The sequence below is a fragment of the Aulonocara stuartgranti genome, assembly GCF_965226115.1.
Source record: "Aulonocara stuartgranti genome assembly, chromosome: 13".
In the NCBI taxonomy this organism is placed as follows: Eukaryota; Metazoa; Chordata; class Actinopteri; order Cichliformes; family Cichlidae; genus Aulonocara; species Aulonocara stuartgranti.
Window position 1 is genome coordinate 35,084,983 of NC_138949.1, and position 140,893 is coordinate 35,225,875.

The 140,893-nt window shown below is 43.2% G+C and overlaps 8 protein-coding genes and 1 long non-coding RNA gene across 20 annotated transcripts in view; 4 read left to right on the forward strand and 5 right to left on the reverse strand.

Moving 5' to 3' along the window:
- Positions 1–1,687: 1,687 nt before the first annotated feature.
- Positions 1,688–32,240, reverse strand: slc2a15a (solute carrier family 2 member 15a). 4 transcript variants are annotated; one of them, XM_082557207.1, is made up of 12 exons: positions 31,693–32,240; positions 29,748–29,828; positions 23,434–23,594; positions 21,497–21,621; positions 21,068–21,213; positions 20,639–20,771; positions 17,893–18,080; positions 9,847–9,957; positions 6,112–6,213; positions 5,858–5,933; positions 4,226–4,353; positions 1,688–3,592 (listed from the first exon to the last, which is right to left on the reverse strand). In XM_082557207.1, exons 1-12 carry the CDS (start codon positions 31,735–31,737, stop codon positions 3,338–3,340), a joined length of 1,551 nt encoding a protein of 516 aa, XP_082413333.1. In that variant the 5' UTR covers positions 31,738–32,240; the 3' UTR covers positions 1,688–3,337. The 4 variants fall into 4 exon arrangements, with proteins under 4 accessions (XP_082413333.1, XP_082413332.1, XP_082413334.1 ...); XM_082557206.1 differs by having other exon boundaries at positions 29,730–29,828; XM_082557208.1 differs by lacking the exons at positions 29,748–29,828; positions 31,693–32,240 and adding an exon at positions 23,704–24,365.
- A 9,238-nt stretch (positions 32,241–41,478) lies between these two features.
- Positions 41,479–65,906, forward strand: nt5c2a (5'-nucleotidase, cytosolic IIa). Of its 2 annotated transcripts, XM_082557388.1 has the most exons (18): positions 41,480–42,330; positions 42,824–42,945; positions 49,505–49,578; positions 50,845–50,962; positions 51,061–51,156; positions 51,909–52,000; positions 55,737–55,794; positions 55,941–56,034; positions 56,120–56,173; positions 56,288–56,371; positions 57,642–57,683; positions 57,769–57,876; positions 58,345–58,411; positions 58,950–59,120; positions 60,362–60,413; positions 60,835–60,895; positions 64,183–64,359; positions 64,600–65,906. In XM_082557388.1, exons 2-18 carry the CDS (start codon positions 42,845–42,847, stop codon positions 64,825–64,827), a joined length of 1,677 nt encoding a protein of 558 aa, XP_082413514.1. In that variant the 5' UTR covers positions 41,480–42,330; positions 42,824–42,844; the 3' UTR covers positions 64,828–65,906. The 2 variants fall into 2 exon arrangements, with proteins under 2 accessions (XP_082413515.1, XP_082413514.1); XM_082557389.1 differs by lacking the exons at positions 57,642–57,683; positions 57,769–57,876 and having other exon boundaries at positions 41,479–42,330.
- A 2,879-nt stretch (positions 65,907–68,785) lies between these two features.
- borcs7 (BLOC-1 related complex subunit 7) lies at positions 68,786–71,377 on the reverse strand. Its single transcript, XM_082557730.1, has 5 exons — positions 71,136–71,377; positions 69,481–69,543; positions 69,278–69,321; positions 69,167–69,187; positions 68,786–69,078 (listed from the first exon to the last, which is right to left on the reverse strand). Exons 1-5 carry the CDS (start codon positions 71,265–71,267, stop codon positions 69,027–69,029), a joined length of 312 nt encoding a protein of 103 aa, XP_082413856.1. The 5' UTR covers positions 71,268–71,377; the 3' UTR covers positions 68,786–69,026.
- A 6,389-nt stretch (positions 71,378–77,766) lies between these two features.
- cyp17a1 (cytochrome P450, family 17, subfamily A, polypeptide 1) lies at positions 77,767–83,533 on the forward strand. The gene is made up of 9 exons (XM_082556586.1): positions 77,767–78,156; positions 78,240–78,378; positions 79,167–79,402; positions 79,695–79,781; positions 80,085–80,303; positions 80,846–81,015; positions 81,288–81,391; positions 82,126–83,220; positions 83,263–83,533. The coding sequence occupies exons 1-8, from the start codon at positions 77,842–77,844 to the stop codon at positions 82,404–82,406; spliced, it is 1,551 nt and encodes a 516-aa protein (XP_082412712.1). The 5' UTR covers positions 77,767–77,841; the 3' UTR covers positions 82,407–83,220; positions 83,263–83,533.
- Positions 83,534–89,561: 6,028 nt separating this feature from the next.
- rnf166 (ring finger protein 166) lies at positions 89,562–100,827 on the reverse strand. 4 transcript variants are annotated; one of them, XM_082557212.1, is made up of 6 exons: positions 100,649–100,827; positions 95,438–95,594; positions 94,989–95,101; positions 93,655–93,769; positions 92,877–92,984; positions 89,562–90,760 (listed from the first exon to the last, which is right to left on the reverse strand). In XM_082557212.1, exons 3-6 carry the CDS (start codon positions 95,084–95,086, stop codon positions 90,695–90,697), a joined length of 387 nt encoding a protein of 128 aa, XP_082413338.1. In that variant the 5' UTR covers positions 95,087–95,101; positions 95,438–95,594; positions 100,649–100,827; the 3' UTR covers positions 89,562–90,694. The 4 variants fall into 4 exon arrangements, with proteins under 4 accessions (XP_082413338.1, XP_082413336.1, XP_082413337.1 ...); XM_082557210.1 differs by lacking the exon at positions 100,649–100,827 and adding an exon at positions 98,878–100,218; XM_082557211.1 differs by lacking the exons at positions 93,655–93,769; positions 100,649–100,827 and adding an exon at positions 98,878–100,219.
- LOC309720360 lies at positions 100,249–100,502 on the forward strand. Its single transcript, XR_014280474.1, has 2 exons — positions 100,249–100,317; positions 100,425–100,502. It is a non-coding gene; the product is annotated as an uncharacterized lncRNA (long non-coding RNA).
- Positions 100,828–101,623: 796 nt separating the features above from the next.
- On the forward strand, positions 101,624–113,714 carry ctu2 (cytosolic thiouridylase subunit 2 homolog (S. pombe)). 3 transcript variants are annotated; one of them, XM_082557390.1, is made up of 16 exons: positions 101,625–101,836; positions 103,738–103,812; positions 105,938–106,016; positions 106,155–106,214; positions 107,237–107,297; positions 107,423–107,532; positions 107,648–107,889; positions 108,021–108,156; positions 108,261–108,392; positions 109,589–109,680; positions 109,790–109,887; positions 110,962–111,060; positions 111,144–111,246; positions 111,900–111,966; positions 112,368–112,426; positions 112,914–113,714. In XM_082557390.1, the coding sequence occupies exons 1-16, from the start codon at positions 101,781–101,783 to the stop codon at positions 112,972–112,974; spliced, it is 1,530 nt and encodes a 509-aa protein (XP_082413516.1). In that variant the 5' UTR covers positions 101,625–101,780; the 3' UTR covers positions 112,975–113,714. The 3 variants fall into 3 exon arrangements, with proteins under 3 accessions (XP_082413517.1, XP_082413518.1, XP_082413516.1); XM_082557391.1 differs by lacking the exon at positions 112,368–112,426 and having other exon boundaries at positions 101,624–101,836; XM_082557392.1 differs by lacking the exons at positions 111,900–111,966; positions 112,368–112,426 and having other exon boundaries at positions 101,624–101,836.
- Positions 113,715–117,806: 4,092 nt separating this feature from the next.
- Positions 117,807–127,039, reverse strand: cdk1 (cyclin dependent kinase 1). The gene is made up of 8 exons (XM_082557831.1): positions 126,935–127,039; positions 126,306–126,348; positions 125,891–126,047; positions 125,414–125,537; positions 124,133–124,303; positions 123,207–123,370; positions 121,523–121,664; positions 117,807–118,064 (listed from the first exon to the last, which is right to left on the reverse strand). The coding sequence occupies exons 2-8, from the start codon at positions 126,340–126,342 to the stop codon at positions 117,948–117,950; spliced, it is 912 nt and encodes a 303-aa protein (XP_082413957.1). The 5' UTR covers positions 126,343–126,348; positions 126,935–127,039; the 3' UTR covers positions 117,807–117,947.
- A 3,168-nt stretch (positions 127,040–130,207) lies between these two features.
- ncapd3 (non-SMC condensin II complex, subunit D3) overlaps positions 130,208–140,893 on the reverse strand; it is a 23,408-nt gene continuing 12,722 nt past the window's right edge. For all 3 annotated transcript variants that reach the window (XM_082556729.1, XM_082556731.1, XM_082556730.1), the window contains 18 exons: positions 139,927–140,024; positions 139,736–139,845; positions 139,399–139,506; positions 137,551–137,665; positions 137,210–137,305; positions 136,886–137,124; positions 136,605–136,684; positions 136,181–136,318; positions 135,954–136,087; positions 135,634–135,842; positions 134,169–134,279; positions 133,823–133,984; positions 133,057–133,169; positions 132,718–132,779; positions 132,007–132,054; positions 130,985–131,047; positions 130,829–130,871; positions 130,208–130,428 (listed from right to left, as the gene is read on the reverse strand). In XM_082556729.1, coding sequence (XP_082412855.1) covers positions 130,368–130,428; positions 130,829–130,871; positions 130,985–131,047; positions 132,007–132,054; positions 132,718–132,779; positions 133,057–133,169; positions 133,823–133,984; positions 134,169–134,279; positions 135,634–135,842; positions 135,954–136,087; positions 136,181–136,318; positions 136,605–136,684; positions 136,886–137,124; positions 137,210–137,305; positions 137,551–137,665; positions 139,399–139,506; positions 139,736–139,845; positions 139,927–140,024 — 1,990 coding nt within the window. In that variant the 3' untranslated portion in view covers positions 130,208–130,367. The remainder of the gene's footprint in view (positions 130,429–130,828; positions 130,872–130,984; positions 131,048–132,006; positions 132,055–132,717; positions 132,780–133,056; positions 133,170–133,822; positions 133,985–134,168; positions 134,280–135,633; positions 135,843–135,953; positions 136,088–136,180; positions 136,319–136,604; positions 136,685–136,885; positions 137,125–137,209; positions 137,306–137,550; positions 137,666–139,398; positions 139,507–139,735; positions 139,846–139,926; positions 140,025–140,893) is intronic.

A 140,893-nucleotide genomic window follows, 5' to 3' on the forward strand; every position in this document is an offset into this window, starting at 1 on the left:
GATAATCAGCTGTCTGCTTGATGTTTATTCAGCTGTGTAAAAACTATAACTTTAATCTCAGCCAAACCGATTTACTCAGGAACAAATAAAACACTGAAAAAAGCCAAACAATAACATTTTAAGTTATCTAAGTGACTCATATATCATGTTTAACCTGAGTAGCGAAAGACGGCGGTGGGTTTGAAAACGATTTGCCGGGAGTCCGGTGTTCTCACGGCTCTAGTGACCCTTGCCCCCGGCTAGCTATCGAGCTAGTGGGTAACAGATGTCTCCGAAAACGTCGGAGCGCTTTTGAAAATATGTGGTGTCCTGATAAACTGAGCAGATATTTGAGGTTTACACAGCTACATTCTCCATGAAAATATGTTAAACGTTTATTTTGTGACCCAGAAAGAATAATAAGAGTAAAGTTAAAACTAACTAGCTGCCGCCATTGTTGGAAACTGAGCTGGGCTGCGCTATGAATTCTGGGACACAGCTTCTTCTTCTTCGGGGTTTAACGGCAGCTGGCATCCTTGTACATGCAGTGCTGCCATCTTCTGTTTCAGTCCGTTATTACACTCTTAAATCCTACTACCGGTACTCATTCCTGCGTCCTTTGTGATCTTACAAAGCTTCAAACGATGCGTCGACTATTAAATTAGTCGTCGACGATTTTAATAGTCGACATAATCGTGACTAGTCGACTAATCGTGGCAGCAAGGGCACACAAGGGCAGCACGGTGGTTAGCACTGTTGCTGCACAGCAAGAAGGTCCTGAGTTCAATTCCACCATCAGGCCGGGGTCTTCCTGTGTGGAGTTTGCATGTTCTCCCCGTGTTTGCGTGGGTTCCCTCCGGGTACTCCGGCTTCCTCCCACCGTCCAAAGACATGCAGCTTGTGGGGATAGGTTAATTGGATAATCCAAATTGTCACTAGGTGTGAGTGTGAATGGTTGTCTGTCCCTGTGTGTTGGCCCTGCGACAGACTGGCGACCTGTCCAGGGTGTACCCCGCCTTTCGCCCTATGACAGCTGGGATAGGCTCCAGCGCCCCCTGCGACCCTGAAAAGGATAAGCGGAAGCGAATGGATGGATGGATGCACACATAAAACCTGAGATAATGAATTTTCATCAGCTTCACTGAAGCTTCAGGTATTCTAGATCTTTGGGTTATTTAACTCTCCATATGTGAATGAAAAGCAGATATTTTGTTAAGGCTTGAACACACATTTGATTGTGTTATTGAAATTTTCTTTAAATGTATATGATAAAAAAGACGAGGATTGTTGGCCCCTGGATGCTTTTTTCCACATGCAAACAGAGCAAGTGTGGGTACAGGTGCACAGTTCTGTTAATGGGGTCACACTATTTCAGCAGTCAGAAGGTAGTAATAGGCCAAGATAAGCAGCAGTGCTTAAATATATTTTTAAAATGTGTAAATGTTCATAATTTTGGCATTGTTTACATTGTTTACAAGAATGGTTTTTTCAGTTAGACTGGACTAGCAGACACTTCTTTTCTGACCACTAGAGGTCAGCAGGGAGTTAGATTTGTGTTTTTGAGGGTGAATAAAAAATCCAGTGCCTTGGATTCTTTTGTCTTTCCTACAGTTTAGATATGTTAGTAGCATAATTTTCTTATTACTGTACAATGCTGCTGGAACATGACAGTCAACTATGCTTGGTAATGAAAACACAGAAAGCACAGTGGTATAGGACTTCATTTATGTAGTTATCTTTTGACAATTCACAACTTTTAGACTTATGTACACATTTTCATGTATTTAAACTGTTTCACTTTCTGTATAAATTATATTTTAGCAGACTTTGCAAAACAATTCAACCAGCACAGCGTAATGACACAGTCTAAAATATCAGGACCAACTTGAGAAAACATCATGTTTAACATCAGGTAATATACATATGGAACAAATGGTGACATTTAACAACATGCAGTTTGTTATTTGGATTTCTTAGATTGTGACTTACTGACTACAAAAGATTAAAAAAAGATGTATTTCTGTCATGTACTGTGTGTGGTACTGTGCACAACCCGTTTCTTACAGGCTGTTGTGTCTACAAGCTCTTGTTTCCTACTGAAAGGAAGACAGTTTATTCTGTGCATGTCCGATTTCATTTCACTCATGCTGGCTAAAAAGCCAATTTACAGAATTTACCACCCAAACTGTCTGCAGTAAGCATCTTTTAAAATATACATAAAAGTGCAGTAGCAGTAACAGTATCCACAGCATCTGAGGTTTTTCATGATCAAAGAAATAACAATTTGTTTAATATTTATTATTTCTATAAAGCTGGGTCAATCTCATCCTCTCATGTTTTCTTTGTCCCAACAAAGATCTTATCTAATTAATTGCTTCCCATTCCACATGCTAATGCTGACTAAACAGAATATGAACTTGTCAGTTGTAAGAAACTAACAACCTAAACAACCATCAGCTGCTTAAACCCAAAAAATGTAAAATGACACACAAAAGGGACAAACAGCTGGTGTCTGAGCTCCTTCTGGGACAATTATTTTTTCACTTGTATTTTGGTTAAGTGTAGAACCCAAAATGACTGGTTACAGTGAGGAGAGAAATGAAGTTTACCTTTCAGAAGAATTACTAGCTGGGCTTTATTTGAAAATGACCTGTTTTTCCATGACCCCAGAGGTCATTTGTATTTTAGTTTTTCATGAATATACTTTCCCTTCCACAGACAACATAATTAAAACGGTTATTATTTTTTTAAGTACAGTTGTGGTTACAATTTCTTGCAGTTGTGCACATCACTGCTAACATTTTTCATAGCACCGTACTCACCAAGATAATCAAGGTTGAAATCATCACTGACATAAAAACATATTTATTTGCTGGGTCGAGATAGAACAAGGGCACTTACCTAATGTACCTCAGGGAAACTGAAACTAGTATTTTAGTGTAGAACAACCATTGAAACTCTGTATAACACTCTCGTCTATTTTCTTACCCAATTATCAAACTAGGGTTGTTGGGAGTTACAGTCCGTTCCATAGGCAGGTCTGGTCCATTACAGCAGGCCAAAGAGGAAATGGGTTTTTCAAATGTAGTGACATTTGTCTTAAGTCTGCGTACCATACAGGTTGATTGTTTCCAACCTGTCTGGCTGTTTCACTATATGTATAGTCCTGTGATGTCACCATGCTCCCAGAGTAATACTTTTGAATTAGCACCCATGAAGTAAATTTTCTTACAAATCTTGGATATAAATATTCAGTTGACAGAATAACTTCACTCAGCTATAGCACACTGGGTACAGGTGAGGTGTTGTTTTGTTACAATGTACATACCAAAGGAATGAATTGGCTGTGAAGTCTGAGTTAAGGTACAGACAAAGAGCTGTCAAACTCCACCGAAGCATGTTCTAGACCACCGTAGCCATTCAGCTTCCGCAGCTTTAGCTGGTCAACATGGATCAGACTCTGGGTCTCTAAGACTGCTTCTTTCTTCGAGAACATCTGGCTGATTTCCATGAAGGTCTTGTTTTTGGTCTCTGGGATCACAATGTAGACATAGACGGCAACAGATGCACAAATGGTGGCAAACACTAAATAACAGTAAGCTCCGGCTGACATCTGGTGGTTGGTGTTGCAGGTAAATGGAAGAAAGAAAGAAAAGGACAATTGGTTTTAAATCAAAGGTGACCCATGTCACTTTGAGTAAACTGACATTGTGTATGTCAGAATAGGTAGTTACTCTTACACTCTGACGTTTCCTTGGACTACAGGGAGTAAGAAACTGAGAAGGATTTCTGAGGCATTCACAGTGATATATCGACTTGAGGGAGATAAAACAAAGCGTAACACTGCATTACTCCCATTATGCAAACTGAGCATTAGTTCTGAAGTCGAGCTCAGCCAGCAGCACATCAGCTCACGACTGCACCGGTGTCCTTCTGTCTTCATTTAGCAGGATCGATGTAGGCGAAGCACTTTGAAACCTAGAACTACCCCGGTCTCCTCCACATGCTGTTAGTGGCTTCACCAGTATCCTGTCTGCTGTCACTGACAGCTGCTCTATTCCATCCTGTGTGCTCCCCCTGATTTAACAGCTCCCTGACTTTATGCTTTTAATAGATTCTTAAGGAATCTATTAAAAGCATAAAGACCTAAACTGGATCCTGGATAAGTGGGTACTCGAGGACTACATCAATCAGTTCTCTGCATACTACGTTTGTAAAGAAATCCACGACCGTGTATAGCTTCTACCTGTAAGAATGGGAAGACGAATCCCACAGTGAAGTTGGACAACCAGTTGAGTGAGCCTCCTATGATGTAGGCTGCAGGTCGGTGAGATTGTTTAAACAACTCTGCCGTGACCAGAAACGGCACTCCAGCTGCAACAGGAAAAAGACAGGACTTACCAAACATCAGTCACACATTGCTGTTGGATGCTCTCGCAGCGATTTCATAGTGTTCACAAGTCATTTAGTCTCACATTTGAGACAATTTATAAGTAACAAACACAATCTGACTCTTTTGGTCTCTAGTTCCAAAGTTCTTCATCCTATAGCTCCAATTATTGATCAGGATAAGGCACTTTGTCCACCTTACATCCATATGCAGCTTTATAACATGCACCTGGATGAAGCCGGAGCATCCAGAGGAAACACAGAGATAACAGATAGTTTTTATTACAAAACTAATGTGCAGATTAACAGGGTGTGTGCAAGCAATTATATTATTTATGTTCATGATTTTATAATACATGTTCATTTATCATCTCTCGTACCAATACAGCCTTTGGGCCTAAAAATCCGCATATGGACACGAGAAACGTGTCAAAGAATGCATATCATTAATATTTAACTGTTATAGTCAGTAAAAACGGCTTTATTTGTCTCTCTTACAGAAGGTCCTAGAACCTAGAGTCAAATATACAGTCAGGGAACTTCAAATTAGAACATTTGAATGCATATCACTTTTATAAATAATTGCATTTATTAAACTTTTAAATGTCTGAATAAATGAAAATGTAACTAGAGCTGCAGTACAAAAGATTTTCAGAGACAAATTAGAGACAAATTTTTAAAGGCATGACCTGCAGAGGGTGCTGTTCAACCACTACACAGAGCAACCCAAACCTCCTGCAACTCACAGGTTACAAAAGAATAACATCACACATCAGCTGCAATCAGAGCAGACTACACTCACCTGTTTACTACTCTAGAAACTATTGTCATCCACCTGTACAAAAGCTTAAATTACATTCTGGTTTATATAACTCTTAAAACTCTTTTAGCAGCAATCAGTGATAGTCTGTTTATCTGAGATCATGCACGAGTCTCTAAACACACTATTGTTCATGGCTCTGCCCAGCAATAGTTCACATATAACCCATCCACAAATCCTGGCTAGTAAAAGATTCCAGTTTCCAAACACACGCGTTTAAATGGATATTAAACATACCAAAAATTCCAATGCCATGCCTGCTGACATAATGTTGTCTACTTGATATTAACCCTCTCCAGGCAGGCGTTGCCGATTTGCAACAGTTAAAAACTAACAACCTGATTACCCCACATACATATTTTATGAGTTTCTTTTACCACTGCAGGACTTGGTTGTGCATTAGCAACAAAAAACTTGAGCCTGAGAGGGTTAAAACCATTTAATCACTGTCAAATATGAAATGGGCAGCAGTTAGATTTTTGCAGGCAGCCACCGCTTTGATGCATCAACTAGTTTGTTTTTTGGCTCTTATGTTTTTATTTTTTCGTTTTTTGCTTCTGTCGACATCATGTGATAACCACACCAAAATAATACTTTGAACAGGTAAATCTGTTAATAGTTGTCATTTAAATGAACCAGTCCTTTAACATGCAGTATAAAGCAACTTGCCTGGGCCAATACAGAAGCCAGCAATAATGCCCACCACACAGCAGACACTGATGTAGCGCATGAATGACAAATGAGCCTGCAATGAGAACAAACAGCAGAACATTGAAGAAGTCTGACAGTATTTATGTAGCTTCTCTAAGCGAAAATGAGTCTTTTTGTTAAACACTGCTTTAAATATGTATTCTCTCTCTCTCACTCACACACACACACACACACACACACACACACACACACACACACACACACACACTTACCTGTAAAATGAGGGCCAGTGTTATCCCAGTACTGCAGATACCCATCATAGCAAAACCCCCAATCATGAGAGGCCTGCGGCCCAGCTTCTCTATAGTAAAACACTCAATAAGGAGAGACAGATGCTTTATTAGACACTACTGAGTGGAACACATGTGTTTGTGTTTCGACTCAAGGTGTGTTTACACCAACTTAGCATACAAAATGAGAAGCACTAGCCTAGCTCACCTTAGAAATACAGAGTCAATGGGCTAATGATGATGTTTAAAATAGCAGTTTGGATGGTCGTTAGGTGTGTCGCAATACTAGAGTTTCACATTTGATGCTAATATACAGGATACTTTGGTACCATAGGGGGGAAAATGACGACAACAACAAAAAAACATGCTGTTGCTGATCAGGGCTTCGTTCCTTTTGCTGGAAGCTGAATGTTAGGACTTGGAATGATGTCACTCCTCAGTTAACCAAATGTCAGAAGCAGCATGAAAGAACTTGTGGAGCCAATCATCCATTTGCACCACTGTGACAATCTGTTTTTGTTCCAACTTAAATGCAACATCATTTGAGTTGTTAAGGAACCTATGGCGTTATTTTTGTGCCACTATTCTGAGCGCATGTAAAAAATGTTTGCAGGTGCAAGTTTTGCATTTTGAGGAGAAATTTACTTTGAGCGAAGAAAAACTAAATTTGAATGAACAAAATTCATTGCTGCGTGCAAAAAGTGTATTGCAGTGTTTGCTATTATCCACACACACACACAACAGCAGCCCCTCTCGCTCAGTTTTTGCATTTGCGCTCGCTCACAACGTGTTTCTCGCGCTCTCAACATTTCTGCCCGTGTGCGCTCAACTTTCTGTACACCGTTATATTTGTGCCACAAAACCAGCCAATCACAGACTTGGATGCAAAAAAATCTGATTGGCTGTTTCCAGCAAACATCCGCTGATACTAGAAAGTAATATTAAATCAATTCTAACAACAGCTGATCAAGCTTAAACGTGCTGCTGTTGTTCAGCGCGACATCCGCTGGTTTCCTCTTTCTGGCGCAAAGTGGGCGATAAACAAGAGAGACGGGACTTGTGATCTTTGATCAGTTTCATGACTGAAGTAACAACAGGAGAGGGAGGGGAGAGAATGAGAGAAGAAGAAACAGCTGTGCAGCAAAAACACAGAATAACTCCAGCTTTGTGTCTTTTTTCATTGTAGCTGAAGTACCACACAAACTGTTCCTCTTCCCCTCAATACGGATGTGTTAATCAGTGTTGGTCAAGTTACTTGAAAAAACTAATCAGTAACTAATTACTGATTACTTCCCCCAGAAAGTAATCCAGTTACTTTACTGATTACTTATTTTCAAAAGTAATTAATTGCTTAGTTACTTAGTTACTTTTTAAAGTAACAGCCTGAAGAGGTGATAAAGTGATAGATCTTTCAGCCCAATTCTACTTTTTCTGCATAATCCATCATACAAAATGTAATCAAATGGAAAAGTCTCTTTTTAAAACTTGTTTTATTAGTTTTAATCTTTTAACTTTATGCATCAAGCAAACATTTAATTATCTGCAACATTCTCTGAGTTGAATAAATTAGTTTAACATTTAAACCTATTTTCTGCACATTCCAGCACATAAAATAAAATATTTTTTGTGTTTACACTCAGTCTTTCAAATAGATGCAAGTAAAACACAGCAGAAAATAAATAAAGTCAAAGACTCAGCGGTCCTGTTGCTCTATTTTCACCTGTAAAGCAGGAGTGGGGCAGGCGGAGGTTTACCCTGGTGCAGGTGTGCAGCGGTCAGTGGAAGAATCCGCGAGTTTCTCTGTGAGTTTCCCATTACGTCGTAGCTACTCGGTGCTTGTTGGAAGTTTAGGGGTTTTTTCGCTGTAAAAAGAAGTTTTCTTCCCACGCACAGCGGACACTAATGTTTTTGTCACTTTTTATGGAATCAAACTCAAAGTAAGGTCAGTACTTCCACACTTTAAACGCTGCACGCTCATACTCTCTCTGCACTCGATATGTGATCCATTGTTGATCTGCACACAGCTGTCGTCACGAACGTTGCACTCGCTTACGTCACTGTCGTGAGACATTCTCGCAAAAAATCACGGTTTTAGTAACGCAGTAACGCAGCGTTCCTACGGGAAAGTAACGGTAATCTAATTACTGTTTTTGCAATAGTAATCCCTTACTTTACTCGTTACTTGAAAAAAGTAATCAGATTACAGTAATGCGTTACAAGTAACGCGTTACTGCCCATCTCTGGTTGTAATTGGTCCAGCCCAGAGTTGATGATGACCAATTGACTAATCCACCACCTTTCATTGTTTATACTGTTACAAAAACAAACAAACATAAAACTTTGGCCAGTCCAGCTGTGCGGTCAGCTGGTGGGTAACAGGCATCTCCGAAAACGTCAGAGCACTTGTGCAAATATGTGATGTCCTGATGAATCGAGCAGATATTTGAAGTTTACACAGAAACATTCTCGCATGAAAATATCTTTAAAGTTTATTTTGTGACTCAGACAGAGTAATATTTCAAACTCCGCCACTCTGTGTTCCTCCGCGACTGCCTCGTTTGAGTTTTGGACAAATGCATTCTGGGATATTGCATTTCGTCATTTCGAGCTGATTGGAGACCAAAACAGCCAATCAGATTTTTTTGCATCCAAGTCTGTGATTGGCTGGTTTTGTGGTACAACTATAACGATGTACACAAAGAGTTGAACGCGCACAGGCAGAAATGTTGAGAGCGCGAGCAACACATTGCGAGCGCAAATACAAAAACTGAGCGAGAGGGGCTGCTGTTGTGTGTGTGTGTGGATAATAGCAAACACTGAAATACATTTTTTGCAGGCAGCAATGAAGTTTATTCGCTCAAATTCAGCTTTTCTTCGCTCAAAATAAATTTCTCCTCAAAATGCAACACTTGCACCTGCAAACATTTTTTACGTGCGCTCAGAATAGTGGCACAAAAATAACGTTGCTGGTAAACTTTTCTCAGACGTTTCCAGTTTCAGTTTTGGACATAAGACTTTTTAGACAACAAATATTAGTATTATGCTATCATGTGATGACTGTGTATTCGCATTAACATATGGGCAGTATGATAAACTTGCTTCCTTGCTTAGCACTGGTTAGCACCATTGCATGCACCAGTTTTTTGGAGCCATTCTGTATGGAGTCTTCATGCACTCCTACTTCCTTTCACAGGTCAGAGATGTGTTATGTTAATTGGTGATTCCAAATTTTCTGTTTCATATACATTACCTATAAAGGCCTATCAACAACTGGATTTTCACCATTTGACCATTTGTCTGATAAATACTTGCAGCAGCATTTGCAGTGTTGTTGTCAGCTACTGTTCATGTGTTCAGCTTTGCGCCACCTTGTCTGCTGCAATGCAGTGTGAGTCAGTGTGTGTCAACTGGAGGACGATGGTGCTGTTGCTATCGACACTGTTGCAAACTAGTACCTAATGTGATGGACTGATTCTTATATAGTGTTTTTCTGATAAACTCGAGCACTCAAAATATTTTGCAACAATGGAAACAGCTAGGCAAGGTGTTTCTCTCTGCTTCCCTCCTTTAAGCTAAGCTGGCCCCAAAATCACTTCCTGATTTCAGTTCTGTACATGATGAATATCTGTTTTTGTGGAAATAAAATGCAATACAACACTAATACAAAGGTAACATCAACTGCTATATAATTGCATGAATTCTAATTTGTATGCTTACCCCAATGAGTCCAGCAATGATCTCTATAATTCCTGTTCCTGCTGTGGTATACTGGATCTCTGGAGCTGGAATTCCAGCATTTTCAAAGATGCTGTTGGTGTAGAACCATATCTGTGGTGAAAGAGAAATGCAGGTAAATATCTGACAGTCAGTCAAGGTGTGATTGAAATGCTCACTTCCATATTTAATACAGTGGGTTAAAGACAAGTATTGCATAAAGTGTACGGAATATTTCTACATACAATGAACAAAAATATTAACGCAAACTTTTGTTTTTGCTCCCATTTTCCATGAGCTGAACTTAAAGATCTGAAACATTTTCTACAAACACAAAGGAGCCATGACTGTCAAATATTGTTCACAAATCTGTCTAAATCTGTGTTAGTGAGAACTTCTCGTTCGCCGAGATCATCCATCCCACCTCACAGGTGTGCTGATTGGACAGCATGAATATCGCACAGGTGTGCCTGAGACTGCCCACAATAAAAGCCCACTCTGAAATATGCAGTTTGATCACACAGCACAATGCTACAGATGTCGCAGCTTTTGAGGGAGCGTGCCATTGGCATGCTGACTGCAGGAATGTCAACCAGAACTGTTGCCTGTGAAATGAACGTTCATTTCTCTGCCATAAGCCGTCTTCAAAGGTGTTTCAGAGAATTTGGCAGTACATCAATCGGACTCACAATCGCAGACCACATGTAACCACACCAGTCCAGGACCTCCACATCCAGCATGTTCACCTCCAGGATGGTCGACCAGGTGGAGACCAGCCACCCAGACAGCTGCAGCAACAATCGGTTTGCATAACCAAAGAATTTCTGCAAAAACTGTCAGAAACCGTCTCAGGGAAGCTCATCTGCATGCTCGTGGTCCTCATCGGGGTCTGGACCTGACTGCAGTTTGTCACTTTAACCACCTTGTGTCAGGTTTCAGTTAACGGACTCAGGCGCAGACCGGGACTCCTTACAGGATTTACAGATTTTATTTACACAACGACACCAGGTGATGCTATTTACAAAGTGCTGGAGGGAGGGGAGGGGGGTCCAGGGTTCCGGGGTATGTGAGGGAAAAGACGGGAATCTGACGCCCTCCAAAGGCTCTCTCTCTTCACTCCCCACACTGGGGAAACACCATCCACTCACTCGTCCACGGGATGACAGGCCGGCTGGGAAAGGTCCGGGATAGATCTGTACACAGAGATTATAGTTAGAGGCGAACAGACGGAACGAACTCACAGATCCTTATTTACAATCTACTGAGCGACTGACGCTGATAACTCAACGATCCAGCGACGAGTGACACAGTGCTGCTGTCTTAAATCGGCCTTGTGATTATCCCGATAGGCAGCAGGTGCGTGGGCCAGGGGCGGGAGCCCATAATGAGCATCGCCCCGGCAGGAGAGAGAGAGAGAGAGAAAACATGTTGCCTAACACAGAATCAGCTGGTGAGGCACAGGGACCATGACACCTTGAGTGGGCGAATGCTCTCATTTGATGGCGTCTGCCACGTTGGAGAGGTGTTTTGATGACAGATGTTTTTACTGTGCAGGGCAGATGGCAGACAGCTTGTGTGGCGTTGTGTGGATGAGCAGTATGCTGACGTCAGCGTTGTGGATTGAGTGGCCCATGGTGGCGGTGGGGTTATCATTTATCCATGACCATAAGCTCATGTTACAGCATGATAATGCACGACCCCATATTGCAAGGATCTGTACACAACTCCTTGGAAGCTGAAAACATCCCAGTTCTTGCATGGCCAGCATACTCACCAGACATGTTTGGGACGCTCGGCTCGGCGTATACGACAGCGTGTTCCAGTTCCTGCCAATATTCAGCAACTTTGCACAAGTATTGAAGAGGAGTGGACCAACAATCAACAACCTGATCAACTCTATGCCCAATGCACACCATTTGCCTCACGCAGGCAACACATCTCCATTGGATGTGTTGCACCAGATACTGACTGGTTTTGCGACATCTGTAGCATTGTGCTGTGTGATCATACTGCATATTTCAGAGTGGGCTTTTATTGTGGGCAGTTTCAGGCACACCTGTGCGATATTCATGCTGTCCAATCAGCACCATGACATGCCACACCTGTGAGGTGGGATGGATGATCTCGGCGAACGAGAAGCTCTCACTCACACAGATTTAGACAGATTTTTGAACTATATTTGACAGTCATGGCTCCTTTGTGTTTGTAGAAAATGTTTCAGATCTTTAAGTTCAGCTCATGGAAAATGGGAGCAAAAACAAAAGTGTTGCATTTATATTTTTGTTCAGTGTAAATCCCTAACAGTTTTGGTCTTTATTATTTTACAAAAAATTAACAGATGGAGATCTGGAGTTTATTCTTTAGTGTTGAAGTTCTATTTATTAGCTCTTCATTTAGAAAACATGTTAAAAGTGGCCAAATCACCAAAAATGTAAACAAATGATGATGAATGCACTTCAGCAGCAATAAGTGTCATGGAAAACTACAGTAATCCTTCCTTGGTTAAGTAAAACCCCTCTACAACATCAAGAGCACTCTTAAGAAGGTTGGCATGTCATTGTCAAACTAACACCTTGATGCATGTAAATACAGAAGGTTTACAAGGTGCAAAACACTGGTCACACTCAAGAGGATACTTTACTAAAAAATATAACTAAAAGAGCCTGCACGGTTCTTGAAAAAAAATCTTTGGACAGATAAAATCAAGATTGGCTTATACAAGAATGATGGGAATGGTATGGAGAAAGAAAAGAACAGCGCATGACCTGATATACACCACATCGTGTTTTAAACATGGTGGAGGCAATATGGTGGCATGGGCATGCTGAGACGAGTAGCAGGGGGAACTCTGAAGCGTAAATAGCTACACTGCTCAGATTCAGCAAAATGTTGCAGATCTGTTTGGACAGCACTTCACAGCACAGGGATAATGTTTGTGGCACTGTCCCTTTGCTTTGAAGAAGCAACCCAATAGTTTCTCAAAGTAAAGACACAGGATATTGTTCAGGTAAATAGGTCACCTGATCTCAACCAAGTAGAGGATGCTTTTCAGTGACTTAAAAAACACGACTTAAGGCAGAAAGTCATCTTTACTGTCTACAGTAAAGGCACTACATCAGTCATTTTGTTGAAGAAAAGCAAATGACAAAAGTAGTCCGTGCAGTCAACTTGTTGTATTTTTTTTTGTGTGGTTTATTAAAGAAAGGAAATTGGTCATTTTGATTAAAATTATATATATATTATTAGGTTAATAATAATAATAATGATAATAATTTCTTAATAATAACGTCTGCTACAGAACTGCAATACAGTGCACAGAGAAACTCCAAGGGCTAAATCTCAGAGTTCTTGTTTTCAGTTCATAAATGTAAAATTACAAAACAAAACTGAATATTTAGCTTTGAAAGAGTCACCAGAAAAAACACTAACAGGAAAAAGAACATTGCAGTATGTTTTAGCTTTAGCTGCTGAACAAACCACGAAACCTCTGGAAAAATGTTGCTTGGACAGATGAGACCAAAGTGAAGATATGTGACAATAATGCACAATACACAGCAAAAACACCTCATAGTGCTTTGTAGCCACAAGACCCAGGCACTTTGTAGTCACTGAGTAATCCATAGGCTTGTCTGAATACCAGAGTATTGTAGAGTCAAAGGTGAAGTCATCTGTCCAACAGCTAAAGCTTGGCCAAAACTGAACAAACTAACAGGAAAATAATCTCAACAGCAAATCTAAAACAGGACGGCTGAAAATGAAAAGAATCGAGGTGTTGCTATTGCAATAACACAACTTTTTCAGCTAATATTTTAAAATAAGTATCATGTGATATATCACATTTTTGTTCATCTGAAGTTGTATTTACCTTATTTAAGTCCTTTAAGACCAGATTATGACTTATTATGATTATTATTTTATTAGAACTGGAATTTGCTTGTAAAAAAAAAAGGCAAAGCAGGCCATTAAGGTTATAATGACAATGGTTTTTAACTTTTTTTTCTTTAAAAAATAAAATAAAATAAACATAATTCAACAACAAAAAAATCAACACTATTAACCATATAACCATTAACCTTTTTTTTTATGTAAATTTTTATGTAAATTATTGACTCTCCTAAATTGTGCAGTTATTTACCTCTTTTTTTAAAACTTTTTTTAGAAGAAGTACACACACAAACACACACACACACACACACACACACACAACATATATACAAGGCATTTACCACTCTGATATCTTTTTTTTTAACATTGGTGACCATTCATCCAGAGACCGTTTTTAACTTTAGTCTTTCAGCAGTTTTTTCCACGACATAGACGGCCGTCAGACAGTTTTTTCACTCCTTCATTAAGATCACATTAAAATACATTACTAAATTAAAATACCTCCCCTCTGTAAACCTTTACCTTATCGTTGTAGAGGGGTATGTGTGTCCCTGGGATCCCAGGGGGAATCTTGCTGGTGGGCGTTTTGCCCCCTGGTAGGTATCCCATGGGAAATTGGTCTTGGGTGAGAGACCAGACAAAGAGCGATTCAGAAAACCCTATGAGAGCCTTAAGGGAACAGTTCACACTGCCCAGGATGGGGTTACCGCGACCAGGGCACTGCCATGGAGCCAGGCCTGGGGGAGGGTGAGCACCTAGTGGCCGGGCCTTAGTCCATGGAGCCTGGCTGAGTGCAGCCCAAAGATGGGGCATGAGATCACACTCCTGTAGGTCCATCACCTGCAGGAGGCACCGTAGGAGTCAGGCGCAGTGTGTGTTGGGAGTCGGACAAAGGCAGAGACCCTGGCGGACCAAAACCCAGCTTCAGAGGTTGGCAATGGGGACATAAAACCTGAAGGGGAAGGACCTGAACTAGTGTGAGAGGTGACAGATTGAGAGGTATTGGCTAGATATACTGTAGTTGGGCTCACCTCAACATAGAGCTTGGGCTCTGGAACCAATCTCCTGGAGAGTGGGATGGCTGGTTGAGGGTGCTCCACCTGGGGACTTCTTACTGGGAAACTTCAGTGCTCATGTGGGCAATGACAGTGAAAGCTGGAGGGTTGTGATTGGGAGGAACCAACCAGTCGTACCTGATTCTTTGCACAGTTCTCTTCTGCAAACCACAGTTTGTCCATACTGCACACCATGGTCAAACAGAAAAGTGTCCATAAGTGTACATGGGACCAGACCCCCCCGGGCCGTACGTCGAGGATCAGCCATGGCTGCATGTTCTGGAGGCTTGGGTGAAGTGAGAGACTGAGCTGTCAGCTGATCACCACTTGGTGGTGAGTTGGATTAGGTGGCCAGTGGAGGACACTGGACAGACCTGGTGCACCCAAACATATATGGAGGGTGTTCTGAGAACTCCTAGCAGAGGCCCATGAGATCATCAACTCTCACCTCCGGCAGAGCTTTGACAGGATTCAGAGAATGAGGACACTGAGTGTCAATGGACCCTGTTCAGCCCCATTCCTGAGGCTGTTGCACTGAACTGTGACTATAAGCTGGTTGGTGCTTGTTGTGGTGGTAACCCCCGAAGCAGCAGAAATTACATGCTTACTCACAGCAAAGTGGCTTTTCCTGGGCTTTCTCTCCTGCAATTGCTTTGCAATGTCTAATTAGTTCTTGGTATTTAAGAACCAGCTGTTTTCCACCAGATCCTTGTCACCATCATGGTGACCGTGATTCACAGTTTATGTTTTTTGCTCCGTAGTACTCTGTTCTCATTCATTCCCTTGTTCCTTAGCAATTCCAAGCTCACTAACATGCATTCCTTGTAAAGTTTGAAGAGCACTGTCAGTTTAACTTAACTGAGTCAAACTGATAGCTGCCACTGCTTTAAAAACAAGGACACACCTGCTTTCCCACTTTCCACTGAACCACTCACCTTTCCTCTTGATTTCTGCCCATTCGCTGTAAACCCTCTGAAACATACTGTAAATCATGCAAGATACTGTCTCCAGTTTCACCATGGCCACAGTTAACTTCTCCTTTCATCTCCTACAGACACTCAGCTCTGCTCTGCAGATTGAGTTTTTTGGACAGAGAGGACAGATGGTTTGAAAGAGGAGTGAAAGAAGCATCTATGTCCACTGTGAGCGACCATCTTTGAACAGAGGCGGGGGTTTACGACACCAACTCTCTGCCATCTATAATCCAGTTTTGAGTTCCCTCCTCAGACGCCTTAACGCCCACTCACATCCTGGGCCATCTGACCTCAGGAATTCGCATGATAAGGTGGGGCCAGGTTTCACAATGAACTCACCCGAAACTCTGGCTGATTGGGACCCACACCCAGTTTCACACCTTGGCTCAGGCGATTACAGGATCATCAGGGGTCCTTTTGTCCCTCTGTGGGGGGAAACTCCCACTAGGTTTATATCTGGGACTCTCTACCATTTGACCTTAGAACTGAAGAAGCTTCTCGGATGAGAGGTGAAACGTCTTCAAGCAACTTAAAGAAGTCCAGACGCTTTTCTTTGCAAGCTCCTTTGACTACAATGACCTGGATGACTGAGAACCTTCACAGACATACTGAGTTTTCTGTTTTCCAGCCTGAAAGTTCAGAGTTTTGTCTTGTGCAGGTTCACTCATTCACATCTTGGCGTTTACAGAGCCTGTGCCTGAGTCTGCCAACTTAAAGACTGTTAATTGTGCTCTTGGAACAGTCCTCTCAAAAATATATATTTTTTGTGTGAGCTGTGTGGAGGCTTTTGCTTCTCCCAGAGTCGAGTGCCCCACTAATCCCTGTCTGAGCCTGGGGCAGAGGTCTCCATGCAGCCAGCAGACTCTATGCTGTCAGCGTGTGAGTGCGAGCGCTTCAGCGCCAGAGCCCGTTCCACATGGTCTCCACATTCCAAAGATTCCTCAGTCTGGGTCATTGCAGTCCCAGACTTCAGTGGACTCCACACTGCCATGAATCCACCCAATGGCAAGGGTTAAATGCCTTCCACGTAAGATGAAAAAAGCAGACAGAACTACTGGGAAGTCAGCAAAGAGAGATGGCAAAGGAAAAAGTTTATGGGGAATTGTATGTGAGGCTGGACACAAAGAATAACAAAAGGATTTCTATTCAGTGGCTAGAGAGGGAGAGGTCAAGCTGGGTGTGCAGCAGGTCAGGGTAACACTGATTACATGGAAATGTACAAATGAGTACTTTGAAGATCTGATTATGAAAATGATGAAGACAGAGAGGAGAAGGAAGTGCAGAGGATTAGGGCAGCTAGGAAGAGGATGGAGGTCAAGCAGAAATCTGCACGGAGTATTATTTAATTCAATTACATTTCTATTAATTCAAATCAGAACAGCAGTCGCCTCATGGTGATATTTAGATATATACTGTATTTATATTGTAAAGTAAAGAACCTAAAATAATACAGAGAAAAGAGTGAATGCCAAGACATGATGTTCACAAATAACACTGTGATATGTAGAGTAGGAAGCAGGTAGAAGAGAGCGAGTCAGTAGAAGTAATAAATAACACATGAAAATGACAGAGAGACAGGTGTAACAGTGTAGATGTAACATCATGTTGGGGCTGGTCCTAACAGCAGTAGCTGCTTCAGGCTCTATTTGTGAAGAGCACATTAACTAAATAACAATGGTAGTAAGATAGTACTGCTGGGATGTCTTCTAACAAGCTAACATGAGCCTCATGAGTCATTTGACTTACTGCATTTTAAAAAAGGATTTTGTTGAGTGTTTAATGTTTTTTGTGTAAAACCTTTTTTTGTTTGAACAATTAAATGATGGATGAATAATAACGTATTTAGAAATATTTATTTATAATTACACATATTATTTATTATTCGTTAAATTCTCACATGATTAATTTAATGTCTCACTCCACAAATTACGTTAAAAAGTCATTTGTAAATGAGTTTCATATTTTATATTCATATTTAACTGCAGACTTGCTGATCCATTCATAACATGCTTTATTTCAATGTGCGTGACTCTCTTGCTCCTCCATGCTTTAACACCTCAGCAGCTGTAAAAATGCAAAAAGGTTGATTTCTGCTACAACATCTACACGTGTGTATAACTATTTACTGTTCTTACAGCGTCGATGCCAGACAGCTGCATGCCAATGTTGATGACCACCACACTCAGCACCTGCCATCGGACCGTGTCATCCAGCATCAGTTTCCATACTGACAGTGTTTCCACTGAGAACAGGGAACGCTGCTCCTCCTGCATCTCTTCAATCTCAGCCTGGATGTTACATTTAGCTCTGTACCACTTCAGAGCTAAGAGAAAAGAGTAGCGTGGTTATAGTGCATCGTTTAAAAATACACACACACCACATATACTTACCAATATATATATATATATATATATATATATATATATATATATATACATATACATATATATATATATATATATATATATATATATATATATATATATATATATATATATATATATATATATAGTGAACTGGGGAGGAGGACTGTGGTCTGAGAGAAACTCCCTGGATTTATGAGATTTACATATAAATAAAAAAATAACAATGTTTCTGTAATGATTGCAGACAGCTTTTGAACTCCTCTGGGTTTCCACCTCAACACCTGAGAACACTGGACTTTCCCTGGCCTCAGTCAAACCTAGAAATAAAATCTTGTTCCCTGCGACTCTGACTTCCTCATCAACATGCATGTTGCATTTCCTGTTTATTAGTGGAGTATTGGTGATCTGAATCTTATAAAACAACGACAGCTGCACCTTTCAACCTGCCTGTATGTCTGAGTCACATGTTCTAACAGTTGTGTGAGATTTTTGGTTGAGAAGTCTACGACACGTAACACTGGCTGGTTTTTAACATCTTTTTTTTTGATAAATAATATATACTGTAGCTAGGGCTGGATCAGGTGATGCTGAATCCTCTGTTACTTATGCTTCGAGGGGCTTCTTATTACATCACATGACTAACATGCGTCAACGTTTTCGAAAGTCTCCGTTTTCACTGTCCACACTGCGACGCGAAAGCACCGTTTTCAAATGCGTGTGTTTTCGAGAGCGTTTTCCAAACGCTGCGTTTTCCTTGAGCAAAAACGGCTTCTCAGTGTGGACGGGCGGCCAAAACGGAGAGAAAACGTGTGGACGTAGCCTTCGTGTCATCTGCCCGTTGGTGAAGCGATTGGCCAGAAATGCAGTATTTGACATATTTGTTAGGGTTCATCACACCATCACTATCATGTGATTGTAGCTGCTACCTGAGCATCCCTCTCTGGCACGCCGGCTGCTGTACGTACCCGGGGCTTCGGTCACCTGACCTTCCTAGCTGTTACAGGTCACATCCATGCCGCTGCTACTTCAGTCTGAATATGGTTGTTGATTGAGGCTGCTGGTCCTTTTGTTGTGATTGCCTGCAGATTATTTTCTCAGAAGCGTTTCCTCCATGGATTACTGGTATGTTCTTATTTTGTCCAATGAATTTAATTACTTTACTGGGGAGTAAACAGGTGAGTTTATAGGTCGTAGCTGCAGAAGCATATCGTTGGCCGTTTTTTATCTGGGACTCGAGCAGAGCAATTTGATTGGTATATACTTTTGTCATTTTTACCTTGAATGCAAATTTTACTACATATTGCAGGATGTTTGGGCCTCGGTGGGAGGCTCAGGCACAACCCACTGGATCTCTGTGGTGACCCAGAATGTTTAAGTCTTTGTAATCCCTCTTTTACGATTAGTTGATTTTGTGTTTTCTGTGGTATGCAGCTACTTTTGCACCCCTGGTTTAAGCTGCACCTTAGTGAGAGCTCATGTAAAGGTTGATGATTCTTCGGACTTCATCATCATCTGGCATCCCCACTAATAAGCCACAACTCTGAATCAATTACCAGTGTAGATGCAATTAAATTAACAACTTTTATTTGATATCTGTTTTTTACGTAGCTGGCAATAAACTATTTATTTTACACCCTGAACCACATTTCTGTCCGAAGCATAACAGACCTGAGTGCCTACTAGCATAGTTTGAACTAGATATTCCCAGGGTGGCATTTTGTGGTGTCCTTGTGATTGTAAAGCTTTTAAGCTCCCAGTCACCACACCACCGTCTCAGTGTGTGTGAATGTGCCGTGCTCATTGGTTTCTTTTCCTCATCACACCCCCTGGCCACACTAACAAAGTGGAGCTTACATTATCACGGCTTCATCATCACTGGTGTCCAGTTCCAGCCTTCCACACTGTCAAACAGTCACACAGGTACCTTAGAGCTTTGTGAAAATTTCCTGGCTGTAGATTTTAATCAAGACTGGTTGCCTTTTCTCAGTTTTAAATACACATGTTACTTGTTTAAAACTGCGAGACCACCTCAATCCAGGATTAAAACTGACTGGTGAAAAGGAGGCTTTCTTTTCTTTTGAGCTTCTCTCTCTGTCATGGAGGTACACGAAGCTTTAAAGCTTTTGGTCTTGATAAACTTGATCCTTATTTTCTTAAAGTTGAGCCACTAACTGATATTTATAATCTTACCCCCATGAACAACAAGATTCCTGACATATGGAAAAATAGTTTTAAATACATAATTTTAATCTCATATATTCAGATTTTTTTTCTCAGAATATAGCACCCCTGTCCCAGCTCCATCTTTTTTAAATCAGGTCAGCATCTATTGCAGATCATTACTATAATACAATCAGTTCTACAGCTTTCTTTAAGCTGTCACACAAGCTGCTGAAGCACAGTAAAGAAATCAATGTCTCCACTGAACACTTCTGTAAGTCTAACCCTTCCTACAGACACGGTGCCGCTGTTTCATCCTCCAACCTAAATAATGTTGCACTAAAAGCAAACTGACCTCTGATGGTAGCGTGGATGTTGTGCTTCTCAATCAGCAGGTACCTAGGACTCTCTGGGAACCATGGCAACAACATCAGCTGGATGAAAGTGGGCACAGCAATCACTGAAAGAAAGAGGGGCCAGTGCTCCTCCTACAACAGTAACACAACAGTTATGCTTACCAACAGTAAGTGCTGAGAAAAACACCAGCAATAATTCATTAATAGCAACATTTTGGTTTGGCAACAAATCAGTCACAAGCCTTTGAACATGGGGGGACCATGTATAACATTGTCTTTGGTTCCTAAACAGTTTTTAGAGCACATTTTGTAAAACCTTCTGAACGTTTGAAATTGAAAGTCTTCAATCACATCTTGACTGTTTGATTTAAAGTATACTGTTAGCAGTGTATGCTACAGTCCAGTCCGCACGCAGGTTGCTTGACTACCTTTCCTAGAAGCTCGTGTAGACCGAGGATTTGGGCAACAAAAACTCCAGTTCCAATGAAGATGCTCGGCACAAGGCCAAGGAAACCTCTCAAGTTCTTTGGTGCTATCTCACCCAAGTACATTGGTACCACACTTAGAGAGATGCCTGCAAGAATAAGAGCAAAGAAGAAGATTGTTATGATATTACTCTGATTCACTTTTAAACATTAATTTAATTGAAAATAAAGTATATAAAGAGTTGGGAATGAGGATGTGTTTATTACAGAAGAGGATTAGGGCTACTGGGAAAAAAAGAGTTTTTTATCACGGTGCTTTGCCAATATTTCTTCCTCTGCACACAGGGAATGGCCTTCCTCAGACTGGTGTGTGTGTGGGTGTGTGTGTGTGTGTGTGTGTGTGTGTGTGTGTGTGTGTGTGTGTGTGTGTACCTGAGTGGATTCCTGTGATGAAACGGCCAATGATGATCATCTCAGGTGACCCACATATCCTGCTAAAGCCCATGAGTAAAGCAGCAATAAACACCAACACTGTTGTGTTTACCACTGTCCCCTTCCTGAAAGTACACGTACAAAGCACATAAAAGTAAGTGACCCAGAGGTTTATGTAACAGCAAGGGCAATAATGGAAACCCCATCCCCTGATACACACAGTCATAACCAACCCAGGATCATTGCAAAATGTTTAATAGACACACCGGTTCACTGCGTCGGTTTCACACTTTGCCTCTCAAAAGCATGAAATGGACATGCATGCAGAAGCTGCAGTAATAGCAGAGGGAGACACTTCATTTATTCAATAATATAGGAATGTGTGTAAACAGGCATTGTTAGCACATGCTCGTGTAAATACATATTAGCTGCCCAGCTATTCTGGCAGTTCAGGACTCTGGAATGTAGTGAATTTTGTTCACTGCTGATTTCTTGGTTTTAAGTAGCTTTCTCTGCTGGAAATGCAACTCCTGCATGTGTGTTCACTTTGTCAGGGTTCCTGGGTCGTTGACGCTGCATTTTCAGTTCATGTTCACTGTTTGTTTTCCTCATGTTCCATTTCTGGATTCATTATGTTCAGCCGTGTACTCACCGGTCTCTCATCATCATCCTCGTGAGTCGCTGCATTTAAACCCTCAGTTTATCTCGGTTCAGCGTCAGTGTTGCTGTTAGGTTGTCGCCATATGCTCAGTTCATTCAGTCAGCCAGTCATTTCCTGTTCGTTCAATAAACACCAGCTTTCACCGCGAGTCCTGCATTTGGGTCATCTCTTCCTCTCCTCCACACACGAAACTCCCGACACATTTCATGCTTTGGATAGTGTGAAATGAACACGGTGGACCGGCGTGACTATTTCACGCTGATATCGGGTTGACACACATGCAAAGCTGTTTAAGTCCCAAATAGCCACAAACTTTGCTCATACGCTGTGATTAACCATAAATCTGAAGAATGTGAATGAATGTGAAGAAATTGATCAGCTTATAAATATGATTTTATTTTCATTTAAATGTAGACTGACAGGAATGTGGAAAAAAGGAGAAATGTGTCACCAACCCATCATCAGAGATGGGCAGTAACGCGTAATCCGATTACTTTTTTCAAGTAACGAGTAAAGTAAGGGATTACTATTGCAAAAACAGTAATTAGATTACCGTTACTTTCCCGTAGGAACGCTGTGTTACTGCGTTACTAAAACCGTGATTTTTTTGCGAGAATGTCTCACGACAGTGACGTAAGCGAGTGCGACGTTCGTGACAACAGCTGTGTGCAGATCAACAATGGATCATATATGAGTGCAGAGAGAGTATGAGCGTGCAGCGTTTAAAGCGTGGAAGTACTGACCTTACTTTGAGTTTGATTCCATAAAAAGTGACAAAAACATTAGTGTCCGCTGTGCGTGGGAAGAAAACTTCTTTTTACAGCGAAAAAAACCCTGAACTTCCGAGCAAGCACCGAGTAGCTACGACGTAATGGGAAACTCACAGAGAAACTCGCGGATTCTTCCACTGACCGCGGCACACCTGCACCAGGGTAAACCTCCGCCAGGTATTATGGTGTTTTTAAAATAGTTTTGGGGGGATTTTTTAAGGAATTATATTGTATGTTGCATATATGAAATTTCAGCCCACACATACCTGGACGGTGCTAATGCGTTAACGAGCTAACAGTGCTAATGCGTTGATGCCGTGCAGTCCCGCGCACGGGGCGATCCGCGCTAACTCGCTAATGGAGATTTGCCGCGTTAATGCGGTTATGGCGTTAACGTAATTTTAACAAGATTAACACTGACAGCACTACTTATCATATGTACAGTAGAAACTGTTGTATACTTCTCAGTAATTAAGTTTCAAAAAAAATGAAGACGAATGTTTTACCTGCCATAGCGTGTGACCAGCATCCCCACAATGAGTGAGCCCAGCAGACCTCCAACCGCAAATACAGACACAGTCAGAGAGTACATGAGGGTCAGGGTCTCCTCACTGAGTCCTGTTCCATTGCGTCCCACCACTGTCTTGTTGTAGAAGTCCTTGATGTACTGACAGTGTGAGGAAGAGCACAAATAGGATGCATTTAGATAACAGACATACAAATAAGATCAAATAAGAATAGAAACAAAAAAGTATGAAAGAAAGACATGCATCCACCCATCCATTCATCCATGACCTGTACAGCGTCGACATCCTTCCAGCTGCTGTCTGCTGATCTCCCGCTCCCCTCACTCGTGAACAAGACCCAAAGATATTTAAAGTCCTCGCGTTAGGCAGTCACTTGCCCCTGACCCGGAGTGGGCACTCTACCCTTTTCCGGCTGAGGGCAATGGCCTCTCCACCACTGATGAGAGCACGTTGGCATAAGAATTAAAACCTCTTCTTTCACTTTGAAACAAAGAGCCCTGACACAGCTGAGGCGCTTCCACCAGCCACTGCTCTCTCGTCTTCCAGGAACACCAGGTGAGGCAGGTGCTGAAAGCTGTGAACAGGAAAGCTGCTGGGCTGGACGGAGTACTTGGTAAAGAACTTTGTGCCTACGCTGACCAGCCAGAGGGAGTCCTGACCAGGATGTTTAACCTCTCACTGTCACAGTCCACTATCTCTCCACAACCATCATTCCTGTGCCAAAGTCATCTGCTCCAAAGTGCTCAGTGACTACACACCCACTGCCTTAATGTGTGTAGTCATGAAATGTTTGGAGAGGCTTATGCTGCTATCCGGTCGTTAATTCTGACGTCACTAGCCGTGTCTGGGCCTAAACTCCGCTGCAGGTCCATATATCAAACGATCACTATGGCATTACTGAGAGTTGAAAAACTGTCTAAAGTCTTTCATCTTTAATAAAATGATCAGCATTCTGCTCTACCAGGTGTAACAACTGAGTTTAACATCCAGGCATCCATGAAAACGGAATTTATGACATTTAACGGAGTTAGAAGTTAGCAGGGAGTTAGCTCGCTAGCTTCTATCTAAATACAATATAGCATGTCCTGACTGCCGGGTTTTGGAAACAAATTAAAACGTACAGCTCTGTTATCACTTCCAACATAAATGAAGACAGAAAACTAAACAGCAGGGACGTTTGTAGGGTTACTGAAGTTGGGCTAGCTGGTATATAATGATGTGCTACGTGACCGCTAGCGACACAGCTATGTTAGCATAATATAAACAAGCTAACTTTTTTTCCACTCGATAAAAGTTAACGTGAGTGTTCTCGGTGGTCAGGAACAAATGTAATCGCATGGCAGGATGCTGTAAAAGGACCAAACTTCAGCCAGGAGAACAACTGAGATAATCCATCCACAATACGAGGTTAGTCATTCATATACTGCTGCATGGGCTGGGCTGTAGTTACATCCTAAGGTTTTAAAAACTGAGCTTAAATAAATGATTAGCGGTAATAAAAGCCGAGGGAGGTCAACAGTGATCACTGACTGTTTTAGGAGCTTTTTGAGATTAAATAGAAGAAAATACAAAACATTAAACATGTTAACAACACAAAAGCCATATTAAACGCAGACTACTTTAGGCCCGGAAGTAGGATTCGTCACGTCATCACTTAACGACCGGATACATAAAGGCCTGTCTTCCACATAACCGGGACTCAGGGTAAAGTCAAATGGACAGGGGACACCATTCCCACAGCCCTGCACACATTCCAGAGCTTTTGTTGTATCTCTTTTTTTAGGTTAATCTTTTTGTTTATAGTAATCCTGCATTTTAATTTCTATTAGCTTTACTGTCTAGTTTCTGTTCGTGATTATTATGTGTATTGTGTTTTTTCCTTTAGCGTATCCTGCCTTCAGTGTTTCCCTGTTACCCTGTTGGTGTTCCCTGTTTAGTTATTTCCTGATAGTCATGTGTTCTTATGAATTGCATTCAGTTTTTGTCCCATTTGATTAGTCATAGCTGTGTCTCATCACTGCCTATTTTAGACTTTAGTTTGTCTGAATAAAAATGAATAAATAAATTCTATTACTGGCTGCCATTGCACAGTCTGCTCACGTAAATATTTTTTTGGGAAAAGGTTTTTAAGGTCAGATTTTGTTACAGAAATAAAAATCATTTTAGAGCAGCTTGCTAAAGGTGGCCCAAAACGTTCCAAGACCCCCTCAATATACTGAGGTGGTGTGGGATCATATTGACAACAAATGTTTGAGAACTATTCATGAAGTCTAAAAGAAATTACAAGAAAGCTTCCCAAAGGGTTCAGGCTGTGTTAAAGAACAAACGGGGGTAATACCAAATATTGAATCAAGCTTATCAGAACTGAACAGTTTTTGCCTTGGATACTGTATTTCTGTGTATATTTGTACATTTCAATAAATAAATGCACAAATTTTCCATTTTCCATGCAAAATATAAGGAATCTATACATGTGTGAATTCATCAGATTCCTAAATACAATTCAGTAAAAAAAACCTGTGTTTGTATCATGTGGCTTCGACATCATGGTTACATAAGAGCAAGACAGACCTTCAGTTTTCACTCTGATATTTTGGAATTAAAGCCACAAGTCTTGTCTGACCTAAACCTCCTGATCATCAGTTTACATGTGCCAGCACGTGTTAGCGCTAACTTCAGTTTCCCCTGAACCATGTGTCACGTGCCGGGAAAACTGACAGACACATGCTGCTACTCGAGCATGAGCATGAGCAGCGTGCCTGGTTTTTCAACAAAGAAGATCATTTTTATTTGAGATTTTCATTACCCCCGTGTGAACTGAGACCAGCCATGGACCAGCATTTTCAAACCGAATATTTACTTGTAACAGATACGAAAAGATCTCTCATGACTAGCAAGAGCACTCAAAGACCAAACTCCTTTGGGTTTCCTGATGATCATTATTATCAGATATATTTTTCAGTCAGTAAAAGCAGCAGTTTATTTTGTGAGAAATATACAGATATCAGGTGCCAGCACCTACCCCTTTATGTGAACATTTATATTACTACATTCAGATAACTTTAGCTTGAGCAAGCAAGGTAACAGACCGAAGCTTCCTCTTCTTGACAGAGCTAACCACTGTTAGCTCAGATTCTTGGTTCTAACCCCAGCTGGGTTTATTCTCCTTTGGACCCTGACTTTTTTCCAAATGCTTACATTTTTGAATATCTAGTTTGTGTGTTTACATCAAGTTGAACAGTGCTGAATTAGCAAAACCAATCAGCTGCTATTATATTTATATTTATATTTATTTCACCTCTCTTAATGTGACTATCCAGAGACCAGGAAACAGCTTCTCTCCTCCTGTTACCCCCCCAAATAATTTAAACACTAAAAAAAACCACAAAGAAAGAACAATATATTATCCACAACTGCACTAAAGAATAAAGCAGTGAAATGTGAATTAATAAACATTAGCTCTCTCTCTTCTAAGTCCCTGTTAGTCCCTGTGAATTAGCAATTATTTGCAAATTGATTTACGCTGCCTTCCAGAAACCTGGTTACAGCAGGATGATTATGTTAGTTTAAACGAATCAACACCCCCGAGTCATTCTGATTGTCAGCTTCCTCAAAGCACAGGCCGAGTCTCTGATTTCTCAGACTTTTTATCTGATTTAGTTCTGAGCTCAGATAAAATAATTATTGTGGGTGATTTTAACATCCATGTAGATGCTAAAAATGACAGCCTCAACATGGCATTTAATCTGTTATTAGACTCAATTGGCTTCTCTCAAAATGTAAAAGAACCCACCCACCACTTTAATCACACTATACAGGGTGGGCCGTTTCTATGGACACACCGTAATAACATGGGAATGGTTGGTGATGTTAAAGTCCTGTTTGTGGCACATTAGTATATGTGAGGGGCAAACTCCTCAAGATGGGCGGTGACCATGGTGGCCATTTAGAAGTCGGCCATCTTGGATACAACTTTTGTTTTTTCAATAGGAAGAGGGCCATGTGACACATCACACTTATTGGTAATGTCACAAGAAAAACAATGGTGTGCTTGGTTTCAACGTAACTTTATATAACATAACATTTACATTCACAATAATTGATTACACAGCAGTGGGGAGTAGACTTTATCACAGTAGATGTCTTCAATTAATTCATGCTTGAGTCTTAAATATGATCAACCTTTCTCTGTTAATGGGTTGTACCACAGGCCTTTACACGCAGTAATTAAACCTTTACTTAAAAAGGCATTACTTGACCCAGTTTCTTAGCTAATTTAAAGCCACTCTCTAATCTGACTTTTGTCTGAAGATTTCTTGAAGGACAAGGTGTAAAACAGCAAACTGATCATCTGCAGAGAAATGCTTTATTTAAAGAGTCTCAGTCAGATGAAAGGCTACCAATGATCTTCTTATGGCCTATGTTTCTGAACAAAATCATTTTTAACTGCGCTGCTAATGTTCTTATATACAATACAAAATTGAAATTAAAACATACATTTAATTTATTGCTGGATGTTGTGATGCCCAACAATTATTGCAATGCAAATATTTCACGCAGAGATCACTCCTCGGGCTCGCTACTTGAAACTATTGGAAATCTTCACTGTTCACGTTTTCCAAATAAATGAACAGTTATAGTGGTAACGATCCCAGTCACATCTGCTTTCTTGGTGGAAAGCATTACTCAAGCTATCTGCCACTAATCTTAGTATATCTTTAGTATATCACCTTTGCGAATTATTTTAATACTCTGGTTCCAAACCTTTGCACTGTGAAAGAGACACAAATCCAACAACTGGTACATATCCCACAAATAAGTGTCCAGGCTGAACTATTTCTTCAATGATTTGGTTAGCTCGTTATACGTACAAAAGCTCTATGTGCTTACAGGTAGGAGAGGATTAACCTTCAAATTCAACCTGGTCTTAATGAGCGACAACGGATTCACAACAGATTCTTTCTTCACACATCAGGTGACCAAACAGCCACCACAGAAGCCAACGACTTCCACACCCAAATATTCTCTCTATCCTATCGCTGTGATTGTAACGTATGAAGTATTTACAAAACACTGGGAAAATAAAAAGAAGAGGACCGTTTTCATAACAAACTTTATCACAATGTTAAAATGAGGGACTTCTGCTTTTCTAATTTTTGTGCTTGTTGTTCAGCTGCCAAGTTTAATTTGAATTTTATTGAAATGATCGTTGCTTATTAATGATGGTGAGTCTTTCTACAGACAAGCAGCAAAGCCCCATCTCTGCATGTCTGGAAATCTTTCTTAGTGAATGCCATTGATGTGTTTTGACCTTTAATAAAAAATAATCACTGATAAAATCCTGTTTTCAGAATTATGCAGTTCAGAGTGTGTTATTACAACTGTTCTTAATACATCTGCATTTTTAACAGAGTGTAACTTAAACATGTACAGAAGTAATTTCGACTTGATAGGATGACTTAACAGTCACATGCCAGAACATACCTCTTCAATTTATTTAGATCCGCTGAGTCGGAGAAACAGTTTTCATGAAAACTGCGACATCAGAGTATGAGTCTTATTTTTATCTCGGGGTAACTGTGAGGGCACGTGCTCCCCTCCCTCAGGCAAACTGTCGTTTTCAACAGAAAACACCAAAAATATATATATATTTTTTTTTTACAAAATACCAATACTTTGTGTTTCAATAAAGAAAGAATTCCAAGTGCACCAATCACACATTTACACATAAATAAGCTAACCAATCAGCAGTTAAGGGGGTTGTACTGGCTGACTGGTTAAACCCAATGGTTGTACCACAGCTCAAATGGACTGAACCACTACAGATTTAAAGGGCAAATGGTCCCAAACTTAGTTAAATATCAAAAGTGCACAGAAAAATGCAAACAAGTTAAAATTACACACAGCAATCACAGGAGCTATAAATAAAATGAATAAGAAAAATCTTTGTCCTTTTCCATCTTGGAAGCTGTGCCAGAAATGTTTGGATATCTATGTTGGCCGAAAGCGGCAACTTTGAGTGGCTGTATGATTAATCGATATTACTGGGACTACAAACTTAAACACACTGAAACCACAAAGCTTCCAAAACCAAATTCCTGGCCAGTAGATCATGCAGATTCATATGCAAGATCTGGCCATGCAGAATATAACGGCTGTTATAAACAAATGCACTTCAATAAGTTACTTTCCAGATGTGTGTGTGTGTGTGTGTGTGTGTGTGTGTGTGTGTGTGTGTGTGTGTGTGTGTGTGTGTGTGTGTGTGTGTGTGTTACCACAGCAGGGGAGTTTACCACAGCCAGATTGTACCCATAAAGCATAGAGCTCCCAAAGGAGGTAAGGAATGCCACTGCCAGCAAAGAGGCAGTGAGGTGCTGCAGACAGAGCAGGAGAGACACATGCAGAATATGATGGTGAGCTCACAGCTTCTTAAAGTTAAGACAAAACATTTTATACGCTGTGTGAATAAAAAAATCAGTTAAGTTTTAAGTTGTCATTTTTTCACCAACATTCACAAATCTCTGATTGTATGTCACATAAGAAAGTTGGCATGTTTGTGTAAAGCAATCAGATTAAAAACATCTTAAAAACAAGTCTTTCACACACACTTTCTTTATATTTAGCTCTAATGAGTCAGACTTTCTTGTACTTTCTGGAAGTCTTTCAGTGCTTTTCTTTGGACACCGGCTACTTTTTATTCATTTTCAGTGCACTCATTGCACCTGACTATCTTTTAGAGGACTGTGTCACTCTTAAGCTATTTAACACTGACTCTTGAATCGCTCAAGCACTGATAAGGCACCAAGCCTTTCCAAGAGAATGAACTGGTGTGTCTATACGTAACAGACAACTCACCAAATTACTCATTTAAAATTGTATCTTCAGACTCTGTGTTTCTATATCATGTTGTAAAAATATATATATAATGTATTACTGTCAGTTTGACAGGCATACAATTGTACTGTTGCACCAACAGCAGTTAAATGAAAATATTGATAATAATGATAATATTGCAAACGACAGATGCAGCACCAGAGAGATGCATTTGATCCATCTACTGTTCACCAAAGCTTGCTAAATTACACAAGAATAGACCTGAACATCAGTGCGATGGGTCTTATGGAGCGATCAGGTGCAAAAGTAGGTACGAGGTACAACAGATTGTCTACAACCATGTCTATAACATGATGCCGTGGCTCCTTTGAAGTTCACTGTTACTGAAGCAGTATAGGGTTATCTTAACAACAAATAGAAAAATAGTCTGGAAACATGGAAAGAAGAGCTTTGGACTGTTCTTCAAGAAGCTTTTGTGTTTTGACTCCTGGCTCCACCTGCTGCCGCACGGTGCTACATGACAAAAAGGGTTCAGACTGTGTTGAAAAATAAAGGTGGTCATTCCAAATATTATCTTTCAAGCTGTTTTTCCCTGTACATTGTATTTCCATGTATCCTGACACATGCTTCAATCAACCACCATACCTTTCCCATTTTCCTAGCAAAATATTAAGAAATGAACAGTAGCTTACACACAATACTACAGTATTGTGTGTAAGTCTTAACAAGATGTACAAAATCTAAATATCTGCAAATGTCTTTAACTGTATATAAACTTAACACAAAAAGTAAAGGAATTTGTGTTTAGTTAATTATCTTGTTGTAACAATAGCTCTTGGCAATAAAACACATGTTTCAAAAACCTGCTTATTTCCCTTTAAATACAGCCACATTTGTAAGGACGATGACAATGTTTGAATTATGACCACCAGCCATAATAAATGGTTCGCTTTTGGTCAAAAATCCTGATTTTCCTTTGTCTGTGTTTGGGTCCCTAAAGCTTTATTTGGTGTAATATAGAAATAAAATTAAAAACAGATTCTTACAGCTGAGAGTTTTCATTGATTTTTTACGAATGTACGCGACAAATTAAATTCAGAATGCTTTCTGTTCAGTTATTAAGCTCGACCCACTGAAAACATTATTTTGTTTACTCAGTTTCCAAAAATGAGTAAATCTTGTGTCATTTATTTAAAAAAAAATAGCGATTTCTTTTTACGCAATAAATTTGTTTCAACTTTCAACCTCACTGAAATAATAACACTAAATAAATTATAAATAAGAAAGCAGAGGCCTCTTCTCGGTATTAAATGCTATTAGCTGCTATAATTAATGTCCAGCACAGGATGGGATCAGTCAGTTGATAGTTCTGCTTCTGTTTAGTGCCCGTCTGTCTGGACTTACCGAAGTGATTTTCCCCGACGGTGGAATTAAAACCTCCTCAGCCATTTAAGAAACGTGTCAGCTGGTCCCAAAAAGTAAAAAGAAAAATATGATTTCTCTACACTGCAAAGAATCTCATCTCCTTCGCAGCAGATGTGGTCAAACAGGCTCTTAACCACAGACTGAAGTATTCCAGGCTTTTTCTCCAATGAGCAGTCTGTTTGCCCCCAGTAACAAACCCACATCGTATCATCACATGATGGAGAGCAGCGTGACACAGTTGGAGAAAAGCCTGCTGGAAGCAATTAGCTCTAAGTCAATTCACTAAGAAAGAAATCGATGCTAGAGAGAGGGAAAGAAGAGGAGTAACAGAAAGGGAACACCAAGTCAAACAGGTTCCACATGTGAGACAAGACAGACGTCAAGAATGAAGGCAAAGAGGAAAGAGAAGATGAGAGACCGTTTAAGACAACATGCTTTCCAAAATAAACTCTGTGATCTGCAGTGCACGGCGTATATACTTATCGTGTCAGTAAAAGAGAACTGTCGGTATTTCTTCTGCATTTATAGGAACCACCACACAGTGAGACTGTTAATCTTTGAGTGCATTTGTCCTCAGTGAACCTTCCACCCCGCCCTACCCCCTGTAATCACAGTCATCATGTGCTCATAATTTTGGTTGTAGTTGAAAGAAGAGGGGCAGTGTTTACTGTGACCGTGAACAATCACCTGCTTTGCATTACACATTTCTTAATCCTGTGACTTTACCTCTATTGCTGTTCCTTGAAAAGCTGGTTTTGTTCTAAAATCCAGCCTCCTGGCACACACGAACTCTACTGCACTCATTAACTGCGATACCGCTAGATATCTCTGAAATTTGCCCGAAAGTTAAAAGAAATTTTTTTTTGTGGTGTTGGATTAATAATAATAATAATGGATTGCATTTATATAGCGCTTTTCGGGGCCCTCAAAGCGCTTTACAATGCCACTATTCATTCACTCTCACATTCACACACTGGTGGAGGCAGCTACAGGTGTAGCCACAGCTGCCCTGGGGCAGACTGACAGAGGCGAGGCTGCCATATCGCGCCATCGGCCCCTCTGGCCAACACCAGTAGGCGGTAGGTGAAGTGTCTTGCCCAAGGACACAACGACCGAGACTGTCTGAGCCGGGGCTCAAACCGGCAACCTTCCGATTACAAGACGAACACCCAACTCTTGAGCCACGATCGCCCTAGGAAGGATTCGGAAGGATTCAGAAGAATTCGGCTTACTGTACTTTTGTACCTGCATGTTGGTGCGAGCTCTAGGTTACATTAGAACAGAAGGCATAGTAGAAATAAGGTTTGAGACAAAGAATTGCAGAATTATGAAGGTTATATGTGCCAATTTCTGTCCTTTTTAAAACATGCAAAGGCCGAACAGTGTTCTTCGAGTACAACACAAGTCTTCTTGCTGTTTTAGTGCTTAAACAGAACTAAAAGTACACGTTAGGTGTGTTTGTAGGACAACACACATCCAGAACAGCATTACCACTTTTTGCTTTTGGCAGATTAGTCCTACATGAAAATCATTTTTAGAAGACAAATATAGAAGAAGACATAAAGTCTGCATTCATTTTTGACTCCTCCTGGAAACTTTTTTCATGACACGTGGAAATTCATTTAGTATTTTTAGCCCATTATTTATTTTATTTTATTTATTTCAGGTTTAGCTGGCCACACTGTCAGGTACTAAAACTACTTGAACAGTGTTAGCTAAGGGACTGTAGTTTTAGCTAAAACACACCTTTTCACCGTGGTAACCACTAAGATTACCACAGTGATTAGAAACTCATTTTCAACCCTTTCAGTACCAACTGTGACTCCTCCAGCTGACACACAACTTCACACCTCACCAACTGCTGAGTATTTAACATTCATTCAATTTTAGTTAACACTACACAGAACTTTAGGTTGAAAAGGTCAGTAAGGCTCCTGTTTCAAAAACACTGAAGTATTAAACAGTTGCCATAAATGTTAACCTGCTAGCACACATGGTAACATGAGCTATTACCTGACGATAGCAGCCATCTGTTGTAAGTAGCAGCTAAGAGACCGTAGAGAGATGAATAATTATGGCGGACTGAGCAGGTGGCAGATGTAATATTGAGTACATTGTGGACACACAGAGAACAGACGGTTGCTTGCTGCACACAGCAGCAGAGGAACTCCGGTTGAACCGAGCAGAGAGTCCAGACTGTGGGAACGATACTCTGGGCGAGTAAATCTGGAGCAGACGAATCAGATGGCTTTCGGGCCTGAAGAGCTGAGTACGTGGAGGGGTGCAGACTAAGCAGAATGCAGCTGAATGCAGGATGAGAGAGAGGCTCCAGTCATTTTTGATTTTGTTGTAACCACCTGTGTGTTTATCATAACTAATACAACACTTTATCCAAAGTTCATTTTTAGCTTTTCCAAAATGCTCTTCTTCGATCATCAATCAATTTCAATTTATTTATAAGCACATTTAAAAACAACAGGTTGACCAAAGTGCTGTACAAAGTAGAACAAACAAACAAAAAGAAAACCTCAGCCACAATAATTAATTTGAATTCATAATTGAATTATGTAGCCGTGTTAGATACCGTGCTCTTTGTTTAGGTTTTACTTTCACAAACTGTAATGACATTACCCAAATATTTTGTAAAATCAATAAAACCATTAAACTTCATTTTCATTACTTATTTCATCCAATCAAACTCATAATTGGAAAAGAGAAATGTTGAAATTTAACAAGTTACCTTTTGCACTTCTTTGCCATTACTTCTGTTGTTTTAGGACAGGGTCAGATCTTCCCCGTGTGTGTGTGTAGATTGCTTTCCTGGGTTTAGAGTCTCAGCATTACTATAACGACCCCGGTAAGCACAAATTAGAAGGACATTTTTAGTAAACTAGGAAAACCCTCCAGCAAAGCTTTTGCAAGCAGTTGACATGGGAACATTTTTTATTTAAAAAGTCAGACATGCTAGGAGGATTAATACTAACAATCTACCAAGAAATCAAAGTCTCTCAAATTTCACTAGCAATTAAATTCCTTGAGAAAAGCATTAAAGCAGCTGTGTTTGCCTCTGTATGTGAAAAATACAAAAACACTTCAGAAAGGACCGTAAGTCATAAAAACTACTGATGCAGTGAATAATAACCAAAACGGGATGACAGGCACATGCTCCAAGCTGTGCTAGGCATGTGACACTTATCTAAACCAGAGAGACTGCAAACATCAATCGAGACCAGATAACACTCGATAAGGACAACAGAGCTGTGTGAGGGAAAGCACAACAGACTAAATAAACTGTGAAAAGCAGTAAGACTCTCAATTCAGTATTTTAATTCCTAATTTGAAATTTGAGTTCATGCAAATTAAAAAATGAATGAAATGAAGTTTTTTTTAATAAAATGTTGGGCTACTTTAACTCAACAAAGACACAAAGTCTCCAGAACTCCAGAAGCAAGAAATGTCAAACTAATTTTACACTGTGGACACAAACAGCCTGCTTTGATCTGAAGTGGGCCAAACTAGTGAAACTAGTGAAAAACAACAACAACTTTAGTGTTGAGAAGTAATGACACATTTAATGTCAGGGTGTGGTGTGTGGCAAGCAGAATAGGGCCCAAGTGCAGGACTCGCAGACAACAACATAATGAAATGAATCAAAGGTGACGGCTTTAATGCTGTCACTCTGAAACCTGAAAAGAAATACAAAAACACTGAAACTAAGATCTACGAACTGGGAAACTATTCATAGGATCATTGTAATACATAAAACAAATTTAACAAACTTTCAAGTCAATTTTATTTATACAGCAGCAAGTCACTCAGAGACAGGATATTTCTAACTTTAGAGATGTTGCACAAATGGAAGAAAGCGGTCTGACATATTTGTTTAATATGTGCGTTGAAGGACATGTCCTGGTCAAACATGACTCCAAGGTTGATAAGGTGGGGCCAGGTTTCACAATGAACACACCCGAAACTCTGGCTGATTGGGACCCACACCCAGTTTCACACCTTGGCTCAGGGGATTAGAGGATTATCAGGGGTCCTTTTGTCCCTCTGTGGGGGGAAACTCCCACTGAGTTTAAATCTGGGACTCTCCACCATTTGACCTTAGAACTGAAGAAGCTTCTCGGATGAGAGGTGAAACGTCTTCAAGTAACTTAAAGAAGTCCAGACGCTTTTCTTTGCAAGCTCCTTTGATTGTAGCCAATGCAATTTACCCAACAGTCGCTTACTCGCTTTCTTGTTATGATGGAAACGACTGCTTTTCACTTGGCTTGTAGGATCTGCTTTTATCTGATTTTATGTACTAATGGTTTATCTCTAGGTAAGCTAATTTCAAACTGATATTACTTTTGCCTGGAATAATAAAAGGGAACACTGTTTAACACAGTCGTTTGACACACGTAAGTTCTGCCACACAATCATCTCCATCACAGCACAGTTTTAGGTAAAATTCATCAAACATCACTATCTGTATTTATATGTTTCTACATTCACCATGTTGCCAAACGTATTCGCTTGTTGTCCTTCAAACGCGTTTGAGCTTGAGTGACATCCCATTCTTAACCAACAGGGTTTCATATGATGCTGGTCCACCTTTTGCAGCTTGAACCCTTCTAGGAAGCTTTTCCACGAGGATTAGTGTGTGTGTTTATGGAAATATTTGACCACTCTTCCAGAAGCACATTTTGTGAGCTCAGACACTGGATGACCTGACTTGCAGTCTCCAGCCCTAATTCATCCCAAAGATGTGCTGTCGGGTTGAGGGGGGGACTCTGCAGGCCTCTGCAGTTCTTCCACTACAGGCTCGGTCATCCCTGTGATCTTTATGACCTTGCTTTGTGCAATGGTGGTCACTGGAACAGGAAGAGGCCGTCACCAAACTGTTCCCACAAAGTGAGGCGCATGAAGCGTTAATAGCAGGTTTCACAGGAACTAATGGCCTGAGCTCAACTCACTAAAAATGACACCAGACCATAATCACCTCTCCACCAAACTTTACACTTGGCACAGTGCAGTTAGACATGCGCCTTTCTCTCAGCAACTGTCAAACCCAGACTCATCTATCGGCTTTCCAGTCAAAGAAGCATCATTACTCACTCCAGAGAACATGTCTCCACTTCTGCATCCAACATTTTGCATCATTCTTGGTGATTCAAGGCTTGGATGCAGATGATTGGCCATGAAAACTCATTCCACGAGGCTCTCTGTGCACTGTTCAGAAGCTAAGTTTGGAGGTCTGTAGTGATTGACTCTGCAGAAAGTTGGCAACCTCTGCAGACTATGCACCTCAGCATCCACTGACCCTGCTGTGGCTGAGTTGTTGACATCCAGTGTGTTATAATACCACTAACAATTGTCTGCTGAATATTTAGTAATAAGGAAATTTCACGATTAGACTTGTTGCACAGGTGGCATTGTCACGGCGGGGTACGCCGATGTGTTGTGAGCAGGACCCAGAAGCAGATACTGAGAGAAGAGTTGCAGGTGAACAAAAGGCGAGGCTTTATTTTGGCTGAAAGCAGCAAAAACCATGAAAACTAGACAAACTATGAAGAAAAGTGTGAATGCAATGAGAAACTATGAAAACTGTGGCAAGAATAACAGACGACCTGACAATGAAACACAAAAAACAGAGGACTTAAATACACAGGAGGTGATCAGGGGAAGTGGGAACACATGGGGAAACAGCTGACACACGTGGATGTACATGGCTGACAACTATACTTAAGTACGCTGATGTATTTAAAAGATTCTCATTTGGTAGTCAGAGGCCCAAAGGTACAGTGGACACGTGTGACCTTCGTCACTCATCCAAGTGACTTCTTCAGTCTGACTGAAGAAGTCACTTGGATGAGTGACGAAACGTTTCTCCCACAAAACGCTACGTCCAGATGAACACAATCAACATGTAGCCTCGGGGGGCTGGCCAGGCAGACACAGGGAGCATGACAGATGTCTTTAATGATGGTGACATTGTCGACATGTCATCTGATGTACACGAGTACAGTAGTTTTGTGAATTTAAGGAGCTTGGAAAAAAGGTGACTGGTATTCTTCTAGGTCCTGAGATGAAAACTGATTCCAGTTTGTGCACTGGAAGCGGTCCTATAGGTGTGAAGTTGCTTTTCAGGACGTTTGCTGTTTGCTGGATTGGAGTTAGAAAGGTGACAGGTGCTCTAAAGGTTTGAGCTCCAGATGTTTTTTTTAGGTGACCGTGGCTCAGGGGGTTGGGAATCGCAGGTTCAATCCCGGTTCGATCCCTGGGCTCTCTGTCCTGGTCGTTGTGTCCTTGGGCAAGACACTTTACCCTACTTGCCTACTGGTGTTGGCCAGAGGGGCCGATGGCGCGATATGGCAGCCTGGCTTCTGTCAGTCTGCCCCAGGGCAGCTGTGGCTACACCTGTAGCTGCCTCCACCACTGTGTGAATGTGAGAGTGAATGAATAGTGGCATTGTAAAGCGCTTTGGGTGCCTTGAAAAGCGCTGTATAAATGCAATCCATTATTATTATTATTTTTGAATAGCCCCAGGTCTCATAAGATAATTGTTTAGCTTTACTCATGCATCTGCTTATGACAGGCCTGGTCACATGTGACACACTCCCATCTGTGTCTGACCAAACTACCCGAATCATATCAGCACAGCCGATCATCCCTCTGGTACGTCCAACCTAATATCAGCATCTGAGCTCATGGTTCAACAAACTGAACTGAACAGTGTTTGTGCTGCTGATCTAGTGATGATTAGTTAGCAAAACGTTCAACAATGGACAGAAGAAGTCTCCTTAAAAGCAAATGAGAATAGGTGAGGTGGAGAAGGACCTGCCTTTGTTTGTTGTTGCAGCAGACACAGGGCATGAGATGTGTCTCAGATACAAACTCAGCTCAGTGAATCAGAGGCCTTCAGTGCTTTTAAACAGATTATTGTTACAGGTCACACACACGTCCATTTTGTCATGTTTGCCTAATCAAAATATTCATCACTCATAACAAAGTTGTTAAGAACATCAGGAGGACAAGCGATCACTAAAGGGTAAGGTTGTTCAGGCTGCGGGAGTCCTTGCATCTGCTGTTGTGGTGTGTAACATCACATCGCCTGCTAGTTTGATAGCTGCGTCTCTGTCATGGCTCCATGTGATGCTGTCCCCACCATCCTCCACTGTAGTCACAGCATAGGCCTTAGTTCCCTCAGACCATGTCCTGAGAGTCCTTCAGGTGCCTTTTTGCAAAACTCCTGGTGGGCTGTAATGTGCTTTTTACTGAGGAGTGACCAGGCCTGACTGGTGTTGCAGAAATAGATGTCTTTCTGGAAGGTTGTCCTCTTGCCACAGAGTAATGCTCATCAGAATTACTACCTGGTTCACTTTGCCCTTCCACCCTGATCCAGACCTACAGGCTCTTCTACTTCAGTCACTTGAGCTGGTCGTGTGGCCACTGAGGTTTGGCCATGAATAATCCTTTTGATTCCAAACGTCTTGCATTTACAGATGAAGAAGGCCACTGCGTCATACTGTAGAACTGTTTCTGTATCATTACCAAGATCTGTGCTTTGATAAGATCATATCTGATGTTGTGTTGGGCTCTTGAATAAAACTCCCACTCAAGCGATAACATGGAGCAACAACAATCTTTCTTTAATACAGCTTACTCTCGTGCTGTTTTACATGCCACACACTTCCCGTTGAGTGGGTAAGTACTGCCACCTAGTGGCGCATGATGTACATCAGTATCGATTACACCACATCCCCCTTACTGAAGTTAGGCTGGTACATTCGTTTGCTCTTCAAACAAAACATAACTGCATAATATTTTTTTTCAATACAGACATACCCCAGCATTTCAGGAAACAAACTTTGGTATTTTCATAAACACTTTCTCTTACACTCTTAACACAAGTTAAACCTTGTCCTTTTAAACATGCTATTCTCAAAAATGAAACTTAGCGTTTCGAAATACAACTTTTCCCTTTCCAAACAATCAGCTTCACAGATCAAGTCTTTTCGGTTTAATCACTTCTCTACAGACCAGGTTCTAACCACACCTGCTGTATGGGGTGCGCTTGGCTCAGAAACAGCCTCTATAGGGGTGGACTGGATCTGTTTTGCGTCGATTTGAGTCTCTGTTTGGGGGATCGGCACAAGATGACCGCAGTTCCTTCTGATTGTCCCTTGGGGTCCACTGATGATGTACGATGTATGATGAGAAGTTGAGCCGGGCTGTAGCCATTCACCAGTGCTGTTGTTCTGCATGCCAGCAATGCCTTGTATGGATCGCTGGCTTTCTTGAGGAGATTTTTGATGGTCTGGACGCCTCTCTCCACCTCGCCGTTGCTCTGCGGGTACCTGGGACTACTGGTGACATGCTCAAAACAGTAGTCCTTTGCAAAGTCTTTCATTTCTTGACATGCAAATCGTGGGCCATTATCGGTAATCAATGCTTCAGGTATTCCATGGCGTGCAAATATTGACTTTAAATGCACAATCACATTGGCTGAACGAGTTGGGCTGAATTGAGCAATCTCGACATATCTCGAGAAATAATCTACTACCAACAGATAGTTTTTGTCTTTTAGTGTGAACAAATCAGTTCCTACGTTCTGCCATGGCCTCTCAGGTAAACGTGTGGGCACAAGAGGTTCCCTCACGTTGACTCTCTCCTGAATGCACAGCCTGCACTTAAGGACAAGTTCACGGATCTGATTACTTAAGCCTGGCCACCACACTGCTTGTCGGGCACGTTCTCAGCACTTAACTACCCCTTGGTGACCCTCGTGTATTTTGTCCAAAACTGCATTTCGCATGTTTGCAGGTATGACCAACCTTGTGCCTCGCAGTAGTAGTCCATTGTGTACACTCAAAACTGCTCTTTCTGACCAGTAGTGTTTTACCACTCCCTGCAGCTGGTTCCTGTCAGGCCAGCCCTCTGCACAGAACTTCAGACTGTAGCTGCTCGCGGAGATCTGCAAGGTATTTGCTGCTAGTAGGAAGGCCCTCCAGCACTGCATCCACGTAAATATTGGTGTCCTCCATAAGATCATTGTCTCTGGGCATCACGCTGCCTGCCAGCGGTACCCGTGACAGCTTGTCGGCTGTGGTGAGGCTTTTGCCTGGAATGTGCCTTATAGTGTAAGAATACCTCATCAGGCGCATGCGGAATCTCTGTATCCGCGGTGGAAGCAAATCCAAGGCTTGCCCTCCAAGTAGGCTCACAAGTGGCTTATGGTCGGTCTCAGGCTCAAAGTGTAGCCCTAGAATAAAGTCACTGAATCTTTCACAGGCCCAGGTGAGCGCCAGCGCTTCTTTTTCCAGCTGAGCGTAGCGCTGCTCTGTGGCTGTCAATGATCGTGAGGCACACGCGACTGGTGACCACACGTCATTGTCTTTCTGTAGCAAAACTGCCCCCAACCCGTATGAAGAGGCATCTGTGGAGATCTTTTGGGGTTTGTTTGGGTCGTAAAGCTGCAGTACTGGAGCGGATGACAGTTCTCCTTTTAAACTGCTAAACGTGTTTTGTTGCTCGTGCCCTCAGTACCACGTTTTTATTTGAAAGCAAGTCTTTCAGTGGTTTGTCTTTTTTTCAGAGAGGTTTGGGCTGAATTTCCCCAGCTGGTTCACCATTCCTAAGAAGCTCCTAAGCTCACTCACGGTGCTTGGCTCTTTCATATTCTGCGCCGCACTATATTTGTCAGGGTCAGGACTCATGCCTTCAGATGACACAATGAGTCCTAATAATTTCACTGCTCTTTTGCCAAACTCACATTTTGACATGTTCAGGGTGACGCCCGCCTTCTCTGCACGGACGAGGACAGCGTGGAGTCTCATGTCGTGCTCCTCTCTCGTGGATCCCCAGACAGGGATGTCGTCCATGTGGCACACGACTCCCGCGAGGCCGGCTGTCACTTCCGTCACCACCATGTTTTGGAAATGCTCCGGTGCACTGGAAATACCAAATGGCAAACGATTGAAATGGTATCTACCAAAAGGCGTAATAAACGTGGTGAGGAGAGCAGATTCTTTGGCCAGCGGTATTTGCCAAAAGCCCGTGTTAGCATCGCGCTTGGAGAAATACTGCGCACCTGTGAGCATGCCTAGTGTTTGGTCTACAGAGGGGAGGATCTTTCACGACACACTGACTCATTTAACGGTGTCATGTCCACGCAGATGCGAACTTTCTCTTTGTCCTTTTTGGGGGCTACGTCCATGCCGCAACACCAGTCTGTTGCTCTTCCACAGGACTGCGTGTTTGAGAGAAACAGATAAAAAAGAACAATGTTTTTTAAAATGCAGAAATGTTTAAGCAGGCTTTTCAAGGCTTAATATCCTGAAAGTAATTTTCTTTGATCATTTTAAAAAGGGCTCAAGTTGGTTCAGTGATTTATGAAAAAAGCAGAAAAACATTGTCGTTTGTGGATTTTACGGCAGATTTTGTGCGTGTACATTTCTGTCCACGGAGGTGTCGAGGCGGGCACACGGGCCAAGTATTCAGAAGCTCCAGGAGAGGGCGGTGAAGTCATTCGGTGCAAAAGGAAACTGCAATAACAACAGAGAAGACCAGGAAGCAGCTGCAAAGATTTGCGCATGCGCCATACACTGTACCAAGTTAAAACTAGAAACGACGGTGAGTTGTTTGTCATTCTCTGCATAAAGTGTAAAACTGCGTTTTATCTTAACAGCGTCTGGTCTGTGAAGTTGTTGCGACTTGTGACTTTGTTCGAGGGCAGCTGGAGCTCTCAGTGCGTGGGCGCTCGGAGTGTGGTTACACGCCGTGCTGTCAGCTGCAGCATCGGAACTTACTCTGTAAGATGAAGCTGAACTTTACCGGAACCTGCCTTCTGCTCTTGTTTAAAATACGCATGTGCCGTTAACAGTCCAATCCACATGGCCTTAATAAACAGAGGAAGCCCCTAAACCCGAGTGGGTGATAGTGGAAAAGGGCTGTGTGAGAGGGTGTGGGTCATCATCAAAAAGTGAGATTTGAGGCGTTACGACGTTAAAGGACGTGAGGGGCCGTGGGTGTAACAGGGAGACGCCGAAGCGTCCTCGTTAATGCTCTCGGTGCGACGCAAAGAGCCAGCTGGGCTGTTTAAACGATTCGGTGTCTTTTCTTACAGAAACGTCAGTAACGGTTAAAGATGACGACCTCGTGGAGCGACCGTCTGCAGAACTTCGCTGCTCTTCCAGCCAACATGGACGGTGTGGCCATGAAGAAGTATCGTCGTGAAGCCCACCACAGGTAGATGGTAGTCTGTCCGCTGATGCTCAGAAAATGTGCAGTTACACAGTGCTGCGTGAAAGTCTTGAGCCGCCTCTCCTTTAGCATAGTTTGCATGGAGAATGTGTGCAGTTGTAACAAGCTTGGAAGTCCACGTTGGAGTGAGCACCTGCATGCTTTCAGCTTTCCGGGCTTCGTTCCCGAGCTGTTCTCCTGATCCTGGCCGTCTTTGTTGTGTTCTGTCAGCATCACTCTGCTACAGGATGCTGTGTGTTGTTCTGTGCAGGTCTGCTTTTACCTCATTGTCCAGTGTTTTGGGACTGTGCTGAATGTATGTGTGAATTTTAAGATTGTTTGTGAGTGCTCTAAAGTTGCACACATTTGTTTGTGGAGCATATATTACACAACTGTAACCAGTATTCCAACCAGCGATGCTGGGGATGTTGATCACTTGCGAGTTATGAATGCAGAAAATCCACCCTCTGGCAACAGCTGCAGTTTTTAGCCGCCAACCTTCTGATTAGTTGATGATCTGCTGCCCCTCCTGAACTACAGCCACCCAACCCCAGGCCAGTTCTTGTATATATAGAATCCACAGCATGAACACAGTGTTTTAAACTATTCACAAAATGTGCTGACATCCACACATAAATTCAATACAGTTTGACTACATGTAAAAGTATTTTGCAAAGACCAGTTCTGCATTCCATGAGGGTACATCTGTCACCATCTTACAATATTGTGATTGTAGCCGTCCCCAACTCTCTGTGAATGGGACTCATGGCCATTGATTCAATTCAACTTTATTTACACAGCGCCAAATCACAACAACAGTCGCCTCAAGGAGCTTTATATTGTACAGTAGACCCTACTGTAATACATACAGAGGAAACCCAACAATCATGTGACCCCCTATGAGCAGCACTTTGGTGACAGTGGGAAGGAAAAACTCCCTTTTAACAGGAAGAAACCTCCAGCAGAACCAGGCTCAGGGAGGGGCGGGGCCATCTGTTGTGATTGGTTGGGGTGAGAGAAGGAAGACAGGATAAAAGACATGCTGTGGAAGAGAGACAGAGGTTAATAACAAGTATGATTAAATGCAGAGAGGTCTGTTAACACATAGTGAGTGACGAAGAAACACCCAGTGCATCATGGGAATCCCCGGCAGCCTACACCTATTGCAGCGTGCATCGAGATATCGGGTCGTTAGTACGCTGCTGCCCTTTTTATGTGTTTCATGCAGCTTTAGTGCCTGCAGACCAACAGACCAGATTTAGAAGATGGCGCCTGTGTTTGGCTTTGCTGACCTTTGACTTTGTTATTTTTACTCTGTTGTGTCATGACTTTAGCCATTTTTCTCTGTACCCAAATATTCAAGTTCGTACTTGCATGTTTGCTCAGAAGGCTGTGGACTGGGAGGATGCAGTGTCATCATTCTTTAATGACATCACATCGGGTCACATGGGTTTTAGACCTGCCCCTTCTTCTTTTGTCCAGTTTCCTCAAATATTTTGAAGATGGACACAGTGTCAAGTTACACTAAGTTTTAGCTGACTGGCTGAAACGTTCCTGTGAGAATGCTGGATGGAGTGAAATGGGTGAAAAGTGTTGTTCAAAATCACATTTAAGAAATGATCAAGTCGGGCTCCTTGGAAATAAAACGTAACGAAACTAGCACCGGCTCAAGACTTTTGCACAGTACAGTATTTCAGATTGGATATGTGATCAAAAAAAAAATGGACGTACATTTAAGCAGCTTAAAGAAACATGGCACATAGTTAACTTCAAGCAGTCGTAGCTGAAGTTAAAGCAAGTTGGTAGAAAATACACACGAGTATTTTATGTACAGTTTTCCACTTGTCATAAATAAAACGGCAACATTTAAATTTCAGCATGAAGTGAATTTTACGAGTGTACGGTGTCTTGGATGGGAATCCATTAGAGTTTAGTGATTCTGATTCCCTGATCAATATCACGCTCTCTCATTGGGTTCTTATTGGCTCTGCTTGGAGAGCCGCCGCCATTTCTGCAGCATATCAAAGACTTGAGTTGCATGCTGCGTGGTCAAATGTTTGTGCACGTTGGAGGTCTTTCCCGTCTTTGTTGTGCTCGGTGTTGGGTTTATTACGCAGAACACTAAAACGTAATGCAGCACATTGTTTAATTACTCCCAGGAGAAATGAATCCATTACACTGTCTCCCTAAAATGACACGAAACACGTAACATAATTACCACTGAACAGTACAAACCCCCCCCCAATTTTTGCACATGTCGAGGAGCGTGTCAGGCTACATTTCACTGTGTGTTATACTTGTATAACTATGCATGTGACAAATAATAAAGAACCTTGAACCTAAGGCATGAACACAAAGCCAACAACAGTTTAAAGTGATCGTCACAGTGATTCTACATAAGAAACACGAACAGTAGAAACGAAGGTTGCAGCCTCATCCATTTGTTTCCCGTTCAAATTCAGGGCTGGTCGCTGGGCTGGGGCCACCGTCGCTCTCGGGTCCTTTTGTGTAATGGTCACATCCACACTGTGTCGCTGCTCTCTTCCTCTGGCACAAGAACTGAAATCAGCCGATTGTAACAGAGAGCACAGAGCAGCAGGGCGACAGCAGGGCCAGCCTGGCTCTTGTAATAAGGGGTTCTGTCTGACTTCAGGTTGTGCACTGCCCTACCAATCGTTACTCTGTCATTCATACCCAGTGCATACCATTCAGACATGTTCATGAAGAAAAACACACCAGTGCTGTAACAGAGGCCTCGTCCTGTTGGCTGCGGTCAGCTGTGAGCTAATACAGGAAGGATCTAGTCTTTGCAAAAGAGGAAAAAAGGGAAACAGAAGTGGACGTCTTACAGAAATCTACGGCTGCAGCAGTTCTCTTGACTCATTCTTTAAATATCCAAAGCATCAAAGTGACAGTATTACTGCAGGGTCTACCTTACAATATAAAGCACCTTGAGGCGACTGTTGTATAAATAACATTGAATTGAATAGTTATGGTTAATTATTCAAATAAATAATGGTTGAGCATAATAACTATGATTTTTTAAGGCCTTTAAAAATCATAATTATAACTTATACATATGGACTATTAACCTTACTGTAGATTCACAGTTCAATTACTGTCACCTCAGATTAAAAACATGCATATCGGTCTGATCAGTTTGTCATTATCCTGAGTCTCTGTCTCCTAGCACAGCTGCTGTAGCATCGGGGGTTTGCTAGAGTTGGTGTCGGTTTTGTTGAGGCGCTCTCAGCCAGGCAGGAACTCGGATGGAAAACGTACAAGTTCAAAGGAAAGTCCTTAATCAGCTCTTGTTTTCCACTTTATCATTTAGTCAAAGCTCAACCTGTGATATCACTCTGGCATGACCGAAGGATAAGAACAAGCAACCAAAATGAAATAAGACTGTTTCTTCTCATTCATTCTAACCAAACAACACACTGACTCGTCTCAGATGTGTCACTTATAAAGCCACAGACCCGGGCTTTGTTATATTGCTACTCAGATGTATTCAGAACTGTATTAAAATGTCAGCTGTGCCTGTTTCTTGTATGTTCATAATTTTAAACGAATAGTAGGTAATGAAGGCAGATCTAATTACTTTTGTTAAGAGATAAAAAGACTGTCTGCAGTCAGAGAGCAGCAGGAGTGGTAATATTAGCACTTCTGTGGTAATACTGCGTGTATTTTCTATTACAAAGCTTTCCAAAGGATCTGGCTCAAAACCATCCTGCAATGAGGTATGCCGTCCTATTGTTACTGAAACTGTGAATGGTGACGACGTTACTTTTGAGTTGTGATGTCTGTGATGTGGTTTGACCTTCCATGAAGCTCTCAGCTCATGGAGCTCCATAATATTAATGATTGGGATTTCTCACTGTGAAGAGAGCAGCTCTCATTGTGGGTTCTTGGATTTGCATTTCTCTTCTTTCTCCATCTGCCCTTTTATCCTTTTATTCCATTATTATACATCAGATGAACTAAAATCCAAAATTACAGGTTATTGTCAGTTCCAAAATTGTCTTCTGTCGTTATTTCGCAGTGTGCCAAATGTTTTTAGCAGATGAAACGTCTCGACTGCAGAGAGGCCAGTTCTGTACTTTCTGCTGCCGTGCTGGTATAGCTGTACTTTGCAATTTAGCATTGTCATGTCTAAATATGCAACACCTGTAGAAGATGTCTACTTCAATAAATCACTTAAAGCACTTATCGAAGTAGACATCTTCTTCAGTAGACATCATCTTCGAAGTAGACATCTTCTTCAGGTGTCACTTAATCACTTAAAGCACTTTCTACTACAAGTAGAATCCAGTCACACATTGGTACGGCCCTTCATCTGTGCTTTTTTTAAAGATTTGTTTTGGCTTTATTGGACAGAGAAAGTTAAGACTGAGGAAGACATGAGGCAAAGGGCCGCAGGTCGAATTCGAAGCCGGCCGCGCTCAGCCATGCGGCATGTTCATCCAACTGAGCTAAACTGGTGCCCTGCTTAAGCACTTTTAACTTGAATCTACATGCGCACTAATAAATTGTGGGTTCAGTAGTTTTATTTCAGTAGATTTGCATGTTATTGCATTCTGTTTTCTTTTTATGTTTTCAATTTCCCCAAACTTTTGACGTTGGGTTTGAATCTCCATCCTTTAATCTGTACGTCTTTTATTCTTTCCGTATACACATTTATTTGGATTTGGATGCTGCTTCATGGAAAATGTTGTCAAGTCTTTCAGATTTTTCCCATTCCTGCTTGGATAATACCTGAAACATCCAATTTTCACGTTCCGCAAGTAGAAAAATCCAAGATTTCATTTGGGATTGTTGAAAATAGTTGATGGCAATGTGCATGAGTTTGGTTCTCTGTTGTGAGCTCCCACTGGCTCATCTATTAAACTGCAGTTTGTGGCTGGTTAGCTGAAGCCAGCCTGTGTGATATGAGTGGCTTCCATGTGCTAAAGTCATATGTTGCCTTTATACAACATGTTGGTGTTAGAACATTCTGGTAACAGTGTTACCAACAAACTGCAAATGGCAAAAATCAACTGGAAACACTGGATCTGGTACATCTGGATTTCTGCTTTAGCTCAGGTCACATTATCAGTTCAGTGAGGACGATATGAGCTCACACATTTGTCTGCTGTTTGGGTATTTGGTGACTAATCTGAGCTTTACATTACTTCCACTTCTCACACTGTAAAGCTCATCGCTGACATCGCTGGTCCAATCATCTTCCTGCTCGCCTTCTTCAGGCCAGTCAGCCTCTACTCTGCATGTTCACTGCTTACCCGTCATTCTCCCTTGCAGATGCCTTCATGCAACCAACTCCGTCCCGTTTCCGCCTCTCCCATGTTACTCAGGCTCATTCAAGCCTCCATCTTTATCTGCACCACCTGTGTGTAGACTCTGGGGGGTCCTGCCCTAATTCTTATAACCACTGGGATTCCATTCTGTGATGGGCCATCAGTCTAATGGCCACATAGCTTCATTTTTACATCGTGGGAAACTCCCCCTACTGTCAGTGTAGAGAAGTTACATATTTACCAGTTTGTCTACATGATAAAGAAAAAGCAGCTGTGACAAAGACAGAAAACAGTCAGCACGACTCTTTGGACTTAAACTGTAAGAACCAGTTAATGGACTGGTTCTTGTTAATGGACTGGTTCTTATAACGCTTTTCTACTCTGAGCACTCGAACACAACCTGCCTCATTTACCCAGGAACGTTTTCTGTGCTCTTTCTATGTGACTGCTTTCTGGCTAACATTCATTCTCCTATGGATGCATCGGAAAGCCGGGTTATTATCTTGCCCAAGGATATTTGGCATGCAGACTGGCACAGATGGGAAATGAACCACCAACCGTCCAGTTAGTACTACCTGAGCTACAGCCACCACGCTAGCTCACTGCTCAGACTGTCCAGGTTTTTTTGGTTTGTTTTTTTTAACTGATTTCGTAAAAACAGAGGGGCAGAAATTTCTGCAGTTGAAAGTCAAAACGGAGACTTTTCTCTCGTGTAATTGTTCGTTGCATAATGACTTTGTGTAGTACGATTGGCAGTAAGGGATGTTTTCATTAGAAAGTAGTTGGGCATAGAAGAAATAATTGAATGGGTGAGTGAGGCTTGCAGTATAAAGTGCTTTAAATGCTCGAGTAGAGTATAAAAGTTTTTATATAAGAAATAGTCTGATGACATTTTTCTGACCCCTGACCTTGAGGCCGAGGTCACTGAGATTCAAACTCATCTCAGATTTGTGGTAGATACACGTATGATGTTAATTTGAAAGTCCTGCATCACATTACCTGCCCAGCAAGGTGACATCATCAGCCTTTTCCAGCTGATGGTAATAACAAGCGTGAGTTTTATCTGAGGGACTGAAGCTCGGCCTGCATCGTGCATTAAGACTTTGCACTGTTCTGTAGTTTCTGTCCTTGCAGACTGATTTGTTGACTGTTTACTGTGGTCTGGGTGTGTGTTGTGGGAAAAGTAAGCAGTGTTGTTTCATTTGAGTTTTAGATTTCATTACACTTTCATCTGCTGTGCAGTTGCTGACCGAACGATTCTCCTGTTTCAGAGTGTTTGTTAATCGAAGCCTGGCCATGGAAAAGATCAAGTGTTTTGGTTTTGATATGGATTACACTCTTGCAGGTGAGTGAGTCTTTTCTTTAATGTAAATTCCACTTATTTATTTTAGGTCATCCTCCTTAACTCCACATATATGTGTGCAGCGGTGGTATCCCAAACTGTTTGGACAAATATGTCGACCATCAACGATGGTGGGAGAGAATCAAAGAGAAACTGGCTTCTTCTGTGTTTATCTGTCTGACACACTCGACCCAACAAACAAATACAAAATTAAACAAAAAGTTAAAAATCAAAATGTCTCTTCCAGTGATCTTAAAAACGCTGTATTATAGCTATATTAATACTGAAACAAACAAGAAAAGAAGGTCAGATATTCCCTCCAAACAAAACGTAGAAATTCTTTGACAGAAAAACGAGCATGTTTTAGCCGCGTGAGTCACAGTATTAGCTGCGGTAAGCTGAGCACAGCAGGATGGTGGACACGTACATGCTCGTGCAAGTCAGCCGTGCTCGAGTCCTTTGCTGGCACCGTGCGTCTGCACCGCTTTGGTTACATCCTCAGGTTTCTCTCTTTCATCCAGTTTAAAGTTAAAGAATTCCCAAATTGGCGACTTTGTATTTTTTGGCAGCTAGTTCCTCCATGTTTGGACTTCTTCTGTGTTCTAAACAGTCCGTGCATGATCACATTGCCCCGCCCATCAGAAAGTGGCCTGCGTGAATATATCGCCTATCGTCAGAAGAATATTACAGAATGTTATCAGCTGTAAACAAAAGCCCTCCCTGCACCTAAATCTGCTGTCAGAGAACACGACTGATTTAAAGCACCGAGCTGAAGGAACTTCCTAGATAATGCCATCATCTACGTCTACCTTAATTACGTGATTATTTAAATATTTAGACAAAACCTATGACGGTAGGAACCTGAAATGTTCCTTTTTTTGCATTTTCTGTATATCAGTCTGTGAAGTTAACTTTTAGAATTCACATTATAAAATAATAACAGAATATTAAGTGGAAATATCCACCCCCACCCAGCCACAGGAACCGCTACGTTTTATGTAGAGTTTAAATAAATATGATCCCTAAAAACGTTGCCAAAGCACAAATGTGTTTGTTTGAATTTATGGGCATCAAGCATGCAGTGTGCTCGTGGGAGATATGACCGCGATGCAGAAGAAGACCTTGCTAGCTTGTTGTTTAAACGATAGAAGACACAGTTTGGTTTTGTTTGGACCGCTGTATGAATAAGACTCTTTCCATGGTGGAAACAATGACATCCATTACTGGAAGGATTGTTGTGAACCTGAGCTTGTCTCTCTGCTTTTTTAGTGTATAAATCTCCTGAATATGAGTCCCTGGGCTTCGACTTGACAGTGGAGCGCCTGGTATCCATTGGATATCCACAGGAGCTGCTGAACTTTGTCTACGATCCCTCCTTCCCCACCAGGTAGGTTCACAGATCCCAGCTTTATTATTTCACTTCACCATTGCACCGAATGGTGAATGTCAAGTGTTTATGTTTTCACCTATTTCCGTGCTTCACAGAGGTCTGGTGTTCGACACAATGTATGGGAACCTGCTCAAAGTTGATGCCTATGGAAACATTCTGGTGTGTGTGCATGGGTTCAACTTCTTGAAGGGGTAAGGTCCATTACTCCCACTTTGCTTTAAACTGGGCAATTATACAAACCTGTGTCTTTAAATTCAGCTTAGGTGATAAAAACTGTTGAAACTTGACTGTCCTGTCAAGCGCCGCTCAGAGGAAGTGCTGCATGCCGGTGTTTCTTCAGAGCACGAAACCTTTCGCTGGTGTTCACCAGTACGTTCACTGGTTAAGCCTGTTGGGGGGATTGTTGACGTTGTCGTTGTGCTTTCGAGGACGTGATTGTGGATCAGGTCAATATTTCTCTACTTCAGCAACCAATGAATTTTTCTGTGCTGAAGGTCAAAACTCAAATACAGGTGCTGTGGACATCTTCCAAGTACAGCTGAGGCAGGCAGGAGTTTGATTACAGATTCTAGTATGATGGTGCTGCTGAGCTAAAGCACCCAGAAGCCATTCAGTTCTTTAGCAGCTTAATTGTGGCTAAAACGCCGCTACACTGGTTTATCTGTGTGTCTGGCTCATGAGCTGCACATCTGGGTGAGCTACAGACCGAAGAACTGAGCACACTGGATTTAATCTGCCAGCAGTTTTCTACCTGTGACTGACTTCTTGGACTCATCCCTGTATTCCTGACATCTTCCCATGCTGTGTGCCACACTCGCATCATGTTAACAAGCATGCTGGTTTCAGTGTAGAGTTTGGACCGCTGCAGAGGGAGATAATAATGTTGTGAGGTTTGTATGCTTGTATTTATATTTGCTACTTCTTGGTTACTATTTCTGCTCAGACCTGACATCAGAGAGATGTACCCGAACAAATTCATCCAGCGTGGAGACACAGACCGCTTCTATATCCTCAACACTCTCTTTAACCTCCCCGGTAAGTAAGCAAAGCAACTCTGGAAGTTTTCTGATCTTAAAATTCAAACCTGAGCCTGATGCAGTCTGTACAAAAAGGATATAATAAAAGTCAAGTCAAGTCAAGTTTATTTATAGAGCACATTTAAAAACAACCAAGGCTGACCAAAGTGCTGTACAGTAAATACAGATAAAAATACAATAGAACACAATTTCGTAATAACACCTCGCTGATAAAAATAAAATAAAAATATATAAAACAAATAAATTAAACCTTTCTAAAAGCCAATGAAAAGAGGTGAGTTTTAAGAGCGGTTTTAAAAGTTTCTAGGCTTTTGGAGAGTCTGACGTGAGGAGGTAAACTGTTCCACAGTCTGGGTGCAGCCACAGCAAACGCCCTCTCTCCCTTTGTCTTTAATTTATACCTGGGAACATCTAAAAGCATCAGGTCGGCTGACCTCAAAGATCTCCTGGGGCGATAAGTTCTAAGGAGTTCTGACAGGTAAGAAGGTGCAGTGCCATTTAAAACCTTAAAAGCCAGCAATAAGATTTTAAAATCAATCCTAAAGGCAACTGGGAGCCAGTGGAGAGAGCAGAGAACCGGAGTGATGTGGTCTCTTTTTTTTGAACCGGTCAACAGGCGAGCGGCAGCGTTCTGCACCAGTTGAAGGCGATGTAGACAGGAACGATCTAGGCCAGCATAGAGGGAATTGCAGTAGTCTAGCCGTGAAGTAATAAAAGCATGGACCACTCTTTCTAGATCGTTCCTGCAAAGGTAAGACTTGACTTTGGCTAAAATCCGCAAATGATAAAAAGATCCCTTAACTACAGAGCTGATTTGTTTATCAAGTTTAAAAGCATTGTCAAAAATAACACCAAGACTCTTAATGGAAGAAGTGCAATCGGAGGTTAGGGGTCCCAAAAAGTCAAGAGAGAAGTTGGGATCTTTAGGAAGCCCAAACACAATGACTTCAGTTTTGCTTTCATTAAGGTGTAAGAAGTTAAGAGTCATCCAAGTCTTAATGTCAGACAAGCAGGAGAGTAGCGGCTGCAAAGAAACATTGCAGTTCAACCTCAGAGGGAGGTAGATCTGAATATCATCAGCAAAGATGTGGAAGGACACATTATGTTTATGGAGCACATCGCCCAGAGGGAGCAAGTACAGAATAAACAACAAAACATGCATGTCTGCAGAAAGACTACATGTGCTTTATCAACCTGGGAAAGGCCTTTAACTGTGGGCCAGCTGTCAGCCAGCTGTTGTATACCATTTACATACAGCTGTGGTGAGAGCTGGGTTTGCATTGGCAGCATTAATGGGGACTCTGTAGGTCGGGTTCATCGGTGGTAGCACGTTGGCGCTCCATGCTAAAGATGGGACTGCCTGTTTTAACCACAGGGAGCATCTGTTGTCAGTCTGTCAGAGGCAGTGTCGAAAATATAACACGTGTCGGGCTTGTGTGGAGAAGAGTAGAGGTATGACCGTCTATGGTGTCAGCTTCTTAGGCACAAACAAAATCCCGTTGACATGCTGGATTGAGCAAATATATTTAGCAATATCAGTAGATCGTCTAATCCAAAGAGAAGCAACCACAACGGAAATCTGGAGTTTTCTGATGGTGCTCAGGAAGTGATTTCATTAAGTGGATTTTTTTGGTGTCACTCCATTTCTAATCTTTTTTTTTCTTTAGAATATTTTCTCATGAACAATCATTGCTTTGTCTAAAATATTATAATCCAAAGTTTCAATTTATATCCAATGATTGCTGTTTAATTTTAGCTTATATGGCAAATCTTTTTTTTAAATCTAAAGACTCATCATAGTGATAGTGTGAGGAAGCTCGCGCTGGAGCACTGACACCTGCTGGTCATTCGATGTACTGCATCATGTGCTCACATGTTTGTGATCCTCAGAATCACCTCAGGTCCAGTTCACACAAAAACAAATTCTTGCATCTTTAACAACCTAAATAAAAAGGTCGGTTTTAAAGCTTTCAGTACATGCAGATTTTTATAAATACCCCAATAAATTCATTGCAGTAAATGTTTATGTAATGATTCAAAAACAAATAAAAGCAAAGCAAAAACAGTTTGTTACACTTGTGCATAATGTTAGTGCAAGGACAAGGGCGTTTACTGTCACAAGTGACCTCAGGAATCAACCCTGCAGACTCAAGATCAGCTGTACACTGCTTGATCCAGTCTATGACGCGTGAGTCAAACCCAAACGTATGCAGAGCTGCTGATGGGATTTGCAGTTCTTTCTCTGTATGCAAAGAAAGATGTTCAGTAGCTTTGGCTGAGTGTACCTTTGATGCTGACATGAGTGAGAGTGAGCGGTGGCTGGATGGGAGGGTAGGATCTTCGCTTGTGTTAAGAAGCAGAGTTGATGTTTAGAGCGGCCTCCTCTCCATCTGTCGTGTTGTTTACACCTTTGTCTGTCTCTGACTCCTGTTGGGACTGCTGCTGCTCCTCCTGCACTAGTGTCAGCAACAGCGACCGTTGGTGACGGCTTTGTTTGAGATGGTGCAGCCGCTCACACGTCAGTAAATGTGATTTCATTTCTGTCTCTCACGTTTACTTTGCCCTTTTGTTTGTCCATCTTTATCAGCCTCTTGTTCCACATCAGACTCTGCTCAGTGTGTAACGACACCAGACCCGATGACAGTTTGATTAACTCACACGGTTGCTGTTACAAACACTGCAGCTCGCAGCGCCACACAAACACCACCACAGACAGACGGCTGTTTATGCTGTCGAGCGTGATTGCAGATGCCGAGCACGTGCGTCCGTCAGCATCCAACACTCCATTAGTTTAACCACACTGAGCTTTGTTGCAGGGAAGAAACGAGGCTACAGGCTGTTGACTGGTTACAGGCAGATATTACTTTGAACAGGACGCCCACATCCACAGCTCCCTCACACACTCAGCCAAAGAAAGAGGGATGGTCGTGTTAATTTATAGAAAACTGTAGACGTGAAACAACTAATACGAGTTCTAAATACGGCTGTGAGGAACATTATTAAACAGTATGTGAGTGAGTTTGGTCTTTGCTGGTGTCACCGCCCTCGCACCAGTGCACCACTCACGCCCTCGCACCAGTGCACCACTCACGCCCTCGCACCAGTGCACCACTCACCGCCCTCGCACCAGTGCACCACTCACGCCCTCGCACCAGTGCACCACTCACCGCCCTCGCACCAGTGCACCACTCACCGCCCTCGCACCAGTGCACCACTCACGCCCTCGCACCAGTGCACCACTCACCGCCCTCGCACCAGTGCACCACTCACGCCCTCGCACCAGTGCACCACTCACGCCCTCGCACCAGTGCACCACTCACCGCCCTCGCCACGACTACTTGTTAGCTGGGCTTTTTTCCTGCAGCAGACTCGGGTTGTGTGCAGGATTTCAGCTCATGACTCAGGCAGTTCATAAACTCCAAGCCCAGAGCTCGTCGCTCAGGACAGCTCAGAGTAGAGATGCAGGTATTTATCCTGAATGTCTCCGGAGTGAGGTCATTAGGGCGTGTCCGCCTGGGAGGAGGCCCCAGGGCAGACCTGAGCCACACTGGAGTGATTACAGCTCCCGGCTGCCTTTGACGGCTGGGAGAACTAGAGCAGGGGGCTTTGCCTGGGTTGCTGCCTGTGACCCGTGCCCAGGTATCCTGCAGAAATGAACAATGACTGCTGTGTTTCTGCTGGTTTTGGTTTGTTTTTCCAATGAACGGGTGCAGACTCACTCTCCCTTTCCTCAGAAACCTACCTCTTTGCCTGCCTGGTGGATTTCTTCAATAACTGCTCCAGATACTCCAGGTACTGTAGGCTGAGTGATTCAGGCAGCGAGGGGCAGCCGCTCCTCTGATGATGATCTGTTAATGACTGATATTGCTGTAGTGTTTCATCATCATAGTATTCTTTGAGAAACATGGAAACGCTGTAAACATAATGTGTCCCTGTAGCTGTGAGACTGGATTCAAAGACGGGGACCTCTTCATGTCCTACAAGAGCATGTTCCAGGATGTCCGAGATGCTGTGGACTGGGTTCACTTCAAGGTAGAGACTCCTGTGTCCTAGTTCCACGTCCTTCAGTCCCTGCTTGGTCCATGAATGTCCTCAGTAACCTGATTTACTGTCACAGGGCTCCTTGAAAGAAAAAACCGTTGAAAACCTGGAGAAGTACGTGGTGAAGGACGTAAGTGGAGCAGCTCCGATTCTACAGAGTGAAGCTGTGGTGGTGGTGACACATATTGTTGAGAAATGTATAAATGAAATGATTTTAATGATTCAGTTTTTGATGTGTTTGTAGCCGAAGCTTCCTCTGCTCCTGAGTCGCATGAATGAAGTCTCCAAAGTGTTTTTGGTCACCAACAGTGATTATAAGTACACACAGGTAAAGCTCACAACAATAAACAGCTGTTTTCATCTTCTTCTGTAGAAAACCTCAGAATGAAGAAGTCTGACGGCTGCATGAACAACATCATCGAATTAGTGCATCATTTATTAACTATTAAACTAGTCTTTTTTCCTTTACAGTTTAACTATAGGTCAGGTTTATCTCCAACCTTTTAATCTCAGAGATTAGTAGAAAAATCTCTACTACAGAGAAATCGATGCTGGATGACAAACACCAATTAGTTAAACCACAAGAATTGTATTCAGCCCGAAAACCTTAGAAACAGGGTGTCTAACCAGACACTTCCTGGGATTAGCTTTGTCTCCAGTAACTGTGAGGAAGCTCCCGCTGAAGCACTGACACCTGCTGGTCATTCGATGTACTGCAGCCCGACTATGAGGCGGCTTCGACCTGGATGCTCATCGTAAACAAACATGAGTGTCTGCTTTCTCTGTAATTAGAACCTCAGAGTGACGCTGAAAATGTTTTCAACTCTGAGCACGCTCGCTGCTGCTGCCATGGAGATGCTGCCACCACCAGTTTCCCTGCAGGATGTTTACCAGTGTTGGTGTTTGTCACTAAACTGGAGAAGCTTTTTGTCCCTTTCAGAGCTTTCAGTGCAGTTTGACTCCCAGCAGGCTGAGGGAAGAAGCCTTGTAGGCTGTGCCTAATACATGAAGCACTGCTAAGATGCTTCCAGCAGGTTCTCCCACCTCTGCAGAGGATTTGTTTTGTTAAAGTGATTTTTGGAGTCACCTTCTCGTCTAAGGACCTTCTTCTCCGGTTCATCAGTTTGACCGCAGAGCCAAACATCTTCAGCTTCACAGCTGTTGAAGCTGCTGTGGTCTTTAGATCCCCACAGTCTTTGACACTGTTTCCCTCTTCTGTCATTTACCAAGTTCTCCCTTCAGCTTTGATCTATCCAGGGAGGGAGGAAGAAAGGGAGGGAGGGAGGGAGAGAGGAAGAGAGGGAGGGAGGGAGGGAGGAAGAGAGAGAGGGAGGGAGGGAGGGTGGAAGAGAGGGAGGGAGGGAGGGAGGAAGAGAGGGAGGAAGAGAGAGAGGGAGGGAGGGAGGGTGGAAGAGAGGGAGGGAGGAAGAGAGGGAGGGAGGGAGAGAGAGAGGAAGAGAGGTAGGGAGGGAGGAAGAGAGGGAGGGTGGAAGAGAGGGAGGGGGGAGGGTCGAAGAGAGGGAGGGGGGAGGGTCGTCATTGTGGTGTGAAAATGGAAAATTTCAAACATGATTGATGAAAAAACTCTTGTCTTACAGAAAATTATGAGCTACCTGTTTGACCTCCCTCATGGTCCGAAGGTAACACGGATGATTAAAGCTTACGTACACATTTGACCTACACGCTCAGACTGATGTGTTATTGTGTGTGTGGATGGCCTTGCAGCCGGGCACGCCCCACCAGCCCTGGCAGTCCTACTTCGACCTGATCCTGGTAGATGCCCGTAAGCCCGTCTTCTTCGGGGAAGGAACGGTGCTACGACAAGTCGACACTGTGAGTGTACTCGAGTGTAGCCGGCTGCGTTGTTGCCGTGTCTTTGATACGACTAGCATGATGACGAGTGCCGTTTCCAAAGTAACGTCCTGTGCTGTCACACGCTCGATGCATCTTCACCACACGACCGTTCCTGTGACGGTGCTGCAGTTAGAGCCACTCACCGGTGCCCGAGTGTACGCTTCCTCCCACACAGTTACACCAGCCGCTGAAATGTGGCTGATGACCTGCAGCTCACTCAGCACCAGGCCTGTGAAGACATGAGAGATGTGGTTTGGCCTGGGCTTCCTCTGTGAGCTTTGGGTTCTCATGTCAGGGGAAATTCTTCAAAGTACCTGTGATACTGAGCTTAACCCACAGATGATGTTCGCTGGCTGCCCGCTGATACTGAGCGAGAGCAGGAACTTTCATTTGCACAAAAGATAAGTTAGTAAATGCTGCTTATGTGACGTGTTGTCTTTCTTTCAGAGCACAGGACGGCTGAAGATCGGCACGTACACTGGACCTCTTCAGCACGGCATCGTTTACTCTGGAGGTAAATTTCAAAAACAGAGCTGTGCTGATGTTGGACAGGATCTGATGTTTAGATGTTCTGATCAGTCAGGACTTTGTCGTATTTACAGTCCTGACCTGTTTTTGAGTAAAGGGCTCGTTCCTTAATCCGTGACTCTCACTGCATGATGTAAGAGGTTCGTCTCTGAAACAAACAGAGGTGATGTGCAAACATATGTGAGCCGAGTCACAGCTCCAAACCTGAAGCTGATGGTTGTTCCTGGAAAGCTTGCGCTTACAACAGCTCAGTTTAATCAGACCGATGCTTTGTTGTAGAGTCAGGTTCTGTCGCTGTGGTTCGATGGCTGTCCTCGCTGGTTTCCATCATGCATCCAGTGCTGTGAACATTTTTGTACCCTCCTTCTGACCGATCCCTCTGATGCTCTGTAACCATCTGCAAACGTTTCGCCTTTTTTGGCTCAAATTGTAAATAATTCACATTCCAGGTGAGAAATGTTTTGAAATGATTGATTATGGTCATTTTAAGAAGTGTTTTTTCTGTCCTTGTTTTTGTGTCTCAGGTTCTTCAGACATCGTCTGTGACCTGCTGGGCGCTAAAGGAAAGGACATCGTCTACATCGGAGACCACATTTTTGGCGACATTCTCAAATCTAAGAAGCGTCAGGGTTGGAGGACGTTCCTGGTGATACCTGAGCTGGCCCAGGAGCTGCATGTGTGGACTGACAAGAGCTGTGAGTCTGGGCTCACACGTGTGCACATGCACATAAGAATAAGCATGTTTATCCTGTGGGCTACAGGCAGCACAGACGGAGAACTGTGTGTGTTTGATTCTTTCTTTTGTTTAAATCCGACACCGTTGCAAAGCCAGTTTGTTCCTGCCGAGGTCGATGTTGCAAAGTGTTTGTAGAGTCAAAGGTGAGACTGTGTAGAAACAAACTGCTCAGCTGCACCCGGGTCTCAAATTCACACATTCCCCGGTGCGTTGGTCACTCTGGCATGAACAAGTGTTCAGAGGGTGAAGGTCAGTGTGGGCAGGCCGTTCCTCCTGCAGGTACAGATGAACTGCTGGGCGTGCGGGGGCAGAGGTGTGGTCACCTGGGATGACAGTTTGGTCCCAGACTATGGACACGTAGGTTTGCCACTGGCTCTTCTCTTCACATCCCTCTGCACTGAAATTGCCTCCAATCACGACAAACCTGTTTCCAGCGAGGGAGATGCTGCCGCCACCTGATGTTGCAGCAGTCGCTCCAGCATTCTCCACCTTTCAACCTACGATCCAGCTGCAGTAGGCAGAACTGAACTCATCACTGAACATAACGTTCTGCACATGTTCAGGTTTCAGTAAGTACATGTTGCCGACAGCGGCGCAAACAGGCAGCGAGGCCAGAACTGCAGCTCTGTGCAGATCAGATACCAGCTGACCGGTGCAGCAGGCGCCTCAGCGCCCGGGTACCGGAGGTTTAAACTGTGACAGGAAAGATTTGATATGTTCATGGGTTCAGCTCACACACTCGTCTGCTGTCCGGCCCACAGATGCATTGTGCTTCCAAATGTGGCTCCGTGCACGGAAACATTCCCACAGTTTAAGATTGATTTCCAAGGAGCGTTGCTGCAACAAAGAAATAATCACAGTTCCCGTGCTAAGTATGTATGAGTGCAAGCTTTTATACAGTTTGTTCATTTAAACAAAATAATTACTGTTAATATTTAATTCATGTTAAATGTTGAGTAGGCAGCTCGGCACCACCTCAGCCCATCAGTCGTGCGCGTGCCTTTGAAGCATCGATGAGGCCGTGATGAATGAAGTATTCTGATGTTTCAAACTGTAGATTCAGTGCCTGTGTCCATCGTTGGTGTGTGGTCTGTGGAATAGCTCAGCTGTACTACGTTACCTGTCTGTGGAAGTGTGAACAGTAAAGATTTCACTGATAACTCTGTGAAGGAAATAAACTGACACTGTTTTGTTTTCTAGCCTTATTTGAAGAACTTCAGTCACTGGACTGTTTTCTGGCAGAGTTTTACAAGTAAGGTTCTTCTTTTGTCTGATAAGCAATTTAAAAACAACAAGAAAACATGTTGTGGGCTCAGAGTTATATCTGCAACACTGATATTTACAGCAATACAGAAAGAAATGTTGAGTGTTTTACCACCGATCACAGCAAACAAGTATATTGATGACAGATGAACAAAGTGTGAGTCTGAGGCTACAAGCCTCCAGCAGCATTGTCTTGTAGTAGCAGCGGCACAGCATAAAATGCAAAGTTAAATATAAGAACCAGTGTAGGTAGCCTGGGAGGTTGGGCAGGTATCGAGCACAGATGTAACAAACCTAAATATATTATATTGCCTTTAACCAGGAATCATTTCGAGCTGTTAACAGAAAGATCAGTGCAGAAGCTTCAACCTTCAGCTGTGGAAACTACATTTCAAATGACTTGTCCTCAGGCACATGGACAGCAGCAGCAACGAGAGGCCTGATATCAGCTCCCTGCAGAGACGCATTAAGGTACAACTTCCTCTGAGGCTGGCTCAGCACAGCATCACTTCTGTTATCAAATGCATCAAATGTAAGTCGGTTCTTTTTCTAAAGACATGTTAAAGAAATGCAGCGTTTACAGAAACACAGGTATAAAGGTTTTTGCACCTACAGTTAATGTCCAGTAAAGTGAAGTGTATGAACAGTGACAGCATTGTTAGAATTTCCCTCTGTACGCTTCCCCACTGGATTTGTAATCCACCAGACGGAGGCATCAGTCTCGGCTCATTCACAGCAACAGTCGCCTCAAGGTGCTTTATGTTGTAAGGTCGACCCTACAATAACACATACAGAGAAAAACCCAACAATCATATGACCCCCTGTGAGCAGCACTTTGGCGACAGTGGGAAGGAAAAACTCCCTTTTAACAGGAAGAAACCTCCAGCAGAACCAGGCTCAGGGAGGGGCGGGGCCATCTGCTGTGATTGGTTGGGGTGAGAGAAGGAAGACGGCATGCTGTGGAGGAAGCGCATCACTCAGTAGAGCTGGCCTGCTGGTCTTTAAAGCACAATGTTCCCTGGCTTAGCACGCTGTGTGTAGCTACGGTTGAGCATCGTAGTCTGGGCTGGCAGGTGAACTGAAGCGGTCTGTCAGTGGGATGGCCATGGGCCGGACCTGTTCCACAATCAGTCTCCTCAGTGTGTGGTGTGTGTCATTTAGGGTCATTTAAACGTGACCTTTTTTTGGCACAGGCACGAGGCATGACCTCTTTCACAGCACGGGAACCCTTTGTAGATTCATGCTCGCCCTGAAGATGTGATGCGACTGTGGAGTGGAGGTGTGGATCTATACAGCGTTCCACAAAGTTCCATAGTTTCCCAGTTCTCAATCAAAGTTTTCCTGTGGAACGCCCCCTGAACTAGGATTTAAAATCGGACAGGAGTTACAATCTAGTGAATCAGACACAGAAACAGGTGTCAAACTAAACCTGTGTATGTATGCAGAGCACTGAGCAGGCTCTGCTGCAGCCATGTTCTTAGGTGCAAAGACAGCAAGTATTATGGGATGTTGCTAGTGATACATGAATAGCTCTACCTTCATAAGAATCCTGTTTTTTCCTTGTTTTGCCAACTTTCCTGTTGGAACACACTTGAGTTGTGCACTATGGTGCAGAGTGCAGTTGGAGAAGGACACATTAAAAGGACTTTAACAAGAAGAAGAGGGACTGTGAGGTGGGGGAGGGAGAGAAGTGTTTATATGTATGCATGTATATACAGTGGATGCAAAAGTATTGGGCCCCCTTGAACTTTCCCACATTTTGTCACATTACAGCCACAAACATGAATCAGTTTTATTGTAATTCCACGTGAAAGACCAACACAAAGTGGTGCACACGTGAGAAGTGGAACGAGAATCAGACATGATTCCAAACATTTTTTACAAATAAATAACTGCAAAGTGGGGTGTGTGTAATTATTCAGCCCCTGAGTCGATACTCTGTAGAACCAGCTTTTGCTGCAATTCCAGCTGCCAGTCTTTTAGGGTCTGTCTCTACCAGCTTTGCACATCTACAGACTGAAATCTTTGCCCATTCTTCTTTGAAACAGCTCCAGCTCAGTCAGATTAGATGGACAGCGTTTGTGAACAGCAGTTTTCAGATCTTGCCACAGATTCTGGATTGGATTTAGATCTGGACTTTGACTGGGCCGTTCTAACACATGGATGTGTTTTGTTTTAAACCATCCCAGTGTTGCCCTGGCTTTATGTTTAGGGTCGTTGTCCTGCTGGAAGCTGAAGCTCCGCCCCACTCTCAAGTCTTTTGCAGACTCCAAGAGGTTTTCTTCCAAGATCGCCCTGTATTTGGCTCCATCCATCTTCCCATCAACTCTGACCAGCTTCCCTGTCCCTGCTGAAGAGAAGCCCCCCCAGAGCATGATGCTGCCACCACCATATCTGACAGTGGGGATGGTTCAGAGTGATGTGCAGTGTTAGTTTTCCACACATAGCGTTTTGCATTTTGGTCTCATCTGACCAGAGCAGCTTCTTCCACATGTTTGCTGTGTCCCCCACATGGCTTGTGGCAAACTGCAAACGGGACTTCTTCTGGTTTTCTGTTAACAATGGCTTTCTTCTTGCCGCTCTTCCATAAAGGCCAACTTTGTGCAGTGCACGACTAATAGTTGTCCTGTGGACAGATTCCCCCACCTGAGCTGTAGATCTCTGCAGCTGGTCCAGAGTCACCATGGGCCTCTTGGCTGCATTTCTGATCAGCGCTCTGCTTGTTCGGCCTGTGAGTTTAGGTGGACGGCCTTGTCTTGGTAGGTTTACAGTTGTGCCATACTCCTTCCATTTCTGAATGATGGCTTGAACAGTGCTCCGTGGGATGTTCAAGGCTTGGGAAATCTTTTTGTAGCCTAAGCCTGCGTTAAATTTAAATAATTTTATCCCTGACCTGTCTGCTGTGTTCTTTGGACTTCATGGTGTTGTTGCTCCCAATGTTCTCTTAGACAACCTCTGAGGCCGTCACAGAGCAGCTGTGCAGCTGTTCTGCAAAGAAGAATGAGCAAAGATTTCAGTCTGTAGATGTGCACAGCTGGTAGAGACAGACCCTAAAAGACTGGCAGCTGGAACTGCAGCAAAAGCTGGTTCTACAGAGTATCGACTCAGGGGCTGAATAATTACGCACACCCCACTTTGCAGTTATTTATTTGTAAAACATGTTTGGAGTCATGTATGATTCTCGTTCCACTTCTCACGTGTGCACCACTTTGTGTTGGTCTTTCACCTGGAATTCCAACAACATTGATTCATGTTTGTGGCTGTAATGTGACAAAATGTGGGAAAGTTCAAGGGGGCCGAACACTTTTGCATCCACTGTATATACATAACTTAAGTGACCAATCACAATAGGTTTGGTCTCCAAACTAGACATCACTGAAAGACAGGAGGACGAGCTGCAGAGCTGAATATGCTTCGATTTTTATTAGAAGTGATCCAGATGGGAAGGATTAGAAACCAGTATGAGAGGGACAGGCTGAGGGGTTGAGCTGGTATGGACGTACGCAGAGGAGGATGCTCTCCTGTGGTGAACTCTAAAGAGAGCAGCCAATAGAATAAGCAGGAGGTTATCATAGAGTAACCAACATATTACTGTACTGTTACCAACTGGTGTTGTCTTGGGCATCACACCACCTGCTCCATAATGCTGGGATGAGGAACTGCGTATCCTACTGGTTTGATGCTAACAGCAGCTGGGACCTTTGACTCTGCAGCACCAGCGAGTCTGACGTGACTGTGCATGTTTGTGACCTTTTCAGAAAGTGACTCATGACATGGACATGTGTTACGGCATGATGGGAAGTCTGTTTCGGAGCGGATCCCGGCAGACTCTGTTCGCCTCCCAGGTGATGCGCTACGCTGACCTGTACGCTGCCTCCTTCATCAACCTGCTCTACTACCCCTTCAGCTACCTGTTCAGAGCTGCACACGTGCTGGTGAGAAACCTACACCCGTAGTTGTGAATGCAGTGAGTCGAAAAGCTCTCAGGAGTTTCAGATTCACACGAAGGTCTATCGGTGGGTTCAGTTCAGTACGTTAGACATTTAATACTTAGGCAACCATTTATGTCGAGTATAAAGACCCCCCCGTGCCCACCCACACCCCATGGGGGTCGTTGTTAGAGACGAGAAAGTGATTCTTGATTTCTGTCACTCACTGAACCGTGTCCCTCCCAGATGCCTCATGAATCCACAGTGGAACACACACACGTCAACATCATGGACATGGAGTCGCCGCTGGCCACAAGAGACCGCCACGACGTCGACTTTAAGGAGATCGAGTGCAAAAGACACCAGCTGACCCGATCCATCAGTGAGATCCAGCCGCCGCATTTCTTTCCTCAAGCCCCGCAGGAGATTACCCACTGCCACGATGAGGATGATGACGAGGAAGAGGAGGAGTAGGGGAGGGCCGTGAACCTTTCCCCAGAAGAGCCTGTTTCCATTTTTACGTTTGTCTTTACTTTGATTCGTAGCTGCAGCGAGCGAGTGCTCACAGAGAGGGACTCTCAGTCCGCGCTCTGCTTTTATCTGGGCTTATACGTGCTGTGCTCCATGCTGCGCAATATCAACGGTTGGTTCTCACATGTACCGATTGTGCACCGAGAGTTTGTGCCACGCTGCAGTCACGGCGGACTTCTGCTGTGACTGTGGGAGAATATCAGAAGTTCAAACTGGGTTTGTTGTTGCTGAATATCACGGTCTTCCACTGATGTTAATCTGTGACCAGTCTGAAAGGGCTCTCATTGGTTCAGCTGTCAACATGTTGCAGATGTGCTGTTCCTGGAGTGGGCTGAGATCAAAGTGCCTCAGTGTTATTACAGATGCTGTTCAGTGTACACGCGCTTTTCTTTTCTCATGTTTTTATGCTGCTGCCTTGATTTTAAAGAAACTACAAATATGTCCGACCAATAAAGCTGCAGCGAGGGCCTTAAAGGTTGTAATTTGGCTGTATGCTGGAGTTTTCAGGGGCAGCGTTCCTGCATTGGTACAGATGTGCCAGAGGGAGCAAGACTGGTGCCGACAAACGGGGCTCGCAAAGTATCAGGTAAGATACTTAGATCTGACTGCCAGAAGAGGGAGACAGGCAGCATGTTCAGGGTCGCCAACAGGGTCAGGCTGCTTCGGCTGCTGCTAACGAGCGACTGCAGTGATCGTGCTGCAGGCTGAGACGGGTATTCGTCCTCTGCTCTTCTTTTCTCCTTCCTGTGGGTCAGTTTGAGTGACGGTCCTGTGAGGTCTGAGCTAAAATCAAAGGATGCTTTTTGAACCTGGACGTGCCCAGGAGGACTTTCATAGGACGGACTCATCATAATCCATGAAGCTGAAAGCATGTTTTTATGTTTTATTCAAATTTCATATGTCAGCAACAGAGAGTGCAAATGCTTTTTTTATTTTGAATTATGCTGGGGGGGAATGATAACATGCATTGTTCTGCAGTTGACACGCTTTTTCATGGCTGCAATAAAATATATTACATTGCTGCTGCGTTTTGATTTTGCTGTTAAATTTGCACTTAGAACAGAATAATCCTTTAATTGTGCCACAAGGGGAAATCTGGTTGTAACAGCAGCCACAAAGACACACACACAAACAAACAGCACACAAACATGCACATTTCTTTTACATTTTTACATCAAGGACAGCAGTTACCAGAGTACTGCACTGTTATTACATTAAATAACTACAGATAAGAGGCCGACCTGGTTGTCGTGTGAATCGGTTGATAAAATAGTGAAAGTTACAGCACTGATGTAAACATCTGTTTGTTGGGAGCAGTTCTGATTGTGCAGTCTGACAGCTGCAGGGAGGAAGGAGCTGCAGAAACGCTCCTTCATGCATCGAGGACGCAGCAGTCTGTCTCTGCAGCAGCTCTGCAGCAACATCTACATGCATGTAAATGTTGGGAGACTCTGTCCATCAGAGATGTTATTTTGGCCATTTTTGACCACCAGTGTGATTATTTGCTGCCATTAAAAAAATTTAAATGGTTCAAAAAAAAAAAAATTCTCACTAAAGTTCAACATACAGCACTCTCTAGTTATTCAGATAGTCAAAATTATCTAAACAATTAAATATTTAATTTTCTTGTTTTATTTTCGCTAAAAAACAGGGTTTATTTTTTTGTAAAGAAGGTCTGGTGGCCCTAAAATGTAAAATGTTGAGTAAATTTTGTGTTAATTGTGTGTTCTCCCAGCACCTGCACTGGGTCCAGGGTGCATCCCAGCACAGAGCTGGCCTTCCTGATGACTTTATCCAGCCTCTTCCTGTCAGCTGCCGATAAACTGCTGCTCCAACATACAACAAGTGTTCCTGTAGCTCCTGATAAGCCTGGTTGATGATAAGAGGTCAGCTGTGCTGTGCTATCAGACTTTATCTTTTCTACTAATGTTTCTCCTCAGTAAAGTTTTCCTTGGTTAATTTCATTGTAACTGGTTCCAGTTGTCCCTTAATGGGACGGGTCACTGCAAACAGCTTTTACATTTTTGTTCTGATTGTGACAAACGTGTGAATCTCGTGCTGCGACCTTTTCACTCATTCAATCTGAACACGCTCTGACACTTAGGGAAGGTTTGGAGCCAGTGTGAGACAGAATGATGAGATTTCTTCTGCACCGCTGAGCTTCATCCCACCTTTAAACGTCCCCATCAAAGGTTTAAGACCACCTAAAAATGGCAAAAAATGATATTTTTCATGGTTGGATCTCAACAAGAAGAAATGGAGGGAGACAAAACGTTTTTTCAAGCATTTATTAAAAACAAAGCTTAAACTGAAACGGGCTGTTTTGCAGCTGATCAAGGACCACACCTCCAGAAAAACATAAACCCCCTAAAACAGCTGTGCAGCAGTATATACACATCTGTGCTGGAGGCCCCGGGGCCGACCCAGGACACGCTGGAGAGATTGCATGATGGTGGATGTGTGGTCTGTTGTTGATGGTGAATAATAATGACCGAAACACAAATCAAGCTGTTGCTATGGAAAAGTGCAAACTGTATTTTCACAGAACTATACATGAACTATGAGAGTGTGTGAAACTCAGACAACCTTGTGATTGTCTGGAACCAGTAACGACACTGAAGTCTCGAGCTGATAACAGCATTGAGGCTGTGGGGACGGTTCCCACAGGACGTCCTGTTGGCCTGAGCTCGTTACAGACATCTGACAGAATGTACTAGAGAAGGTCACGATGATACTGAGGCCCCCGGGGTGAGATACTCAGAGCTGGAGTGAATAAGACTTGTAGAAGGAAGACCTTTGAATGCTTGAATAAAATGGTACGACCTAAGTTGATTTACTGTGAGCACATGATCTTTCAGGGAAATTCTTTTGTAACAGCAGCTGAAATGATCAGTCGTTCTTATTATTATTGGTGTTTTATATTCTTCTGCTTAGAGTGGCGGGGATGCTGGAGCCTGTCCCAGCTCCCTCACAGCGAGAGGCCGGTTACACTCCGGACCACAGCATCACACCACAAACAGTTTCTGTAGTTTTGCAACAACCTGCACACAGACTGTACTGATGGCCCCGCTACGTGCCTAGCCTTGGATTTCGCCTCCTCAGCAGCCTTGTTGAAGTCTGGTTGAACACGTGTGAACTCAGGAGCACGGCTACAGGGACACCGGCAGGGCTAAGGAGCTGTTTGGCCTTCAGCTGCTGATAAATTTGTCCTTTTGCTCCGTGTCATCAGTCAGGGATGATGAAGAGCCAGCGTAAGAGAAAAACGTCCCTCAAATCTGAGGACTGTTTTTGATAAAGGCTTTGCCCATAATTTCATTTTGTTCCGTTGAGGTTGCCAGACTACAGCCTGGTATGTGGATAAAACACTACGTTTAAACTTTAGTTTAATATCCTATCAGATGAAAACGTGGCCACAAATATCCCTTCCTGTTCAAGAACGGGCACAAAAGTGCTGAAGCTGCAGGTGACTGCAGGTCCCGATGACTTGGCTTCACTTCAGCCTTTTATTCGATTTTGACTATTTTGTACGAGCGCTGCGTTCTGCGGTGCAAGCAGAATCATCTGCAGCTCAACCTGATAAAGCAAACGACTGTGGACCAGCTGAGGTCCTTTAACATGTGTAGGGTGACACCCTGTTGAGGCCAGTGCGTCCTGGATGCTGTGACATGCTGGAGCAGCAGGTTGAGGGTCGCAGATGCCAGCACACTCAATGCACTGATCCACAAAGCAGGTGATGCTGTGGGTGTGGAGCCGGACTCTCTAAAGGTGCTGTTGAAGAGGTGGATGTTGTCCAAGATGAGGAGATGCTGAAAAGTATCTCCCACCCACTCGGTGACGCGCTGGCCGGTCACAGGAGCAGCTCAGCGTCATGTTTCTCCTTAATGCAAGACAATGGACCAGCTCATTTAGTACTTTTATTGTCACACAGCCGTCCCACAGGTGTACATATAGTCCAGTATGACAGAAGCATGTGTGCTGTTTGATGTGACTTTAATGAACACAACATTTATGTCAAGTATCCCACGGTGGTTCACTGACGCAGAGACGCGCCTCCCTTCAAATGTTATCTCGTTTGAACTAAAAGTCCAACAGTGTCCTGAGACGCCGTCTGCAGACCGTGTAAACACAGCATGTCCTCTCCGTTACTTCAACAGGTGTCTCAGCTGGTCCTGCAGGTTTTTCGAGTGCTCCACACTGGAGGACAGAGGAACAGAACCAAGCTTACTGCTGAGAAATGCTCCAGCTGTTTCTCTGAGGCATAAACAGCTGTGGTCACACTTACTTCTTCTGAATGGCCTCCTGCCTTAGACAGAGACAGACAGAGAGACTTTACAGCAACCAGTTTAAGCAAAGCCAACAGGTTTCATACATGAAAGAGACGAGTGCTACTTACTGGTACTGTAAATGTGTGGTGATAATGGACATTTTTCTCAGGCTCTGCAAGAGATGAAGAGAGAGAGCAAGAGCACAGACACAGTTTTGGACCTCAGCGAACACCGAGTGTAAAATTGTTTTTGAGGATTTTCTTTCTCCAATAATGAAGCACATCTCATGTGATCGTGGAGATTTCCTCTGACCTATCAGAAGACTACTCACGTCCTCAGAGTGCAGGATAGCATCCTCCTGAATCACCATGCTTCTTGCTGCTTGACCGAGAAGCTGGAAGAGACATCCGCGGCAACGCAATCGTTACGATTATTCAATCAGTACTTCAACTGAGCAAACAAACCTCTATCACCATAGTAACATCTCACAGCTGTTTGTCACAGAAATATCAGGACAGCCGTCTGCAGTTGGAAACCCTGCGACAGACGGGCAGCGCGTCCAGGGTACGCAGCCTGTTGCCCTGTGACAGCTGAGCTTTGCTAAAGCAACCGTGGAAAACTCCACACCCACAGCACATTTAACAGAAAATCCTGAAAACAGGGAAACTCCTCAGGAAAAGGACAGCAGGGTTTTGTTCACTAGGCAAAAGTCTGTTTATTCCACATTACATGGTATTCTGGGATTTGTATCTCCTCCTGGGATCAAACTGGGATCAGGCAAACACTCAGACCCACTGGGTCGTGTTAGCGTTGGACCAGAAGAGTCAGTGTTTGTTTAATATATCGATTTGAAAGATTTGGTTAACAAAACAAAACGAAATTAAACCAGACGCCAGCTGTGCAGACGCACACTAACAATCAGGACTTACACATTTTTAACAAAAACTTCACTTCTCTGGCTTTTAGAAACAGATCTGTTAGGAAGCTTCGTTGAACTTAACTCTTAACTTCACAACAAAACAAGATTCACACGTCCGTGTGTTCGATGAATATCACAAACCTGACTTCCTACTATTATCATGAAGCTGCTTTAAAACAAACCTGCCCAAGTACCTGGAGGAGTTACTGAGATAAGTACACTGTGGCAACGTGCACACACAGACCTGCCACCAGTCGGGATTTCTCTCCACAGTCCAAAGACATGCGTGTGACGTGTAAACACTACGTTCACACGGTGCTTTCACATGAGTCATCTGCTTTATGTTCTTTCATTACAGATGTTTGTAGTAACAGACGCATCACATTTAGAACTGAAAACACGGAGTTCATACAGGACAGTAAATGTCTCTGCAGCTCAAAACTCACAAAGCTGCAAACTACCAGCAACAGAAGACCGTGAGTGAGCGAGTGAAGCACTGCAGCAGGTCAGTGCCCGAAGCATCAGGATGGCCCCAAACTTCTTCCCTCAGCCCATTTGGACTAATGTCACAGTGCTATGTTCACGATCCCAGCAACATCCGCTGCTTCCTGCTTTAACTGTTAAACCTAATAATCCTCAACTTTCTACATATGTTCCGCTTTTAATCAGCAGGATTTTCAGTACAATACACACACGTGCGTTTAAATGAAGTCAGGGCACCACGTGTCGAATTTGCCAGAACAACAACTGTCAGCTGTTCACATCTGAAACACCTGGCGCCATAAGACAACTCCAGCTGTCAGAGCAGCCGTCCACTCGTGTCCTGTTTGATTAATAAACAATGATCAGCTACAGTAACGCATATATTACAGCAGCGCTCGTCTTTTGGTGGGTTTTATTTTCTTTGTCAAATATTGAACATAACAGGCTGAATCCTTCCAGCATACACACTGATCTAGTTCCTGTAGTGTTTCCGTTAGCTAACAATGGGCTTTCCATTAGCTAGTTGCTCAAAGCAGACGCTAAAAATCACTAAACTTGAGTTAAAATCACTTGCGTGGCGATACCTCCTGACTGCGGGATCCTTTTAGCACTTGACGTGTCAACGCGATAACATCCCCGCTGCAGGAGCCCACTTTATCGGATAACAAGCCTTTGACAGACTGTCCGAACCGCGGCTGGGAATCAGCTGAAGCCATTTTCCTATGTTGGCTAGCGATGGTGCGCAGGAAAGGACAAACTACACAGCAACGAGTTCAGTAGATTAGATAGGGCTCCGGTGCAGACGCGCAGTCTGGCTGTGTGCAAATAAACTCCGCGTGTTTCTTTCTCACTTGCATACAGTAAAATCACTTTTACTCCATTCTGTTCATCTGGCTTATTATTGACACGTTTCAGATGCGTGACGCTGATTAAAGTTGTACATAGGGTTGCCAACTCCCTGGAAAATAAATAAGGGACACCTCGTGGCCAGGGCCGGGCGACCCAGTTGTCTTCACCCTTCCCAGTGTGGTGAATTTTCTAGCTCTTTTTTTGTGTGTGAAATTATTTTTTTAACCATTTGACTTGAATTTGATTTAAGCAGATGCATATTCTATTCTTTGTGATATGAACACATGTGAAACAAATGATCATTTAGCCATTTATTTTTAGCTCAAAATGACAACATTAACACAGTAAAACAGGTCTCTTTCTTAAACAGAAGCCTGTCATGCTTAACTTTTGAGAATATAAGTAAATCTTTCTTTAAAAGAACTCTGTCCTGCTTAACTTAAAATAATAGAAAACAATAGAAAGAAAAATATTCTTGTAACAGTGCACATTTAGTGCATTTAGTACAATTGGCTTCAGCTGAGGTATTATTTCAGCTTTTCTAATGCTAATCAGCTGCTCCTGTTTGTAAACCCGCTTGTTCCCATGATTACGCATCTTAACTCATCATCATTATTCATCTATGTATTACTTTTATGTATTAGTCATCTATTTGTTGTAATCATCTATCCTTGCAGTTGTTTATTACACAAAATAAATTATATTATCACACTTCTGGCCACATAGCGCTGATATTCACTGCACATGCCCATATTAACTTTTTCCAGCCAGGTGTTTTCCTTTTCCCATTCTTCCCTTTCTCTGAGCGAACAAACATTGCTGCTCTAATGCTGGGCTCACACTGTGCGGTTTTAGGCCCATTTTGAGCCGATTTTTGAGTGATCGGACCGATTTTGGCCTTCATCGTGCATCGTGTAGTATACGTGGGGTAACGAGAAGTGATTAACACCTCACGACCAGCTCCCGATCATCAATCGCTCGTGAGGGTGTCACCACAGCCGCTCACACTGCTCACGCGCAAACACGTAAACGCCGTGAAAAAGACGGAGCAGCACGGCTGTGCAGCGTGTGATCTGGACACAAACGACGGAGGCACAACTTGGAGAACTTTGGAAAGCTCATCCGAGCCTTTTCGATGTGTCATCACAAAATTATCACGACCACAACAACCGTGAAAATCAAGTCAAGTCAACTTTATTTGTCAATTCTGCCACATGTACAGGACATACACAGAATAGAAATTGCGTTACTCTCAAACCCTAGTGATTAGAAAAATGCAAATAAAATAATTAAAAAGTAAAAATTTAAATAAATACAATACAATTTTACGTATAACAAAAAAAAGCTATGCAATATACAATATACAATATTCAAGTAAGAAGGCATAGTGGTGCAAAATAGGCAAATAGTGCAAATGGGGATTTAGTAGTGTACGGTAAGAGATAGTGTAACAACAAAGTCTTATGAGGTCCAATGCTTAAGCAGTCCAATGCTCCACAAAGTGACTGGAGCAGGCCAGTGAGAGCGTCAGAGAGTGAGTGTGAGTGTGTGTGTGTGTGTGACAGAGTTCAGTGAGACCATGGAGGAGAGGAGGGGAGAGGGGGCAGAATCGGGAGGGAGTTTAGCTTCCTGACAGCCTGATGGATGAAGCTGTCCTTCAGTCTGCTGGTCCTGGCCTGGAGACTCCGCAGTCTCCTCCCTGACGGCAGCAGCTTGAAGAAGCTTTGCATTGGGTGCGTGGGATCAGCCGCTATGCAAAGGGCTTTTTTAGTGAGACGGGTGCTGTAAAATAGTTGTAAATAGTTGGATCTACACTGCTGCTCAATCACAGCTGCCTGATCAATGTTTTTCATTAGCAATTTAGCAAAGTTGATGGTGGTGGTGTGTCTGTGTGAGTGAAAGACAGAGAGAGAGAGCGACAGATTGTCTGTTATAACCTTCATGTTATGGAGGCACAGTGTGAGCACTCAGGTCGCATCAGAGCATCGGGCGGTATAGTGTGAGACCTGCATCGTGACCTACCAACTTCTAACCCCTGCGAGTCAATCGTGCAGTTTGAGCAGGAGCTGAATATCGTGACTGAAAAAATCGCACAGTGTCTGCCCAGCTTTAGGTGTACTGTCGTCCGAGACTTGCACCGCAGTGTCGGCGTTTGTTTCCCTGTTGGCCATGCTTCTTGTTGTGGTCATCTGTTGTCTTCCGGTATTTTCTCCGTAAGCGACCTTTCCTCGACCAATGAGATGAGCGGTAATCTGAATTGTCATAAGTGTGCTGTCAGCTCATTGGTCACAAAGCAGGAGAGGGGCTGGGAATTATGTTTTCAAACAAAGCGTTAATTCCATTAACATTTATAGACTACTTTTGATTCTCACTGTATTACGGGACAAAGTGCGTCCCTTATTAGCTCAATATGGGACGTGTACTTTTGTTTCTAAATACGGGACGATTCCGTTTTTTAAGGGACGGTTGGCAACCCTAGTTGTACAACATCCAGATTTAAAATGAAACTGTGGTCACATCATATCTTACAGCAAATCAAACTAGGAATGCTACAAAGCAACACATACTCCACCACAAATTAACTTCGTGCATTCGGCGTTTTCCTGCGTGGTTCCCATGCCTTTAATAGCTAACTGGGTCTTCTTTATGATGTCCTGCACAGTTATACACGCTTTTACATGCGCGTACTCGCTCATTAAACTGACGTAATACTCACTCTACTAAGTAACTAAGTCCTTTCACACTGTTTCCTGTGTGTGCCTTTGTCTTGTTTTCTATATATTTCCTTTGTTTGCTATTTATTGATTTTACTTTTTCACTCCTGCACAGTTGGTGTGGAGCTCCTGTAATTTCTTTGTACGTGTACAAAGTCAATAAATGGCTATTCTATTCTATTCTGTTCTATTCTGTTCTGTTCTGTTCTGTTCTGTTCTGTTCTGTTCTGTTCTATTCTATTCTATTCTGTTCTATTCTGTTCTATTCTATTCTATTCTGTTCTGTTCTATTCTGTTCTATTCTATTCTGTTCTGTTCTGTTCTATTCTGTTCTGTTCTATTCTATTCTGTTCTGTTCTATTCTGTTCTATTCTGTTCTGTTCTAGTCTGTTCTGTTCTAGTCTGTTCTGTTCTATTCTGTTCTGTTCTATTCTATTCTGTTCTATTCAATTCTGTTCTATTCTGTTCTATTCTGTTCTATTCTGTTCTGTTCTATTCTGTTCTATTCTATTCTGTTCTGTTCTATTCTATTCTGTTCTGTTCTATTCTGTTCTATTCTGTTCTGTTCTAGTCTGTTCTGTTCTATTCTGTTCTGTTCTATTCTATTCTGTTCTATTCAATTCTGTTCTATTCTGTTCTATTCTGTTCTGTTCTATTCTATTTTATTCTGTTCTATTCTGTTCTATTCTATTCTGTTCTATTCTGTTCTATTCTGTTCTGTTTTGTTCTATTCTGTTCTGTTCTATTCTGTTCTGTTCTGTTCTATTCTGTTCTGTTCTATTCTGTTCTATTCTGTTCTGTTTTGTTCTGTTCTGTTCTATTCTATTCTGTTCTATTCAATTCTGTTCTATTCTGTTCTATTCTGTTCTGTTCTATTCTATTCTGTTCTATTCTATTCTGTTCTATTCTGTTCTGTTCTGTTCTATTCTGTTCTATTCTATTCTGTTCTATTCAATTCTGTTCTATTCTGTTCTGTTTTGTTCTGTTCTATTCTGTTCTGTTCTGTTCTATTCTATTCTATTCTGTTCTATTCTATTCTGTTCTGTTCTGTTCTGTTCTGTTCTATTCTATTCTGTTCTATTCTGTTCTGTTTTGTTCTGTTCTATTCTATTCTGTTCTGTTCTGTTCTATTCTATTCTATTCTGTTCTATTCTATTCTGTTCTGTTCTGTTCTATTCTATTCTGTTCTATTCTGTTCTGTTTTGTTCTGTTCTGTTCTATTCTATTCTGTTCTGTTCTGTTCTGTTCTATTCTGTTCTATTCTGTTCTATTCTATTCTGTTCTGTTCTGTTCTGTTCTATTCTGTTCTGTTCTATTCTATTCTATTCTATTCTGTTCTATTCTGTTCTATTCTATTCTGTTCTGTTCTATTCTGTTCTGTTCTATTCTGTTCTGTTCTGTTCTATTCTGTTCTATTCTGTTCTGTTCTATTCTATTCTGTTCTGTTCTATTCTGTTCTATTCTGTTCTGTTCTAGTCTGTTCTGTTCTATTCTGTTCTGTTCTATTCTATTCTGTTCTATTCAATTCTGTTCTATTCTGTTCTATTCTGTTCTGTTCTATTCTATTTTATTCTGTTCTATTCTGTTCTATTCTATTCTGTTCTATTCTATTCTGTTCTGTTCTATTCTGTTCTATTCTGTTCTGTTTTGTTCTATTCTGTTCTGTTCTATTCTGTTCTGTTCTGTTCTATTCTGTTCTGTTCTATTCTGTTCTATTCTATTCTGTTCTGTTTTGTTCTGTTCTGTTCTATTCTATTCTGTTCTATTCAATTCTGTTCTATTCTGTTCTATTCTGTTCTGTTCTATTCTATTCTGTTCTATTCTATTCTGTTCTATTCTGTTCTATTCTATTCTGTTCTATTCAATTCTGTTCTATTCTGTTCTGTTTTGTTCTGTTCTATTCTGTTCTGTTCTGTTCTATTCTATTCTATTCTGTTCTATTCTATTCTGTTCTGTTCTGTTCTGTTCTATTCTGTTCTATTCTGTTCTGTTTTGTTCTGTTCTGTTCTATTCTATTCTGTTCTATTCTGTTCTATTCTGTTCTGTTCTGTTCTATTCTGTTCTATTCAATTCTGTTCTATTCTGTTCTATTCTGTTCTGTTCTATTCTATTCTGTTCTATTCTGTTCTATTCTATTCTGTTCTGTTCTATTCTGTTCTATTCTGTTCTGTTCTGTTCTATTCTGTTCTGTTCTATTCTGTTCTGTTCTGTTCTATTCTATTCTGTTCTATTCTGTTCTATTCTGTTCTGTTTTGTTCTGTTCTATTCTATTCTGTTCTGTTCTGTTCTATTCTATTCTATTCTGTTCTATTCTGTTCTGTTCTGTTCTGTTCTATTCTATTCTGTTCTATTCTGTTCTGTTTTGTTCTGTTCTGTTCTATTCTATTCTGTTCTGTTCTGTTCTATTCTGTTCTATTCTGTTCTATTCTATTCTGTTCTATTCTGTTCTGTTCTATTCTGTTCTGTTCTATTCTATTCTAGTCTGTTCTATTCTGTTCTGTTTTGTTCTGTTCTATTCTATTCTGTTCTGTTCTATTCTATTCTATTCTGTTCTATTCTGTTCTGTTCTGTTCTGTTCTATTCTGTTCTGTTCTATTCTATTCTATTCTGTTCTATTCTGTTCTATTCTGTTCTGTTCTATTCTATTCTGTTCTGTTCTGTTCTGTTCTATTCTATTCTATTCTGTTCTATTCTGTTCTGTTCTGTTCTATTCTATTCTATTCTGTTCTATTCTATTCTGTTCTGTTCTGTTCTGTTCTATTCTATTCTGTTCTATTCTGTTCTGTTTTGTTCTGTTCTATTCTATTCTGTTCTGTTCTGTTCTGTTCTATTCTATTCTGTTCTATTCTATTCTGTTCTGTTCTGTTCTATTCTATTCTGTTCTATTCTGTTCTGTTCTATTCTATTCTGTTCTATTCTGTTCTGTTTTGTTCTGTTCTATTCTATTCTGTTCTGTTCTGTTCTGTTCTATTCTATTCTATTCTGTTCTATTCTGTTCTGTTCTGTTCTGTTCTATTCTATTCTGTTCTATTCTATTCTGTTCTGTTCTGTTCTGTTCTATTCTATTCTGTTCTATTCTGTTCTGTTTTGTTCTGTTCTATTCTATGCTGTTCTGTTCTGTTCTATTCTATTCTGTTCTATTCTATTCTGTTCTGTTCTGTTCTATTCTATTCTGTTCTATTCTGTTCTGTTCTATTCTATTCTGTTCTGTTCTGTTCTGTTCTATTCTATTCTGTTCTATTCTGTTCTGTTCACAGCAAAATCTCCAGTGTTAGCAGTGCTGATTTTCTAACACTGGAAAATAACTCAAAATGTTAGAAATATTCCAGTGTTAGAAAACCAGCACTGCTCAGTGTTAGTCTTTGTTAATCTTCAAAACTGACTAGGTTACTTTTAAACATATAACACTGTCAAAAGTGTTAATTTAACACTGGAGATTTTGCTGTGTTCTATTCTGTTCTATTCTATTCCTGTTCTGTCCTGTCCTGTTCTATTCTATTATATTCTGTCCTGTTCTGTTCTTTTCTACACTTTTACAGCATCTTGTGTAGTTCTAGAAAGACTGAGTGTCATCTTATCTTGTTTGAGTTGTCACAGTCCTACAGATTCAAGGACCTGGCCTTGAAGTTGCTGCATAAAAGCAGCGCTCCGCAGTGGTTGGGAAACCTTGAACAGATATTTCCTGGGATGTTTCAGCTCTGTTGAACCAAGCGCCTCTGTCACTGATATGGCTTGGTTTTGGTATCTGTGTGTGTTCATGTTGGTGGGCCTCACTTTGTTAGCACTGCAGTTCAAGTTCAGGATGTCTGCACACGGTTCTAGGGAGCCGCCACACCTCCCTGCACTACCACTCATTGGCAGCCTGCTGAGCCTGCAGAGTGAATTACAACCACATGTGCTTTTCAAAGAACTGCAGGTAAAATACGGACAAACATACTCGCTGATGATGGGCTCCCACAGCGTGATTGTCGTCAACCATCATGTGCACGCCAAAGAAGTCCTGCTCAAGAAGGGAAAGACGTTTGCAGGAAGACCTAGAACTGTGGGTATAACTCTCTCCTAAATGTCCTGTTCTGTTTGGTTGTTTTTTGGATTGGTTTCCATCATGTCGTGTTTGTGATGAAGGTAACTACAGATATTCTGACTAAAGATGGGAAGGACATTGCATTTGGAGACTACAGTGCTACGTGGAAGTTCCACAGGAAGATAGTCCACGCAGCCCTGTGCATGTTTGGAGAAGGCTGTGCCTCTATTGAGAAGACCAGTGAGTACAGTTCACTCCTCTAGTTTGATACCACTCTCTCATGTGAGACTGCGTATGGCAGGCAGATCAGCAGCAATAAATCACAACAGGCAGACGCACTCATTTAAACGAACACACTCGAGGACTTTTTTTACTCTTCAAAGCATTTAAGCATAGATTTAAGTTAAAGAGAAATATCTAATGCAATGATCAGTCAGCAGGTGGAAAGGACCTGTTTTTACAAAGTGATTGGTCGTTCTACTCTCATTCTACTCTCATTCTACTCTCATTCTACTCTAGCACAATGAAAATAATAAAGAGAAACAATAACGTTTATTTATATAGAGCTCACAACAAAAGTTTGGCAACAGTAGGAAACTGTGTGTGTGTGTGTGTGTGTGTGTGTGTGTGTGTGTGTGTGTGTGTGTGCGTTAGTGCGTGTGTCTGTGTGTGTGTGTGTGTGTGTGTGTGTGTGTGCGTTAGTGCGTGTGTCTGTGTGTGTGTGTGTGTGTGTGTCTGTGTGTGCGTTAGTGCGTGTGTCTGTGTGTGTGTGTGTGTGTGTGTGTGTGTGTGCGTTAGTGCGTGTGTCTGTGTGTGTGTGTGTGTGTGCGTTAGTGCGTGTCTGTGTGTGTGTGTGTGTGTGTGTGTGTGCGTGCGTTAGTGCGTGTGTCTGTGTGTGTGTGTGTGTGTGTGTGTGTGTGTGCGTGTGTGTGTACAGAGAGATTTCAAATGCTCCAAATGCAGTAATATCTGCTGTAGTGTTTCTAAGTATGATAAATATGTAAGGTAATGAACTTTGTCTTGCCCAGTTTGTGCAGAGGCCCAGTCTCTGTGCTCCATGCTGTCAGAGGCAGCAGACGTGGGGCTGGCCCTGGATCTTTCTCCCGAGCTGACTCGCGCCGTCACCAATGTTATCTGCTCTCTCTGCTTCAACTCGTCCTACTGCCGAGGCGACCCAGAGTTTGAGAATATGCTGCAGTACAGCCAGGGCATTGTGGACACTGTGGCCAAAGACAGCCTGGTGGACATTTTCCCCTGGCTGCAGGTAAGCAGCAAGAACTCAGAGCAGAAACAATCAGACCGCAGTGTAAATGTAGGCAATCAACAGAAAGATAAAGGCCGCCTCGTTGCGTTTCCTTAGTGGGATTACTGCCACTCTGGTGTTGCTTAGAATCTATGGTGAAAGAATGTGAAGAGTGTCTGATCCACACACATTTGCAGTGCATGTTTATAATGATGCTAGCACGATCGAGCTCTCGCAGCACATTGTGAGCGATGAGCAAGAAGGTGACAGTTGGACCGTGATGTTTATCAGGCTGTTTTTGTCTTTATCACAGATCTTTCCTAATGCAGACCTACGTCTCCTGAAACACTGTGTTTCCATGAGAGACAAACTTCTACAGAAGAAATTTGATGAACACAAGGTAACCCTTTAACCACGGGGCCATTAGTGTTTGAAATTTAAAGGTAGTGTACAGTACAAACTGCTCTCTTAGTCATGTGCCCCGTACCTTATACCACATACTTGGTTCCTTTCATTTGTACAAATGCATCGGCAACATTTGAGGCAGAAAAACCACAATGTTGTAGTAGAGCTGTGATCCTGTGCAGCTGTGAGATGGTGGACATTATCACACAGAGACATACTTGACTACAGCGGTCACATTAGGTTGCTTTGCTAAATAAATACAAAGCGTTCTGTACGCTGACATGCTGCTCCCTCACAGGTGAATTACAGCGACCACGTGCAGAGAGACCTGATAGACGCTCTGCTAAGAGCCAAGCGCAGTGCGGAGAACAACAACACATCAGAGATAAGTGCAGAGTCCGTGGGCCTGAGTGATGACCACATTCTCATGACAGTGGGAGACATCTTTGGCGCTGGCGTGGAAACCACTACCACTGTGCTCAAATGGGCCATAACGTACCTGATTCATCACCCAGAGGTAAGGCTCGATCAGCAGCAGTGTTTCCACGAGGCGCGTGGCGTGGGTTTCAAAGATGTCTGATGAAAACGACCCTTCTCCTCCTCTCTGTCTGTGGTCTAAAACATGTTTAAAACTCTGAATCTAATTAAGTTTAAGCATCTTTTTACAAACTATACCTATGCAACATCATCAACACACACAAAGTCATTAATAAAGTCAGTTGTTGTGAAGCTGCAAGAAAACCACAGCTGAATGAAGCATACAGACTCCAGGTGGCTGCAGCTGCAGATCAGGTTACTCACCTGCCCGGAGTGTGAATGTGAAAGCACACATATGAAAACATGCCAAGTCTCACAACACGTAAGTGATGTTAATCTGAACTTGTGTAGTAGCATGCCACGCCCTTTATTCCCATTAATGTCCAACTTGCAGCAGCCAATGGGAATAATATTTTTATTGATTCTAATCAAATGCAACAGAGAAAAACGTGTGAATCCTGAGTGTGTGAAGCTGTTAAAGAGCATCTCCGATGCACAGTGACTCTACTGCTTCATGTTTAGGTGCAAAGACGTATCCAGGATGAGCTGGACAGGACGGTGGGTGACAGCCGCTCTCCTAAACTCACCGACCGAGGCAGTCTGCCCTATCTGGAGGCCACCATTAGGGAGTTATTACGGATTCGCCCCGTGGCACCTCTACTCATCCCCCACGTGGCTCTCTGTGACACCAGGTACAGCGATGCTCACTGAGTTCACCCATTTAATAAAGCCATGTTGACACACAGCAGAGGTGACTGCTGACTGCGTCGATCTATTAAAATGACACACTTCTGTGAAAAGTGACCAGGCTGTTTATTAGGACAGGAAGCTTACTGCTCTGTACTGACAAGTAGGACTGATCTGGGATCTTCTGTTTCTGAATGAAGTCTTAAAAATACATTTACCTGATGCACAAACACCATTGTCAATCCCATGAGTGAACTGGGAGCTCTTGTCTCTGTAGCCTTGGAGATTTCACAGTGAGGAAGGGAACTCGAGTCATTATCAACCTGTGGGCTCTGCACCATGACGAGAAGGAGTGGAAGAACCCAGAGCGGTTTGACCCTGGTAAGAGCAAACATCTGTCCACAGTTTAATATCCAGTTATGGAAACTGATTTTATTCTCTGAGGCAAACGTCTGTTTGGTTTCTTCCCTCAGTCAAGGATGATTAATGGTGATAGAAAGGCAGACACTGTCTCTGGCTCCTATCATTGTTATGGCTTTTGGCTACTTAAGTTAATACACAATAACAGTGACATCAGGGTGCTTTGAATTGTATGTTAAAGACCCGACAAACACCCTGTTTTTGATGGTTTTTGGGTTGAAGAAGTCACCTGGATGAGTGACGAAACGTTTCTCCCACTAAAAAAACGGCCACGTCCAGATGAACAGAATCAACGTTTGGGGATTTACTTACCTGGATCATTGAGCATGCCATCCATCCATCCATTCGCTTCCGCTTATCCTTTTCAGGGTCGCGGGGGGCGCTGGAGCCTATCCCAGCTGCAGCATTGAGCATGCATCAAACGATAATTTTTGGACTTTCAAATTCTCCAAGGAATCTGAAAGTCCAAGGAGAAAGGACTCTAATAGCAGCAAGTCAGTGTCTCACCAGGAAACCCTCACCTTAGGGGATACCTGGAGTCTTGTTCCCGTTTGATTCACCGCCACTGTTTTAAGATCGAGACAAATACATGAAATCCTGAACCAACATATGTATACAGGCTGGATCTGACAGTTCTTTTAGTTTAGCTTCTGTGACCATCCCAGCTGGTGAAACCTGTTGTTGTTGCTCTGCAGGCCGGTTCTTGAATAGTGAAGGCACAGGACTGACGATCCCATCACCCAGCTACCTGCCCTTCGGTGCTGGGCTGAGAGTATGTCTAGGTGAGGCCTTGGCCAAGATGGAGCTCTTTCTCTTCCTGTCCTGGATCCTGCAGCGCTTCACTCTGACTGTCCCACCAGGCCATGATCTGCCAAGTCTGGAGGGAAAGTTCGGAGTGGTCCTGCAGCCGGCCAAGTACAAGGTGAATGCCACAATCAGACCAGACTGGGCAAGACATAAGTGCCAGGCAGAATAGTCCTATGGCTGTGAATACGTACGCACCATCAAGAAGGAAAGCAAGCTTGCAGCACTGTGACATGAAATCTTATTTTTCTGAAGTGTAACACAGTCTCCTGTAACAGCTCCAAACAGTCTCTTTATTTTTCTACTGTGAGGAGAACGTATCGGCCGGTGTCGCTAACTCTGCTGACATCAGGAGGCAGGATGCTTTCTCATTTTCAAATGTACAAGGTGACGTCTGTGATGAGATCATATAACACAGGATGTCCATTCACAGGATGTACACCCAAAATTTACTGCAAAAACTAACCCACAACACAAAGATGTAACCAGGTAATCTCAAAATGTAACCACTTTATTTTGATCCTGAGAACACAAATAAAGGTTTACACGGTAGAAATGTACTGCAGTGAAAGGAACAGGATGTCCCTTGTGGAGATACAGAAATTCTTTTATTGCTGCCGTATAACCTGCATCATTATAACTGCATTAATAACATTCTTTACAGCATCATTCCACTTAATAATATTTCTCACAGTATTGATACTGCATTACAGTTGTTTATTGAAGATGTCCATTTGAGGATCCTTTTATTATGATAACTTTTATTACAGGTACAGCCAGAAGTATTTTATGCACATTGCATATCTGTGCTTATTTCGAGTTGATGTTCGGTTCATTAAAGGTTTTAAGCTTCACTGGCGTGACTGTCCAGGTGATCCATGCTGAGGGAAACTAGAACATAGAAGGATGACTGCATACATGCTTACAGTACATATAATACATATAATCTAGGAATGTGTCCGGCCTGAGGCCTTAACTCATTTGGAGTCTCACTATATTTTATTCTACTTGGTAACAGACGACCAGAGTCAATAATTAGCCTCAGAGACCCTGAGGGCTTGAAGTTTACTACCTTGTATGGAAGGTGTTATAGAAAAGAGAAGTTCTATGTCTGCTTATAGCTATTAAAGATGTACGATTAACTGTGACTAATGTCTGGAACCTATTTTAATCTGTCATTGACGCCATGGGGGGGCGTGTACCCCACTGCTTTATAAGTATCCACAACATGTATTTTGGTCAGAGGACATGTGCTGATGTTTTCTCCTGGTAAATAAACTCATCGTTTGATTGCACTTCTCTGGGGCCTCCGTGGTTTGTCTCACTGCTCTGCATTGATCGATTTCGTGACACCCCCATCAAATATAAATTATGTTTACTCAATATAGTAAATATACTTGCATATACATATAAGTAGGAGAACTGCTTAAGGACAAGGATGTATACATAAACATATCCAGACCCAGCTCGCAGGAACCTGTGACAACAGTTTGTCTCCTGTTGCTCTGGCTTTTCTTTTAATTTGGTGTTGAGTCATAAACGAATCATCGTCCTGCATCTGCACCCTTCATCAGTGTGACTGCAATCACACCTGCAGCGTCACATCAAACGTTCCCATTTTATCCTTCTCACCTTACTACTCTACATTGTTGCTCTGTCCATTAAGGGCCATTCTGTTTTATTTAAAGAGCAAATATTGGGCCCATGTGGAAACGTATGCTCTAAAACAACCTCTTTCTATGTTTTTATGTCTCATACATGTAACTGCAAAAGCACTTCAAACCAGTTTGTCATACAAGAAAAATTTAATATGACACGAGAAACAAGTTAAAAGAATTACCCCACAAAATACTTCAATGTGGCATCACCAGGTTTTCACCCAACAAGAATCAGATGCTGCGTTTAGACTTTGGGCTTCAGGATGTATATCATACAAACCCTGGTGTCATGTTTCTTGAAGAACTGGATCATAAATGTGATGCAAATATAAAAATGTTGTTTTCTGGGAAGTTTCTTATAAAACATTTAGCATGATAAACTTAAACCCTGAGAAACAGCCAATGCAAAGATGGCAAAGAGCCTCAGATCTGTTTACATCCTCTTCACATTTCAGTCAAAATGTATGAAAAACTGATCAGCATTTGTTTGGCTCATGGTTAGGCCGTGAATGCACAGCCCGAATTCATATAGCATAACAATTAGAGTGCAAACATGTAGCTCGGAGGCTAAGAGAACACCAAACGTTCTGGGCTCAGAATGAGGTGGAAGAAGGTTCTTTCTAAAGCCTCGTTAGACTTACAGCTAACATCACTGGACCTACATTACTGTCTTTGAAATGCCAAAACTCTAACAGCAATGTTTTGTTCATTTAAAAAACCACATCACAGATCAAACGTTATGTAGTGAAGAAATGAGAACAGATAATATAGGATACGTAAAAACAGGAAAACAAACAACAGTCAGAAACTCGGGGAATCCTGTGTGAGCTGTGTGAAAGAACCTGATGTGCAAGTAACAAGTACAAGTACAGTAACGCGTTACTGTAATCTGATTACTTTTTTCAAGTAATGAGTAAAGTAAGGGATTACTATTGCAAAAACGGTAATTAGATTACCGTTACTTTCCCGTAGGAACGCTGCGTTACTGCGTTACTAAAACCGTGATTTTTTGCGAGAATGTCTCACGACAGTGACGTAAGCGAGTGCGACGTTCGTGACAACAGCTGTGTGCAGATCAACAATGGATCACATATCGAGTGCAGAGAGAGTATGAGCGTGCAGCGTTTAAAGCGTGGAAGTACTGACCTTACTTTGAGTTTGATTCCATAAAAAGTGACAAAAACATTAGTGTCCGCTGTGCGTGGGAAGAAAACTTCTTTTTACAGCGAAAAAACCCCTAAACTTCCAACAAGCACCGAGCAGCTACGACGTAATGGGAAACTCACAGAGAAACTCGCGGATTCTTCCACTGACCGCGGCACACCTGCACCAGGGTAAACCTCCGCCTACCCCACTCCTGCTTTACAGGTGAAAATAGAGCAACAGGACCGCTGAGTCTGTGACTTTATTTATTTTCTGCTGTGTTTTACTTGCATCTATTTGAAAGACTGAGTGTAAACACACAAAATATTTTATTTTATGAGCTGGAATGTGCAGAAAATAGCTTTAAATGTTAAACTAATTTCTTCCAGTCAGAGAATGTTGCAGATAATTAAATTTTTGCTTGATGCATAAAGTTAAAAGATTAAAAATAATAAAACAAGTTTTAAAAAGAGACTTTTCCATTTGATTACATTTTGTATGATGATTATGTAGAAAAAGTAGAATTGGGCTGAAAGATCTATCACTTTATCACCTACTCAGGTTGTAAATTGGGTTTTTAAAAAGTAACTAAGTAACTAAGCAATTAATTACTTTTGAAAATAAGTAATCAGTAAAGTAACTGGATTACTTTCTGGGGGAAGTAATCAGTAATTAGTTACTGATTACTTTTTTCAAGTAACTTGACCAACACTGGCTGTGTGTCATTTGTGGGCGGCTCTTGTACAGCTCTGTATGTTAATGTGTCTTTTGGGCGTGTCTTGTAGGCGGGGCTTCTGTGTGCCTTGTGGGCGGGTGTTCTACAGCTGTATGTGTTTGGTCATCACAGATGTCTTATTCCCCAAAGTACCCAGACTGTTGCTTATCGTTTTATGTGTTGGGTTTCATCACACGCTCTTCTAAGATTTTCTGACACCAGCAGCACAGACACTTCTTGTCCTAATGTAGCTAACACCAGCTCCGCCCTACACGGCTAGGACACCTCAGAGCATCTGTTGGTTGCCCAATAGAAAGCCTCCATTTTGATGTAAAATAGGTCTAAATATTCCCAACTGATCATTCAGGTTACTCTTCAGTACTAACAGATCCTGTTCTGCCTTCACACAGGTTGTTAAAGTGGGCAGAAAGAGGACAGCTCTCAATGGAGCAATTTCAAAGATTGTTGCTGGGCACCTCAAAATCAAAAGATGACAACTATAACAGGAAGTAAAGTGTGATGTTTGTTCAAGGACAAACGGGTAATTCCAACCATTCAGTGCCATTTGAGTCCTCATGACAGAACCGAGTATATTTTGTATAAAAGTGGGCCTTTGCTCATGTCTAAAAGCTCGTCCTACACTATTCCCCCCCCACAACGTAATCATATGTATCCAAGCTTAGTTACTTTTACAATAATCACTGATTTTTTAGTACAAGTAAAGTTAATAAGCCATGTTCCCAATCATCTTTGTTCAAACCCTTTTGCAAGAAATGTCTCTTCATGACTTTAATCATTTTATTAAAAAATTGATCATTTTAAATAAAATTTCTAAAATGAATATGAAACTTTTCCAACCTTTAGGGGAAATATAACTTTATTGAACATTAAGGATGACTGGGGCATAAAGTCTCTAATGAATGTAAATAAAACCGTCGATCAGGTGACTCTGAGGCTTCGTTGTGCTCTTCTGTTTTCTGTCTTGTAGTTTAACGTCTGTACGCGTCGTTCTGGTGGAGGTCTCTCTTCTTGTTAGCAGGACGTTCTTCCCTCTCACAGCATTAATTTATCAACAGTCTTATGTAATTAAGGGTTGCAGTATTCATCTTACAATGTAAATCACACTGGAAAAACTACGGTTAAGAAGTGAATTTTATTCAAATCAAACAGTGTGTGCCACATTCAGCCATGTCCAAACCTGACATGACAAATGCATTAAAATCTCAAACTAAAATAAACTGAGACAATGAGTTGATACTGTTACGAAAATATAAACGAATCCTGATGCAGATGTTCCTCTGGATCCAGGTGCTGTTACAATAACAAAATAATGTTAACAAGGTAAATATTTGTGTAACTCTAAATCCTAAATGATGGCGAGGAGACAGATGTGGACAATCCTGGTGACAGCATCTACACACACTGTCCACATAGCCTTTTATCATCTGTTACCATCACAGCAAAGACACTCGGTGGTCCGACACAGGTGATGCACAAACCTGCTTCATTGTCTAAACACACGTATTACACTTTAATCTCCAAGTTCAAACAATAATGTCAGATTTGGACTATAACACCCGTCTCTCTCCAACAGTTTGTATCTGATATGGTTTCACGTACAGAGGGGTGACATTTATATTTACAAAGAGCATAAAGTCTGTCCTGTAACAGGATCAGTGATCCCGACAGTAGACTGAAGGACGCTGTGCTTCCAAAGATCTTCTCATATTTGCTGTTCTGCAGAAATCTGATCTAACATGTTGGAACAAAACATCCCAAACTGTGTGTTTCATCACTGTTAATGGTGATCCTGTGATCCTGGAAAAGACCGAGCCATCAAGTTACAAATGTTTTATTACAGGTTAAAGGTCATCACTCAGGACAGCTGTGTGTGGATAAACTGTTGACAAACAGGCAAAAATAATGGAGTTTTTCCCATTAAGTCTTATCTCAGTGTGTTACTGAATGTATATTAAACCAGGCTCCCTGAACACTCCCAACATTAAAACACTGGGTGCAGGTACTTTGGGATGTACCGCTCACCCAGGGAGTCCCACCTGGCTTCACAGCAGGACAACAACGACAATATTCCAGCAAACAGTTCCCAACCCGATCATCTGAAAGCAGGGTCGTGTTGCAAGGAAGCAGCTGGACCTGCACAGGATTCAGCAGACGGCTGGAAAGTCCGATTTAACGCTTCGTTTCTCTGTAGATAATTTGAATAAACTGGGGTTGCTCTTTAAGTGAGACCACAAAATGTAATGTTACAGGTTCCCAAAACTTCTAACAAAGCACTCTTATCACAATCACAAGGAAATCCAGAAAGAACAGGAAACAAACGACTGATTGGAGTGTGAATGACCACGTCACCTTCTGTGGACCCTCTGATCTTCTCTAAGTTCACCTGTGGGTCAAACAGGACTCCAGCATGAATATATGCTGGTTTCACTGCAGCGCTGCATGTCTGCAGAGGGACTGCCATCTATTGGTTAAACTAGGTCATTACAATATTGTTATTTGTGTTAATGGCAGCTCAACTTCGTGAACTCACCTCATCACCCAGCGAGGCTGCAGACACATGCCTGAGCCACGTCAGTGGTTTCAAACAGTTTCCAAAAGTAAATCATTTTGTCCTCGTCAGTCTCAGCAGATCATCATGAAAACATTTCTCATGGTAAGAGTTGAAACACAGACAGCAGTAAAGTGGAGGGTCCACTTTCATCCAGATAGTCAGACGAGCGCAAATATTCCCAGGATTAAACAAAAGGAGCCATCGAAGGTGAGCATGTGTGATCAGAATGTTAAACTGTGATGGTCTCTGCAGCTCGCTCCTGTTATCTGCAGTGAAGCCTTCACTGAAATGGATGAGCTACAAATATAGCTGGATAATAATTCTCACAAGGCGCACATGTCAGGCACACACACATTATGAAATCATACAAACGTATGGCGTCTCCCATTGTGCATTATGTTTTTGAACATTTCATAAAGTAAATCCGTCGGGTATCTTTGTTGGACAGACATCAATTCTGACGCCTAAAGAACCAAACGGGACAAAAAACCACTTTTATCATGTCTCCCTGTGTTGATCTTCATTGTGCAGCACCTTTGTCAACATTCGTTGTTTTAAATGTGCCATAAAAATACATTTGACTTTGACTATGACGGCAGAGCTCACAGCAGAATACGTGTGTAATATTTAACAGACCTGTTCCAGCGACTCATCAGAACTTTGATTTTTGCTGCTGTTACAGGGACAAAGTGCCTGAAACCCTGGAGAGAAACACTAAAAAACATCTGTTTGTGCATCCGTGCAGCTTCTTCTGCTAATTCAATTCACACTTGTTGCCAGATAGTGTGAGAAATGAAGAAGATTCATCAAACTGCAAAGAATTTTGGGAGGCCACCAGAGATGCAGATACATCGGTATTTAAAGGAAAAAGCTGAACACCACGTAATAAACAGGCTCCAGAAAACCTTCCCAGCTGTGTGTTGGTGCAACCAAACAAAATTTGAAATCACAGCCAGTGTAGCCTGTGGTGCACCGTGCGTGCAAGACTTATAAAAGCACCATTCATCTTTTTCAGGTTAATTCAGCTAGACACCAACCCACAGTCCAACACAGCTCTGTAGCTGTCAGTTAGTTCTGCACAGCCAGGCTTCCTGGTTAAAAGCCAGGATAGAGAGCGGCGGTGGATAACTCGGGCTTTCAGTTTCACGTGGCAACAGGAAACACCTGCACACGCGTGCGCTCCAGTCAGAAACACCGTCAGAGGAACATGCAATAGAGGAAAGTACAAAGAAGGCAATGTTGTAGAAACCTCGTGAATCATTACTTTTATTTTGTGCTCCCAGCAGGAACATGTTTATTCTGGAGACACTCCACCACGTTCAAACGCAGATACATCTTAAAATCTCGACATTCATGTCTGACATCGTCCAGCTGAGTCTGTGGACATTACATCACGTGTGGGCTGATCACAGTTCATTTTACTCGCCGACGACTGTTGTGTTCAGGTTGCTATGGTGACCTAATGGCAGCCACGTTCAAAACAATGAAAACAGTTCATTAAACCTCAGCATCGGCTGCTCACTGACGCTCCTCTGCTCGCAGGTCAGACCTGCTCAAAGATTTCATCAGCTGTCAAACGAAACCTGACAAAAGTGCAGGAAACAACAGGAAGGTTGTGCTGCGGCCGTGTTACATGCAGAGGAAACACAGACGTGTCCAAAGCTGCAGAAACACGTTGGCTGCATCAGGTTCAACAGAGCGTCAAACTCGCACCTTATAGAGCACCTTTCTAAACTCGCCTCGTTCACACCATCAAGCACTTTCTTCTGTGTAAGTGCTTTCTGTCTGACACGGACGGATGCATCGGGGAGCAACGGGGGCCAGGCCCTTGCCCGAGGGTATTTGGCATGCAGACTGGAGCAGACGGGGATCGAACCACCAACCTTCCAGTTAGTAGGTGACCTGCTCTGCCAGGAGGGACACGGGGTGGCTGTGCTGAGCAGATAACCAGCAGATCAGCACTCAGTGGCTTCCCAGCAGCTTACCACAGAATTACGTCCAAGCAAAGGTTTGTTAGCTGAACTCTGCTGGGTTCACTGGCTCTCTGAGATCTAACCTCGAGCAGCAGCCAGTCAGAAGCCTGACCTTTCTGAGGGTTTGACATCAGCAGTATGTGTCGTCTTCAGGAAGGTAGTGATCCTTATTGCAGCTGTGAAGTGAAGCTGACGATGGGCGGAGCACAAAGATGCAGACTGGAATTTATTTAAAAAACAAACATGTTTCAGGATGTGTATGGAGCTGTGGTCTGTGGTGGAGCTCCTGTACACACTCCATGAACCAGGCTAGCTCAGCTGTGTCTGCTGGGTGGATGATAGCCTCGACCTCCCAGAAGGATCAACAGAAGTACAGAGGGGGCAGTGGTGTGAGCTCGGTCAGTTTTCAGTCAGTGATAGTGCCAAAGCTGCTTGCAGCGCTGCCTCTTCATCGATGCTGTAGTCCTGACCAAATACAGAAAGCACTGATTACTGTACGAATGTATCTGCCAGTCTAACGAGCTTTTGTTTAGACGCTCTGTGATTCAGATCGTTGAACTGTCAGGATTTACAGCCTTACAGTCTGAATTTCTCCAAAGACACTTTTCTTCATTTTGTTTTCTTATAAATGATCATGTTTTACTTTTCTTTCAGTCAGAGTTTCTGTCCAGCTGCACACACTCTGCAGCAGCAGCTTCACTTCAGTTTGATCACAAGGTGCCAATTTACTTTATTAATACAGCCCCGAATCAACGCAGCAGTTGCCTCAGGGCGCTTTAGGTGCCATCCACCGATTGGTCAAAAAGTACGGGGCCATGTACACATACGTACACGTACTTTGGCAGCCCCGCCCTATAACTTGGTTTGTCACTTCATGACTGCATACTGTGGTTAAAAGCACATGTTTCTGATAAAGTCGTTATACAGTCGTTATAAAGTCGTCATACAGTCGTTATAAAGTCGTTATACAGTCGTCATACAGTCGTCATAAAGTCGTCATACAGTCGTCATACAGTCGTTATAAAGTCGTCATAAAGTCGTCATAAAGTCGTTATACAGTCGTTATACAGTCGTCATAAAGTCGTCATAAAGTCGTCATACAGTCGTCATACAGTCGTTATACAGTCGTCATAAAGTCGTCATACAGTCGTCATAAAGTCGTCATACAGTCGTCATAAAGTCGTTATACAGTCGTCATAAAGTCGTTATAAAGTCGTCATACAGTCGTCATACAGTCGTCATACAGTCGTCATAAAGTCGTTATACAGTCGTCATAAAGTCGTTATAAAGTCGTCATACAGTCGTCATACAGTCGTTATACAGTCGTTATACAGTCGTCATAAAGTCGTTATACAGTCGTCATAAAGTCGTTATAAAGTCGTCATACAGTCGTCATACAGTCGTCATACAGTCGTTATACAGTCGTTATAAAGTCGTCATACAGTCGTTATACAGTCGTTATACAGTCGTCATAAAGTCGTTATACAGTCGTCATAAAGTCGTCATACAGTCGTTATACAGTCGTTATAAAGTCGTTATACAGTCGTTATACAGTCGTCATACAGTCGTCATACAGTCGTTATACAGTCGTCATAAAGTCGTCATACAGTCGTCATAAAGTCGTTATACAGTCGTCATAAAGTCGTTATAAAGTCGTCATACAGTCGTCATACAGTCGTCATACAGTCGTTATACAGTCGTTATAAAGTCGTCATACAGTCGTTATACAGTCATCATAAAGTCGTCATACAGTCGTTATACAGTCGTTATACAGTCGTCATAAAGTCGTTATACAGTCGTCATAAAGTCGTCATACAGTCGTTATACAGTCGTTATAAAGTCGTTATACAGTCGTTATACAGTCGTCATAAAGTCGTTATACAGTCGTCATAAAGTCGTCATACAGTCGTTATACAGTCGTCATACAGTCGTCATAAAGTCGTTATACAGTCGTCATAAAGTCGTCATACAGTCGTTATACAGTCGTCATAAAGTCGTTATACAGTCGTCATAAAGTCGTCATACAGTCGTTATACAGTCGTTATACAGTCGTCATAAAGTCGTCATACAGTCGTTATACAGTCGTTATACAGTCGTCATAAAGTCGTTATACAGTCGTTATACAGTCGTTATACAGTCGTCATAAAGTCGTCATACAGTCGTTATACAGTCGTCATAAAGTCGTTATACAGTCGTTATAAAGTCGTTATACAGTCGTTATACAGTCGTCATACAGTCGTTATACAGTCGTCATAAAGTCGTCATAAAGTCGTCATACAGTCGTTATAAAGTCGTTATACAGTCGTTATACAGTCGTTATACAGTCGTTATAAAGTCGTTATACAGTCGTTATACAGTCGTTATAAAGTCGTTATACAGTCGTTATACAGTCGTTATACAGTCGTTATAAAGTCGTTATACAGTCGTTATATAGTTGAGGATAACGTAGTGAAACTGTGAATTATCATGTTTCCAAACTGCTCGCAAACACACATCAGAATTTCTGTCCTTGTGTGTTTGCACAAAGAATCTTTTCTTTTAAAAAATCATTTCTAAAGAACAATGGTTCCTCTGGACTTACAACAAACGTGTCATATGAGAACTTGTGTCTGTGGAGAAGATGCTGAAGAAAGTTGGAGCTCTTGTAGCTCGGGTCTCCCCACGGCATGGCTGAGCACACTGGACACACCTGGAGGGACGAGCACACAGCCATTAAAGGACACACACATCACAGGTGCAGCAGGCAGGAAGCTGTGGATATAAAACAACTAGATGAGTGTGTGTGGGCTTTGTCATAGAAACCTGTGCAAACTGGCATCTCTATATAAGGCTTCTCTGGTCTGACCGAGCTTCCAGCTTTTCTTTGGACTACAGGCCGTGTTTACTGCATCTACTGCACAAACACAGTTAGTTTAGCGCCTCTGCAAACACAGAGAAACCTGCTTGGTGAGAAGCAGCAGTTCTAACTACTGCACCATCACGCTGCCTGCACAGGGCTGAGGTGAGGAGGGAATCCAGCCGAACAAAGGAGATGAGCCACACGACACGTGTTAACAGGAAATTAGTGAGTGTGGTAGTCTGGAAATCTGTGTTCTGTACTGCTTACACCTTACAGCCATTAACACCTCAGTAACTTCAGGAGGAATTCAGTGGGAGCAGGAACAGAACTGTAACTCCGAGGCAAAATGGAAAAGACTTTTCCAAGATTTCCTAAAGATTCCCGGAGACGTTTGTGCGGCTGTTTCACGGACAGATTAAAGGCAACTCTGTTCCTGACACCCAGAAATAATCTAGATGGTGCTGATGTTATCCTGATACAAACACAGTTTGACAGTCTGGTGCAGTCGTCACTATCTCACCACTTTGTTTGGGTCATTACGATGGTTTTCCATACAGTGCTTCACCAGTTCCTGCTGGTCCAGGTTTCTGGCCCCACAGAACGGACACACAAATGTTGACCGGTTTGGAATATTGCTGCATATAAAAGGACACACACACACACAAATTATCACAAGGCTGGGCCGACGTGTGTGCATTTGTGTCACAGTGAAGCTGAACATGTACAGATGTAGCCAGTCTCACAGGCAGCTACGCTGTTGGAAAATGTGTCCAACAAATTTGAACTTGTATTTGGAAAAAGTCACAAACGTGACATTTACACAAATACACTGAGAGCTGCAAACTCACTCACACTACAGGTCTGTGATCACAGCCTCTCAAATCAGGAAGGCTCAGCTGTGGGTCACACATGTGCACTTTGGCAACACTTCACTGTGTGACCAAACTGCACTTGTGCTGCAGACAGCAGCACTGCTAAATAAAATAGAGGCACTTTGAACTCTAACAGCAGAGCAGTGTGTCCCACTCTGAGACACACCTTCATGGCCACTGAATCACTATCACGTTCCACAGCATTGAGTTAACACAGGAAGTTTGTGTCAACTTCAGTTGTGTTATTGGCTGTAAATAAAACAGACGTGACACAAAGGTTCAGGTGCATGTTTTACATTTCCAAACAAAAACATGAATGAATTGAACACACACAGTGGGCTCGAGAAGGAAAGTACTGATTAATCTTTTAGCGACAGCAGCAGTGTCTCTGATACTATCGACATCTGGATCGATCCGCACACCTCTGGAGGCTGTTACACACCGAATGTGTTGCAATAAAAACATGAAACCATAAACGTTTCCAGATCCAGACTTGCTGTGTGATGTAGTGCAGTGTAAAGCTGCACTGTGAAGAGAATGAAGTGGACATGAAACGATGATAACGCTGATACAGGACTGAACTGAGAGTCCTTCCAGCTGACACGCGCAGGCAGCAGCAGGGAGGACGTCTCGGCCGAGCAGTGGAAGCTGAATCGTGGCCACGATTCAGGATGTTAGTGGGGCACTGAGAGCTGACTGACCCAGAGCAGCAGCTAGCTGAGTGTCTCAGATAACACAGCATTAGTGCACACTGCTATTTACACTACCAGTGTGCAGTATGACTGTGCTTGCTGCCAAATGCAGGGTCTGATTGGTCACACTGGTTTCTTTGGATCTAAAAAATCCAAAATATCGAGCTTGGTTCTAAGAAGTGCCTCAAATCCATCCAGTGAAATGATGGTGTGAACGGCTGCATTCAGGTGAGGTGATTAAAGTATCATGTATCAGCTGTGCTGCATGAACATGGTTGCAGTGTGGGTACCTTGGTATAGGCTGGGAGGTGGGCACCACAGGAACAAACTTGGGACAGTTGGCCATCTGCTCCTGCACCTTGGAACAGGAAGCAATGTGGGACCTCATCTTTACTAGAGCCACCTGAAAGCACGCACACACCTGAGGTTATGACTGTACATGTATGTAAAGAGTCACAGTGACACTGCATGGAGGGGGGGCGTTTAGTCTGCTCTTCACTTCTATTCATCTTACTCTGATTCTCAGACTGTCGTCCATTTTTATAGTGACTTTCATTTCACCCATTATCACTTTTGACACGTTTATTTCCTTTTTCAGTTTCACAGTTGAATTTGCACAAATGGCCAAAGACTATAAATAAAAAAGAAAAGATTTACATTCACAGTGTGAATTGTGCAACAAATAATATTTTTATAACACTGTGGGGGTCTGTTATCTGCTGGAGCAGTCATTATCTACCTTCTTGTTACAACCCCTACAGGGTGCTTTATATGAAGCCAGCTGCTTCTCCACACTGGAGGACCGCTCCACCTTCTTGGGGTCGAAGGGCACGCGACAGAGGGGGCAGAGAGGTGAGGTCACCTGGAGACAGGGCTGCAGACACTCCCCACAAAACCTGGAAAAGCAAACAGCAAAGGTAACATCTTTACTCAGGCCAGCAGAGCGCTGCTGGCTCCTCCACTGTCACTCTCGTTTAAATCCATCTTCAAAGGATTTCTTTCACAATTAGGCTGTTTTTAAGTTTCCTGGGTAATTACATAAAAGTCACATGTCTCTTATTCATCAATGCTTTGCAGTCTGACTAAAACAGAAAAAACATACAGAAGTTCCACTTGCAGTTCATTCAAAGCTGTTGTCAAATATTTAGCTGAGCTCAGGTGGCAGTAAAACTCAGAGGAACCCAAAGGAAACCATCCAAATTTGTGGCTCAAGCACTTAATGATCAGATGGGTGTTGCTATTCTTCTTTCTGTTTATTCATTTTCCTTCTTCCTTCCTGTACTTGACCAAGGACTGAACAAGTTAAACAAACCTGCACAGACAGCATGCTAACAGTCAACAAGAGCCCAGCTGAGTGAGTGCAGACCCCAGCACACAGAACTTCAACACATATCTATCAATTTAAATATACTTAAAAAAATCAAGACGTAGTCCTGTGTTTATGAGCTCATGAACAATAGTTTACATAAAAGACGGCTGCTATAAACATCTGATTTAAAGATACAAGCTCTTAAATAATCAGGCCCCATCTTATCTTAATGACCTTGTAGTACCATATCACCCTATTAGAGCACTTCGCTCTCGCTCTGCAGGCCTACTTGTTGTTCCTAGAGTATTTAAAAGTAGAATGGGAGGCAGAGCCTTCAGTTTTCAGGCCCCTCTTCTGTGGAACCAGCTTCCAGTTTGGATTCAGGAGACAGACACTATCTCTACTTTCAAGATTAGGCTTCAAACTTTCCTTTTTGCTAAAGCATATAGTTAGGGCTGGACCAGGTGACCCTGAATCCTCCCTTAGTTATGCTGCAATAGACTTAAGCTCCCATGATGCATTGAGCTTTTCCTTTCCAGTCACCTTTCTCACTCACTATGTATTAACAGACCTCTCTGCACTGAATCATATCTGTTATTAACCTCTGTCTCTCTTCCACAGCATGTCTTTATCCTGTCTTCCTTCTCTCACCCCAACCAATCACAGCAGATGGCCCCGCCCCTCCCTGAGCCTGGTTCTGCTGGAGGTTTCTTCCTGTTAAAAGGGAGTTTTTCCTTCCCACTGTCGCCAAAGTGCTGCTCATAGGGGGTCATATGATTGTTGGGTTTTTCTCTGTATCTATGAAGCGCCTTGAGGCGACTTTTGTTGTGATTTGCTGTATAAATAAAACTCAAATGAACTGAATTGAACGAACATGATGCTGCACATTAAACAGTATACACAGTATTTAAAACGAGCTCAGTCTTAAACATATGAAGCACTAACATTAATTGATTGAACATGGGGACACATTTTTCTGCAGGATAATTATTTTTATTCTTCACAATAGAGTTTTTTGTGTACTGAGGTGATTCATAAATGGAAAGGTCTGTAAAATTCCTCCACTGCTTGTTATTTTCAGCTAATAATAAATGCTTGGTGAATGCTGTCACTGCATTCAGCTAGAACATCACGTCAGTAGTAACGGCACCCGGGTATTAACATTAAATCAGTGTGCAACTAAACCGTGTCGGAGTTTGTGGTTTTCTCTGGTCTTTCCCAGTCAGAGCAGCAGGGACACGTTCAGCTCTCACTTCTAAAAATCTGTCCAACTTTATTAAAACCTCCAAAATGTGACAATCCAGAGTTGGGACCAGGAAGCAGAGCAGTCTGCTATCTTCTTTGTGTTGGACTACAGCGAGTAGATGCAGACTCACCCGGCCTACAAACGCTCCACAGCATACAATCTGTGTTCGATTCAATTTAATGGATATTTAATATATTTTATTTAATGGAGGTATATAAACCAAACTACAGATATTTCACAGCCAGGACATCACAGAGTGTTAATGAGTCGACTATAATCGAAGACTAATATGCTGCACAGTGTATAACATGAGAGGAGCATCGCTGAGTCACTGCAGCAGGACAGCAGCAGTGAACCAGTCCTGATGTAAACAGGACTATATGATATTTATGCTGACACAACATAAATAAAATGAGCCTTGATTCTGTGTTTCTGTGTCGCTGCTGAAACGATTTCTGTCTCAGCACACTAAAGAGCTGACATCTCTTTACCAGCCTCTTCAAGGCTGGAAGAAACAGATTGCAAACCACCTTTACTGAGGTCAAGTGTGTCTCTAACACAGTTTATTCAAAAATAGAAACAGAGATGATGACAACCAGATGCCGAAGATCTAAAATTATTATTCAAAGCTGCAGAGAGTGATGCACATGATGGGACATCGTGCTGAAAGTTCAGCTTAGAAGGAGCGAAGAAAAGAAATCAACTTAATCAAAGAACTGAGAGCCAGCAAATGTGACAGGAAGGAAAAGGATTCAGAGCACTGGGTTTATCCAGAAAACTCCCACAAACACGAGTGTCAACAGAGCATCAGCACGAAATGAGCTGAAGGAGTACTAGGACCAAGTCAAGAGAAGAAATATTGTTGACCATTCTGAGATTAAAGTCAGAAATGTGACCTAAAAGCTGAGTTTTTAAAAGCAGACGATCGTTGTTGTTCAGTGAGTCCTGTAATCTCCCCGTGTGGAACCAACACTCGTCGGTACACTTCAACCTTTGGAGACCGTTACTCTGAAATCTGGATTAGTGAAATATTTATCCATTCTTGTCTTAAACTGACAGGATGTTGCCATCATTTTAAAAATAGAAACGACTGGCATTTAGGTCCTGCATGTTAAACCCTTTTGTACGTGTGTGGAGGGGAACGTGAGAGAACAACACTGCACACTCCATCTGCTTTCAGCTGCTCTCTGCAGCAAGTAGCTGAACTGGTTTGAACCCAGTTCCTGGCACAACCCGAGGATGAGGCCAAGATTGAACTCTAGGTCTTCTGCTTGTTTGGCTCACCAGTGGGCCTACTGGTGTCACGCACAGTTATAGTTTAATATGACAGTCTTGTAGTGCTGACAATGGATAAGTTACCGTTTATAAACATTTTACTGTCATCTGAAAGTGTGCGCGTGCATGCACATATAAACTCCGTGCACGCACGCGCACGGATCGTCGTGTTCGGGCTCGGTGCCGTCAGAGGATGCTGATGGACACATAAACTTACTCAGGTCAGCTGCTGTAAAGACACACATGTGTTCTTCGATAGAAGACCACAGCTGGACATGAAAGTGACCGTTCACGGTCATTTACGTCCACGCACGACAGCAGAAAGCAGAAGAACAAGCGGCTACTTTACGTGTGAGCACAGCTGGCGATGCTGACGGGTTTGTGGTAGACCTCCAGGCAGATGGGGCAGGAGAACTGGCTCTCGATGCTCTCCGCCGGGGCTGCCAGCGAGCCCGGGCCGCCGTTGGGCTGCTGCTGCTGGCGGAGCTGGGAGCTCGCCGACACAAAGCTCCTAAACATCGCCATCATGGAGCCGCAGACGACCTGAAATCGTCGACAACTGCTCGGTGCCCGAAAGAGGAAGCGGTCCAAGCACTCAGACAGCTGGTAGCTAGTGCTTCATGTCGGGAGTTTGAACTAACGTTCTGCAAACATGATGACTTTGGCTCGACATAAAATCCTCCACTGAGCACAGCATCACCTTTCCGCGGCTGAGAAAGACACGCCGAACAAGTAAACAGTGGGAGTGTTGTTGGCGAGTGTGCGCACGATGCCGCGAGGATGAGCTGAACAAACAAAGTGAGCTAGGAAAGCAACGCGCAAGCAACGCGCAAGCAACGCGCAGCGCCACAGAGCCGCTCGCTGTCAGCTGCCAGCGGACGCGCGCGAGGCAGCCACAACAAACAGCCTGTGCGCGCGATGCTTTCTGGAAGCTGGAGTTCTTCTTCTTTGGTGTTTATTGGCGGCTGCTCGGTGCATTACCTCCAACAACTGGTCTGGCATGTGGATCGAGCCTATCATACAAATGCGTTTGTCTAAGATGAAGAGATATTCCCTGATAATTTCCCGAGTTATTTCTAAATCAGTTAAATCTAGTTTCAGTTCGATTCTGTTTGGGTTTTGAATCCGTTGTCTTCCTTCTTCCCGACAGTGTCATATAACGAGCTGCTTTGCCTCATCGCCACAGTGCTCACGCTTTCCAATGTTTGCCTGAAATGAAGAGTGTGCGCTTCGGCCCAGTGTGCCCAAATCTGAGACATGAAGTCATCCTCTCCTCCTCCCCCGTCTCCTCGTTTCTCCAGCTGTTTGATTTCGATGAATATATCTGGTCTACTTTCTGAATTGTAAACGTACTAATGATGAACTGGAATCTGAACAAATGACTGGTCTTAATGGTGTGGTGTCTTCAACCCAGTGGCTGATAAGGTTACAAGCATTTCTCCTGTGTGTAGCGAGTCCATCATTTATCAGTTTCCCTACTTTGATATTAAACTCAGGTCAAAGTAAAAGCTACTCTATACTCTTTACAGTTATACACAAATATATTTCTGTACTGTACGTGGGTTTAAAGTAAACTCCTCATCCTCATTTCTCTTTTCCACCAAAGTGAAATCTACTGTAGCATCTGGAGGTATCCACAGCTGTATTACTGCTAAAGGTTCTATTTAACTTGAGCTTGATTGCTTTTGGTTTCACAGTCCAACCAAAACTCCTCATGTTTTCTTAGACCCAGCAGGGTTTAACCATTCCCCGAGTTGGATGCGCCTCCATCACCATCTAAGCTTTCCCGGTAATTTAATGTCAGTTGCTCTTTTCTAATATTAAGTACTATAGACATGCATACTATATACTTCTCAGAATAATTATTTCCTATCCTTACTTGTGTTTGCCTTCCAGAGAGAAAATCCTTGTCTACATTCACCCTGCGATGCCATCTTCCTCATTTGGATGAATAAACCTTGTCTCCACATCGTACCCTGTGCTTTTTCAATTTCAAAAGTGTCTGTGTCATCTTTGCCTGGCGTGCAGATCTTTACCATTACTGCTTCTTTCCGTTTCCCAGATTTTATTGTAAATAATATTCTTTAGTCACAAAGTTGACTTCTCGTTAGATAACAAACCTGATCTTCGTGGTGACTCTGATTTGAGAGGTCCATTTATTGAATCATTTACATCTGCGTGTTCTAATAACTCTCTATTCTCTGACGTTTCTCTTCCTGTTTTCCCTTCTACAGTAATATTATCTGAACTACGTATTTTAACAGATGTTTAGCCACCAGCTATGCTTTTCTGTCAAGCTCCAAGTGAGCGGCTCGTGTTTCCCCAGTTCCGCACCTGGCCGGGGTCCTGGCCACTCCCACTCACCTGTTCCTCATTCCGTGGCAATCAGTGTGGCCTACCTTAAAAGCTTATGAATCCGATTTAAACCATCTCTGGAGTCTTTCATTAAAAAAAACCCAAACCCCTAAAAGAATTGTGTTGTTGCCATTTATTTATAAAGGTAGTAATGTTATGTTACCAGGGGAACAACAGCCTGTGCAAGAAAGGTTACATTAAACTAACCATCAGCAGGGATAATGTGTGTTTTTAGTTTGAATATGTGCATAGTGCATTGTCATCTAATACGAGATTTCTGGTATATGTAATGATTGCTTTTATCCATTTGCCTCTTTGAGGCTATGATAGCGGTTTTTCTGCAATGATTCTGGGTTTCATTGATATGTGAGGGTACATAAAAACAACACTTACAGTTGCAAAACATTTAAACCTCACTGAGAAAATCTAAAATACAAAGTCACCATATCAGATAGTTAATAGTTACAGTTTGGTACTTAGTTTTCTTGCTTATATTTCGAAATGTATATAAAAGGATAAGCCCATTTCTACTTATATTGTTTATACTTAAAGACAGGGACAACAAAACAATGTCTGCGCCATAACGGCAACACTGAGGTCACGCTGTAACACGTTTACATCACCTGAGTGACGTATACACCTGTGTCTGCAAGAAAACACTTTCCAGGATTTTAGACAAACAGCCTACTCTCCACACCACTAGGTGGCGACATACCTCACGGTGTACCAAAGAAGCGTTTCCTACGTCATCAAACAGCGACACGATTCAGACACGAGCCTGTGGTGTGGAGGCAGTGGGTCAGTGCTGGTCTGCTGATGAAAAGAATCAGCTGCTGGAGCTTTCACTGATCTGGCAGTTGGAGCTCGCTTTGGCTGTTTTCTCTCCTAACGGCCGCGATGTGTCAGGTGGAGGAAGATTACCGGGGGGAGATGGAGCGCGCCGCCGCGCCCAGGTAGGCTGAGGTCTACAGTGCTGACAATAAGTATGTTTATGGATGATAAAAAGGCCCAGCGATGAAACGCAGATAAGCTTAGCTGGGATTTGATCGATATCATAACCGCATTAGTTTGGATATCACATGGAGGGGAATAAGAGTCCAGCAGCTGGGATGTGTCTGTGAATGTTGTAGCCAATTCATCTGCATCGTTGTGCAGTGCTAAGATCCGTAAAGCTTAGCTTAGCTTAAAGCTTAGCTTTATCACATGCATTCATGAGAACAGCTTTAAATAATGAGTCTGCGATAATGCAGAGACAGAGCTGCTCATCAGTTCTGTCCGGAGCCGCTGGTTGAGTCTACGTCCAGATTTAAGCATCTTCTTCTTTGCTGATCCTTAGTTATTATTACCTCTAAGTATCTCACTTCATTTTAACCTGTACATTACAAATACATGTACTGGAACGTCCCTTAATAGCTTCAAGTTCACACTTGATAATATTGAGATCAGAGGAACACTTGTGCCAGAGCAGCAGGCCATCTGAGCCCAAAATCGTCGCTTCCCCAACCCGTACGAAAAGGTGTAAAAACATTCGTGTAATAAGTCAGGACGCCGTAAAAACTCCACCTGAACTCTGCACCGAACACCAGCCAGGTCATGGAACACCGCCCTTTACGTCACGGGCTGTGCAAACCGGCGTTTTGGGCCGTAGCTGAGCTCGCTGTGGTGGCATATCACTGACACTGGGGACACTCATCCACTTAATTTAAACTCCATTCAGAGGAGGAGTGCAGCCCACTCCAGTTCATCCAGGTTCACTTTGTTTGCCTCTGTAGATGGAGGAGGTACAGTCTGTGTGCTAAGCCCACCGTGGAGTTTTGATGTTTTTTAAACATAAAGCGAACAAAAGGCAGAATGCTGTGACTGAATCAGCAGACCTCCTGTTCATCTGGACGTAGAGAAACGTTTCATCATCACCAGGTGACTCCTTCAGTCAGTCTGCAGGTTTCCAACCTTAGACTGACTGAAACTAGCTGGGAGGTCAGTTTATAATCATCCATCCACTTCCGCTGGAGCCAATCCCAGCTGTCATAGGGCGAGAGGCGGGGTGCACCCTGGACAGGTCGCCAGTCTGTCGCAGGACTAACGCACAGGGACAGACAACCATTCACACTCACATTCACACCTAATGGCAATTTGGATTATCCAATTAACCGATAATGGGAGGAAGCCGGAGTACCCGGAGGGAACCCACGCAAACACGGGGAGAACATGCAAACTCCACTCCACACTGTTGCTGTGCGGCAACAGTGCTAACCACCGTGCTGCCCAGTTTATAATCATCGATGTGGGAATGATCATGATCATTGGCCGTGAGTGCCGTTCACAGAGAGTTGGGGAATGGCCTCAGGGCCCTTTGTTCCTCAGTCATAACCAGACGGGTTGAAATGTGGGGATTTTTGGCTGAGATGACCTGCAGGATTCTCTGGAGGTTTATTTATTTACACACTGAAACTCAGCATCACAGAAGCGGACCTCTCTCTCATATATGAAGCCACAGCAGAACTTACAAGCTTCAATGCAATTCCTGAAGTGATCCTGATATTAGGAAAATAGTAAAGACGCTGTGTTTACTGAAAATAGAATAAACGCAGCATATCAATTATTGAAACTGAGAAATGGTTTCAGTAAACACTTCACTTCAACAACACTAAATATGTTTAAAAATGCTTATCGTATAAATGAAAAACAACCTTAGTCATGCATCACTATTTGCTACAACTTAAGTCTTTGGAACTCTGCTGGAGGAACCATGGAGAACCACAGGGAACCATAGAGAACACAATCCCAGATCGCCTCACTGTCATCATCAGTGTCATTCCTGCTTTAACATGGCTGCTCTTCTCCTGTTTGTTAGTGTTTCAAAGAAATGTGTCAAATGCAAAGAGGCGCCTGCAGCTTTGGTCATCAGAGCAGGAGATGCGTACTGCAGGTAAGCTGCGCAGCATTTCTACATGTAGAGCTGTGAGAGATAACACTGAGAGCTCATCTGTGGTGGCTGGGGTGTTTTTAAGGTAAGCAGTGTGCCTCACTGCAGGGATACATGACTGCATCTGTGATGACGGTGAGCGTAGCCACCACCGTGCGCTCATGGACAGTGGAACAGACAAACTACAGTGTGGGCCGTTTCTATGGATACACCGTGATAACATGGGAATGGTTGGTGATACTAAAGTCCTGTTTGTGGCACATTAGTATATGTGAGGGGCAAACTCCTCAAGATGGGCGGTGACCATGGGGGCCATGTAGAAGTCGGCCATCTTGGATACAACTTTTGTTTTTTCAATAGGAAGAGGGCCATGTGACACATCAAACTTATTGGTAATGTCACAAGAAAAACAATGGTGTGCTTGGTTTCAACGTAACTTTATTCTTTCATGAGTTATTTACAAGTTTCTGACCACTTATAAAATGTGTTCAATGTGCTGCCCATTGTGTTGGATTGTCAATGCAACCCTCTTCTCCCACTCTGCACACACTGATAGCAACACCACAGGAGAAATGCCAGCACAGGCATCCAGTATCCGTAGTTTCAGGTGCTGCACATCTCGTATCTTCACACCATAGACAATTGCCTTCAGATGACCCCAAAGATAAAAGTCTAAGGGGGTCAGATCGGGAGACCTTGTGGGCCATTCAACTGGCCCACGATGACCAATCCACTTTCCAGGAAACTGTTCATCTAGGAATGCTCGGACCTGCACCCATAATGTGGTGGTGCACCATCTTGCTGGAAAAACTCAGGGAACGTGCCAGCTTCAGTGCACAAAGAGGGAAACACATCATCATGTAGCAATTTCAAATATCCAGAGGCCTTGAGGTTTCCATTGATGAAGAATGGACCCACTATCGTTGTTCCCCATATACCACACCAAACCATCACTTTTGTTGTTCCAACAGTCTTGGAGGGATCCATCCAGTGTGGGTTAGTGTCAGACCAATAGCGGTGATTTTGTTTGTTAACACCATTCACATAAAAGTTTGCCTCATCACTGAACAAAATCTTCTGCATGAACTGAGGGTCCTGTTCCAATTTTTGTTTTGCCCATTCTGCAAATTCTGTGGCCGATCTGGGTCATCCTCGTTGAGATGCTGCAGTAGCTGGAGTTTGTAAGGGTTCCATTTGTGAGTAGCTAATATCCGCCCAAGGGACGTTCGCCTAATGCCACTCTCCAGTGACATGCGGCGAGTGCTATGCTGTGGGCTCTTGCTGAATGAAGCGAGGACAGCCACTGATGTTTCTTCATTAGTGACAGTTTTCTTGCGTCCACATTTTGGCAAATCCAACACTGAACCAGTTTCACGAAACTTAGCAAGCAGTTTGCTGACTGTAGCATGGGAGATGGGTGGTCTCGTAGGGTGTCTGGCATTGAAATCTGCTGCAATGACCCGGTTACTGCGTTCACCAGATATCAACACAATTTCGATCCGCTCCTCACGTGTTAACCTCTTCGACGTGTCAATGGCTGTGAACAAAGAGAAACTTGTAAATAACTCATGAAAGAATAAAGTTACGTTGAAACCACGAGCACCATTGTTTTTCTTGTGACATTACCAATAAGTCTGATGTGTCACATGACCCTCTTCCTATTGAAAAAACAGAAGTTGTATCCAAGATGGCCGACTTCTAAATGGCCACCATGGTCACCGCCCATCTTGAGGAGTTTCCCCCTCACATATACTAATGTGCCACAAACAGGACTTTAACATCACCAACCATCCCCATGTTATTACGCTGTATCCATAGAAACGGCCCACCCTGCATAACTTTGCTTGGCATGATGCATCCAGCTCAGCCAGACTGGCTCTGGCCTGTTTCCACAGCCCACCACAGATGCTTCTTTGTCAGGTGGACTTCCTCCCTCAGTGGAGACGCGTGGCTCAGGCTGGTGAAGAATAGACGTACACTGGCTGCTGAGAACACAAAAGTTTTTTCTGTACTGTGAGCCCAGCACAGTTTCTGATGTTTGAAAGAAATGCGTTTGTACATGGAGGTCATGTGAGGTGTTAGCGTGTTTGCAGTGGCTGTGCTCACATCCTGTTTCTGTGTCGTTCAGGCTCTGTTTCAAAGATTTCTTCATTCACAAGTTCAAAGCTGTGCTCGGCAAGAACAGGATCATTTTCCCCGGAGAGAAGGTAAGTCGTTCCTGACTCAACACAACAAAATTCACTTTGCTCCATTTTATTGTCCGAGTTTGTCTTTGAGCCAGAATAATCAGCAGAAGCTGGAAGTGTTTGTGACAGCGTCAGAACTGTGTGCCTCCTTTGATCCAGGTCCTGCTGGCTGTGTCCGGAGGCCCTTCTTCCTGTTCAATGCTCAGACAAGTTCAAGAGGTGTGTCATTGTCACCACAAGTCATTTCACTTCAGTTTTATTTATATAGTGCAAATCACAACAACAGCTGCCTCCTTATAATGTAAGATAAAGACCTTACTATCATACAACAGAGAAAAGCCCTGCAATCAGTAGGACAAGCAGTTTGGTGACAGTGGAAAAGAAAAACTCCTTTTAACAGGAAGAAAGGCTCAGGGAGGGGCGGGGCCATCTGCTGCTACTGCAGGGGTGGGCAACTCGAGGCCTCGAGGGCCGCTGTCCTGCAGGTTTAGATCTCACCCTGGGTCAACACACCTGAATCGCACGATGAGGTCATCAGCAGGCCTCTGGAGAACTTCACGACATGTTGAGGAGGTCATTTAGCCGTTTGAATCAGCTGTGATGGATCATCATCTGAAAGCTGCAGGACAGCGGCCCCCGAGGCCTGGAGTTGCCCCCCACCCCTGCGCTGCTGGTTGGGGTGAGAGAAGAAAGAGGGGGCAAAGACTCGCTGTGGAAGAGAGCCAGAGGTTAATAATAAGTCATATTTAAATGCAGAGAGGAGAAACACCCAGTGCATCATGGGAATCCCCGGCAGCCTACATCTATTGCAGCATAACTAAGGGAGGATTCAGGGTCACCTGGTCCAGCCCTAACTATATGCTTTAGCAAAAAGGAAAGTTTGAAGCCTAATCTTGAAAGTAGAGATAGTGTCTGTCTCCTGAATCCAAACTGGAAGCTGGTTCCACAGAAGAGGGGCCTGAAAACTGAAGGCTCTGCCTCCCATTCTACTTTTAAATACTCTAGGAACAACAAGTAGGCCTGCAGAGCGAGAGCGAAGTGCTCTAATAGGGTGATATGGTACTACAAGGTCATTAAGATCAGATGGGGCCTGATTATTTAAGGAGCAGGATTTTGAGTTGATGCTGGATCCACTGTTGTGGTAGAAAAGCATGAAATATTATATTATAGTCTATCAACTTCTTAAAACCGGCATTAAAATATCTCTAACTGCCATAAATAGTTAATGATGTTCTTCACAGGGTTTAAGTCAGAAAGCGAACAAGAAGCTGAGATTCGTGCCTGGCGTTGCCTTCATCGACGGTACGTCTGGCTGCACACGGACAGTAAAGGCTCTTCTCTTCTATTTCTGCGTCTCTGGTGACGTTTTTCTGAAATGATTCTGGCTAAAAAAGAAACCTTGTAAAGGGGTGTGTCTTTGTTCCCAGAGGGTGCTGCGATAGGTCAGTCGGTGGAGGAGCGACAGAGGACAGTGGCTGAGCTCCAGGCAGTGTTTCAGGCTACTGGTTTCCCCTTCTACATCTTACCTCTGGAGCAGGTCTGTGTAGAGCCGGCCGAGCCTGCTGCTCTTGATGTTAATTAGACTGAAGCTGGTCACAGAGCGGTCTGTCTGAACCAGCGTCTGTGTTAAATATACGCCGATGTTCTCTAAGGTGCTGGACCTGCCCGCTTCGGTCGTGGCGACCAATCCGTCGCCCTCAGAGCAACCTGCCAGCGCCTACAAAGCAGCCGTGCATCACTTTGTCGAGACTGACGGCAGCAACTTTCCGAGGCCACAAGAACCAAAGAAGACGCTGCTGCCTCGCGTTCAGGAGTCGCACACGCTGATGCTGCAGCAGCTGCTCGGTTCAGTTAAAACGCTGACGGCCAGAGAAGAGCTGCTGAACACACTAAGGTCAGGCGTCAAGCACTCGCTTCTCCTACTTGTGATGCTTTTGCTGCTTAGACACGAAACGGTTCTTTGATTCCCGACTGAGTTTGTCCACCACGTGAGCCCCTGACCTGACTGTGTTGTGTTCCTCAAAGGCAGCATCTGCTGGTGCACACAGCTCGTACAGAGGGCTACAGCAAACTGATGCTGGGAGACAGCTGCACCCGACTGGCTGTTAAACTTCTCACCAGTATATCACTGGGCAGAGGAGCCCAGCTGGCCCAGGACACAGTGCGTATACCTCGTCACCTCGTGTAAAGGATCAGGTCGTATTCCAGCATTTAAAGTTTGACTTAAAGCAAATCTGCTCTTAATGCTGTCGTTGTTTTAAACAGGGTTTCTCTGACTCCAGATACGGTGACATCATATTAGTGCGGCCAATGAGAGACTACTCTGCCAAAGAAGTAGCTTACTACAACCATCTGTTCACTGTGCCCTATGTTGTTATTCCAAGTGTGGACACGAAGGTAAAGCATGAAACATTCAAAGTGTGTGAAAGGCTTTAATGTGCAGCAGCGTCAGAGCAGCAAAGCAAACGCTCCAGTCACAGCTGGAACAGCTGTCAGTCAGCCTGTGGGGGGCGCTGCAGGCGCTGCCAGCTCATTGGACGGCCTGTTCACGTAGTACAAAAACAAACAGGAAAACAGAAATGTTTCTGAAAGTGGTTTGTTTGTTTGTTTGTTTGTTTGTTTGTTTGTTTGTTTTAAATTTCATGTAACAAAACTGCAAACATGAACAGATTGTTTTCCTCCCTCTTAACGAACACACGGCTCGTCTGCGCACACACGTCTGCTGTGTTCACATCTAACACAACACAGCTACACACATGAGCCACAGCACGTTTGCACTCTGCTCATATTACATCCTTTACACAACTTGTTTTAACATTGCACTCAACAACAAACACAAAGTCACTTCAGGGACCAAACTGCATCATATTTCTTCATGTTAACATGCAGGCCGCAAGAGGGTGTGACATGGGCCACAAGTGGCCCCCGGGCCACGGCTTTGAGACCCTGCTTCAGACCTGTGTTATGGACAGCCTGTAGGACGTCGGGTTCAGGCGTGCGCCCCAGAACAAACAGGATTTTACTCTCTGATCCCGACTTCCACAAATAATCAAGGTTATTCATGAAACGCGCACCATCAGTACAGATGTGTGCAGATGTGTACATGACCTGTGCCGCTGTGCACTGTTCCCACGGGACAGTTTCTGCTTCCCTCCTTACATCTTTGAACCATTCATGTTTATTAATGTCCTTGTTCGAGCAAAGCGCTCCATCTTCTTTTTCTTCCCTGTAACTAAACGACCTCAGATTAAATCCAGGCTTCTTCACCGGCTTATCAGGAAGAAGTCCCTTATTGTAGGTTCCTGGATGGTTAAGCTGGGCTTCATCATGAATACGATGGTTTGGCTTGAACTGTGTGAGCAAAGCTCTCTCAGAAACTGCGCGAGGGGAAACGAGGCTGCTAAACTTTGGCAGAGACAGAAATGGGTGTTATCACAGACGGAGGGAGGTTTTCTATGTTTGACGTATTTGTTATCATCACCTGAGACGTCAGGACCTTTGCTGTGTGCATCGTCTCTTCCTCTCCCTGCGCCTCCTCCAGGAGTCTCAGGGTTTCCAGCCTGTGTACAGTTTTGTTGCTCTGTGCTCCACAGACGGTGGATAAGGCCAGCATCCAACGTCTCACAGAGAGTTTTGTCACCAAACTGCAGACAGACTTCCCCTCCACTGTCAGCACCATCTACAGGTTGCAGTTACACACATGCTTCATGCACATCAGCGCTTTGAACATATCATGTGTGCTGCAGGTTTCCTCAGACAGTCTCGCTGTTAAACCCAGCACGTGTGTTACGCAGGACCAGTGAGAAGCTGCAGACTGCATGTAGGAAAAGGTCAGGAGCCGACGGCTGTGACCGATGTCTGCTGTGTCTGTGCAGCCTGGATACTGCTGTGGGTGAGTGAGGCGCTCCACAGATCACTGACACACACAGGAGTAACTGTGCACATTACAGTGCTCCACTTCAGCTTTATTTATAAGCAGGGCTGCACATAAGGGGTCCGCAGGTGCGCAATGACTGTCAAAATAAAAGACGCGCACCAGATAAGAAGTTGCAACGCGCGTTTGGACTGTGATTGTCCGCTAGAGTGGGAGTGGGATTGTCACGGCACATTCTGCACCACATCTCCGTGCGCTCATCGTTTGTTTGAAGCCAGCTCACCTCCTGCAGCCACTTCTCCAAGAATACGCGCTTCTGTTGCGGTTCGGACGCCTGACATTTCTTTGGAGGTGGAGCAACACCAACGTAACTGCTTAGAGGAGCTTTCTTCTTCGACATCCGTCAGAGTTCTAAACAAATGTCTGTCCTCCTCTCATGTACGCAAACGCGCGTTGCAACTTCTTATCTGGTGCGTGTCTTTTATTTTGAAAGCGAACCACTGGATTATATCCCTCTAAATGTGGAAACAAGGCCAAAGTGCTGCAGCCACAGGACTGTAATTACAGCTTTGAAGATTATGTTTTCTTTCTTGCTCACATTCACAATGTTAATAACAGACTGTGGAGCAGTTCATACAAACATCTTTGAGCACAGAGCAGCGAGCCCACATGGTCCCATCAATAATGGATCAATACTCTGTCATAATCAGGAAAAGACCAGCAGACGCCATTTCTGCTACAGCTCAATAATCATGTAGAATAACGGTAATATTGTGGTAATGGCACGTTATGACCACCTAATTACAAAGTAGTGTGAAATACCAGTGTTATAGCTGCTGTGGTAATAAACATATTAATAATAGTGTAGTAACACTTAATGCTAACAGCATCGTCTAATATCTGTATTTAAATCTGTTTATATGCTGACTTGTGGCAGTGACCGCACAGGGTAACACTGGATTATGAGGCTCTAGGCTGCTGTTCATTGTTAGTGTTATAATCCTGGGATGAAGTCTCTGGTGAAAACCATCTGCAGGACATCGTTCTGGTTCAGGACGGCGCGACTGAACCGGTCTGTCTTCATCTTTTCAGAGGAGGCGTCGGCCTTCCAGGCCACGCTCATATCAGATCAGCTGTCCGGGTCCAAGTGTCTGCGAGGCAGCGCTGCTGAAACCCCGAGGCCAGAGCCAGGTACAGTGACTGCTTCAGAACTGAACAAGCTCCACTTTACATGGATACAAAGCTGTGTTTTTACGACGGCTTCTGTTAAACAGGGAGGCCGGAGTCGCCGCCTCTCACCGCACAGTGCTGTTCCTCTGCAGAAGGGCGGGGCTGTGGGAGAGCAGGAAGTGATGGAGGCTGCTGTTCTTCTGCTAAGTAAGTGTTTATTTTCTCTTTTTCAGACATATGTGGCAAATGTTTGCTAAACTGTATGAGGTGCATCCACTAGGTGCTGTGTCACACTCTGACACATTTCTTTGATGAGAGTCGGTAATGTAAGAAATAAGCTTTGACATTTTCTTCACTGGCCTGGCTTCTTGGTTACCTCTAGTTTAATCCCTGCTTATTTTGAGAATGCTGTAATGTTTAAAAATAAGAGCTAGGATTGGTCCTTCTCAGCTCGATTGATCTGTAACTGCTAAGGTTTGGAGGAAAGCTCGTGGCTAGGCAAGTTCAGGTTTCTTGAGATAATTGCAACCACAGGCCCCTCTGTGGGTATAAGACCTGTAACATTACAGGGTAATCTATTACAGTGGCAGCATGCTGTCATTTGGACACTTTCATGCTTTCATTCACACGTGCCTGCAACAAAGTGTTTGAGATTATATCCTGTAGGATGGATTTCATCTAAAAACCAGTCAAGTCCTAAAAGTGAACTGGGAGGAACGTCTTCCACATTTCTTCTTCTGTGCATCGTGTGCTCGTCTGCTGTTTCCTTTCTTCATTGAAACAGTTTTTGAAGCATCGACTGCAGACTCGTCCCTGTGGGTGCTCATAGCTGAGCTTTCTGTATTGCACTTGTATTACAGACTACCAGAAACAACACGTCTGAAGAGCCTGTTGTGTTACAGCTGTGCACTGACTGTCAGAGACATGGTGAGTGATGACGTGTTCGACCCTTTCATGCATGAATTATGACGACCGTTATTCTTCTTTAGGCATAAAAAAGATTTTTGAACTTGTACTTTTCAAAGACTTTGTTACACTTAGATGGACGCTGATGTGCAAGTGCGCCATCAACACTGACACAAATACATGGAAACGGCTGTCCACTGCAGCGAGGTCAGGGAGAGCGGGGTCATTGGTGTTTTTGTGTATTTGTTGGAGTTGTGGCATCAAGTAGCAACACTTCAAACATTATAACACATACCTGTGACTCAGACGTAGTCAGCCATCAGCGCAGCGAACAGGACGACCGTGAGCAGCACACACCATGTTTGGTATGAACCAATCAGAGTGTGAAGATCTGACATCCAGCCTGTTTGTTTCCTTTCCAGTCGACAGTGAATCACCTCCCTCAGTACATCCTGTCAGAGGCTCAGAGGAGGCAAAGGAGGTGGGGGCTGTTTGTTTCACTCTTCTTTGACGGCGTTTGCATCATAGTTAGGAACAGTTCCTCACTCTGAGGGCAGTTTGCAGAACTCCCTGCGTGATACTGACACTGTACCCATGATGTGATGTAAAGTATGACGTCATATTTACGGTGGCTTTGGGAAAGCGTGTTGGACAGTTTGAGCTGCGCCTTTCTCGCGGTCCTCTTTGCAGTCACCCGCCCTGAAAGTCGTCTGTGTTAGTTAAACCGACCACAGGTAAAACGTGCTGATGTGTAAAGACTGGCTTATTTAAAAAATAAAGAAGCATCACAAGGATGTAGTGCTGTTTCCTATTTTGTTCCAACCAAACAACGTTGTTCCAAATCGCATCGTTTCCACTTCTTTCTATGATCGTCTGTCTGCCAGCTGTGCTTTCTTAGGAATACAGATGTTGCATTTACAGTGAGACTGCAGGCGATCGAGGGCTGACTGGGTCGTTGTGCTCTGCAGGTCTCAGATGAGAGAGGAGATCAGTGACTTCCTGCTGGACGATGGTGACGAAGGAAATTAGAAACAAAAGGAGAAGCCCCGCCCCCCACGCCAGAAGAGGGTGGAGGAAAGGTTTCTTCAAGGAAACTGGACACCGACACTCACACTTAAGCTCTGCAGGAAGGAACCGAGTTCATGTTTAACAATCACATCATTAGAGATCGTGTGTGTGTGTGTGTGTGTGTGTGTGTCTGTGTGTGTGTGTGTGTGTGTCTGTGTGTGTGTCTGTGTGTCTGTGTGTGTGTGTGTGTGTGTGTGTGTGTGTGTGTGTGTGTGTGTGTGTGTCTGTGTGTGTGTCTGTGTGTGTGTCTGTGTGTGTCTGTGTGTGTGCGTGTGCGTGTGTGTCTGTGTGTGTGTGTCTGTGTGTGTGTGTGTGTGTGTGTGTGTGTGGAGCAATCTTGCATTCTTTTAAATGATTTAGTTCTTTTCTTTGAGCTGAGTCTTCTTGCTTCTTCTGTTCTCGTACAGATAAGATTGTATCATGAATGTGACAACATGTAACATTAATCTCTTTATTTCCATCACATGTCCTTAATAAACCTTCACATATCAAAAAGACAATATGGCAGTGAGTGGAACTATAGCAGGAGTCCATTTCCTCCTTGTGTGACTGACTGTTTACATCAACACAAATCAAACACACACAAAACAAAGTTTTATTCAAACACATTCAGTCGATCATGTCGTCAGAAATCGTTGAATTTCGATGAAACATTTAAAAACTGCGTTTTGTGTTTTTTATTAAAATCTACTAAAACTCCACCTGTGTCTGTGTGTGCGTACTTTACAGAGAAGTTGTTGTTATGGTAATAAAAATAAAATTTTTATCATTAGAGAAAAAATGACCAGTAATCATCCCACAGATGTAATATTATCTACAGCTACTCTTAGTACCATTGATGTTAAGTTAGACTCTTTTTCTCCAATTGATCTTTCTGAGTTAACTTCAATAATTACTTCCTCCAAACCATCAACGTGTCTTTTAGACCCCATTCCTACAAAACTGCTCAAAGAAGGCCTGCCATTAATTAATGCTTCGATCTTAAATATGATCAACCTATCTCTAGAAAGAGAGAGCAGATTTCTCCTGTTTGGCTTCCTGTTAAATCCAGAATTCAAAATCCTGCTCCTCACATACAAGCTCTTAAATAATCAGGCCCCATCTTATCTTAATGACCTTGTAGTACCATATCAGCCTATTAGAGCACTTCGCTCTCGCTCTGCAGGCCTACTTGTTGTTCCTAGAGTATTTAAAAGTAGAATGGGAGGCAGAGCCTTCAGTTTTCAGGCCCCTCTTCTGTGGAACCAGCTTCCAGTTTGGATTCAGGAGACAGACACTATCTCTACTTTCAAGATCAGGCTTCAAACTTTCCTTTTTGCTAAAGCATATAGTTAGGGCTGGACCAGGTGACCCTGAATCCTCCCTTAGTTATGCTGCAATAGACGTAGGCTGCCGGGGATTCCCATGATGCATTGAGTTTTTCCTTTCCAGTCACCTTTCTCGCTCACTATGTATTAACAGACCTCTCTGCATTGAATCATATCTGTTATTAACCTCTGTCTCTCTTCCACAGCATGTCTTTATCCTGTCTTCCTTCTCTCACCCCAACCAATCACAGCAGATGGCCCCGCCCCTCCCTGAGCCTGGTTCTGCCGGAGGTTTCTTCCTGTTAAAAGGGAGTTTTTCCTTCCCACTGTTGCCAAAGTGCTGCTCATAGGGGGTCATATGATTGTTGGGTTTTTCTCTGTATCTATGAAGCGCCTTTAGGCGACTTTTGTTGTGATTTGGCGCTATATAAATAAATATAAATAAATAAATTGAATTGGATGGTGTCAAAGGGTGAGTGTCAATGAACTGAATGGATTTTGGGCTGTATCAGGACAAAAACTTCATGTGGATACTTTCCAGATCCAGCGTGTGTTAGTGCTGAGAGCGCTCTTGATGCTGCTGTTTACAGATGATGACGGACATGTTAAAGTAACTTTAAGGTTAGGGATTGCAGCTCGAGGTGGTACATGAGAAACCAGATGTTCTTCTAAGTTCTATCTTTAATGGATGTAGCCTTTTCAGTGGGAGGAACATTTCCTCGGTCTCTGAGGCTGTAATGGTCTACAGTACCTGCAGTGACCGGTCACATATCGAATGCATCATTGGTTACAGAAGGGTAAACATTTGTTGTTACTGTTGCAGCTAACCACAACCCAGTAAAGTTAAAGGCTCTTCTAAACTGATTCCCAGTTTGAACTGGGTTGAGTGTGTGGTTTGAGATTGGCTTGTATACCTGAAGCTCCTTCCTGTACCATCTGACTGGGGCTCATGGGATCCCTCTTCACCCAGTACAGAAATACTCTAACATTTACTGGCCAGCCATTATTTGGGCAACTGCAAGACATTTGTACTTTGAAGCAGATGAAGACATTTAGGAAGTACGAACATCTTGATAGAGTTGAAAGAGGCGAAGCCTTCCAGTGGTCCAAATCTAGTTTTAGACTTAATTGCAGAGCCTTAAAATGACCTGTTTGCCTAAATACTTGAATTTTCTGTGGCTTATCGTGAAAAGGTTAGATCCAATATGTCCTTGGTACGCACGAGAGATCTGCATTAACTCACTTTTCTGAATATATTTGAAAGTAGTGTCAATAATTGAAGGATGCTCAATCAGTGTAGCCCATTAGCACACTGGGAGGCTGGCCTCACACACAGCGAATGTAACAGTCTGTAAATATTATAAAGTGTTAAATCCACTGTGTGAGTTCTATCTACAACTATGTTGAACACAATCTAATGATCTGATCATACAGCATCAACTTGCATTTAGGCACAATCAAGGAAACCTGAGATTCAAAGGTCGTCCATGATTTCCTCTGGGATTAATAAAGTACTCTGAGTCTGAAACCAACGGTCACAATGGGCAACACAGGTCACTGAAATATCTCTGACTGTGACCGAGCTGTTATTTCCCATGCAACCATCCTCGGGGGTTCACAGAAGTGGAAATTTGCATCATGGATGTTTGTAGATGAGCCTGCAGCAACTGCACGGTGCCATCATCATGCCACCACGGTTGATCTAACCTGTAAAACATTCAGGCAGCTCTGAGGCCCAGTGAGTGTAGTCGATATTGCTACTTATTACTACAACTTACTAGTAAACGAGTTCAGTATTGTCCAGTCGTAATGCTCGTTGGCTCTCCAAGGATAACGAATGGTTCGATTTTACATGTATTGTGGAGGTAAACACAGACAACACGGAGCTCTTAGTTCTCACTCCTGCTTTATCCCTCTCCTCACATCAACTGAACACATGGCGCCACACAACACGGCAACACACTTCAACACTGGGTGTGAGTGCAGCCTAGTGGTCCACGCAGCATCATTCTTTTAACTATTCTCCAGTTCATGGTCACCGGGGGTGGATCTTAGGCTACGTTCACTCTGCAGGTCTTGATGCTCAAATCAGATTTTTTTGTCTGCTTGTTCACACCACAAATAAAATGCGACAGCAAACGCGCTCTAGTGTGAACGCTCAAAGCGGCCGCATGCGCAAAATAAGACGTCACACACCACGCGCTCTGTTTAGACCCAGAGCAACAGTATGTTTGACTGATGGCCTTCATATAAAGACTTTGGACTTTACGTTTCCCAATTTTTGCTTTAAGTTATTTTGTTATTGACATAATAATGTAAATAACCTAATAATGATCCTTATTGCTGTTTTAGAGGAGCGCTGCTTCGAAGGATAGCTGCAGATTTCTGTCAGAAGCTGCAGATTATACAGAACAAAGAAAATGTTCACGTTTCTCCAGCGTTGTCTTCCCAACAGTTTCACCGGATGGCCAGGAAGCGTTCGTGATGTCTTCTCCGGCGCTGATAATCGGCGTCTGTCTTGTGTCAGTGACGTAAAAGACGGATTTAATGCGAGATGACCATCAAACAGCAGCCGCTTTCTGAAACATCAGATATGTATCTGATTCAGCACCACATACGACGGTGACCCCGGTCGGATTTGAAGATATGGGATTTGTGCCGTTCACACTGTCACACCATGATGGGATAGATGGGTCGCAGAGGGTCAGAAAAATCGGATTTGATGCGCTTTCACCTGCAGAGTGAACGTAGCCCAAGTTTCTCCTATGACAGTCGGCCTATTCTTTATGTTTTTAATGCAGGACAGTAGCACAGAGCCAGCTGCAAACTCTTCAGTTCAGGTACAGGTGGACATGACTTCGATGACCGTCCTATTAGCTGGGACGAGCCTGTGAAGATAGTCTAAGTTTGGGGACCTTTGCCCACAACTGAAAGACAAGTGTTGAAGTTACAAAGATGAACACAAAGCTGAGTTGCAGGTGTTTGAGTGCAAACGTGTCCTGAACTGAAACGCTCAGCGTTAAATGTTTAAGTTCTTACGTTTAATACAAACTCACCTCGTCTCCCTCGTCAGAGATGAGCCTGTGTGCTGCAGACTATTGTATGCATCGACTATAACTTCAAATAAAGCTCTTATTTAACACAGAGTTGAACATGAACACTTACAGCACAGCACGAGTCACCTTAAGTACAGCACAATGTTTGAGTCTCCTTTTCTTTAGAAAACCCCAAAGATCCACAGGAAGTGTCCCCTCGAGATGTATGAGGGAGAAATTGTTTGTTCTCTCAGAGATTAACATTACACAGTACTTCTAATTACTCACAGTACAATTGGTGTTGTGAGTACGGCGTACTTAGTGTAACATGGGGAAATGTGTCTTTCCCGTCATAGTTACCGTGAAGCAAACTCAGTAACCTTAAATAAGACACCCTGACCGTCACCGCCGCGTTTCATGATGTTGGAAAGAACGAGACATTAGGTCCAAATAACTGAGCAGGAAAAAAGAAAAAAAGTGCAGTTTTATTAAAGATTGACACTTTTTCCTCACACAGATACACACAAATACACATACACATATTTACAGAGTCACAAATGGTATGTGTCAATAAGCAAAGTCAGTATGCACTTCAGATTTTGTTGATGTTGGCAGCTGGCAGGGTGGATTTGTCCAAGTCGTCAAAGTAAGGGTGCGTCATGGCCTCACGGGCAGAGAGCCGTTTGGGGGGATTGTAGGTCAGCATTTTCTACAGAGACGAGACCAGAACAGACGATTAAACCTGAACATGCAGGAGTTCCTGGACTGGAAACTGGCACCAGCTCCAGGTTAACATCTTTAACACTGAATACTGTGCTGTGTCACCACTGCTGACCTATAATGCTAGAAACGATCCTGGTGACTAGTTTCTTAGTGACATAGACAAGGCAAAAAAAGAAAACCTCTGAAAAACAAACACACTGCGACTGCAAAGCGCGGCGCATGCTGCCGTGCTGTTTCACAATTCACGACAACCACTTGAAATCTAAAACAACAATCATCCATTTGCTTCTGCTAGCCCTGCACACCCCCATCATCAGGACAAACACTTCAAATCAGGAAATTCACTTTGTTTAAACTGAAAAGCTACTGATGGCAAAGACAAACTTCACTGAATAAATACAAAGAAATATCATCACTGATTTCTTTGAATTAATGTGATTTAATGACCCCACGGGTTGTTTTTCTTCAAAATAAAAAGTTGTAATATATTCATATTCCAGGTATGCCTTATAAAATATGTTTGTAACATGAGGCCATTTGCATTTTTAGTAATTTTTTCATTAATTAAAAAAAAAGAAAAAAAAAAAAGCAGCTTTTGTATCACTACCCCACTCAAAAATGACCCCAAGCAGTTCCTGTGGAATCTTCTATGAAACTTTCATTCTTAGCAACTCTGACTGTCCCACTTACACTTCTGATGGATCAAGAATTAATTTTTACACAGTAACATACATGATTTATAGTCAGGGCTGCACATAAGTGGTTCGCTGTCAAAATAAAAGTATTCCCAGAAATTAATAGAATACGCGCTTCTTTTGCGGTGGAGGAACGCCAAAGTAATTGCTTATGGAGCTTGCTTCTTCGACATCTTTAGAGTTCTGAACAAATGTCTGTCCTCCTCCTGAACATCTAATGTACGCAAACGAGCGTTCCAACTTCTTATCTGGTGCACGTCTTTTATTTTGACAGCAAATGCGCACCCGAGGACCATTTATGTGCAGCCCTGTTTATAGTTTCCTGTGCATTTCAAACATTGTCCTTTCTGATATATTTTTTTAAATATTTAAAGTAACACGGCTGCCATGAGGCCAGCTAGGATCCCTGTGGACCTTACCCTATAAATGATCCCGGACGGATGGGAGGCACTGACTCAGAATCTGACATCTCAGATATAGAGGACCCAGACTACTGTCCCCACCCCACCGGACAAGGCCAGTCAGACATAGAGGAGCCCTCTGATGAGTCCTCTGAAGAGGAAATGGATATCGAGTCTAACAGAATGAGCCCCTCTTACTGCTCTAGCCACAATATTCTGAATTAGTCAGCCAGGGCTTGCACCTGGGTCTAGTACTGTCTCCCCAGTAGATGCATGGAAGATGTTCATGTCTGATAATTTAATAGAAGAGGTGCTGACATGCACAAACATGGAGGCACAAAGAGTCGCCACAGACAGGGGAAAGAGTGGAAAAATATAATCAAACATCCTGGCCTTCATTTGATTGACCATTCTCACAGGAAGTGAGAAGAACTGGGATGTACCAGTCGGTGTGCTTTTTGGGAGTCCTCTATAACCCATTGTACAAGGCCACTATGGCAATTCAAAGATTTAAAGATATTTGCCGTTTCCTGCACTTTGATGACAAGAGGACCAGAGCCTACCGACCGAAAACAAACCACATGGCAGCTTTCTGCTACGTATGGGGCCTGTTCCTGGTCAACTGCAGGCAGAAATTCATCCTCAGTGACTGTGTTACAGTGGATGAACAACTTGTGCCTTTCAGAAGGAAGACCCAGCTTCTGCAGTATATGCAGAGCAAGCATACAAAAGTGATACAAGTGATACAAAAACTGCAATTTCTTAAAATTAATGAAAAAACTAATAAAAATGCAAAGTGCCTCATGTCACAAACATGTTTTATGAGGAACACCTCAAATATGAAAATATTACAACTCTTTGTTTTAAAGAATAACAACTGCGTTTATAGCAAAATGCGTTGTTTCTATTTGGGGTCATTTTTGACCCCACTCGTGGAAGAGTGTAGGTACTGGTAGGTTGTGCATCCAAGGGTTAAAGTTTAGAATTCCATCCATCCGCTTATCCTTTTCAGGGTCGCTGGAGCCTATCCCAGCTGTCATAGGGCGAGAGGTGGGGTACACCCTGGACAGGTCGCCAGTCTGTCGCAGGGCCAACACACAGGGACAGACAACCATTCACACTCACATTCACACCTAGTGGCAATTTGGATTTTCCAATTAACCTATCCCCACAAGCTGCATGTCTTTGGACGGTGGGAGGAAGCCGGAGTACCCGGAGAGAACCCACGCAAACACGGGGAGAACATGCAAACTCCACACAGGAAGACCTGATGGTGGAATTGAACTCAGTTTAGTTTAGAACTAAATTCCATAATGTTATGTACGTGTGCTTTCTTCAGCCTCCACCAAGAACGTCGTCTCCTGCCAGCATCGCCTCACTCACGACGGAAAAGGGTGCTTCGACTTAACGAAAGACCCTCTGGAACGAATTAATTCAGTAAGTCGAGGTTCCAGTTTATATAGAAAGAAGTCAGTCCGCTGCTAACGCTGGTTTACCAGCGCTCTGTACCTGCATGTTGTTCTAGTTGAATGATGTGGCGTCACCTGCTAAGGACTGCTCCATTATTCATGTGAACACTGATTAAGCATTCACATCGTTGTGTAAAGCTTCATAGGTGCTCGTGTGTCCTGGTTTCTTACAGCAGCTCTTCCACCTGATGTCTCCATAAATGTTCACGTTCATGCAGAAACTAACGACCACGTGCAGCCCATGATGGCGGTGACCTCTGAAGCCCCGATGATGCGTGACACTGATTTCCTTTCTGATCTGTTACCAAGTAAAAGTCAAGCTAGTGTCTTTGATTCTAATCTGACACTTTGTACAAAAGCTTCATGTGTTTGGAAAATCAAAAGCAGTTTATTTCAAATGATGCCCTTCATAACACTGAAGTATAGAGAGCTGTGATAAAGCTCCACGTTCTCCATGAACATGGAGCAAACACACACAATCAGCCTTTACTGTCAACTCAGTCCCACGTGAGCCGTGATACAGTACAGCTGCATTTCACATCTCACTATGAAAGGCGGAAGAAAAAGTAGTTCCTACCAATCATACGTGGGGCCCGTGGGAGGGACACAAGTATTTCTACATGACTGTCGAGTTAAAACAAACAATAGTGAAGCACCCACACAGATACTTTTCAAAAAGCCTGGTTGAATATCACCATCACAACTTTGTCACGAGGACAGAAAGAAACACCTCCAGCCTCAGGAAACCAGGTGAGGTGACCAGGTGTCTGACCTGCTTCCCTCTGGTCACACTTTGCTGTAGTGTGAGAATAAAAGGCTATTCTATTCTATTCTATTCCAGGTTTAATTAGCATGCTGTGGTGCTGCCTTTGTCCTTACCGCCAGTAGGTCCAGGCCATTCTTATCCAGGTTTTTCACCATGGACGAGAGGTTGCCAGATTTCCATTTGGGAAAAGTGTTTTTGTAGTCTGGCAGACTCTCGACATCAGGCCACACATCATTGTTTGGGGTTCCCAGCGTCCTGGAAAAAAGACAAAGACTCCAGGGTCAGTTCATTTGTTTGTTTCCATGAGCCACAAAGTGTTAAAACACCAAAGACAGTCTACAGCTGAAGCTTTAGAGAAAACAGACTGTTTTAAATCTGACACACAGACACACTCGTTGTTGTTGTTTTAAATAGCTGCCAGAATAATGTGGAGATGTGAACACCAACCCTGCCTTACAGGCCTAATCTTACCAATCCCTGCTTCTCCACACAATCCAGGCGGCCTCAAACTGTAGGAATGACTCGGTCAGCTCTACGTTAGGACATCAACGTGACATTAACACTAACACAACTTCTCTGGCTCTACACAGAGTCAACAACAGATTATGCGTTTAAGATAGCTATGTAGCACTTATGTTTGCTATAACAACAATGTGTTGTTGTTCACCACACACACTTACATTCAAAGGCTTCATCCTGATGAAGTAATGATGTAGAAGAATACCAGGTAACAGATGTGTTAACTGTGACATGTCAATCACACGTGTGAGGTTGCTGTTCCACCTAATTACTTTTTTATCTACGCAGCTAGAGACCTGGCAGATGTATAAGGCAGTCCAGAACCTAACCCACTACAACACCAGAAACAGCGTGACAGCTGAGGGTGATGCTGTGCTCGACGATGAACAATAGACTCAAGGAAGCCACAGCTCAGCTGTCATGGTGCGAGGTGCACACTTCACTAAGAGCATCAGTGCATCACTGTCCCAGTCCTTCAGCCCACCATCCCTGAATTCAGCCGCAATCGTTCCACTACCCAGACAGACCATAAGCAGCCTGAACTGGCTGCTGTGATGCTGTGCAGACTAAAACTTCAGCAAGGCTGACCTATAACCCATCAGCATCTCCACTTACTGAGGGATCTAAAACCTGAACAGGGAGCTGGTGACGACTGCATGTCTGTGTGGTTCTTGAGCTGTACTACAGCACACAGGGAGGCACTTAAAGGGTCATTAACAGAGGCTAAAACACTCGTTACTGGCCCCTCTTTTCCTCCCTGGAGGAAACCCATCACTGTGGGGACCTGCACACACTCAGGACACCAGGTGTTTAAGCTTCTGTCCTCCCACAGGAGATCCAGGACGCTGAGGTCATTGACAACCAGACCTCAGCCCTAATCAATGCTATCAGCTCTGTACATACTGTATATACACTTGGTACTTATTTGTTGTGATTTTCTTGCCTTTCCTTTAACAGTGATAAGCTACACTCAGAGTTGGTTGCCCCACAGCAGACACAGTAGTTGTGTGCACAGTCAGACTGCAGTCTTTAAGAGCCAGGCACAAAGCAGGGACAGCCAGTCCTCGTGAGTACACGAACACCACACGTGGAAACATGAGATCCACGGGTTCAGCCCATCGTCTCTCCCACTCACACAAAAGGCTGAGCTCATCTTGTCTCGCACCAACAGTTCTTCATATTTGCCCGTCGTTCTCAATTCAAATTGAAATCAGCAGTTCAACTAAACTTCAGCTTCTATTGTTCCTAAACACATGAAGATGTTTTTGCTGTGTCTACCTGAAGATCCTGAAGAGCTGGTCTATCTCAGAGTCTCCATGAAACAGAGGCTTCTTAGTAGCAAGTTCTGCAAAGATTGTCCCAGTGCTCCAAACATCAACGGGGGTGGAGTATCGGGGTGAGCCCAGCAGGACCTCTGGGGCCCGGTACCAAAGAGTGACAACCTGGGAACACAAAGCAGGATATACCAGGCTGTTTGTGACCGTGTCAGATTTACAAACTAGTCGCGCCGCCTTGTTTGATGTCATTCTCACATGTCTGGATTCACACTCATGGTCTCATTCTGACAGTTTATAATAACCATAAACATGTTTAATGAATTGTTTTTGTAACTTTATAACATTTTGTAACACAGTTGTATGAAACGCTTGCAGCCTGTTTCTGAACCACTACGATTACAAAGCAGACGGCAGTTTATTTGTGCGTCGCTCTAAAACTCTCCCCTCTCACAAACAAATGCTGCCTGACCCGGTTTATTCATGCAGCACATTTCCAACAACGTGCTTAACAATGTAAAACATCACGAAAAATAATAAAATGCACAACAATGATGCAGTGAAATATAAAAGAGAAAAAATAAAATGATAAATATAAAAATAAATTATGCTTTTACTGTTTCTTCCTGTGCTAAATGTGACAATAACATTCAAGAAAAAGCATCACGCAAAATCACAACTCTGGTTTTACGCGGCGTTTCAAAACTGGTACATAGTTTGAAGTCCTCACTTTCAACACGAGTGCCTTGAAGCGACACATCGTAGATTGGTCATGTGATGCGCCCGTCGACCCCAGAGGGTCACCTGTACAGAGTCGGTCTAAATCTGTAAGGATTTTTCTTGGTTTTTAAAATTACAAGAAAAAGTAAAAGAAATGGTTTGAGATGCAGTGGCCTGCATATCCCAGGAGCTGTGAGCAAGGATCCTTACCTCATGGGTGTAGACCCTGACAGGAACACCAAAGGCTCTAGCCAAACCAAAGTCTGCCAGTTTGATAACGCCCTTGTTGTCAATCAGCAGATTCTGTGGTTTCAGGTCACGATGGAGCACTCGGCGACAGTGACAGAAGTAGATGCCCTCCAATATCTGGTAAAGGTAGCTCTAAACAGTGTTGGAGAACGAGCAGATCTTTAGATGAGCTGACCAGCAGCCAAATGACACAAAACCTTAAAATGTAACAGAAAGCACCTGAATTGGGAGGGTTGAGACTGCAATCTACTCATTTTGCACACTGTAACTTTAAGAATTTGGCTTATCAATTATGTAATATATTATCTGATAACGTAACTAGGGCTGGGTATCGTCACTGATTTCTAGAATCAATTCGATTCTGATTCACAAGGCCCCGAATCGATTCGATTGGATTTGAATCTGGGAAATTTTGACAGTCAGAAATATTATAATTCAGATCAGTAAATTTACATATTTTTGTATCTATCTATCTATCTAAAAAGAAGCTGACACACGCAAGACTTGATCAAAAGTGTGAGCATCACAGCAGATGCCTTTGTGTCAAAGTAGCTGAACATAAAACACAGAAAAACATGAAGGTTTTCCTGGCCTGGATTTTATAAAAATATTCTGCAGTACATCAAAAACGAAAGAAAACCATTAATGAACACATGAACATCACCTCTGACGTTACAGAGGTTTTATTAGAGACACGGCTAAGCGTTTTGCATAATTTTAAAAAGCTTACATTTGTTCAGTATTGAACGGCAGAAATTAGGTTTTCTTTACAGAAGTATGTAAACGGAAAAAAATATATAGTTTGGAGGGAGATCAAACTAACAGCTTTAGAATCGGCGCAAAAAGGGCGTAAACACAAAGCGCCGACACATCAGAATCAGCGAGCTGTCGGCTTTCGGCCCCGACCGTGCCATTAGGTGAGAAAGGCGACATCTCACCGACTCTGATCCGCGGGTCGCGCTGCGTGTTTACGTCTTTGTGCAGAATCCGTGTTCCTGCTCTCGTTTACTGTCTTAGCTGTTTGGTGGTTATTGAAAGTTTGTGATCTTTCACCTGAGATTCTGGCATTTTGGGAAAAATAAATTTATATTAAAAAAATCGATTCAGGATTTTAATGAATCGATTTCACGTTATCCACGCCAGAATCGATTATAAAAACCCACCCCTAAACGTAACCCATCTCAGATTTAAAAGCTTCGAGTTCAAGCAACTATTGCACCACTGAATTAATGTAATACTTACCTTGACCAACATAGAGTCCATGTACTGGCCAGAGGGGATGGAGTCCAAGTATTTCTTCAGGTCCATGGACAGGAACTCGAAGATGAGGTAGAGACGAGATTCTTGCATTAGGACATCTAGGAGTCTGGATTACGCACACAAATACACATGAGTTCATACTTTATGTGTACATTTTCTCATTAGATGTGACTGAGCAGCAACTACTTGACCTCTTCCAGCACTCTGCACAATACTGAAACTGTTGATCCTGCAGTGTCAACTATTGCTACACATGCATTTATATAATGAACTTGATGCATATGTTCAAAACTTCACAATAGTTTCTATTGTTTGACCAACACCACGTCTCTCCATGCTGCACAAAGGGCACCAGACAATACAGAGAATATAGAGAAGTATTGTACATATAAAAATTCAAACCTCATGTTATAAAAACCAAAAGGATTTTAAGGTCAAACAAAGAACTTGAGAGCTTACCGTACAACATTGGGATGTTTCAGCTCCTGGAGCAGAGAAACCTCTCTGACAGCTGTGCTGGGAACGCCCTCCTCCTCACTCTCCAGTCGGATCTTCTTCATAGCCACAATTTGCCCCGTTGCCTTGTGCTTACCTTTATACACAACCCCATATGTACCTGGGGGAAAGCACGAGCACTGGATGAAATGTGCTGGCAGCTTCCAAATTGCTGGACATCATTACTTGTTACCAAAGTAATTCTTGCCAAAAGAAAAGTTACACTAGAACAACTTTATAACCATGAGATTGTTGAGCAAACAGAGATTACAAGATGCACAAGAAAACTTGACTACACACATAATTACACATTTTTGAAGTATCAACATTTGTAGAGCTTCATGTGAATAATTTAGATGAACCATACGTTAAAACTAACCTTCTCCGATTTTCTCTATTTTCAGGTAGTCTTCCATTATTGCCTGAAAGGAGAAAGAGAAAAACAGGCTGTAACGTAAACAACTTCCGAGGACCTGCATTCACTTCGATCAGCTTACACACACATCTAATCATTTGTTGAGTGTCGATATTAGATCGGCCTTTTATCTAAAAATGAACTTACAACAAGCCTGTTCGTATCGAGCACGACTTGTACGGAAATCATTCAAACTGGAAACTCATGTCACGTTAATTTACCCACTTACAGTAATGCAGACAGGCCTTTCGCCAGAACAGCAGGCTACCTCAAAATACGAACGGGGACGTTTTGAAACGTTAGTTTTGTTGCATTAAGCAGCTCGCACGTTTTCCCGTCGCTCTTTCACTCGTTTTAGTAACTAAGGCTGGTTAGATATTAAGCAGTCGTGAAATTAGCTTTTCTGATTAACGACCAAGAGAGGACCACTAACGTTAGCTTAACAAAGTGTTTAGCCGTCAAAGGCACCTTTTTTTGAATGTCATGCTAACTGCTAAGACACGTTGTGTCGGGCGCTATGTTCCGCATTAGCTAAGGAGTCTTTTAAATGTAAAGTTTTAATTTCACTTGTACTGACAAATATAAAAAATTACCTGTTTGTGCCTCGTTTTTTACAGACACGAACAAACTGCCGCTGGACCGCTCCCGGACTCTTTTGAAATGACTGGAGTGCAGCAGCAGGTTAAAACAGTCCAATGAGCTCACGGGATGTATTTTCAAAACAGCCAATAAGAGGAAAGGAAGGCTGTCATGTGGGTAGAGCGGGAGACAACCCGCCGATGTCCTTGGGAGCGTTCACTGACGCTGGGATATTTAAGCCCTACCCACTTCTAGGATCCGATTGATTTACATACTATTAATTTCTACAGTTACAGTTAGATTAAATACGTATCGTTGTGCAGTTTGTAGATTACACAGAATGCGTATACAAGAAAAATAGCCTACATTTACTTCTTGTGTCTTGTTATAAATTTGCTGTAGGTTACTTTATCAAGATAAATGGGCTCAACTGCCTTAATTTGGTTTACTATATTAATATTCATTTTCATGTATTAGCAAGTAGTGCATTTTTAGTCAGGAGTCTGACACATTTGCAGTTATTTTTGCTAAGTGAAAAAGTGTAATATTGGCTACATATCTCTTTCAGAAATGCATAATATCTATAACTACCCCAATTGTATGTCAGCGGCCCTGTACTATCCATTAACAATGCATTAAGGAAGGTAAGGGTCAGTACATAAGGAAGTAACAATGCCTAAAGTTGAAAGCAGATATGATGAGGCAGCTGTTGATTTGATTAATAATGCTTGCACTTTTTCCCTGGTGATCATTAATAACAACGTTTATGGCACTTTTGCACTGACTTCACTTTTCAGATCCTGATACAATGTATGCATTTTTAATTTTATATTTTACTGCTAAAGATCGCTGTGGTCCCCACTGTAATGCTGTAAGCCGCGCCAACTCTAAACATATAACACTGTGCAGACATGGATCAATATTCTGCTTAGAGAAATATATTTTTCTATTTCGTGTGAGATTAAGGAGATATGTCCAACCCATTTTTTTCATTTTAATATTTTTAATCATAATGTTGTTTATCTATTTATTTTTTTTACATTGATTAGTACCTTATACCAAATACAAATAGACCATATGTTACCTTTTTGTAATAACCAATGTGAAATCCTTTGCTAGACAGATGGAATAGTGCGCTCAGCTCTCATGAATATCATGACTGCATGATTCCAACATCGTGCCTTTTTGACTCAGTTACACTTTTTTCACTCTTTCTTTTCACACCTGTTTGTCAAATAAAAAATAATGGAAAGGATTTCCACATGATTAAGGTGCTTCAGTTGTTCTGCCCCGAGACTTCAGGAAGCACACAGCCCCACCCCCCCCCATCATCCTGACTGACACCCCCATCACCTCTGTGGACTCATTCCGCTTCCTGGGTACCACCATCACCCAGGACCTGAAGTGGGAGCCCACCATCACCTCCGTCATCAAGAAAGCCCAGCAGAGGATGTACTTCCTGAGGCAGCTGAAGAAATTCAACCTGCCAACACGGACGATGATGCAATTCTACACCGCAATCATCGAGTCCATCCTCACCTCCTCCATCACCGTGTGGTACGCTGGAGCCACTATCAGGGACAAACAGAGACTGCAGCGTGTTGTGCGCTCTGCTGAGAAGGTGATTGGCTGCAGACTCCCATCTCTGCAGGACCTGTACACCTCCAGGACACTGGGGCGTGCAGCCCGGATCTCAGCTGACCCTTCTCACCCTGGACACAGTCTGTTTGACCTGCTCCCCTCAGGCAGGAGGCTCCGGTCCATTCGCACCAGAACCTCTCGCCATAAGAACAGTTTCTTCCCCTCTGCTGTTGGACACATGAACAATAACCGTATGACTGTACCCGCCACTAACACATGACCCTACGCTGTGTCACTGCATCATTCTATGTTTGGCACTGATCACCACCTGCACTCATGCACATATCTTTCTACGTAGCACTTTTAATTCTTATCCCTACTTTTATTTTTTTCCATGTCTATTTAAGTGCTATTTATGACAGCATGTTTGCACTGAAGCACCGCAGCAATTTCCTAATGTTGTAAACCTGCTCAACATTTGGCAATAAACCCCACTGGACTGGGCTAAAAACACCACAGCACTTTACAGGAAGGGCCAGAGTCGTCTCTATTTTTTGAGGCGACTGAGGTCCTTCAACATCTGCCAGAAAATGCTGAGGATTTTCTATGAGTCTGTGGTGGCCAGTGCGATCCTCTATGCTGTTGCATGCTGGGGGAGCAGGCTGAGGGTCGCAGATGCCAACAGACTTAATAAACTGATCCGTAAGGCCAGCAATGTTGTGGGGATGGAGCTGGACTCCCTCAAGGTGGTGTCGGAGAGGCGGATGCTGTCCAAGATAAAGACAATGTTGGATAACACCTCCCACCCACTCCATGACATGTTGGTCAGTCACAGGAGCTCGTTCAGTGAGAGACTGAGATTACCCATGATGCACCACTGAACGACACAGGAAATCATTCCTGCCTGTGGCCATCTCCCTGTACAACGCATCCACTTAACACACTGTTTGCTGCTACAACTACACATGTTTCTTTTCCAACTATTTATCTATGAGTGACTTATGTATGTATGTATGTATATATATGTATATATTGTACTATTCTTAGTTAGCGTATTGTCTGTCTTGTCTTAATGTTGGTTTAAAATGGAGCACTGTAACAAAAAATAATTTCCCCCAGGGATCAATAAAGTATTCTGATTCTGACTTTGCACTTCCACCAGACCTCCGGACCACAAACTCTCTCACCACTTTTAAATCACGTCTCAAAATCATCTATTCAGAATCGCACACACCTGATTCTGTCTCAGTCCATTTTTACCTTGCTCAGCTTTTATACTTTCATGCTTGTTTTTTTCTGATTGACCTCATGTCTAAATTGTATTGCTGCTATTGTAAGGTGACCTTGAGGGTCTTAAAGGTGCCTATAAATAAAATGTATTATTATTATTATTGCTTTAGTTTAGCATTATTCAGTTCTGTTATTCCAACAATGTACTTAAGTTGGACCAACTTCATTAATGATGAATCATTTTAGTTAATGTAGACGACCGAAGTTCGACCTTCTGTTTGGAAACGATGTCGTTTGTCCCTGTGGCACGTTGTCTATCCTTTTGTATGTCTGTTATTTATTCCTGCGGTCTTACTATGTATATTTTATTCCCGCACAGCTGCGGTGGAGCACCCACACTTATACATGCCAATGACAATAAAGGGCTATGCTGTTCTATTTCATCAAAGACAATAGAAATGAATGATAGAAGCCTCTCAGTGAAACACCATATGTTGAACTTTTATTTCATATTGTACATCAATACATCAGTGCAAAAGCAGCTAAACAAAGAGTGAAAAAACCTCAAAGTGAGAAGAAAGGATATTGTTGTAGATAAAGACAACCCACACACACACAAACTGAGTGACGCATCCACTACAGTCTCTTCCTCAGACGCAGAGGAGACTGCACATTCCACTGCCTCGGTCCAGGAGCCCTGAACAAACAACAGAGCTGCGTTTAAACAGTTCACACGTCCCGTGCATAGATCGCTGTAGTGTAATAGCAGCACAACAATGTGACAAAGCTAGCAGGCCTACAAACACCACAGAGCAAACAAACCCAACAATGTGTGACTCAGGTCTTCTGGAGTTTGCTGCCATGTTTCTGTAACTCTGTTCTTAGTAATCAGGTGTGGTCGTTTCCACAGTAATAACTAGTAACTTTGTTACTGCCTCGCTCCTGTCTTCACTGCTGTCGCTGTCCCAGTGTGATGCTGGATTGTGTATGTGTGTGTGTTTGTCATGGTCATTAAGTGTAGTGCTCAGGCACTAAACCAGTTAATGCAGAACCAGCACTGAGTTAAACTAACACCAAGGAAAGAGAAGTGCACTCACTGGGCTTCACTCGATCGCACATGAAGCACGCTGCCCTCTTCACCTGCCGACACACACAAAACAGTGATTGTTATAAACAAGCTGAAGATAGTTTTCATTCACTACACAAAAAGCAGAGCGAACGTTGGCACCGTCAGCGCCTGGTCAGAAACCTACTTGTTCCCTGCTCACTGAGGATTGCGCTGAGTCCTTCATCAAAGGTCAAGTTGATTTTGACACCTAGTGGACAAACAGAGATGGGTCAGTCGAGGGTTTGTGGATTACATCATCAGTGAGATTATAACCAACAGAGTATGGTACCATAATGTAGTAAAGTACGGTGCAGAGTTTGGAGAGTGGAGCCACTCTGCTTCAGGTCCTCACTGAGCTCACAGCAGATACAAAGCTAACGACTGCACATCATATATTTATTGGTGAGAGGTCTGATACATGCTTATGCTTTTCTTTGTACAGCATGTCTCATTCACCCAACCATACCAACACTTTACATGTGCATGCATGGACCCGAGTGCAGACTTTTTAAAGTGTTCTGATCATTACTGCCCGCTCTGGTCCAATCCCGCAATATTTGTGTCCACCCCTGCCCATAGCTGCAGACACATTAATGATACTCTGCACGATGATGCACATTGAATGTGACATTTCTATAGAACAGCAGCAGAATAAATAAAAGCAAAACCAGCAAAGATCTCTCAGCTTTGAATCGTTAGTCAGTAAACTGAGGTTACAAACTAACCAGGGTGCCAGCAGTGCTACCCGTCAGGCTCCGCCTCCCATTGCTGTGGACAGTTCTTATGAATCATAACTTGCATCCATTATTGTTCTTTTAAAACAGCAAGAGTATACTTAAGCTAATTTTGCCATTTAAATCTGTAATGTGTTTTCCTTTTGGAGAAGTTGTCATTAGTTTGGTCCTGCGCAACAAAATCATAAAGCCAAACGTCGCTGCAGCCGTTCCACAGATTTCCTGCTTGGTGAAGGAGAATTACTCTTCTGTCTGTGAAGAACAGCAGGTGTGCTTCCTACTGTCAACACAAAGTTCAGCTCTTTACCTTCTGTGTTTAGAGGGATTTTAAATACCCAAATATCTCACTTTCCATTTTTTGTACTCTCCAACCTTCATTTTGGGACCTGCGTCTGTTTTAGCTGCCAGAGGCAACCTGGAACTTCTCTCTTACCCTTTGGTGTGCTGATGGCTCTGTCGCTGGCAGCTCCTTTAGCCATCACTAAAAAAGTCAAATGAAAACACCGTCACAATGGATCTCACACACAAAACTTGTGGGAATGCAGAGTGAGGATCTAACACTGCGTGCAAACAAGAATCAGACAGTAAGACCTGCTCACTGAGGTTACAACAACACAGAGGATAAAGTGCTACAAACATGTTTTACATGCTGTTTATGCATCGCTGGCCTCATTATGAAAGGACATTTATGGTTATGCCTGGACTCAGTCCCGTAACATATTTGTCCATCCGCGTCGTCCCTGACAGTAACCTCTGTTACAGAACAATACTGTTTTACTGTTTCACCACCCTGAGGCTAAACTAATGTGTCGAGCAGTGAACTTCAAAGATGAAAAGACTACATGGGCTACTTTTGTGCATACATTTGACAATTACTGCACCTGAACTCTTGGACTGAAATGCTGCTGCTGCCTTGTTTCAATAGAGTCACACTTCACGGTGAGATCAGTGAAAACGATGAAAACTGCCCTTCATTTACTGTTATAATAGAAGAATGCACAGTTCTGATGTTTGCAAGCTTCAAGCACTGATGAAAGTTTCTTCACATGTTTCCTTGACATGTGTTGCTTTCCTTGAGTTCCTCTCCACTTGGCAGACATTCAGGATAAATGACATTTGTTCAAAGCAGTGAACTGAACAGTACCTGTTCCTTCCAGAGCGATTGATTTAGACTGGACATCGTCCTGCCTCCTGGGTCCACGCACACTGACAGACACACACAGGAATTTCAGTAAGTTAAGCCGTAGCTTCACACTGTACTGAATTAAACCAGCTAAAGTTTACATCTGCTCACAAATATGAACTCGTAGATGTGGCCGGGTCATTTCCAGCACTTCTTCTTTTCTGTGTCTAAGACTAAATGTGAACCAAAGGCTCGGTCTGCCGGTGATTACTGGTCATATGAAGGAGCCCAAACAGCGATCTCAGATATGAATCAGACTCTACAGTAGAGTGTAAGTGCCTCATACTGCTGGAAGCCTACCGGTCAGTGAGTGCCAGTCTAGCAGTCTGGAGGTTTGGACGAGGTGGCTGCGGTGTGGCAAAGGTACACGGCAGCAGGGCCGTGGATCTGACAGGAGAGCGCTGGGCTGAACCCTGGGGAGGAACAACGATCATTCATATAATAAATAAATAGCTCAGACCATCAGATGATAAGAAGAACGTTCGTTTAGAGAAAATATTTCAAGGAACTTGTACAAAAGTGTGAGGACTGTGTTTCATTGTAACACAATCCTCGTGTCCTGTTCTTAGTGAGAACTTTCTGGAGTCACTTGCTGCTCCAGCAAACATGAACGTTAGCCTGCTGTTATTGGAGATTGGTCAACAGATCAACATCAAATCCACACTACCTGGATTATATTCATACTCAGTATGCAGAGATTAGCAGGCATACATTCAGTCTACAGAGGATGATCCACAGTGGGGTACAACCACGGGCTCCCCCTGTCTGCAGCTCAGCACCGACTCCTTTTCCCCAGAAGAACGTCCAGCATGTAGCAGCAGATTACTTAAACTCTATATTCATCTTCACAGACTGTCTGTTTCTGCTTATTTAGAAGAGGAAATGTCCCCTTAATTTATTAAAAACAAGCGCGCTCAGACGTCTGTAAACCCCACACAGGCAGCGTGATCTGAGCCTGTCAGACGATTGGAGCGGACGTTACCTGCAGTTTAGCACATTTGTATGCACAGAAAGTCTTTTGACAGTGAAATCAGTGGGTTCATAGTGGTTTGCACTGTGCTCTTACCTGGGCCTTTTTGCCATCTCCTGCCAGGCTGTCGTTGTCCAGCTGTTCCACTGTCGCTCTCTCCTTTTCTGCTATTTTCAGAGCAAACTCCATTTCAGCTGCCAGCTGCTCGTCTCCAGAAAGAATCTCCTTCACCTCATTACGGTAGTCCTGCATAGTCACCTGATGTCAGACACACAGAGGTTAATGCGGTTCCCTTCGCTACAATATTTTCTCTCTTAAGAGAGTAGAAACAGAAGCACAAACTGTTCTGCTGATGCTTTGCAGCTAACAGTGCTGTAAAGCTGTGGATTTTCCATAGTTCATGCAGATCATCAGTGAATATGATCATGCATGCTGGACTTACCTGCAGGTAGCCCACGAGATCTCTGAGAACAGGAGAGCGCTTCTGCTCCAGCAGGTTCTTCAGGCTAATGATGAGAGGAACAGTGTTCTCTATGAAGGCCTTCTTCCTAACCTGCGGATCAAAAGTGCAGATTACCTTCAATCAATCTCAAATATTTCATCTGCTGAAATATAAAAACGTTAAAAGTTACATTTCGAGCGTCTTCATTATACTTGGTGCAGACAGTTTAGCCTGATGCATCTCTGAGGATGAAGACCTCTATACTTCACCGCTCAGATGGATATAAACAGCATTTTGCTCATTTGGTTCATAATCAGAGTCATCAGATTCAGAATCAACTTCGCGACAGCCTTCATCTTCAAATACAAATATTTTAAATAGTTCAGAGGTCAGTTTGCCCCGCAACGCAACAGGAAGGTTAGAGTTGTTCTTTGTTGTAGCCAAGAGCACCATTTCTGTAGACTACTGACAGAAATCAGAAGAAAGCTGTTCAGGCTGTGCTGGCAAAACAAACAAGCTTCATGTGTTTGAATCTAAACTTAAGGTTTAACTACTCGATGTTTGGTTTTGTGCTGTTGAAACAGATGATTCCTCCTCAGCAGAGTACGTGTCCTCACAGGGACTTCTGACTGAGCCAAATAAACTAAACAGTCAGCATCATTCTAGATGTAAATGACCTCCAACCTCTGGTAGACGCACAAAACACCACCAGTTTTTCTAAACGCTGCTTAGGGGAGCTACTGCTTGTGGTTACAGCATCCACACCACAGGTGGGGATGTCCTTACAGTCCAGGCCTAGCCGACCATTTGAAGTGGCAAACAAGAGTGTTTGTGTGAATGTGGCATGTTGAGTACAGAGTAGAAAAGCGCTCTATAACAATCAGTCCATTTACCAAAACCACTTTATAGTCACTGCATTGGTTATTGCATGCAGGACATATGCCATCACCACAAGCTCACGAGCATTAACACTGGTGCTTTGAGCCACGGCAGACTCGCTGCAGTCTTCTCTAGAAGAAACGCTGCTGCCATGCAGGAAGTAGCTGCTGTCGGCTCGCTGGCATCCTGTAACCTGGGAATCTTTGAGCTCCGGTACTTTCAGATACAGAGCTCCTGTGTGGATGAATTCAAACTGGCTCTGCTGAGAACACCAGGTTACAAAATTGAGTAACACACTGGTAATGGGCGGTGCTAGGCATCGCTCGAAGTGTGTGTCATTTTATGGAAAGCCTAGTTTAGTGTCCTACAGTTGTATAGGTCACATAACATGTGTTATCTAACAGCTGTTTGTGTCGTTGTTACTATAAATGATCACGTGGTCTCCTGTGACTAAACAGCTGGTGACAGGAAGACTTGTTGAGCAGAACCAGGATGAAGGAGGCAAACCAACTGCCTCAGTAAGCTGAGATGAGTAGGAAGAGGAACAAAGGAACCAAATGCATTTTAAATGTAGAGAACTCGTCACCTGTGACACCACTTTCTTCTGTGCAGCCTGCAGAACAGCTTTGGCCATGGTGGCCATGTTCTCCTCCTCTGCTTCCTCCCCTGCAGCAGCGCCTGCTGAACTACATATGGTCTGCAGCTTAAACTCTTTAAGGCTCAAGATGTTGAAAGTCTCTGACAAAATGTTAGCGCCATCTGCATCCAGGGGCAGCTCTTCATCAGCAAAGCACGCTGATGTAGGAGGAGGTAAGAATATAAAAAGACAAAGGTTCTGGTTAATAGTGCTTTAACAACAGGCCCAACTCTGAAAAGAAAAACCTAAAACTTTACTTTTAAGTTTACCTAAAATGGTCTGGTTGATCTTGTTGGTGATGTTGAAGCGCTGAGCGTCTGTAAAGTGCTCCAACAGGAAGCAGTAGATTCGAAAGCGTTTCTCACGGTACTGTTCTCCTTTTAGGGAGAAGTGAACGCGTTCTCTGCGTGGATGTTCAAAGAAAAGGAATAAACTCAACAAACATGTCGTGACGTGAGGAAACAGCAAGGAGAAATCAAGCTGAGCGGGGTCATACCTCTCGCTTTGGGAGAATTTGTTGTAGGACTTGTGTTTTGTGTAGGAGTTGAAATGGAAGATGCACTCAATGAAGTGCTGGCTGAACATTTCTGGGTTCTTCTTCAGCAGCAGGTGGAGCAGGCAGTATTCAGTGAGACTAAAAGGAGGTAAAACATACCAGCCTCGGTCTTGTGAAAGCAGCTTTACGGACACCAACATTCAAATACGGACTATAGTGAGGAAAACAAACGCTCCTCGTGCTTCAGACACACAAGCCACAGCCTGAAACCTGCTCCTACGCACGAATCAACCGGACTTCCTATTAACGTGTTTGCTGAGTGCGTAATCTGTCGTGAATGCCAGTCGGGGATTCAAAAATGAATGGATTTGCGGTTGCATACCCCACTTTCACGTCCTGTCCGTGTATGCACAGTATGAATTACCTGACGATGGCAGGGACCGGGTCAACGAGAGCCACCATGAAGTCAAAGAAGAGGGAGCCCTTCCATTTCACAAATTCTTCCTAAAACGTAGTCATGAGAAAACCAAAAAGAGGTGGCGCTGAAGTCCATCCATGTTTAACATGTCAAAGTAACGTCACAGCTGTAATTTGCTTCATTTTCCATTACATAATCCTGAAACGGGCATCATCTGACCATTGCTATGAACGTCTCAAAAGAGCACTGCTTACAGAAGTATGGTGACATTAAAGACAGCAACTCACCTGCAGCAGGTTGGTCAGCATGATGAGAGTCTGCTCTCTGATGACAGCGTCTTTGTCTCGCAGACAAGCAGAGATGTTGGGAATGTAGTGATCCACCATGTTGGTGTATCGCACGCACAGATCACACATTATCACAACCACGTTGCTGCGTACTGAAACCTCTGTGCCAACCTCCAACTCCCTGGCAAACACGGGCAGGTACTTTTGGGCCAGTTCTTCACTCTGCAGGGCCAATTTACCTGAAGCACAGTCACAAACAAACACTTAGGCTCATGGCTCGGAGTGAAGAGTCAGAGCTAAACTTGGAGGACGCACACGCCTCACCTAAAGTGATGACTCCATGGGCTCTTACTCTGGTAGGCAGCCAGTTTGCTTTGAACTGGGAAAGAGGCAGTGAAGCTGGCAGCTCAGTCTGGCACTCTGTCAAAGATGGAATAAGACAAACAGGTTAGCAGAGCCTTCTAACCTGGCCGTGCCCTGGACAGTACAAGACTTCGTGGTACTTTGAAGAAGATGTGACAGCTCCTGACCTTGCAGAGTCTGAAACCTCACTTGATTTCCAACTGCGGCACATTCAAAATGTCACCTGACACCAGCAGCTGTGCTGTTGTCTCTGGAGACGTTCACTCACACACAGTATGCATTTTAGCATCAGTCTTTCCTACCTGCCAGTTTCTCAGAATGTGTTGTGAGCACAGATTCCACTAGCAGCACTGTCCTCTTGTTAACTTTGGCAGGACACTGAAGTGATGCCACACCCAGAGTGTGGAGATGTTTCACCTGAAAGAGAAAACGTTCCCCGTCCATCAGAGCCACAAGCGCTGCACGGCTGATCACATGTTGGTTTTCAGACGTGCGCCGTGGCGTTTTCATCATCGGATTTTTGTTCTTCCTGAATGAAGTTTTGATAAAACTGTCATCACACCACAAACATTAAAGAACAGGCTGGATCTGTTTCATGCCTCGCAGTTCTTCATCTCACGTTTTCTTAAGCGTGAGGATTACTGAACAATTCCTGCCTTGTACAGTTCACCCCAAAACCCAAAGGCTTCATTCCTTGCAGAGTTTTAATAGCTATAGAACTATGCAGTGATCTAATAGGGTGCAATGTGTGTTAGGCGGCAGCCAAGGGCGCAGGATCCCTGGCTAGGCTGCCAATTCGGTCATGGAACATCGGCTCCTTCCTCATGGGAGAGGTTGAGCGATACCAGCTATATCTACCTGGTCTCATCTTAACCCACGGCTCGGGCTCTGGAGCCAGCCTCAGAGAGGGGCTGGACTCTGTCCCAGTTTGGAGTTGGCGAGTGTGAGAGGTGGTGGGCTGCAGTGGGTATCCATGAGTGAGAACCCAGTCTGCCAGACGGGGTGGTGGTTCTCATCTTTGAGAAAGAGGACCAGAGGATGTGCTCCAACTACAGGGGAATCCCGCTCCTCAGCTTCCCTGGACAGGTATGCACCCTGCTGCTGTGGATCAGCTCCTGTACAGAGGGAGAGCTTGGTCTGCATTACGGGCAATAAGTTCGACTCTTCCAGTGGGTGGTGGACTCCAGAGCTGCCCTTTGTCACCGTTCCTTTCATAACTTTTACTTGACAGAGTATCTGTGCGCAGCCAAGTGGTGGAAGGTTTCTCCCTCATGTCTGCTTTTTGTGAATGATGTGGTCCACCCCACCAGGTGGGGACCTCCAGCTCGCACTTGAGCCGTTCACGGCTGAGTATCAAGTGGTGGATGCTAAAATGAGCACCTCCGAGGATGGAGTGCCCACTCTGGGTCAGGGACAAGTTGCTACCCCATGTAGAGGAGTTCATGTATCTCGGACCTTGTTCCACTGAGGGATGAGGGGCTCAGCAGCTGCAGTGATGCAGGCGTTCTGTCTGTCATGGGAAAGAGACAGCTGAGCATAAAAGCAGAGCTGTTAGTTTACCGGTCGATCTACATCCCTACCCTCACCTATGGCCACGAGCTGTGGGTAGTGACTGAAAGAACAGGATTGTGGGTACAAGTGTCAGAAATGAGCTTTGTCTGAAGGGTGACTGCTCCCTTAGAGATAGGGTGAGAAGTTCAGCCATCCAAGAGAGGCTCAGAGTGTACAACGCCTTCGCATTGAAAGCAGCCAGGTCAAGTGGTTAAGGTATCTGATTAGGATCCTCCTGGGCGACTTCTGGGTGAGCTGTTCTGGGCAGGAGGCGGCCCCGGGGTAAACCCAGGGGCCAGCCCAGAGATCATCTTTTGCAGCTGACCTAGCTATTCCCCGAGGCGAGCTAGAAGAGGCTGGCTGAGGAGAGCGAGGCTTGGGTTTCTATCACTAGGCTGCTGCTTTGTAAATAAGTGTTAAGAGATCAATTGTTCTTGTCTAGCTGTCATTCCAGAGAGAACAGCACAAGATACTGAGGGTTGCAGAGTATGTGTCAACACCACTGAACATAAGTTCAAAGTGAAAGTTTACCTTTCTGCCACAATCATAAGGACATTTCTGGAGTAACGAGGACAAGTCTGCTAAGAGTTTATTCTCACCATCAGCTCCTCGTCGAGGTTCTGAGCTCCATTGTCAGTTAGGATTATGCTGGCCAAATATGACTCGCAGGCAGACACCAACTCCCCACAGCGCTGGTTCAGGAAAGCCTGACAAAAACACAAGACACACTCACAGTGGGCGTCAGTCATATCGGATTCAAACTTTGAGCAGGAGTTTGGCACTGCCTGCTTCCTGCTGCAACTTGCAAGGTTAACTGTTCTTGTGTTTGATCGTCATCCAAACAGGATGGAGACCAACAACTGTTTCTGTTACTGAAAACAAGATTTCAATGCTGTCATAAAGTACGTCAGCCTCTGAAGTATAGATGTCTCTAACCTGAGTCTGCTTGATGTCTTCACTGCAGCCAAACTGATAAAGAGTCTGAACAGCAGAGCTGATCACCTCCAAAGGCAAAGTGAAAGTCTTCAACCAAGACATCAGATCAGCTGCAGAGAGACGGTGAGAGAGACTGAGTCACATCATTTCTCTCAGTAATCCCCCGCCATCTGTCCCCTTACTCAACCTACCGACGACCCTTTCCTTTGTGTCTTCATTTAAATGCACGGCAATGTCTCCCATCACACACAGGATGTGACAGCATGTTGTTGCGTTTACATCCTTTGATCTAAGAGGAGACAATCAAATCATTAATACATTTATCTGCAAATAGCAAAGCAGTGATCGCTAAAAACATTAACATTAAGAGACTGACTTGTTGTTAGTGAGAAGTGATTTATGACCATTTACACTTGGTGTCACCCTCGACCATTTTACAGGGTGTGTTTGGGGATTTGTTAACCCTCTGCAGAGTCTAGCCTCTGTTTCAACTTGTGTCAGAAGTGCAAAAGTATTATTATTTTTATTGTGCTGATAGGCCAAACCTCAGATAAATAATTTACACCATGTCTTATGATACATACTGTCATCGGATTTGGTGCAGGAAGAAACAGTTAAAAAAAGATCTCCTAAGAAGTAGTTTACTTCAAGTACAAGAAAAAACCAAGACAAAAACATGTCAGAGAAAAATCCACCATGTCAGAAATGATATGGCAGCACATGGTGTCTGGTTGCTGACAGGGAGGCAAAGATTGAGCGAGTGATGGTGGTGAAAGAGTTTTGTGTTACACAAGAAGATGTAAACACAGCACAGATTCCTGTGTTTCCCGCGTCTGCTGACAGTGGCCACAGCCACTCTCCAAAACATCAACTCTTTGCTGTCCAAACCTTAAACCAACCACAATAACATCACATCTCCCAGAGAGGGGAAAGGTGAGTGTTCCTTCTGCGTCACACGTCACCCCCTCCTTACAACGGGATACATTTGTTTGTATGCGCACAAAGCCTATCATGCATCAGTCTACCCCCGTGTACAGTGTTGCTCTTCACCTTCTTTGTTTTGTTTCCAAAAAAGCCCACAATACACAGCAGGGCTGCAGGTTTTTTTATTAAATGGTGGAACTGAGTTTGCATCCAGAAGGTGGAGCGAGAACAAAA

What these genes read in the sequence shown, in the direction of transcription:
- slc2a15a (XM_082557206.1), bottom strand. Translation starts at nt 31,737, where the DNA reads ATGGCTGAGGAGGTTTTAATTCCACCGTCGGGGAAAATCACTTCG. An exon ending in CGTCGGGGAAAATCACTTCG is followed by an intron (nt 29,829 to 31,692) that starts GTAAGTCCAGAC and finishes CTCTGTCTGCAG; the next exon opens with CACCTCACTGCCTCTTTGCT. An exon ending in TGGCTTCTGTATTGGCCCAG is followed by an intron (nt 4,354 to 5,857) that starts GCAAGTTGCTTT and finishes TTCCTGTTGCAG; the next exon opens with CTGGAGTGCCGTTTCTGGTC.
- nt5c2a (XM_082557388.1), top strand. Translation starts at nt 42,845, where the DNA reads ATGACGACCTCGTGGAGCGACCGTCTGCAGAACTTCGCTGCTCTTCCA. An exon ending in CGGCATCGTTTACTCTGGAG is followed by an intron (nt 58,412 to 58,949) that starts GTAAATTTCAAA and finishes TTTGTGTCTCAG; the next exon opens with GTTCTTCAGACATCGTCTGT. An exon ending in CCCTGCAGAGACGCATTAAG is followed by an intron (nt 60,896 to 64,182) that starts GTACAACTTCCT and finishes TGACCTTTTCAG; the next exon opens with AAAGTGACTCATGACATGGA.
- borcs7 (XM_082557730.1), bottom strand. Translation starts at nt 71,267, where the DNA reads ATGGCTTCAGCTGATTCCCAGCCGCGGTTCGGACAGTCTGTCAAAGGC. An exon ending in CTATCCTGCACTCTGAGGAC is followed by an intron (nt 69,322 to 69,480) that starts GTGAGTAGTCTT and finishes CATCTCTTGCAG; the next exon opens with AGCCTGAGAAAAATGTCCAT. An exon ending in CAGGAGGCCATTCAGAAGAA is followed by an intron (nt 69,079 to 69,166) that starts GTAAGTGTGACC and finishes TCTGTCCTCCAG; the next exon opens with TGTGGAGCACTCGAAAAACC.
- cyp17a1 (XM_082556586.1), top strand. Translation starts at nt 77,842, where the DNA reads ATGGCTTGGTTTTGGTATCTGTGTGTGTTCATGTTGGTGGGCCTCACT. An exon ending in ACCTGATTCATCACCCAGAG is followed by an intron (nt 80,304 to 80,845) that starts GTAAGGCTCGAT and finishes CTTCATGTTTAG; the next exon opens with GTGCAAAGACGTATCCAGGA. An exon ending in GTGGCTCTCTGTGACACCAG is followed by an intron (nt 81,016 to 81,287) that starts GTACAGCGATGC and finishes TTGTCTCTGTAG; the next exon opens with CCTTGGAGATTTCACAGTGA.
- rnf166 (XM_082557210.1), bottom strand. Translation starts at nt 99,056, where the DNA reads ATGATGGCGATGTTTAGGAGCTTTGTGTCGGCGAGCTCCCAGCTCCGC. An exon ending in GTAATGACCCAAACAAAGTG is followed by an intron (nt 92,985 to 93,654) that starts GTGAGATAGTGA and finishes TCGTCCCTCCAG; the next exon opens with GTGTGTCCAGTGTGCTCAGC. An exon ending in TCTCATATGACACGTTTGTT is followed by an intron (nt 90,761 to 92,876) that starts GTAAGTCCAGAG and finishes GTATTTGGTCAG; the next exon opens with GACTACAGCATCGATGAAGA.
- ctu2 (XM_082557390.1), top strand. Translation starts at nt 101,781, where the DNA reads ATGTGTCAGGTGGAGGAAGATTACCGGGGGGAGATGGAGCGCGCCGCC. An exon ending in TCATTTTCCCCGGAGAGAAG is followed by an intron (nt 106,017 to 106,154) that starts GTAAGTCGTTCC and finishes CCTTTGATCCAG; the next exon opens with GTCCTGCTGGCTGTGTCCGG. An exon ending in GCTCAGAGGAGGCAAAGGAG is followed by an intron (nt 112,427 to 112,913) that starts GTGGGGGCTGTT and finishes TGTGCTCTGCAG; the next exon opens with GTCTCAGATGAGAGAGGAGA.
- cdk1 (XM_082557831.1), bottom strand. Translation starts at nt 126,342, where the DNA reads ATGGAAGACTACCTGAAAATAGAGAAAATCGGAGAAG. An exon ending in AATAGAGAAAATCGGAGAAG is followed by an intron (nt 126,048 to 126,305) that starts GTTAGTTTTAAC and finishes GCTTTCCCCCAG; the next exon opens with GTACATATGGGGTTGTGTAT. An exon ending in CAGCTCTTCAGGATCTTCAG is followed by an intron (nt 121,665 to 123,206) that starts GTAGACACAGCA and finishes TCTTTTTTCCAG; the next exon opens with GACGCTGGGAACCCCAAACA.